The sequence below is a fragment of the Rhinatrema bivittatum genome, chromosome 2 (genome assembly GCF_901001135.1).
Source record: "Rhinatrema bivittatum chromosome 2, aRhiBiv1.1, whole genome shotgun sequence".
Lineage (NCBI taxonomy): Eukaryota > Metazoa > Chordata > Amphibia > Gymnophiona > Rhinatrematidae > Rhinatrema > Rhinatrema bivittatum.
In genome coordinates, this window is record NC_042616.1 from 753956188 (window position 1) to 754100366 (window position 144179).

Genomic DNA, 144179 nt, shown 5'->3' on the forward strand with positions numbered 1-144179 from the left:
TGGAGGGGTTTAAGGGTTGAGGCGGGGAAGGCGTTACAGTAATCGATTTTTGAAAATATAGTGGATTGGAGGACTGTGCGGTAGTCATTAAGGTGAAGGAGTGGTTTGGGCTTTTTGAGTACATAAGAACATAAGAACATAAGAAATTGCCATGCTGGGTCAGACCAAGGGTCCATCAAGCCCAGCATCCTGTTTCCAACAGAGGCCAAACCAGGCCACAAGAACCTGGCAATTACCCAAACACCTAGAAGATCCCATGCTACTGATGCAATTAATAGCAGTGACTATTCCCTAAGTAAACTTGATTAATAGCAGTTAATGGACTTCTCTTCCAAGAACTTATCCAAACCTTTTTTGAACCCAGCTACACTAACTGCACTAACCACATCCTCTGGCAACAAATTCCAGAGATTTATTGTGCGTTGAGTGAAAAAGAATTTTCTCCGATTAGTCTTAAATGTGCTACTTGCTAACTTCATGGAATGCCCCCTAGTCCTTCTATTATTCGAAAGTGTAAATAACCGAGTCACATCTACTCGTTCAAGACCTCTCATGATTTTAAAGACCTCTATGATATCCCCCCTCAGCCGTCTCTTCTCCAAGCTGAACAGCCCTAACCTCTTCAGCCTTTCCTCATAGGGGAGCTGTTCCATCCCCTTTATCATTTTGGTTGCCCTTCTCTGTACCTTCTCCATTGCAACTATATCTTTTTTGAGATACGGCGACCAGAATTGTACACAGTATTCAAGGTGTGGTCTCACCATGGAGCGATATAGAGGCATTATGACATTTTCCGTTTTATTAACCATTCCCTTCCTAATAATTCCTAACATTTTATTTGCTTTTTTGACTGCTGCAGCACACTGAGCTGACGATTTCAATGTATTATCTACTATGACGCCTAGATCTCTTTCTTGGGTGGTAGCTCCTAATATGGAACCTAACATCGTGTAACTACAGCTAGGGTTATTTTTCCCTATATGCAACACCTTGCACTTGTCCACATTAAATTTCATCTGCCATTTGGATGCCCAATCTTCCAGTCTTGCAAGGTCCTCCTATAATGTATCACAGTCTGCTTGTGATTTAACTACTCTGAATAATTTTGTATCATCTGCAAATTTGATAACGTCACTCATCGTATTCCTTTCCAGATCATTGATATATATATTGAAAAGCACCGGTCCAAGTACAGATCCCTGAGGCACTCCACTGTTTACCCTTTTCCACTGAGAAAATTGACCATTTAGTCCTACTCTCTGTTTCCTGTCTTTTAACCAGTTTGTAATCCACGAAAGGACATCGCCTCCTATCCCATGACTTTTTAGTTTTCGTAGAAGCCTCTCATGAGGGACTTTGTCAAACGCCTTCTGAAAATCCAAATACACTACATCTACCGGTTCACCTTTATCCACATGTTTATTAACTCCTTCAAAAAAATGAAGCAGGTTTGTTAGGCAAGACTTCCCTTGGGTAAATCCATGTTGACTGCGTCCCATTAAATCATGTCTTTCTATATGCTCTACAATTTTGATCTTGAGGATAGTTTCCACTATTTTTCCCGGCACTGAACACTGAACGGAGCTTGTAGTAGTTTGTAGTAGCATTCTTTTATGGTTGTATTGATGGAGGTTTTATGTTAGGAGTTACTAAACAGGAAAAAGATCTCGGCATCATAGTGAATAATACATTAAAATCATCTGCGTGTATCATTTTAAATCCTCTGCTTAATATTAAGAGGCAGCTTGAGTAAATGTCCTACATCTATTTCCACTAGGGTTTTATCAGCTTTTATATGCATATGCAGGCAGATTTTAAAACATGCTCGCATGAGGGAAAAAACAATTTTTCCAATTAGTCCACTAGTTTGTCCAGTTGAAATTGAAGTCTTCCAGACCCCTCTGGTCTTCATCTTCTAAGTCCCCCACTTGATCCCGAACCTTCATACTCTGCTGAAAGTCCCAAAATGCAAGACCTCTAGACTTGTTTCTCATCAGGACAAGCAGTAAAGTTTCTTGGATAACCCGCTGACACGTGCCATGGTCAGCTTTTTTAAAATTTGGAGTTACATGAGTTAGTCTTGGCTCCGCCCCGGAATTACCATGCTCTACCTGTGCCCTGCCCCTTTTCTGCCCCCTTATTCTTGATGCACGCATGGCTTTGTATGCAAGTACTTTGCGGCTACTTAAAATTTGCGTTGCTTGCACACGGCCCACATACGGGTTTATGTGTCCATTTTTGCATGAGCAATGCTTTTAAAATCTACCTCTTAATGAATAGCCACTGCTTGTTACCAGCTTTACTAGTGTGATAGAGGCTATGCCCATCACTAATTCAGTCCCACCAGTTTTTCCAGCTTTGGGCAGTGGGAGTGATGTTTGGGATGTGTGGGATACAGATATCCCCATGAGCATGCTCAGAGTCAGAGGGCAGGCGATGCTGAGTTGATGGAGTTCCCCGTCTAGACCCCTTCAGACCTGGGGAAGAGAGGAAGGGAAGGGGCAGTGGAATTTTGTGAATGGTCATAGCCTCACCCCTTGCGCTTTTGACCAGGAGATTTGAAGAAGATTTTGACCAAGAGATTTGAAGAAGATTTTTGGACTTTCAATTGACCAGTCTGGAAGGTAAGGCTCACCCTCTGTATCTGGAAAGGCTGAGTTTCTGATCTTTAAGCCCACGCTGCAATTCAAAAGCAAGGGCAAAGAGATTTGTAGAGATTGTGGTAATCGTGGATCCCTCTTTTGGACTTCGATACTTCCTATTTTCCTAGTTTATGCTTGAGCTGCCCAGTACCCTACTCGCCAATGGGAAGGGATGATGCTGCACCAGGAACACAGAAACCACAGTTTTGACTATTATGATTTTATACAATTTGATGTTTCCATCCTGGTTGGGACTTTATTTTTTCTACAAGTAAACTTTTACTTTGAACACCAAAGTGGACTGTGCCCTTTTATTTTTGCTTCTGGCACCTGTGTTTGATGTTATTTTTCAGTGGTTATTGTGGTTACCCTATAGCTAAGTGGCACCCCAGAGTACAGTGGCTTGGAGCCATGGAGGTTTCCTTAGATACCCCTAGGGCCCTGGAACATTATCTCCCCCCCGTCAGATGAATCCTAGTAAATGTAGCTACCCAAATGCAGCTAAGAACTCAAACAGGGACCCCATTACAGTAGCATGGGATATATTTAATGTTTGGGTACTTGCCAAGTACTTGTAACCAGGATTAGCCACTGTTGGAAACAGGATGCTGGGTTTGATGGACCCTTGGTCTGACCCAATATGGCAACTTCTTATGTTCTTATGTAACATAAATGAAATGTATTGTTCATACAGTTCTCTGAGTAAATGATGATGACATCCAGGTAAGTTACAATGCAGATGTCTAGGACAGTGTTGTTCAACTATTGGTCTGTGGACTGGTGCCAGTCTGTGGCAGTATTTTCACTGGTCTATGGAGCAGGGCCACAGTGATTGGCTATTATTTCCTCCCCTAACACAGCTATGGGGCAGTGAGAGGAGTTATCATTCCTTCCCTACCCCAATAAACCCTGTCACATTATGCCACTTCCTTCCCTCACATTTTGTATGGGAGAAGTCAGTGTGGGTGAAATAATGAGCAACAATCCATCAGGAGCAACAGTTTGCAAGGGCCAAGTCATGAATTTTGGGTTAGCAGCAGCTGTGTTCCTCATGGGTTGACAGCATTAATTTAAAACAGGAAGGGAGGAGATACTGGTAGCTGTGGGGAAGAGGTACATGGCAGAGGCCAGTTTGCAAGGCAATTAAACGGGCAAAAGAGAAGGAAAAAAATGAAATGTTGAGGTAGCTGGCTGGCTGGTAGAGGGGCATCGGAGTGGCTGGATGGTGGGAAGGGATGGGATTGATGAGTTTAATTATCTTAGGTGGGGAAGGGAGGATCCATGGCTGGGTGAAGGTATGTACTTTTAAATGATTATTTATATAATTAATAAGAAAAGAGAGTTATGAAACATCTTGACTGGAAATAAGTACCAAGCATACATTTTAAAATGTATAAACATAGGCAGCAAAAAGGAAAGTATCTCAAACAAATATCTTGGGGTAGATTTTATAATTTAGCGCGAATGCGTACTTTTGTTTGCGCACCAGGCGCAAACAAGAGTACGCGGGATTTCAATAGATATGCGCGTAGCCACGCGTATCCATTAAAATCCAGGATCGGCGCGCACAAGGCTGCCAATTTTGGGCAGCCTGCGTGCGCCGAGCCACGCAGCCTGCCTCCGTTCCCTCCGAGGCCGCTCCGAAATCGGAGCGGCCTCAGAGGGAACTTTCTTTCGCCCTCCCCTCACCTTCCCCTCCCTTCCCCTACCTAACCCCCCCCCCCTCCCCGGCCCTATCTAAACCCCTCCCTACCTTTATCGCCGGATTTACAGCTGCCGGAGGCAGGCGTAAATCTGCACGCGCCAGCAGGCTGCTGGCGCGCCATCACCTGACCCGGGGGCTGTTCTGGAGGGCATGGCCACGCCCCCAGAATGCCCCCAGGCCGAAACCACGCCCGTGGCACTGCCCCCGAAACGTCACGTCACCCGCGCCACGCCCCCGAAATGCCGCGTCACGACTGCCATGCCCCCAACACGGCCCCTGGCACGCCTCTCCATGCAAGCCCCGGGACTTAAGCGCTTCCAGGGGCTTGCGTGCGCCGCCAAACCTATGCAAAATAGGCTCGGCGCGCGCAGGGGGGGTTTGGGTAGGTTTTCGGGGGGTACGCGCGTATGCTACGCGCGTACCCGTACCCCTTTAAAAATCTACCCCTTGTGTATATTCATAGTAGGGGAGAGGGAGAATAATAAAGAAAATCCTGTACTTTACCTAATTAAAATTTATCAATTCAGGAGGTCCTTTCATTAATGCTTGCATTTTCAATATAGCATCAGGGAGAGGTAATCAGCCAATCAAAATCAGTTTAGGGAGTTAGCTAGTCGGTTCCTGGTATCAAAAACGCTGAGAAACGTTGATCTAGGATTTTCCTGAACATTGACCAGCATCTGAAATGCGGCAGGAGTATTGGTACATCTAAAAGGTATGAGCTGTTGCGTGCGCGACCTGCGGAGGTCCGCGGGCCGGCCTCCCCACCTACCTCCAGGTATCGGACGGCAGCGGCAGCGTGGCTGAGGCCTGGTCGGGCCTGCAGCCTCCGGCGCGGTGGCCCCTCTGCAGGAGAGACGCCGCCGATGTCTGTTCAGGCCCCGCCCCCTAGGCGCGCGCGCACACAAGGCCCGGACATTTAAAGGGCCCAGCGCGGGAAAGGAAGCCTCCACCTCTCAGGATGACATCAGACGCTGCAGGTATATATACCCTGCTGGAAGCCCTTCTCCCTTGCCTTGCAACGAGGTTCACTCTGGTAAGAGTTGCTAGATGCTGCTTCGGATCCTTGGCTTCTGACTCCGGCTTTTGATTCCTGGCTTTTGACTCCGGCTTCCGTCCACAGACTTCTGATTTTGCTTCATCCTTTGGCTTCTGACGCCGGCTTCTGATTCCTGGCCTTCGACTCTGGCTTCCGTCCACTGACTTCTGATTCCGCTTCACTCTTTGGCTTCTGACTTCGGCTTCTGACTCCTGGCTTTTGACTCCGGCTTCCATCCACAGACTTCTGATCCAGCTTCGTCCTTTGGCTTCCAACTTAGGTGAGGCCTCCTGGATGAAGCCGAAGTCTAAGCGGCTCGGGTCCTCACGAGCTCCTCTCAGGGGGACAGTGGGCTTCCAGAGGTGAAGTTCCAGTTGGCCTCCTGGCTCCAGCTCTTTGTCTCCATTCACTGGAAACCGCCTTGCAGGAGACCACTCGTAAGTCCAAGCGGCCTGGGTCCTCACGAGCTCCTCCTGGGGGGACCTCGGGTCTCCAGTGGTAAAGATCTCTTGGTCTCCTGCCTGTGCCACCTCCTGGCTTTGATACCCACTGGGTATCTCCTCAGTGAGCCACCAACTGTCCTAGTTGGTCCAAGGGTCCACGAATCCAACAAGAGCTGAAACTAATAGTGACTGATTTGTCTCCTTGCTTAATACTAATGAGCTGGAGACACCTCACAATTCCAACTTTGTGAAAATACAGATAGATTGTATCCTGTCCAGTAATTCTGGTATCAAGGACAATGAGTATTGATCCCAAATTATAATTTGGTTTAAGGTTCATTTAGCCACACACTATTATGGTGTGTTATCCTTCTTCACAATCGACACTGAAGCCCCAATCAGAGAGGTCGACCATCATATTAATCGTTATTTCAGGTGGTTCTGCATGTACTTCTTCAGCAAGTTGAGTTAAGCTTCCAACATCACACATATCCCACTTTTGCTCTGGGTTATAAATCTATATGGCAGCCATATTTCCAAGATTCCTAAATTAACTCTCAGTGTACTCTGATCCTTATCTCTATGGGAACTGTTATCTGGTTCACTGGTTCCACTTTCAGCATGGTTCCATCAATGATTTCTATTAGCTCAGGGATTCACTTAGTTCTACCAGAAAAGCTGAAGGGTGAGTGCCACTGAAATGTCCATAAATTTCACAACTACCCCTGGGCTTATTATAGACCATTGTGGCAGTTAGTCCTTCTGAGTGGCTGAAAGATGAATGTCCACTCAGATTGATAAATAGAGAGCCCATAACATCCTGGACAGGGCGCAACACTTGGGATTGTGGGATGAAGACTCTGATTCATATGTATGTCACCCAGGCCTCTTCTCCATTGGTCCTTGTCTGGTAATTTTCCCACTGTCTTTTTGCAGGGGTGGTTTGAGCATTGTGGCCTTTGTCGCCACAGTACAGGTACTGGCAATTCTGTGGAGAATTGAGAGGAAGAGACATTCACTGCATCAGTTCTGGGGCATAGCTACCTACTTCCCTAGGGGAATATTGAGAGTGACTCAGGTGTTCCCTTTTCTTTCAGTGTTATTCTCTCAGATACCTGTTGATTTTTATGCATAGGTCAATAAGTTCATATATGTTGCTGGGAGCGAGCTTGGGCTTTTCAGCTTTTGATTTTGTGCAAAATTGATGCCACTATAGAGGCTCATTCCAGGCAGTTTCTGTGACCAGCTGGCAGAATCGGGCAGCAAATATAATCACTGAACTCATCCCTAGCTTTAGTCATTTTAATGCAATCTTTGCAGTGCAAATCTGATGTGGATCATCAAATGTTTGGGAGAAGGATCATAGGAAGAAAGTTCAGTTAGCCAAGAAGAGTTGTCCTGTTTCAGAAGAGGAAAATAAATTTTAAGGTCTCTCAGTAAGCAAGCTCAAAACCAGCCCCACCTTTGTTCCTTCACCAGAGAACTCTTGGGGATACAAGGTAAACTGAAGCTGACAATGACTGATGAAACCTTGGAAACATCCAGGCTTACCATTGAAATGCTCCAGGACTGATAGTACAGGACCCTGATCCATTGACATCAGCGTTGTGGCCAGATGCAATGAGGTATTTTCTGGCTGCAGCTCGGTCAGCTGGTGCTGCAAAAGCCTGATTCTTTATGACCAGCATGATGACCTGCCCATGCATGACTCGATCTGTCATGGAGTGCCCGCACTGGCTGGACTAGGTAGTTAGTTATAAAATGGGGGAAAAACACTGGGTGCCATAGTCCAGTGGAGTTCAGTTCCGATTAAACCGAAGGCCCAACAGAGCAGGAGGAATCAGCAAGTTCCCCATCCCTTCAAAAATAAAATATCCATAAATATTTAAGATTTTTTATATATTATTTTATGTATTCTGTCATGATATGATTCAGTTGGAATGAACTGCCATCATCTTCACCTCCCACTATTTGAATAAGATGATGAACTACTATCTAAAAAAGCTTTAAATATTTTTAGGTGCATGAATATATGCACTGAATGTTATCAGATAATATTTGGGCAACAAAATGCATCAACTATTTATCTACTATTACTTCCATTATACAAAAATACTTTCCAGAGAAATAACAGCCAATAAAACCCATTCCCCTATGATATATATGATATAACCACGTTTCCTAGCTAATGCACGGAGTACGTGGAGTTAGTCATGAGCTAGATGCATTAATATCGGTTCAAGATAAAATCACAAAAGTGTCAAATTCTCAAGGAGAATGTGAAATATTTGAGATAGTTGGGTCATTTACGCTCTAATAAACAAATGCCAACTAAGCCAAATAGATGCTCTGCTTCTGGGAAAGATAATTTAAGAATTTTCTTAAAAATATCCAGGACTTTCAAATTCAAATATTAGGTGAAGGAATGTGAAATATAATCTCACTTTAGATATATTTAAAATATTTTTTAAATGATTAACTTATGAATGTATATGAAAGATGCACAAATGGACAGTAACTGGGATTGAAACCTTGACTGACACAGCTACTGACAAGTTTCAACTTATGCTAATTTAACTTCTTTACGTATGTGTCTGCTACCATGCATCAATGTAAATACATGCATTTTTCTGGGAACGTTAATAAAATTGTGATAAAGTAGATTTCTTAAAAATGTTTCCACAGTCACTACAACTACATAGCAATGTAGCAGGACAGAGCAAAATGTTGTTTTGTTATTATATAGAGTATAACCCAAACACGGACAAACTTGTGTGGACAATAATTATAGGAGATGACTGTTACTGTAATCTTCCACCAAATTTGTTTATAGAAAACCACAGAAGGCTCCCCATTGATCCACATGCTCTTAGAAATAGAAAATTAAGCATTTCTTTATAAATCATAATCGGTGTGGTGTCTATTCACCCATTTTGGAGCTGAAAAAGAAACTGAATAGCCTCTTCATGAGGCTTGGGCAAATATCTTATATGCTATTAGAGTTTGGAAAGAGGACCCTGCTAGCTTGAATAGAAGTGAATAGGTTGATAGTGAATGCAGAATTAAGATTATGCAAAACTCCTTTCAGAGACACAGAATATATGATCTGCCTCATTATACTATGCATGAAGTTTATTAGCTCTCTTTTGGACATAGGTAGCTCCTCTGCCTTGTACTCACAAAAGGAATGGAGGAGGGGGACAGAGTGGAGCTGTTGACCCTTGATGGAACCCATTGCAGTTCTTCGGACTCATTTTGACAGGGTGACAACAAAGCCTTAGAACCCAGGCCCATCAGGATATTCTCATGATCTGAAATAATCACTCTCCATACAGTGACTGACATTTCACTTCTTCAACATGAAAATCTGCTATAGTGCCCCATATGGGAAGGTGAGTCCTAAGAGTCTACTTTGTTACAGCCAGAATAGATACTTTGTAAAACCCCTTCCAGATTTTAATTGGGCTGCATTCTCTTCTGGAATGGCTTGAGGGTTCTTGTACTCTCCGGGACAATGTCTGATACCTGATATCCAATGCTTTGATGCTGTTCTTTCTTCTCTATGACTCCTGTTGATACCTAAGAGGTTCTCTCCTCACTTGGACTCCTAGATCTCCACTTGATGGAGTGTTTCTCCTTAAGTCTGTGTAACTCTCTAGTAGATTATTTTCCTCAGGGACAGACTGATGGGGCACAGACTCAGTCTTTAAATAAAATCTACTCATTATTTCCAAAACATCGTTCCATGTCACACATACTTTTCACAACTGAAACTGTACATTTGAACTGTACATCCTCCCTCAAGTCCTGAGGGAGAATGTGCCCCTTTTTAATCATCAGTGTACAAGCCTTAAACTGTAGAGGGAATCCTATTGGGGAACCCCAGATTCTATCTGAGTCCAAAGTTCTGTCTCTTGCCCACAGTCTGTGTCCTGGTCCATTTGGGATGGAGATCTGGTTGGGAGTCTCAAAATATTGATGTTTAAATCTGTACTCTCTAACCACTCTGTGTGATTTCTCAGGAGATGAAGTCTGATGTTTCCAGCCTTGAACAAAATTCTCTGTCTCCTAACTCCAATCCTGTGAGGAGGGGTGAGGAAAAAAAAAAAACACCCTCCACACTAACCAAAAAGGGGAAAACAAGAAATTGTTCAAAATCCAAAAATCCCACACTGGGTAGTGCTGCACTGCTTTGCTTCCTTCACCTGGTAGAGGGGTAGCTCACAGGTCTCCAGTCCCTGGGCTTTTCCCTCTCCCAAAGCACAGGGTGTTCCTCAGAATGAGAAAATGGATCCAAATATTGCTCTCTCTTCCAAAATTGGGGCATACCCTTTCACACAGATAGTGTACTGATGAGGAATCTTCTCTGAACACAGGAAAAATATCAAGTTGGGTTAGCAGCCCAAACTCAGCACGGTGAAAGGAAAAATATCTCCTAATTCATAGGGATGTGCATTCGTTGTGAAAGAATGCACAGTCTGCAAGTTATAGGTTCCTATTCTGAAATGTATGGCAAACCCCCATGAATGCAACGAATCCTGAATGAATAAACCCCCCACCCTCCTGACCCCCCCAAGACTTGCCTAAAGTCCCTGGTGGTCCAGCGGGGTCCTGGATTGATCTCCTGCACTCACGCCGTTGGCTGCTGGTATTCAAAATGGCACCGATAGCCTTTGCCCTTACTATGTCACAGGGGCTACCGGTGTCATTGGTCGGTCCCTGTCACATGGTAGGAGCACAAGATGGCGCCGTGGTTGGTTGGTATGTACTTTGGTTGGTTGGTATGACATGGTTGGTTGGTATGTACTTTGTATGTTATATGTAATGTGTATGTGTAGGTTGTACTATATTGGATAATTGTATTTTAATATTTTATTATTATTATTATTATTATTATTATTATTATTATTATTATTATTATTATTATGTATGGTTACTACTTGAAACCATCCTGGAGACTTCAACTGATTTGTATGGTACAAAAGGTTTTTCAACAAATACATAAATACATCATACCACTGGAATGATCCATTCAGCCTGCATTCCATGGGAGGAAATGGTTCAGTCCACTTCTAACTACTTTATCCAACCATAGTTAGGTTCCTTACTGCAAGAAACACATTTACCTAGTAAAGATTAAATAAATCTTTAAACATTACACTCACTGGGGCTTCCGCTTCTGCTATCTTGTGCTCCTTCCACCAGCGGGCCAGGATCAGTGCAAGTTGTCAACAATACATTCAAGTTATCTCGATCAGCATAATTTCTTCTTCTCTTTGTCTCCACTATGCTTCCCCTTTGATGCTAAACTCTTCCCTTTCTTCTCCCACCCACTGAAACCATCGCCTACATTAGTGACCTCTTTATTTCTCATTCTACTAGGGCAAAAATGCCACAGCCAGCCTTGAACAGGGATCTGCTCAGATTGGGGTTGGGGTGCTTTGTGGAGAGCCACAGAATGGCTCTGAAAAAAATATAGACTCAGACTCCTGATAGCATGGACCCACCTCCCTGAGGATCCAGCTTGATCCTTGAGTGATTCAAAAGGCATACTGGTTCACCAGAAATACATCTAGAATTTAGAAGGTTCAGAAGCCAAGAGACAGTGAGGAAGACATGTGAGCTCTTAAATCCTGTGTAAATATTGCAGTTTTGTGTTAACTTTGTAAATAGAAGTATTGTTTCAAATGTTCACTGTGCCTCTGGAAACTGACCTAGACTGGATAAATGGACTGAATTTAACCTTTGCCCTAACTGTGAGTGATTGCAGCCTTGATTGAAATTATAATGTACTGTAGGTATAAATAAACAGATGTCAGAGAATGTTTGTTATCACCTTCTTTATCAACAAACCAGCATTATACACCATCCCGAATGTGGTTGCTACTGCAGGAGCTTCCAACCTGACACATTACCTACATCCTCATCTTTTGAGAGCTAGCTTTCTCCTAAGGGCTCTTAGTCAGTTGCTGCTCTGTGTCATGGAGGTTCTTTTCCCTCACAAATTTCCACTTAGAAGACCATGGTGGCAATGTCAGATAGCCAGGCCTGGATTTGTCAATAGGCACACTAGCCCTATGCCTAGGTCATAAAAAATTTGGGGGACAGCAGGCCAGTTGAAGATTTGCTGCCTACCATTTGTGCTTAATCTCTCTCAGCAGAGAAAAGTTTTCTGCTTCCTGCTCTAGCCCCTCCCCTCCCAGTGTAGAGAAGAGGAGGGGAGGGGTGAGGCTGGAAAGGACAGAGCAAAGAGAAACTGCTCTACTCTACTCCAGCCCTGTCCCTCCCCTCCTGTCCTGTGCAGGAAACAGGAGGAGATGGGTAATATCAGAGCACATAGGGAGCAAAGAAATGCCACTCTGCTCCCTATTCCTGCCCCAATCCTTCTGTCATTCAGGGACTTTAGGGGAGGAGGTGAACCTGGAACAAAGAAAGTTATCTTTTGTCACTTGTCCGGGAAGGGGTTGGAGTGGGGGAGCAGCAGCACCAATAGTGCCTAGGGGCAGCACAATCCTAAATCCATCACTGCAGGTAGCTACTCTCCTCCTCCAACAGGTTTCAACTCCCTTCTTCATCTTCAGTCTACTCCTTTTCTTTCTTTGAAGCCCGGTCCATTTCCTATTTACTCTACTATCTCTCCAAGTAGCGCCTATTCACACCACTGTCTCTCCAGGTAGCTGTCATCTATTGATCCTCTAATAAGTCTCCTTACTCCTTTCTCTACAGCCCCCATTCATCAGCATGGCCACAGCCTTCACCTGGTCCTTTCCTTCAAATTTTTCTCTTACCCTTCTCCATCTCTGTTGTGCTCCTATCTGATAACTTTCACACTTATCCACTCCATCAGTCTCACACAGTCAATACCAACATCTTTAAGAATCTCCAGCATATTGACCCATATTTATTTTTAAACATTTGATGTGCTGCCTTTACCAAGTTGATCTCAAGGTGGATTACAATCAAAATCATAATTAAATTCCTATTATATCTTAGTTTAAAATAAGCATAGGGAACATGGAAAGGGAATAAGGTAGGGTACATAAGATATGATTAGAGGTGCAAGGAGTATTGTAGTGGTTATCCAAGAAGTAGCATGAAGTATGGTAGCAATGTTAGTTTTTCAAAAACGAAGTTCAATATAACTACAAATTTTAGTGAGTCAAAATGCTCTCATATCAAAAGAGGGGATTATATCATCCTGTAAAGCGAATTGTAATCTGCAGGCTTTTGCCCGCAATGGGCTTTGAACTGTAGTCATACAGCGCATTAAATGTTAAGAACATACAAACATAAGAAGCTGCCATGCTAGGTCAAACCAAAGATCCATTAAGCCTAGCATTCTGTTTCCAAAGTGGTCAATCCCATGCTTCTAAAGCTGGTAGTAAGCTGTGGCTATAGTAGCATGGGATCTATTTAAAGTTTGGGTACTTGCCAGGTGCTTGTAACCTGAATTGGCCACTGTTGGAAACAGGTTGCTGGGCTTGATAGATCCTCAGTCCCTACAGCATGGGTTATTGTTTACTATATGCATCACCTTGTACTTGTCCACATTATATTTCATCTACCTTATGAACGCCCAATCTTCCAGCCTTGCAAGGTCCTCCTGCAATTTATCACAATCCGCTTGTGATTGAACTACTCTGAATAATATAGTATCATCTGCAAATTTGATCACATCACTCATAGTACCTCTTTACAGATCATTTATAAATATATTAAATATATTGGCCACCTTGCAGTCTTCAGGTACATCGGATGTGTTGCGCCCGTCGGTCGCAGATGGCTGTGACCTTTGCTGCTCACCTCAGTTTGCCCAATAGCCTTGATTCTGGCTGCACGCCGACCTCCTTGGTGTTCCCGGGATGGCGAGGGTGATCCCGGTCGCCATCTTGAACCCGGAGTGACCTAGGGCACGCATGCGCATGCCTGCCTCCTTCTTGTGCACGTCATGGTGTGAACCTTGGGGGCGTCCCCTCCGCATAACTTCACTGCCTACGTGTATTTAAGCTAACCGGACTTTCCTACCTACGATTTAGCAAGGATTCCATCTTGCTATTCCTTCCTTGAGATGTTTCGCATTGCTGCACCGGCCTTCCTGGCTAAGTGACTCAGGTACCTGCTCCTCGGGGGCCTTGCTGCACTCAGTGCTATCCGCTCCTCAGAGAGCCTCTCCGGCCTGTCCCACCTTCTTCAGCAGTGAGTTCTCCTGCATTGGATATCCGCTGCTGCCACTACAAATTCTCTACTGCATTGTGAGTACAAGACCTACTCTGCGTTACCTCATCTCTCTTGCTGTGTGGGATCCTCGGATTACCCCGCTCTGCGGACCACTACCAGATCTACGCTGCATTGTGCCTATTGCCATCACCTACTTCTGGCTTACCCCGTGCTGTGGACCACTACCAGAGTACAACGCACAAGCTATATCTGAAGCAAGTAATTTCCGGGTTACCCCACTCTGCAGACCACTACCAAATCCACACTGTCTTGTACCAATTGCCTACACCAACCTCTGGCCTATCCCGCACTACGGACCACTACCAGAGTACAACGCACAAGCTATATCAAGAAGCAAGGATTCCCCGGGTTACCCCGCTCTGTGGACCACTACCAGAGAATCCATCTCAGGACTTCTAATTGCAGTGAGTTTACAACTCGCTCCTCGGGTTTCTCTTTGCTGTATAATAAATATTCTCTGACTCCTGTGTCCATCACTACAGAGACCCCGCCTGTCATGGAGAGTCCCCACAGGGTTCCTCCCTGTGAGTGGAGTCAGCTCTCTCCACGACCCAAGGGCCCACAGACAAGTTCAAACATAACAGATTGCTAACTCAATTTCTAGCCTGGCCCAACGGATTTCGTAGAACAGAGAACTTTGGAGTCGTTGACTACCACCTTTAATCAGCTGAATACCAGACTGAATGTTTCTCCTACTCCTGATTTAAGTGCATCACCCCCGGTGGTTACCGGGCATACTACAGTTCCTTTACCGGCCCCTACTCGGTTTTCAGGAGACTCCCTGTTGTGTAGGAGCTTTTTAAACCAGTGCTGTATGCACTTCTCTTTACAACCACTGTACTTCCCTACAGCAATTACCAAAACAACTTATATCTTGTCCTTGTTGGATGGGAAAGCCCTGGCTTGGGCTTCACCATTAGGGGAACACAACTATCCAGTCCTGAATGACTTGCCTGGCTTTCTGATTCTCTTCAAATCTGTATTTGATGATCCTGCACATTGAAATCGTCGGTTCAGTGTGCTGCGGCAGTCAAAAAAGCAAACAGAATGTTGGGAATTATTAGAAAGGGAATGGTGAATAAAACGGAAAATGTCATAGTGCCTCTGTATTGCTCCATGATGAGACCGCACCTTGAATTCTGTGTACAATTCTGGTTGCCGCATCTCAAAAAATATATAATTGCGATGGAGAAGGTACAGAGAAGGGCTACCAAAATGATAAGGGGAATGGAACAGCTCCACTATGAGGAAAGACTAAAGAGGTTAGGACTTTACAGCTTGGAGAAGAGATGGCTGAGGGGGGTTATGATAGAGATGCTTAAAATTATGAGAGGTAAGATATGCGCATACCCCCCGAAAACCTACCCCAAACCCCCCCTGCGTGCGCCGAGCCTATTTTGCATAGGCTTGGCAGCGCGCGCAAGCCCCGGGATGCTCATAAGTCCTGGGGCTTGCAAAAAGGGGCGGTCGGGGGCATGGCCAGGGGGGCGCGGTTTCGGATCGGGGGCATGTCAAGGGCGTGTGGGCAGTCCGGGGGCGTGGCCAAGTGCCCCGACACAGCGGCCTGCTCTAGCTGTTTTTCAAAATATTATGAACAATATCCTGCAAGACTTGCTATACCAGTGTGTGGTCGTATACTTGGACGACATCCTCATCTTTTCCAGTTATGTCCAGAGCCATCAAGCTGATGTTATCAAAGTCCTGCAGAGGCTGCGAGATCATCGTCTATACGCCAAGCTCAAGAAGTGTGCATTCCATCAAGAGTCTGTTCCTTTCCTGGTGTTGGGTTTGTGGCATAGTGGACTCTTAGTCACTTTGGAGATGACTCCTTCCATGGGGAAGGGCCCCATGGGGAACCACAGCGATAGGCTAGACTCAGAGAGCAGACACTGGAGATGAAAAGCTTTATTGTACTGCTGTAGATGATCTGCTTGTAACCACCAGACCTCCATTGGCAGGTGGAGCCGAATCAAATAGTCCTGAGACTGTGGGCTCCAGTGAGACAACAGGGACAGCTGAAGAGGACTCATATGCACCTTCCAGGGTTGCCGCCATCAAACTGAGTACCTGTAGATAGGACCATACTGTCAGGCATATTGTATTCATCAACAGATGCACCCGTGCCAACAACTTCTGAATACGACCCTCCAGCAGGAACAGCCTGCCATCCTTCATGTTGAACCAAAAACCAAGATATTCTAGTGACTAAAATGGCTGAAGACTGTTCTTGACTAGGTTCACTACCCAACTGAGTTCCTGCAACAAGGAAATCACCTTGTGCAACACCAGGAGGCTCTCTTCCAGAGACTTGGCCTGAATCAGCCAGTCATCCAAGTATGGGTGTTCCAGGATCACATCTTTTCTCATCTCTGCCGCCACTACCACCACAACCTTGGAAAAAGATTTGGGCATGGTGGCCAGACCAAAAGGCACGGCTCAAAACTGTTAATGATGTACCAAAACCACGAATTGCAGAAAATGCTGGTCATCTAGTCAGATGGGAATTTGCAGGTATGTCTCAGATAGATCCAAGGAGGTCAGAAATTCTCCCGATTGCATGGCCATTATCACCGAGCGCAATGTTTCCATATGTAAATGAGTCACCTGCAAATGATGGTTGATCCCTTTGAGATCCAGGATGGGACAAAAGATGCCCTCCTTCTTGGGCACAAAAAATTAAATGGAATATCAGCCCATATTTTCTTGAGACAATGGCAGTGGAACCACAGCCCTCAGACTGAGGAGCCTTGACAATGTATACTCCACCACCTGCCTCTTCTGTGGGGAGTGACAAGGAGACACCATGAACACGTCCCGAGGAACACTGCAAAACTACAGTATACCCATCTCGTATCACCTCCAAGACCCACTGATCTGATGTGATCTTGACCCACCTATGATAAAAGAGAGAGAGGTGACCCCCTTTCTCCTGATCCTGAGGATGGTTTGGCACATCTTCATTGGGAGGCTCGGGAGGTTCCACTACCCGAGCCTGTGCCTTGTCTGGGCTGTCTGGGATGAAAGGACTGAGACCTACCAAAAGAAGTCCTCTGAAAGGTCGCTCCTCTGTAGGGACGAAAATGCTTGAATCCCCTAGCACGAACTCTCATGCCAAAGAAGCATGGCATCTGCTTCTTATCCTCCAGCAACTGAGGAACAGGGGATTTACTCCACTTATAGGCCAGTTTCTCCAACTCACTCCCAAAAAAGAGTGAGCCTTTAAAGGGCAATATCATACAGGTTAGCCTTGGAGGTCGCATCAGCCGACCAATTTCTCAGCCATAACTGATGCCTGGCCACTATTACTGACCCTCTGGCTGAGGTGCATACCAAATCACAGCCCACAACGGCCAAAAAGAAGCTGCCGGTTCCATAACTGTACTGGAATTCACTCCAGATTCATTGACCTCCTGAGAGAGAAGTAAAGAGTAGCGAGCCATCAGGGAAGAACAAGAAGCTATCTACAAGGTAATTGCCACTGCTTCAAATGCTTGCTTAAGGATGGCCTCAATCCTTCTATCATGCACATCCTTCAAGGCCACTACTCCCTCCACAGGGACAGTCTTCCTCTTGGAGATGGCACACACAATCTCGTCCACTTTCAGAAAATGCAACCACTCTATCACCACTGGATCCAGGCAGTACAGACCTTCCAAGACTCAACCCCCTTTGAAATTAGCCTCTGGGGCTCCCCACTCAAGATCAATCAATTCTTGAATGGCCTCCATAACAGGGAAAAAACAAGATACTTTACACAAAGAAACCAAAATGGGATTTTCTTTGGCTCAGACATGGAATCATCCCCAGGTACACCCAGCATTCTTAATATCTGAGAAATCAGAATTGGTAACTCATCTCTATGAAGGACCAGAACACAGTCCTATATGGTTCCAGACCCGGATGAATTTCTCCATCCTCCAGAGAGTAAAAATCAGCTTCATTATCCGTGCCATCCAGATTCCTATCAGGAAGACCGGCTGCCGATCTAGGTGTACTTCGGCAGTACCAGGCATTTGGGAGGTCACCACCTGTGACTATGACCTGGCAAGATTGGTTGGGGGTCGAGGACTGCGCCTGAAGAAAGGATTCCAATCCTTGGAAAAATTCCACCCAAGAAAAGGCAGAAGGATCCATGCCAAAACCAGAAGGCACCTGTGCTGTGCTCACTGAGCTAACTTCCCCCACTGACGAACCAGTTAAGGGAGTTCCAAGGTCATGCACCCCTCCTGACATGTCTTTACCCAGTTAAGTTCATGGTGGCTGAAAAAAACAACTTCCAGACCAAGGCACTCATCTGAGGGACCAGGGAAATCACCTCAGGAATTCTCAACTGGGGGAGGGACCATTTGGTATCACCGCAGGACAGTAGGGCAAATTAAATTTCTTTCTTTCTCCTTCTAAACCTGAAGCAATCCCTAGTAGGGAGATGCATGTCTACCATCTGCTGGAGACGGAGAATACTGGCAGGCTGATGTCCCTGCATGAGTATATATATACTGCTTTGATCTGTCTCCATCTGCTGGTAGAGGTACATAATCCACTGGTTCTGAATTCATCTATCTGGACTCTAAGAAACCTGCTATAAAAACGACATAAGCAATTTTCTTCCTCAATGCAAACTATGAACCAATTCACAGAAAATCCTAATCCCAACTTCCTACTTCCCTACCAAATCATGGGCTTGATCTGCAAGATCTTTCAATGTTATCATAAAATTTTGAATAACTCCATTTTAGTCAATATATGTACAGCAACCTGACAGACACCCCTTTCTTTAGCTAATAAAATGTTAAAAGCCATTTGGTTGTTCAAGGCCACTCCTGATAAAGAGAACCTTTATTTCTGTAAGGCAGAAATGGTCATACTGGTTTCATTTGCAATCTATTCTACTACTGAGGTCAGGTTGACTACAAAAGCTTCATGTTCTTAAACTTCTAGGTCAGTGAAGAAGATATGTATGCGTACAGCTTAATTCTGAGAGTCAATATATGAGAAAACTATTGAAATTTTGCAAAATTGAGGGTGTCACCTGGAGCACTCCTCAGGTGAATTTTCAAAATGTTATACGTGTGTAAAAATTAGCATACCTGCATGTAAATAGCGTATACTCGAGTATACACTGTTATTATCCACAAACGTTCATGATTAAGTAAGGGCACATGAGTAAAAAAGAGGCAGGCCAGAGGCTTTCTGAGGTGGGGGACATTTCCCTATGTAAGATGCTATCTTACAAGAAATTGACGCATGTAGATTTGGCAGCTTACTCGCATATATTTACTCCTGCTCTCTATCAGGCATAAGTGATAATATACTTCTTTATTGTGAAATACTGACTGGGTGGGCAGTCTGGGTGACCTGGGGACAGTTCAGGCTGAAGAGCCAGGAGGGTCTCATTGACCTGGAGGACTGGACTAGCTGGTAAAATAATCGGTTTGGTAATTTCATTGACATGCGTATGTTGTAAAATCTGCTGACTTACAAATGGGGGTAAATGATTGTAAATTGCATGTATAAAATCTCCCCGCATATATTTTTTAAAAAAAGAAGTAAAAATCCACATGTAGAGCAGTTGCACACCACTTTGCTGCTACTTAGCCAGATAAATCTGAAAAGCATTAGCGTTAACAGGTTTAGACTTAACCGGCTCTCTTACTTTACCAGATAAGTAGCACTTGTTAGTTATCGGCTAATTAGTGGCAAAGCGGCTACTTAACCAGATAAATGGGAACTTATCCAGCTAATGTCAATATCTAGTTGCATACATTTTTTTACATATGTATGAATCTTGCTAGGTACATTTGTGTGTATTTTATAACCCACACTTGTCATGTACGCACAGTTTATAAAATACTGATAGAGATGTACGAACACCCACATACATGCGAATATGGGCACACGTGCAAGGGTTTTAAAGTTATCCTCTTAATGATTTCACTACAAAGAAAAGAAAAATCTCAGTATGTTTTTGTGTCTGCAAGTAATGGGGCAGATTTTAAAAGCCCTACGTGTGTAAATCCAGCACTTGGCTGGCGCATGCAACCGGAGGCAGGTGCAACTTGTAAAATTAAGGTTGGGGGCGGGGGGGTTTAGGTAGGGCTGGGGGGCGGGTTAGGTAGGGTAAGGGAGGGAAGGTGGGGTCGGAAGGAAAATTCCCTCCAAGGCCGCTCTGATTTCAGAGCGGCCTCGGAGGGAACGGGGAAAGCCATCGGGGTTCCCTTCGGGCTCAGCACGTGCAAGGTGCACTAGTGTGCACCCCCTTGCGTGCGCCAACCCCGTATTTTATAACATGCGTGCGGCTGCACGCGCATGTTATAAAATCGGGCGACATTTGTGCGTGCACAAATGTACGCACGTGCGTACGTCTTAAAATCCGGCCCAATATGTTTGTGTGTGGGTGGGTGTTTGTGTTTGTGCACTGAGGAGGGTGTCACCAACACTTTGCATCCTCTAACTCCCTACCATAGCAAGACATTTTTTTGTTACATTTTCAGTGCAATGACTAAACTGATTGCAAGATAGGGTTGAGTGGATATGTGTGTTTGGAGGTGGTGTGGGGGATATGTTTGTCTCGGTGACTGTGTGGGATGGTGTTTGGGAGTGTGTGTGTGTGGGGGGGAGAATGTGATTGTACATATGGTTGGGTGCAGGCATATGTGTGAAGGGGCTGTGTGTGTGGATATGTGTTTGTGTGTGTGGGTGAGGTCAGTGAAGGGTGGGGCGGTGATGGTTGCTTCATTTTTTCCCTGTCTCTTTTTTTTTTTTTTTTGGGCCAAGATGCTAGCAGGAAGGAGATTTTGGAATGCAGTGGACAATAATATGCAATATCCTCGAACCATCTCTCCAGTGGAGCTTTATTGGAAGGGTTCATTCTCCAAAAATGCTGACTTGCTAGTTCTGTTTTTTTCTGAGTTCTTCCCATTTTCTTCCTGCATTTCAAATTTAGTGACTTTCCATTCCTTCCTTGGAGAATTATTTTACCTCCAGTCAGACAGACAGAAACTGATCCCTTTTACATAATTCTTTCCAACATACCAAATGTCGGCGAGCCAAAAAAGAAGGTGGCATTCACCCAGACCTGTCGGAAGCTGATCCACAGTTTGCTCTTTAATTACACCACGATTTATGAGTCTGAAGAGGAGCAGGGAACATTTCTGCAGTCAGGGCCTGATTTATAAAAGGATTTAGAAGCATAAAACACAGTTTTGTGCAAGTAAATGGGCTTTTGAAAGTTGTTTGGGGAGGGTGTTTTGTATGCAATTCCACATGTACATTTACTTGTGCTAGAAAGAAAGAGGCATTCCAGGGAAGTGGAGTTGGGTGCGGGGATAACATTTACACACAGCGTTTTGATTTTAGAACGCATGTGCATAAATCTACTTACCAACATGCAGGAGTAAATGTGGGAACATTAGGGAATGCTGACTTTTGCCTATTCCAGCTAATTTTCAAAGTGACCTTATGTGTATGTCTGCTTTGAAAATTCAGGCTAAAATCTGCATGTACTTTGTAGATGCAACCTTTAGTCCTATGTTGAAATTACAATCTAAAAGTTTAAATATAAACTATGCAAATGTTTTGTTGAATGTAATTTGAATCGTGTTGAAAAAACTGACAATAGCTGGTTAGAAGATGGATTAAATAAATAAAGAAAATAAAGAAATAAGGAACAATTTTTGTAACCTGACAGTTTTGTAAATGCAAATATAACTGGTATGATATTCAGTACCATGGAACAGTTGTCAACCTGATATCAGCCTGATGCATTTGCACTTTATTGAAGCACCTGGCCAAGTAGTGCTGGAATGATTCTCGGAGGATTCGCTGGCAGGAAGTCCCGCCCTTGTTCTGAAATGATCCAAGAGGCCTGTGGGGTCATCAAAAAGACACCAGATCACTAGTGTTACCTAACCTGATATTGGCCTGATGCACTTGCACTTTATTGCAGTGCCTGATGCATTTGTACTTTATTGAAGTGCCTGGCCTAGTAGCACTGGAGCTTTTCTCAGAGAATGTGTAGGAAGTCCCGGCCCCCATTGCTGACATCATTCAAGAGGTCTGCCAGCCCATCGCCAAGATTGTTGCATGATTTAATTGCACATTTTTGCTGGCAGTTTGTATTTTGGCCTTTCTTGATGGCTGGGCTCTCTTTTGACACTAATGGAAGGTACAACCTCTATTGTTCCTATGAAAGCTATCATGGAGTACCTTACTTCGGAGGCAGAAGGGCTAGAAAATATTTATATCCTGCAAGGAATGGAACCACTTGGGTTGATCCCATTAGGAATGATGTAAATTTATCATTTGCTTATATTAATACTTTTTCATTATGCAATAAATCTGAAGTGGACTCAGCATTTTTAACTGACGAAGGCCTTGACATTTTGGGGTATATTTTTAAAAAATGCGCGAGCGCGTACTTTTGTTCGCGCACCAGGCGCAAACAAATGTACGCCGGATTTCAATAGATACGCACGTAGCTGCGCGTATCTTTTAAAATCCGGGGTCGGCGCGCGCAAGGGGGTGCACATTTGTGCACCTTGCGCGCGCCAAGCCCTGCGCACGCTGCCTGTTCCCTCCACCTCCCCCCACCCCCCTAGCCCTATCTAAACCCCCCACCTTTATCGCTAAAGTTACGCCTGCCATCACATGACCCGGGGGTTGGTCTGGAGGCCTGGGTCACGCCCCCGGGCCAGCACCACACCCCCCAGAACGCCCCCCGGAACACCTCGAACGTCACACTGCCCCCAACACACCCCTCCGACTCGCCCCCTAGCAAAGCCTCGGGACTTACGCGCGTCCTGGGGCTTGCGCACGCCGCCGTGCCTATGCAAAATAGGCTCGGCGTGCGCAGGGGGGGTGTTTCAATGGTTACGCACGTAACTTATGCGCATAACCCTTTTAAAATCCGCCCCTTTATGTTTTAATGAGACGTGGTTATCTTTATCTGATATCCCTTTACTTAATTTGATTTGCTTCAAAGGTTATTCTTTTTTCCAAGATGTAAGGATGAAAAAGAAGCGGGTGGGGATATTTTGTTTTCTAAATCTCAATCATTGATAAAACAGGTTGTAATGCCATTAGGAAATAGGTGTGAAAATTTGATGGTTCTTCTGCAGAACTGGCTTTCGGCTGAGTTTTACTGCGATTTGGGAATTATAAGTAATGATCCCACCTTCGTTCTATTTATTTATTTATTTAGATATTTTATATACCGTCGTTCCATGCATAGAACACAATGGTTTACAAAATGGCATTCACAGTTATAACTCAACAAACAAACAATGATTGGTTACATATAATCATTGGTCCAAAAACCTCCACCTCCTAAATTGTTTATTGAAAAAAACATAGCTTTGATAAAAGTTTGTTTATTTCAAAAATATCATTAATTTTTTTTTACTTCTCTTTCTTTGCAATCAAATAAAATGTTAATTCACAGAGATTTGAATATTCACAAAGATTACAAGACTTGTTCCAGTTTTAGGGAATTTTACGAATGTCTCGATAGTCTCCAACTCTCTCAATTAATTATTTCTGAGAGTCACAAAGGGGGATAATTTTTGGATCATCTGATTATGCCATGTTGATATGATATCAGAATTTAATTATCGATATCATTATTCAATCAGTTCTGTTGTCTGACCTCCATTTTATTTCCTTTTTGGTTAATTTTGGAGAAGATCCTATTAATGCCCTGATTATAAGGAAATTTAGAGGTTCCATTGAGTTACCTTGCTTTCATGAAGAATGGAAATCGGCTAAGAGGTCACTAGATCAGGAAGTTCTTATATCCTCTGCCGATTCTTTGATCTAAGCTTTAACTAGTATTGCCAATGAAATTGACGAAAGGAACTTTGATCCCTGTAATGTCAGTAGTTAAGAATTTGGGAGTTTTATTTTATTCCCATTTGACCTTTCTACCGCAATTTAAATCCATTTTGAAAGCAGGGTTTTTCAAATTATGCATCTTATGCCATATTCATCATATTCTTGCCAGAGGTGATTTTCAAATCCTGGTCCAGTTTTTTTTTATTATGATCTCTATAGACTACTGTAATGGTCTATTCATAGGGCTCCTAGCTCTAGTATTCAAGCTCTAAGGGTTTTGCAGAATTCATCTATAAGATTAATTCTACGAGATCATGTCACATCGATGTTGCAAGAACTACATTGGTTACCCCCTCAGCAGCGAATACAGTTCAAACTTTTGGTTTTCATTATTAAATCAAGTAAAATGGAGGGGCCTAATTATCTATTAAGTCTTTTGTGATCCTATGTGCCTGGCAAAGCACTTCAAAAGCTGAATTTTTTTAGAGGTTCCTCCTTTAAAAAGCTATTCATTATAAAGAAACTTGAGGTCAGCCATTCTCGGCTGTAGAGCTGGTAATTTGGAACAGATTACCAGCTTCCTTGAGTATGATTACTGATATTGTTAATTTTAAGAGAAAGGTGAAGAAGGCCTTGTTGTTTCAAAAGGCATTTAGGGAAGTACATGGTGATTAATCATCAGTACTATGTGCTTTATATCTGTGATTCAGGTCTGTGTTTTTATTTTGTGTAATTTTATGTAATGAAGTTATTGTGATTTTATTTTCTGTGCCCATTTGTTATGCTATAAGTGGGATGAAAATGTTTTAAAATAAAACAAATAAATAAACAAATAAATAAAATAATATTATTTCATTTTTTTGTAGTTTATTTTGATAGGAACTAAAGATGCATGCAAGATTCCTAGAGCATCTATTAATATTTGTGTATGATGCAATAAGAGCCCCCCCCCCCCCCCAATATATTTTTATTGTAAGAAAAATAGCCCCAACTGCAAAATGTTTCAGCATATGTAAATCCTTTTGCCCTATTTATTATGTTAATTGCCCTCTTTGTGCTTTTCTATCATTTGACTATCCTTTTGGAGGAAGAATGCTCACAATTAGATGCTAGGCTTTGTACAGTGATGGATAAAATACAATCCGGTTTCAGAATACAGAATTTCTCCCTATCTAGTGAGTACATTTTTAAACATCACTTTGCACAAAATTCCACAAAACATGTGGATAAATCAGCGATATATAGGGAAAGCCACTACCCTGCATTTGGCAGGGTAATCCATCATTTTGATTAAAAAATGTGCCCTATTTTTTTCACTCTGTCCTGCAAGATGATTTGCCCAGTTCCAATGCATTTCAATAGAGCCTAGATGCTTGCCCCTCTTTCTCTGGCAAAGTATTCGGGTAGGCCACCACTGTAACACATGGTGGGCCTGCTTGCGTCAGGTATGGGAAAAGGAACGAAAGATTGAGTCGGAGACAAGACAAGGGGGGGGGGGGGGGAGGAGTTGGTGTTAGGCTGCATGTGGGATTTGATATGCACATCTATCCAAAGTAGACAAATCTTAACTGGGCAGACTGGATGGGCCATTTGTTCTTTATCTGCCATCATTTACAATGTTCCTATGTAAAATGTCCCTCAAAGCAGAACGTGATACTTTCAGAAAATACGTTTTCAAATCTGTGTCTCTCTGCTTCAACGGCAAGAGGAATTGGATTCGGACAGCAACCATCGAGGGCCCTGATTTTTAATCACTGAGGAAACAAGTAGGGTAACTTGCTGATGTGGCGGTTACTACATTTAACCAATGAGACCGATACTTTGATGCAACTCAAACATTGCTCTCTGCTTGAACCGCAAGGCATAACAGGGAACTGAATTCAAACAGCGACCAACGAGGGCCCTGACATTTACGGTGTGGGAAACTGATAAGCTTGGGGTAACCTACATGGCACAGCAGATACCACCATAAGCTTACTGGGCAGACTGGGTGGACCATTTGGTCCTTTTCTGCTGTCATTTCTATGTTTCTATGCTGCTATCTGTGTTTTGATTATTGTAGCCTCTCTCTCTTTATAGGGCAAACTTCAATTACATTACTAAGAAATTGACTTAAAAATATAGTAAAAACTGCAATAGGTGTATTCTGATCATGAGCTAACTTATTTATACAGGGACCCTGTGGGTCCACACTATCCAGCTACTCCATAGTTTAAACCCTAGGCTTAGGATGTTAGGTAGGAAGGGCAGTTTGCAGACCATCCCTTGCAGGAACCTCCTGTGAGATTGCCTGGATTGGTCAGCAGCTTGCATAAAAGCAGGCCTAGCAAAAGGGGTAGTGCGTAAGCCCTGAATTGGCTTTTGTTTTAGAGAATCAGGAAACTTCTGGAGTTTTCTCCATTTTTGGGCTCCACAGGGCATATTTCTGACCAGTACCTCCGTGGTCTGTCAGGGAATGTTTCCGGGAGTGGAGTGGAAGAAGAGGGATTTTTTTTTTTTTTATAGGAGAGTGTGTTTTGGAAGAGTTTTGATTTTGTGTGGGTGTCTGGTCCTGCCTCAGGAACATAAGAACATGCCATACTGGGTCAGACCAAGGGTCCAACAAGCCCAGCATCCTGTTTCCAACAGTGGCCAATCCAGGCCATAACAACCTGGCAAGTACCCCAAAACTAAGTCTATTCCATATTACTGTTGCTAGTAATAGCAGTGGCTATTTTCTAAGTCAACTGGTTGGCTAGTGCAGTTAGGGGTAGGTTTTCAGGGGTTACGCATTACGTGCGTAACCCCCGAAAACCTACCCCAACCCCCCCTGCGCGCGCCGAGCCTATCTTGCATAGGCTTCCGGCGCGTGCATAGCCCTGGGATGTGCGTAAGTCCCGGGGCTTTCCTGGGGGGGGGGGGGGGGGCGTGTCAGGGGCGTGTCGCGACCGGTGAGTTATTGGAGGCATGTTGGGGGCAAGACGTGGCCGGCACGTCCTCTGGGGGCGGGGCCGCGGGCGTGGTTCCAGCCCGGGGGCATTCCGGGAGTGTTGCCGTGGCCTCTGGACCAGCCCCCGGACCAGAACATGGCGCGCCAGCAGCCGGCCCGGTGCATGCAAGTTACGCCTGCCTCGAGCAGGCGTAACTTTCGCGACAAAGGTACCGGGGGGTGTAGATAGGGTCGTGAGAGTGGGTTAGAGAGGGGAAGGTGGGGGAAGGTGGGGGAAGCTGAAGGAAAGTTCCCTCCAAGGCCGCTCTGATTTCGGAGCGGCCTCGGAGTGAACGGAGGCAGGCTGCGCAGCTCGATGCGTGCAGGCTGCTCATTTTTGGGCAACCTTGCGCGCGCCGACCCCGGATTTTAATGGATATGCGCGCCTGGTGCGCGAACAAAAGTAAGCGTGTGCACAACTTTATAAAATCTACCCCTTAGTGTAGCTGTGTTCAAAAAAGGATTGGATAAGTTCTTGGAGGAGAAGTCCATTACCTGTTATTAAGTTGACTTAGCCACTTAGCCACTGCTATTATTAGCAACATTAGCAAGGGATAGACTTAGTTTTTGGGTACTTGCCAGGTTCTTATGGCCTGGATTGGCCACTGTTGGAAACAGGATGCTGGGCTTGATGGACCCTTGGTCTGACCCAGTATGGCATGTTCTTAATAGCAGGTAATAGACTTCTCCTCCAATAACTTATCCAATCCTTTTTTAAACACAGCTATACTAACTGCACTAACCACATCCTCTGGCAACAAATTCTAGAGTTTAATTGTGCATTGAGTGAAAAAGAACTTTCTCCAATTAGTTTTAAATGTGCCACATGTTAACTTCATGGAGTGCCCCCTAGTCTTTCTATTATCTGAAAGAGTAAATAGCCGATTCACATCTACCTGTTCTAGACCTCTCATGATTTTAAACACCTCTATCATATCCCCCCTCAGTCGTCCCTTCTCCAAGCTGAAAAGTCCTAACCTCTTTAGTCTTTCCTCGTAGGGGAGCTGTTCCATTCCTCTTATCATTTTAGTCGCCCTTCTCTGTACCTTCTCCATTGCAGCTATATCTTTTTTGAGATGCCGCGACCAGAATTCTACACAGTATTCAAGGTGCGGTCTCACCATGGAGCGATACAGAGGCATTATGACATTTTCTGTTTTATTCATCATTCCCTTTCTAATAATTCCCAACATTCTGTTTGCTTTTTTGATTGCCACAGCACACTGAACTGAAGATATCAATGTGTTATCCACTATGACGCCTAAATCTCTTTCTTGGGTGGTAGCAGCTAATATGAAACCTAACATTGTGTAACTATAGCATGGGTTATTTTTCCCTATATGCATCACCTTGCACTTATCCACATCAAATTTCATCTGCCATTTCGATGCCCAATTTTCCAGTCTCACAAGGTCTTCCTGCAATTTATTACAATCTGTTTGTGATTTAACTACTCTGAACAATTTTGTATCATCTGAAAATTTGATTACCTCACTTGTCGTATTTCTTTCCAGATCATTTATAAATATATTGAAAAGGAAGGGTCCCAATACAGATCCCTGAGGCACTCCACTTCCCACCCACTTCCACTGAGAAAATTGTCCATTTAATCCTACTCTCTGTTTCCTGTCTTTTAGCCAGTTTGTAATCCACGAAAGGACATTGCCACCTATCCCATGACTTTTTACTTTTAGTTGGGAGGAATTTTGGCCACCAATTTCTGCCTGTGAGAATGAGAAAAGATTTTGGATTTTGCTATTTTGGGGCTTTTTAACCTAGAGGTCCAGAGTAGCATCAGAGAAAGATCAGGAGATCCTAATCCCCACTAGGAGTGCACCTTCTATCATTGGGAAGGTTGTATCTTTGCTTAGTGCCTGCCATTTGAAGGATCACTAACTGAGTTATGCAGGTCTGAGACAAGAAGTACATATGGATTGTTTTGTGAGGAGATCAATTGAAGATTTGTGCTGCTGATTGGATTGAAGATATTTTGGGTTACAGTAAATTTTTTTGGAACACCCCACCAATGTATCCAATGACTGTTGTTACAATTCAAGGTGGCCTTAAAGCAAGAACATCCTAAGAGTGAGTGCATCTGAGAAAGAGATGGAAAGATTGTCCCCCCCCCCCCCTACCCCCAACAATCACCTCAGTTGCCTTGAGTCTTGGAATATTTATTCTTCCCTCCCTGCTGGAAAGGACCCTAGCACCCGGGCCCTCTGGATTGAAAGGCAGAGACAAAGAAAGGGAGTGTGAGGCCTCAGGACAACTGTGTACCCCTGAATTCAGGTCATTCATCAAAAAGGGGTCTACATTTACATTAACCGAGATGGTGCATATGGGGTAATGCATGGCACGCTGTGCGTTTGCTCTTTATTTTCTTACATAACACTGTGCCTTAGGAACGCTGTGAGGCAGCAGTCAAATTGCAGCATATTAAACAACCAGGACAGGAGGACAAACGTGGGTATTCCAGTATGAACTTTTCTATTGCAATTACATAATTATTTCCGGCAGATTTTATTTCTGCTAGACAGCTGCCTTCTTGTCTTTGCAGTATTTTCAAGGTTAGACAGTTTATATCCATCATAAGCAGCTCATAAAACCACTGTGAATGTGAATTTTCATTACAGTGGGTTGAATAGTTGTTTTTCTGCCAACAAAACCAGTAGAACACTAAGCTTCCATTTTATGGTAAATCTTTATCCCTAGATTTTGTTTGGTATTCCACTTAGATTTATATTTTGATTTTAGTTTTGCCTTTATTTAAATGTATATGTAAAATGTAAACATGCACAAATGCCAAAGCAACCAGCATAAATATGTGCCGTATAGACCTCGACGGAACAGTTAGAACTGAAAAGAACATGCATAATTTATGTTTTATGATAAGGGACGGATGTGAATATTAATGAAAGAATTTAATTTATGCAGACTCAAATAATTTCAAATGGGCAGCAGAGGATGTAAGTGTCTATTCCTGCTCTGTTGCCATCCTATGGTGTAGAGGAACTTTCTTTCCCAGCTGTAAGTCAAACAGCCTAGATAAAGAAGGGGGAAGACCCACACCACGGTCATATTTTACTGAAATGCAGGTTCAGTCAAAATAGGAAAAACCTGCTTACTGGGCATTTCTAAATACAACATGGCATAAGGAACGGTCACACTATTTTGGTTTGGCTCTGCAGCGTGGTGCATGAGTGCATGTGAAGAAGACGTGACCTGCTACATGGGCTATCTAAAAATCACACAGCCAATTCCATTTTTTTTCTCTGTGCTACAAGGCTACATAATGTCTAAATATCTCATTAAAATTTCAACGTGCAAAGAGAGGTCAGTTTGCTTTCATTGAAATAGCAACTTTCTGTTTCAAGGGCACGCAAAGGAATGATTGTGTTACAATGAAATAGCCCCCTTGTGGATACTGCAGGATTACTGCTTCCTTCCCCTATAGGAAAAGGAGATTCAAAGCTATGAGCCTGAGCCAGACAACTCTTCAGGTTGCTAGGTCTGAATCTCCCCTCCACTCCTCTCAGGGCAATAGTAGCAGCGCCATAATGCTTTCATATTATTTATTGCGTGATGTTGAAAATCTTAAAGAGGAGTCTACTGCACGAGTCCCTAGATGAAAGAAAGAGAAAACAAGACACACTGTAGGATTATTCACTCCTTCTCAAATCACTCATTTATTAATATCATGTATTATTTTATTGTGCATTTACAGACTAAGGGATGTTAACAAAAAGGAGGAATATGGTCAAAATCAAAACAGCCATAAGTGATAAATAAAAGAAAACATTAAATAGTTAAAATATTTGCACAATAGTATGCCTTTCTTCTTTTAATTTGACCATGTAATGTAGTTATGTTAGCAAAAATATTTAATATTCAGATAATTTATATATCTTGCACAATTTTTATGTTACTTCTTATAGCAAACATTGGATCATTCTTACAGAAAAAATATCACAATTTATACAGATAAAACTGGGTAAAAAAATGCTGAAGAGGGAGAAATGTATTTCTTATAAAATGGTGCACACAGAAATGTGCCACAGTATCTGTCAAAAAATATATTTAATCTCTTAAATCCATCATGTCAATAAACCATACATCTTTCTTTATAAAAAAAAATGCATCTTCTCAGGTTTTTTTTCTTTGTACCTTATGCAACTTCAATTTAAGGTTCTAATAATATTAATAAATATGTACAAACACATATATTAGAAATAATACATAAGCAGCAAAATACTTTATTTAGTGTTATCCACAAATCAGTACCTTTTTAAAGAAGGCAATTTTTCATAAAAACTCTCAGGACTAAAGACAGAGATACATTCTGGCTCAAGCAGGCCTCCTACTGGTCAGTCTGTGAGACTGGTACAAAGCTTAAACATGTATAAGGCATGCTGTACTCCCAATATTTATATCTGGTTTAGTCCCTTGGGTTGTTACTAAAAGCTTAAATGGTTTCCCCTGGAGACATTCCTTTAAATAAACAAGCACAACATAGTAAAACAGATATTCTTACAGAATATTGTTCCAGTCTAATTCCGCGAGTAATAATTGTAGAATATGGTCAGTAGGCGTTGAAATGAAAAGTAAACTTAGCTTTGCCTTACAAGCAGCCAGCTTTGAGTGACTGCACCTGATTCCCTATCATCTTTAAAAACAATTTTTGATATAACCTGTACATGGTGGCACTGTGAAGGAATCTCATGAGCTTCTTCAGGTTCTGGGCTACTGCTGGTGGCAGGTTCTTGGTTTTCAAGTGCCTGACGCCCTTTATGGTGTCATGGTCGCCATTTTTGATTCTCCATAGACTGAGAAGTTTTAGAATTTGTTTTGGAGGGTTGCACACAAGCAGAGTGTTTTTCACATCATCCTTTCCTACTTTCTTTCCAGGTAAACTCTGCATCAGAGCCAGCAGCTCATCCATGGTGAGATTCATGTGGCCAATGTGTTTCAGCACACCCTTTTCACAAAGATCTATATCTGTATCAAGCAAGAACACAAAACAAACCATGTTATTAGCCAAATAAAATGCTTTGACAGTCTCTGCTTGGTTGGGGAAAAAGTGAATTAGCCACTAAAAACATCCTGTTCCACTGATTTACCTGTTGAAAATGTATGAGCCAGCATCTCTGCTGAGAAAAAATATTATGCAGAAAAACCTTTAATAGGTCCTGAAACAAACACATTTTAGCTAAAAGTAGCAATAATCTCTGCACATGGCAATTACTGTTTTGTCACAGTGAGGATAATTTTCAATGGGCAGTGCTTTACCCACAGAAATAGCCCTTTAAAAAATTGCATGACTGATATACACATTAAATCATGCACATATACACCGAATCACATGTATATAGGGGAGAAGCATTCCAGGGGGTTAAGCCTGGACAAGGTTTGGACTTGCACGCATACTTTTTGATATTAAAAAGTATGCATCTAATTTCTCCCAGCAACACTATGCACATCGAATAGTTTTGTGTGATGACGTGTGCATAGTTTGCCAGGATAATTTTCAAATTGGTGTAACCTTTGGACATATTTGCTGGCCAACTTATGGACAATGTTACAAAATTACTCCTAGTATGTTCAAATATCACAAAAAAGCATTAGACAATAGGTTGTCTCCCTGCGCTGGGAGATTCTCTGAACTGTGATAGTCAGCATTGGTTGAAACTTTGCAGCCCAGGTTACAGATGAAAAAAAAAAAAAAGACTAAAAATATATTACATTTTTTATTTCAAACTATAGTTTCTAATAATGATGCCATGTTGGTAATGGAACAAAGGTTGATAGCATCCATTAACTTTTATTGAAAGCCCTGGGCTTAGGCAGTAAAAATCCATGAACAAAGCCAAAAATATATAATACCAGATGCATCTTTGTAGCCAATTGGTGCAAAGAATAAATCTTTACATAAATCAAAGGTGCTCATGGAACAAATGGCAAATCCCAGCCTTGCCAGATTGTGACTCCCCCACTCAAAAGACAAACTTCTCCAGCAATAAAATAAATACAATGCTTGTAATATAATGGAAAAATTACTTACTTGATAATTTTGTTTTCCTTAGTTTAGACAGATGGACTCAGGACCAGTAGGTTTATGCTCCCCTGTCAGCAGATGGAGACGGAGCAAGCTGACATCACAATATACATAACCCTGCAGTGACCCCAGCCTGCCAGTATTCTATTCAAAAGTAACTGTGAAGAGACTAGCAAAAACTTGATTAAAAACAGATAACCAGAACTGTACTCAACCAACCATAAACCCTGAACTGACATAAGATTCTAGGTATCCCAAGCCAGGGACTGGATGAATACTTACCAGTAATCCTTTGGGACCCAGAGCCCCTTAGGAGGACTCTGGGTCCCAAGGGTGGGAAGCTGAGTCCATCTGTCTACCCTTAGGAAAACATCTGTCTACACTTAGGAAAACAAAATTATTAGGTAAGAAATTTCTCCATTTCCTAGCGTGTAGATAGATGGACTCAGGACCAGAGGGATGTACCAAAACTACTCCCCAACAGGGTGGGAGGCTACCCGCGGTCCATTCAACACCGCACGTGCAAATGCTGCATCCTCCCGGGCCTGCACATCCAGATGATAAAATCTGGGAAAAGTGTGTAAGGAGGACCACGTCACAGCTTGGCAGATATTGACAACAGACTAATCTCCGCTCATGACACTGCCTGAGCCTAGTGGAATGAGCCCTAACCTAAGTAGGTAATGGATTTCCAGGAACCACCTCTTTTTCCAATGATCTATGGTAGCCCACGAAGCCAGAACACCCTGCTTACTCCTGCCATGGAGAACAAACAGACGATCTATCTTTCAAAAAGACTCAGAGACCTCCAGATACTGCACAACAAGACACGTAACATCCAACGAGTGCAAAAGGAAAAACTCCTCCACATCCCTGGCCATATCCAGAGATGGCAAGGAGATGGACTGATTCAAATGAAAGTCCGAGACTACCTTGGACAAGAAGGATGGAACAGTATGCAGCTGTAATGTCCCCGGAGTCACCCGACAGACCAAAGGTCCATCAAGCCCAGCACCTGTTTCCACTGTTGGTCTGACCCAGTATGGCATGTTCTTATGTTCTTATGTTCTCCTGGCAAAACAAGGCCTACAGCTCAGAAATCCAATGCGCACAACATATAGCCTCCAGGAACACAGTCTTCAAAGTCAACAACCGTAAGGAAAAGCTACACAGTGGTTGGAATGTAGGGCCTGCCAAAAGGTCCAGCACCAAATTAAGACTTCACAATTGAACCCATAACCTCAAGGGAGATCTAAGGTGCTTCACTTCCTTCAAAAAATGGGCCACATGAGGATGAGACATCGAGGCAATACCATTTACCAAGCTCTGAAACAGACAAGAGCTGCAACCTGTATCTTCAAGGAATTAAGTGCCAATCCTTTATTCAATCCATCCTGCAAACAGTCCAGAATGAGAGGGATCTTAACTGAATAACGGGCCAATGCAGTAAAGTGCGCTCAAGCCGAGTGCACTGTTAGCCACCGGTTGGACGCGCTTTTTCGACGTGCTATTTTTACCCCTTATACAGTAAAGGGTAATAGCGCGTGGAAAACACGTGGCCTACCCCCCAAAACTAATAGCGCCTGCAATATGCATGTTGACGGGCCTATTAGTTATTCCCGTGCAATATAGAAAGTAAAATGTGTAGCCAAGCCGCACATTTTACATTCAGAAATTAACACCTGCTTATCATAGTGATAAGTCGGAGGCCCCAAAAATAAAAAAAAATTAAAATAAATAATTTAAAATCTGCCCGCAGGTTGGAAGATGGACGCTCAATTTTGCTGGCGTCCGTTTTCCAAACCCGTGGCTGTCAGCGGGTTTGAGAACCAACACCGGTAAAATTGAGCATTGGCTGTCAAACCCGCTGACAGCCGCTGCTTCTGTCAAAAAGTAGGCACTAGTGTCCCTAACAGGTCACTAGCGCTGGGACAGCGGGTGCTCGTCGGCTCTCCCGTGGGTTTTTCTGTAGCGGCCCGTAAGGAAGAACACCCCGCTCCTCACACCAGGCCTCAAAAACTCTCCAAACCTGTACATAAGCCGAGGAAGTTGAGAACTTGTAAGTGTGGAGTGTGGCAATCACTGTAGAAGAATAATCACACTTTAACAGGCGAGCCCTCTCCAGGGCCAAATTGTAAGACAGAATAGAGTCAGATCCTTGTGAATTACCAGTCCCTGCTGAAGCAGATCCATATGCGGTGGAAGACGAAGGAGTCATTACAAATCTGCAAACCATGGATGCCTGGGCCAGTGCAGCTCCACCGGGAATACTAGCCCCCTCTGGCCTTCGTGGCACAGCAAGAGCAATGGAGGAAAGGCATAACTCAATCTGTCTTCCAGCCAGACCTGTCTGAGAGTGTCTATTCCCATGGACCATGAAGGAACCATCACATTTCAAGAAGTTGCCAGTAGGTCTAGGAACAGAAGGCCCCAGTGATCCACAATCAGCTGAAATTCCTCAGCTGACAACACCCACTCTCCTGGGTCCAGACTCTTCCTGCTGAGAAAGTCCACACATGTTGTCTTTTCCTGCAGTGTGAAATGCTGAGATCATCTGCATATGACCTTTCGCCCATTCCAACAGCTGGTCTATTTCTTGCGATACTTGCTGTCTCTTGGTTCTTCCCTGGTGATTGATATAGGCCACTGTTGTTGCATTGTCCAAAATCACGCGAACCGCTTGATTCTACAGCCTGTGGCTGAACTGCAAGCATGCCAGCTGTACCACCTTGGCCTCCAGGCAATTATGTTCCAGCAGGACTCTTCGGCATTCCAGCATCCCTGGGCCATTAATTCCAGACATTCCCAACCGTGGAGACTTGCATCTGTCATGAGTACCAACCAGGCCAGAGAGGACAAGGAACTCTCTTTCTCAGATGATCCTTTTGCAACCACCGCTGGAGGTGAGAGCCTATATCCAGTGGCAAGTGGAGCCGAACTACATAATCCTGAGACTGTAGATTCCAACAAGATAGCAGAGAGCACTGAAGAGGACACATATACACCCCTGTCCTCGGCACCACTTCCAGGGTAGCTGCCATCAAGCCAAGTACCTGTAGGCAGGACCACACAATCGAACATATGGTGTTCATCAACTGATGCACTTGACACATCAATCTCTGGATCCGAACTTCAGGTAGGAAAACTCTGTCCTGTCCCATGTTGAAATGGACCCCCCAGATATTCCGACTGGGATGGTTGAAGATTGGTCTTGGTCAGGTTCACCTGAGCTCCTGCAAAAAGGAGATTACCTTGAGTGTTACCAGGTGGCTCTCTTCCTGAGACTTGGCTTAAATCATCCAGTCATCCAAATATGGGTGCACCAGGATTCCTTCTTTTCACAAGGCAGCTGCTACCACCCCCATAACCTTGAAAGATGTTCTGGGAGCGGTGGCTAGACCAAAAGGCAGCACTCGAAACTGATAATGGTGCCCCAACACTGCAAAGCATAGAAAGCATTGGTGAGATGGGATGGGAATATGAAGGTAATCCTCTGACAGATCCAAGGAGATCAGAAATTCTCCAGACTGCACTGCCATTATTACAGAGCTTAAGGTTTCCATTCTAAAATGAGTCACCTTCAAATGACGGTTGAAACTCTTGAGATCCAAGATGGGATGAAAGGAGCCCTCCTTCTTGGCACAACAAAATAAATGGAATATTGTCCCATACTTTCTTGAGACGTGGGCACCAGAACCATAACCCTCAGTCTAAGGAGCCTTGAAGCGTGAACTTCACTGCCTGCTTCTTCTGCAGGGAGAACATGGCCCGAGGAATACTGCGAAATTCCAGTGCATACTCTTTGTGTATCAGCTCCAGGACCCACTCCTGATCTTGACCCACCTCCAGTAAAAGAGAGAGATGACCCCTATTTCCTGTTCTAGAAGGTGGGATGGCAAACCTTCATTGGGAAGCTCGAGAAGGTCCATCACCCAAGCCCATTCCTCTCTTGGGCTGCTGAGGACGACAGGACTGAGACCTATTGAAAGCCTGAGTCCACTGAAAGGTCGTTCCTCTGTAGGGACGAAAATGTCTGGAACCTTGGAAACCTCTAAAGGGGTTCTGTAACTGTTTCTTATCCTCCAGCAACTGAGGCACCGGAGACTTGCCCCACTTAGTGGCCTGTTTGTCCAACTCGCTCCCAAACAAGAGCAAGTCTTTAAAGGGCATCTTGGTAAAATTGGCTTTGGAAGCTGTGTTAGCTGACCGATTTTGCAACCAGAGTTGACGCCTGGCCGCTATCACCGAAGCCACTCCTCTGGCCGAGTTCTGGACCAAATCACAGCCTGCGTCTGCTAAAAAGTTGGCAGCAGGCTCCAAAACTGCTCTGGAATTCCCTCCAGACTCATCAACCTCCTGAGAGAGAAGCAGACAAGATCTCGCAACTAGGGTGCAACAGGAGGCAATCTGTAAATTCATCACCACTGACTTTTAGGCTTGCTTAAGAATAGCCTCAATCCTTCTTTCATGTACATCCTTCAAGGCTGCTCCTCCCTCTATGGGGATAATTGTCTGCTTAGACACAGCACATACCAGAGCATCCACTTTGGGAAAATGTAAACGCTCTCTCACAGCTGGATCCAGGGACTACAGGCCTCCAATGTCTGACTCCCTTTAAAATTTGCTTCTGGGGCACCCCATTCCAGATCAATGAATTTGTAGAATGCATCCATCACAGGGAAAAAATAAAAGGCTTTACGTAAGGAAACCAAAATGGGATTCTTCTTCGGCTCTGCCATAGCATCCAAACCAGGAACCCCAAGCTGTTTCAAGGTTTGGGAAATCATGGCTGGCAGCTCATCTCTATGAATGAACCGCAACATGGTTCCAGCCCTGAAGGAATTTCCCCATCTTCCAGGCAATCAGGATCAACCTCATCAAAAGTGTCAACTAGATTCCTGTCAGGAACACCCACAGGGAGCCGAGTCAAGCCCCAATGCTTAAGCATAGGGAGGAACCACTGGCTGAGGGTCCGATGGGACAGAAATAGGGGAAGCGGAGGACTGCGTCTGAAGAAAGGCTTGTTAAGCCTTGAAACAATTCCACCCAAGTAAAAGCAGCTGGGTCCAGCCCAAGCCCAGAATGAACTGGAGCTGGTGCCACAGAACTTCCCTCACCAGCAGAGGAGCCGGTCAAGGGACAACCAAGATCTGGAGTCCCTCCAGTCAAGGGAGAACCAAGATCTGGCATCCCTCCAGAACGGGAAGAGCCAGGTGTAGCAAAATCCGAGGAAGACAATTCTCCCCGAGCGTCTGAGCAGCACCGATACAGGTCAGAAACCAGATCAGGCTGGAAGTCCTAACATGACAGGCAACACAAATAGGAAGATGCTTAGGCTTTTTGCTTACTGGCACCATCACTGCAATAAATGCGTGTTGGAATGGCTCATGCTCAAAAGTAAAATGCGCCCAAAAAATAAGCACCTAGAAGAAAGTGCGGCAAGGCACCCGCACAACCTGTATGCCAAGTTAAGCACGTAAAAAAGTTTGTGTGTGTAAAAAGCATGCTAAAATCCAAGTACAGAGCTGATACTCTGTGCACACTAACAGCCTACAGAGGGCAGCAGAACATGCAAAAATGCGTGCGAAAACGGCCATGCAAGAAAAAAGCCTAAGTGCGAGGCCTAGCCCACTGGAGACCACTCAACCCGCCAGGCTACCCAGTTCCTCAACCCCAACAGGAGCAGGTACGAACGTTGGCACTGCACATCGAGAACAGAGAACGGAGGAAGTCCTGAAATCCCTTCTAACTGTCTCTGATTCAGGAAATACTTTCTCATTTTTATTTATTTATTTTTAAACCTTACCTGAGCTCAACGCTTACTGGCTGAATACAGAGACAGTTTCCGTCTGCAGGGGGAGAGGGCTTCTGCCGTCACTGCCGCACTCAGCCTCTTGCACCCACTGCCTTTCAGCTGAACCAGTAGCTAAGTCCATGCTGGGAAACCCAGCTACCGAACCAAGGCACACTTCTGAGGGACCATAAAAATCAACTCAGGAATTCTCAACTTGGTGAGGGACCTTTAGGTATCACCGCAGGAGAGTGGGGCTTTCTTTTCCTGAATTTAGAATTTCAAATTTCTCCTTTCAAAAAGCTCAAAGCACGTCCACCATCTGCTGGAGACGGAGAATACTGGCAGGCTGGGGTCATTGCAAGGCTATATATACTGTGACATTAGCTTGCTCCATCTCCATCTGCTGGCAGGGGAGCATAAACCCACTGGTCCTGAGTCATCTGTCTACACGCTAGGAAATAAATAAATTAAATAAAACTCTTGTAATATAATTGAGACAGACATCTGCTGTGGCAGAGCTGTATCTGTTACAAGTAGTCAGCTCCTATCCTTAACTTAAGTTTCATAGGAAAACCAAGTTTACAATATACTCTATAAAGTTTAAAATTATATTTATTATTGTAATATAGAATATATTCTTTATAGTAGGCTTACAGAGTAGAAAATGGATAGCTTTCAGGTTATCAAAAGCTACAATACAGTCTGATTACGTTTAATTAATTCATCTTTTTTTCTATTTTAGTTAATGAGGTCTATTGCTTAATTGCCTTTTTTTTTTTTTTTTTAAATTAAATGAGGTCTTTTGATTAGTGGCTATGAAAGTAAGGAGCTAGCAGCATTGGCATCAGTCAGAGAAAGTTTGGACAGGCACAATGCTGCCTTCCCTACACATTTCTGGCAGGACACCCGGGCCCGGATATGTATAACCCCTCTGCTATTCCAGGCTTAGGCCTATCCAGAGCAGAAATTATCATCATCATGCTAAATGTTGCATTGATTTTACAATCTGAACAAATGTCAAATTAGTGGCTATATGGCTATCACTAAACTCTTTTTTCATTTTGGATCCGAGGTCAGATATAAACTTAGCTCATCACAGTTGGAATTATAGCTCACTAACTAATTACACCTAATATCCAGTTCTCTTTCCTTTAGTTAAACTAATGATTTACGTGTTCATAGGAAGGTAATGAATGTTACCCAGGGTGTTAATGTGTGTGACCTCTGGAAGATTTTACGAAAGATCATTAAGCCTTTAACATCACCAGGATAATGGCTTCTGTTGTTTGTCTTTTGATATTCATCTCTATATTCGCTTATGTACCTTGAATAACATTCTTGACCACATCCTGTTCTTTGTTTTGAAGTTTCCACAATTTCAGCAGTTGAAATATTTGCTCATGGGAGCTGTGCCTCTGCTTTATCCATTCTAGATTTTCTCGCTTAACCTTCATTCCAGGCAAACTCTCCACTAGTATGTTCAACCAATTAGGTGCGAGTTCAGAAGGAACAGAGAACCTAAACAAGGCTTCCTCACACAGGGTTACATCTATGGAAAGGGAGAAAAAAAAACACAAAAATGAGAGACAACTGGATTCCTGAGAAACTGAGCTTTAGCGTACTAAGCCCTAGATTTTACATCCAAAACAAGCACAACCACGAAAGGCCTGCTATAGTCATTTTAAATAGGCAGAGGAATGACATTATGCTGTTATCTAATATATCTATTGACAAGTGTTAAAAAGTTATCTAACTAAGAGCCAGCACTCTCATAAGACCAGTAAGCTGTAAACTTGAGAATTCCACACAGAAGTATGGGAGAAATTTTAGTGGAAATGGTATAGTACAAATGAGAAAACAATCAGCTGTTCAGCCATTTAATCTTATATTCACGCGGGCTTTAAGATAAACAAGTGGCAAGTTAAGATTTATGCACATCCAGCACATTTAGATCTAGATGTATATATCCATTGCATATATTATTCTTTAGGAACAAAGGCTGGCATATTTTATCGAATGATATTCTCTCCCCTTTGTAATCCCCTATTACAGGAAGAGGACAAGAGAAACTCTTTAAAGTTTTGTACCTTTCTTACAATTTGGAGCATATGCACATGCTTACTTTAAACAGCAACTCTTTTCGGCAGCAAAACTACATTTGGCAATGTTGCAGAAACAGCGGTTGCTATAAAAGTCCTGCAATAACGTACCTATTTCACATTTTGGAAGCGACGGTTCTGTGCTTTGGTAGCATACACTATCGTGCGTTGCATTGCCTTTCACAGCCATTTTCAGCCCCAGTGCATTGCAGTTTGTATGTGGCTGGCAAGCTGCTGTGGCTGAAGTCTCATTGGAGAAGAATCCCTTGGAACACCTTCTGCAAATGGTGTCACTGTCTGGTGTACCTTCAAACAAAGACAAAAAAGAGAGGTTATTTTCTACTTACATATCATGTAGTTTGTACATTGTCCTTTTTTTTAAATTCAATTTGTTCTGAAGGCATGAGACACAAATAATATAGAGAAAAAAAATTTGGTTTCATTTGTGGTTCGTTTTCGGGAGGTTTTCAGTCCACAAATTTTGATTTGTGGATTTTTTGATTCATTTTCATTCATGAGACTACCCCTTGGAACTTCATTTGAAGATCCCTTGTTCTAAAACTTTTCTGTTGAAAAATGGTTGTTTCTTGTATATTACTAAAACCTTAGAGGTATTTCTTTATTTATTTACTTACTTATAGGTATGCTTTCCAGAATAAAAGATCATCTAAAGGGATGTATATAAATAAACCTTATTTAAAACATAATAAATATATCATCAAATCAGCACTAAAAATAAAACATAAAAGACAGCCCAAACCACCAATACATTAAAATCATTCTGTTCATAAAATTCACTGCCATTCACTTTTAGTTCAAGTATCACATCAAACTCCCACCAGCCTAATCCACATTCAACATGCCTTGTTTATTCTTCTGATATCATTCATCAGGTCTTCAATTTCTTTCTAAATCTCAACAAATCAGATTCCACTCTTAATTCCAAAGGTAAATTGTTCAATAATTTTGGTAAAGTTGTCATAAAACCTCTATTCAGTAAGGTGATAAGCCTTTACAGAAGGAAAGGCCATCTGGAAGGTATTACTAGATCTCAAATTCCAATTGGTACAATACAATTGCAATCAGTTCCTAAGATGAGGAGAACATTTTTCTCTGAATACATGGAATGCCAAAATCAAGATCTTTAATTGCACCTTTTTACTAAAGCAGGAAGCACCTTTTTACTAAAGCAGGAAGCCAATGCAATTTCAAAAGTTGAGGGGATGCAGAGTCCCTCAGTGAACTCCCTGTAACAATTCTCTCTGCCATATTCTGTAAAATTTGAAGTTTCTGAACAGATCTGAATGGTAAGCCCAAATAAACAGAACTACAATAACCAGTTTTAAGACTATCTCTATCATAATCTCTTTTCTCCACTCTAATGAAATGTCCCAGTGTCCTATTTGGAGGATAGCTTCTTAAAAACTTTGGGACATAATGGGGTAAGTTTCATTTCATAGGACTTATGGTGCAGACTCTATGCTATTTTGGCAATCTTCTCTGGATTGTTCCATCTTGATCTATAACTTTTTTGTACACAGTTCTCCAGACAAGGTCTCACTTATGACTTGTATAGAAGCATTATCACCTCCTTTTATTTCTACTGGTAATTATCTCCCAATGCACATTCTTGTAGCTGTTGCTACTTCTTTGTCACACCCATTTATTATCTGGAGATCATTAGATATGATCACCTGAAGAACTCTATAATGTTTGGTGCACAACAATACCTCACCACTCATCAAGTAGTAATAGGGTAGTGAATGTTATGCAACAGTCTCCCATTGGATTTCTGCACCCCCAAATGCCTGATTTAGCATTTTTTTACAGTGCATTTTGAATTCTTATGTTGGCTTCATAAAAAGCATCATGACTTATAAAGAATCCAGTTTTCTGTAGGACCAATATGGCACTAGCATTCAAGATTTGAATGTAACCAAATTCAAGCCTTCAAACTCCTCTGTTATGAAGACAGATGTAAACAATTTTTTTCTGATCTCAGAATGAGTAGATTGTTCTTTGTGACCAGTCATATTTTTCTTTTAAGAACATAAGAACATAAGAAATTGCCATGCTGGGTCAGACCAATGGTCCATCAAGCCCAGCATTCTGTTTCCAACACAGGCCAAACCAGGTCACAAGAACCTGGCAAGTACCCAAACACTAAGAAGATCCCATGCTACTGATGCAATTGATAGCAGTGGCTATTCCCTAAGTAAACTTGATTAATAGCCGTTAATGGACTTATTTATTTATTAGCTTTTATATATCGACATTCGTGGGTACATCATGCTGGTTTACAATATAACTGAAGGAGGAAATTACAAAAAACCATGGTGGGGGGAGAGGGAGCAGATAGGAAGAGAGAAGAGGTGAGAGAAGAGAGGGAAAAACAGGAAGAGGAGAAAAGGAACAGTACCTGATGGAAAACAACAAAAGTAGCATTGCAAATTATACACTCAGTAAGGGACTGTGCATAACCTTATACACTGTGGATAACCTTATATAAATTATACACTCCAAAAAGTATTATATACAATAATAATATTATCTTTAACTAGTACATACAGGAGACACTATATATGACATTACAAATTATGCGTTCAGAAAGGCAACTATATATAGACTAGCAGGGTTGCTATAGGGAAAAGTAAGGTTTAAAGGATAGCGGAGGGGGTAAAATAAAAGGGGTATAAAAGGGTTACTATAGGGAAAAAGGAAGGGTATAAGGACAGGGGAGGGGGGAAAGGGGTATAAATGGGGGTAAATAAGGAGGTGAAGAGAAATGGGAGACAAAACAGAGTATAATTAAAGGAATAAAGGGGAAGGCTATGAGTAAGTTAATGACAAGGGCTCTTTCTCTAAAGGAATAGAGGGAGCAGGGGGACTACGTAGGTGTACGTTCTTGGACTTCTCCTCCAAGAACTTATCCAAACCTTTTTTGAACCCAGCTACACTAACTGCACTAACCACATCCTCTAGAGATGTGAATCGTGTCCTCGATCGTCTTAACGATCGATTTCGGCTGGGAGGGGGAGGGAATCGTATTGTTGCCGTTTGGGGGGGTAAAATATCGTGAAAAATCGTGAAAAATCGTAAAAAATCGAAAAAACATAAAATCGCAAAACCGGCACATTAAAACCCCCTAAAACCCACCCCCGACCCTTTAAATTAAATCCCCCACCCTCCCGAACCCCCCCCCCAAATGACTTAAATAACCTGCGGGTCCAGCGGCGGTCCGGAACGGCAGTGGTCCGGAACGGGCTCCTGCTACTGAATCTTGTTGTCTTCAGCCGGCGCCATTTTCCAAAATGGCGCCGAAAAATGGCGGCGGCCATAGACGAACACGATTGGACGGCAGGAGGTCCTTCCGGACCCCCGCTGGACTTTTGGCAAGTCTTGTGGGGGTCAGGAGGCCCCCCCCAAGCTGGCCAAAAGTTCCTGGAGGTCCAGCGGGGGTCAGGGAGCGATTTCCCGCCGCGAATCGTTTTCATACGGAAAATGGCACCGGCAGGAGATCGACTGCAGGAGGTCATTCAGCGAGGCGCCGGAACCCTCGCTGAACGACCTCCTGCAGTCGATCTCCTGCCAGCGCCATTTTCCGTACGAAAACGATTCGCGGCGGGAAATCGCTCCCTGACCCCCGCTGGACCTCCAGGAACTTTTGGCCAGCTTGAGGGGGGCCTCCTGACCCCCACAAGACTTGCCAAAAGTCCAGCGGGGGTCCGGAAGGACCTCCTGCCGTCCAATCGTGTTCGTCTATGGCCGCCGCCATTTTTCGGTGCCATTTTGGAAAATGGCGCCGGCCAAAGACAACAAGATTCAGTAGCAGGAGCCCGTTCCGGACCGCTGCCGTTCCGGACCGCCGCTGGACCCGCAGGTTATTTAAGTCATTTGGGGGGGGGGTTCGGGAGGGTGGGGGATTTAATTTAAAGGGTCGGGGGTGGGTTTTAGGGGGTTTTAGTGTGCCGGCTCACGATTCTAACGATTTATAACGATAAATCGTTAGAATCTCTATTGTATTGTGTTCCATAACGGTTTAAGACAATATTAAAATTATCGGACGATAATTTTAATCGTCCTAAAACGATTCACATCCCTAACATCCTCTGGCAACAAATTCCAGAGCTTTATTGTGCATTTTCTTGCCAACAGTCATGCAGTTTTATATGCTACTACCTAAATCTTTTCCCAACTTTTAATTCCCCTTCCATCTAGCCTGATCATGGCTCATTCTGGAACCTGGTATATGTTCTCAAGCAAGATCAGAACAACTCTGTACAGCACTGACAGAGCAGAAATTGTCAAAGGATAATATAAGTGCTCTGTGAAACTGCCAATCAGTTGCCATGTGCACACAGTGTTATTGGAGCCAAGTATATTATTAGGAGCTAAAGCCTACATTCTAATATCAGTCAAATTAATAGGTCTACTATATCATTTAAATGGCTTATTTAAGCATTTATATTGCAACTTAAATGATGTCACTATATAACAAATGAAACAAAAAAGTGGACAATCAAATAAATCTTAGAAATTTTTTCTTGTAGATCGGCGTCACATAACTGTGCTGAGAATGTGCTATTGAATTTTAGCAACACTTCTGCCCTACTCCTGTATGAGGAAGGCAGTCATGCCTCATTGAAGTGATGGAACTATACCTTTGGTAATCTGTTTCTCAGGACTTGAAGCAGGCAATGGTTGATGTTGCCAAAATGTTGATGTTGGAATTACTACAGCGTTATCTATTAAAGTCTTACTGCGATGTCATTTACTGAAAAATTTTGGAATCGCTTTAGTGCTTTGGAATTACTACAGTGTAACCTGTTGAAGACTTTGTATTTTGCAGTGTCATTTACTGATGAATCGTGGGATCTGTTCTATTGTTAGAGCACTGTTAGACCATGGCTCTTCTATGCCATGCTATTTTGGGATTTCTTTTCTGTCGCAGTCCTGGTTATTTGAAAGTCCTGTTTTATAATGCTATAATTAAATCAAAGCTGGTTACCTGTTTCTGTGTCCTTCCTTTTCTTTATCTATGTTTATTTCCTTGGTTCCTTAAACTCACACCCACCAAAGCTAGTGAGTGTTCAGAATTCCTTGTCTGAGTCAGTCTTGTAATTTTAACTGTTATAAAGTTCCAAACCCTTAACCACATAATAAAATAAATAAGGCAGTCCACAGTTTGCAGGGTGTATGTGGTATCAGATGCAACATCAAGAGTGTATAGTGATTATATTTTGTTTGAACTACCACAGTAAAAATCCCCATTCATTGTAGCACTTCAAACTTGAACTCTACACTACAGAAAAGTACAAAGAAATTAGACAACATATACCTTTCTACTCACTGCACAGCACCAATTGCATTAATAGTACAGACATACATCGGAGAGGAATCAAAGCAGAGTTGTTTAGCTTTACAGAATACTCATTTTTTCTCTCTTTCATCGGGGATGAAAAATTTAGAGCTAGTACAGAAATGTTCAGTCATGATATTTTTGGACCTGGCCGTTTCCTCTTGCTCAACTGAAATTGGGCCATGAACCTTCATTCACACCTAAACAGGGATTTTCTTTTATTTTATGTCATATTAATTTTTTATATCAAACTGACTACCCACGTGGGAACAAATTGTGATGCTGCTTGATGCCATAGTTTGTTTTTAATGCATTGATTATGTTTTCCCTTTTAGGTCACTGGTGTTTAGTGATGAACTTTTATTAATATTTCATGTTACAGTCAGTCACTTAACCCAAAATTTCCCACGACCTTTTCAGTGAATTTGGCTCGGGACATGAAAAACCAGTGCATTAAATACCTGGAAATTTGGACATACTGCAAGATGGCAAGAGCCACGGATACAGGTGGGAGGTAAACCCCGGGTGCCCGGACCCTTGCTCCTTCTCCTGCCTGCCTGGCAGAGAAGCAGCAGGGGTCAGGGTGGGTGGCGGTGATGATGAGGCTGCATCAGAAAGTTACAGTATAAAAAAAGGAAGAGAGAAGCGGCAATGCCACAATCAGCTCCTGGCAGCTCCTAAGTAGTAGGAATCACATAAAAATTTGTTTTTAGATAATCCCTTGATGCGTGGCAAGATTTAATGCCTAGACTGGGGCTGGTGTTAAATTTTCCCTGTTAAAAAGTGCGCGTTGGCTGATGGCAATTTATTATATTAGAAGTAATAGCGTCATCTACATGGCATTGACATGTGATGTGTGCTGTTAACTACAAGAGAGTTTGGGCGCGCATTTTGGAAGCGCTAAACTTCAAACCATGCATTCAATCACTGGTTAAGCTATGCATTAGCCTGAGCACATGATATTGCATCGGCCTGTAGGTTTTTCAGCCTGGATTGCGGTAGTAGCCTATTCCGACCCAGGCCCAGTACTTCTGGTGTCACTAGGGGAAATATGCTAGAAGCATTACTAGGGGAGCAGGTGTAATTTTGGGGATGTATATCAATGCTGATTCTGTGCACACCCACAAATTTTCAAAGCAGATTGAGCCGCATAAATCCACTTTGAAAATTCAGGCTAAAGTCTGTTGGTAAAAAGTATCTGCAGACTTTAGCCTATGGAGGCTAGGTGATAATTACCCTGAAAATCCTAAAATATCTTCAAACTCATCATTATTTCTCAAATGGAGTCAGCAGACTATATAAAAACAGTAAGAAACTGGTAAAAATGTCCTTTCAAGAGCACCCAGGAATATACATGCATAATTCTAATAAATCTTCTTAAATTCTGTAAATCTACTTGCATACAAGAGACCCTCATTGTTTCTACAACTACATTTCTAAAAGTAGGTGTGGAAAACGTACGTGATAAATAACTGAAACATGTGCACATAATAACCCTCAATTTATGCATGGAGGCAGGTTTTTTTACAATGCTGGATGATGTACACATTTTTTCCACTTATGTATGTACTTCCAACTAGCAGTTTGCTGGCTTCTCCACCAGTTCACCCTCATCCTCTAGCAGCTAATTCAGACACTCCACACAAAAACTGATGATAGCCGAAAAGTGAGATTTCCATGACTTAAGTTGCAGGTGTGAAAGCTGGCATGTAAACTGTAGAAGGTATGCATGCAATCTGCTTATAAAATATGTAGTTGTGTGCACACTGCATACTTCTATATCCCATCCAGGGATATCTATATGTTTATAGATTTCTGCATGATAGAAGTACTCTGCACATACTTCAGGCTCTTGCACAATGTCACTTATGCACATACATGATACTTGCATGCACAACTTCTAATTATAGGTCCACACTCCTGTGGAAAAATTATCTTCATAATGAATAGTACAGAGTCAAAGAATAGCAACAAGCAATACATTATCAAATAGAGCTTATTGCACAGGGTTTATTTTTTAAACAATTAAAAATGAATATATTGAAACAACGTATTTATCACAGCTGATGTGCTTACATGACATTATACAGATTTTTTTAGTCGGGTTTTCTTTTTAACATGTTTTATCGATTTGTGTTGTTACTGTATGCATTTTGCTTCCCAGGATGTAAAAACTAATGAAGACTGAAGAAACAACAAGCATGAGTAGGTAATGGACATTAACCCAAAGGGGTTAATAATCACAGACAACAGTCACTGGGATGGTAAGACAAAGCAAAAGGCAGGGTGTGATACATGCAGTGAAACTGGGGCAGAGAAACCATGGCTGGTAGTTACCAAAGTGTATTAAAAAAAAAAAAAAGAAAGATTGTGAGGTAGATATGAAGGTACAAAGAGAAGAGTGGTTTGATAAACAGAGATGGAAGAAAATTCTAGAGAGGGAGACGGTGAAGAAGTAGGAGAGCACTTGAGAAATATAAGGGGAATGATGGTAGGGTCATAGAAAGAAATAATGTCAAAGAAATAGATTATCAGACTAATTTAAAAATGAATGCGCGTGTACCCATACAAAGATGCACTGGAATCTTAAATTGTGCACGCGCCTGTACGCTACATGTAAGTATGCTCCTAATTTTAAGAGATTACTCAAGCACAGCCAGCACGTGTATCTTCCATAGGACATTGTAGGCTTTTATGTGCATATGTAGACAGACTTTAAAACATGCTGACAAGTTTTCCAATTAGTCCACCAGTTTGCCCAATTAATATCGAAGCCAAAGAATGACTTGTTGAGTGACATCCAATCTGCAGCGAGTCATTCCATACAGCAGCCACGTCATGTTAAAATATTGTTCCTGCATGGTACACTTTTCTAATCTCTTCAACATTTCATGATGGAGAAATCAGAAAAGAAACGTATACTTTGCAGAGATTACACTTGCACCTGTGCACATGAAGAATGAATTCAAATAGAACATGGTTTTGAATCACAGATCACTCAGTTTCAAGCTCGTGACCAAAAGATGGCTCCTATCACTGCTGCACTTCACTTGGCACGGAAATATAGAATCATGCGTTTCTATGCCAGGGTAAAGCAGAAAGTTTGTCTATGTCATTTTCATGATTACCCCTCTCTGGGCAGCAACTCTTCCAAGGAATGCCCAAGCAAAGGAAACTATAGAAGAGTTTAATATAACTCAGTGGCGTAGCCAAGGGTGGGCCTAGCCCACCCACTTTGAACTCAGGCCCAACCACTTAGCATTGCCACTGGCTTGAGGCCCTGTCACAGGACCCCAGTGAACAGGTCCAGTGCTACCAGGTGTGCACACCCAGCGAAGCAGCGGCTGAAGAGGGAAGGCAGCCAACTAGGCCACTGGTAGACCCTGTTCCACTGGCAGCCAATGAGAGAAGTAGCCCTGGGAGGCTTAAAGCTGAGACGTCGACTTTGTGCTATTCTGTACTGTAAATTTAAACAAGATTCCTGTAGTGGACAAATACAGTAGACTTCCTGTTTACTGAGATGTTAATCAATTTACAGACTGTGAGCTGAGCTATTGTGCCTAAGCTAATGTCTGTAGCTACACTACTAGTTACTGTGAAGGAATTAACATTATTTGAATGGCCATCTTCTTTTAAACACTGAGTCGGGCATTGGTTTTTACCTTTTAAAGTATTTCCTGACACTGATCTAATTTTGTTCTGGTTGTATTGCTGCTACATTGGATCGGCTTCCATGTTGTTGTCTAGTGTGATATATGTGACACATTGCACTTGTTTATAGATTTATTCACACCCACTTTCGAAAATCAAAAGCATGGGCGTGAATGCCATTAGCATCTTAACGCTGCCCCCTCAGAACAGCTCTTTACTGAGCACATGCAAATCAGTACTCTATGTATTTTTATGCAAACAATCTCCTGGGCAATTTTGAAAAATGTATTTACATAAATAAAACTGTGTTTGAACATTTTGAAAATTTAGCCTTAAATATCCCAAAAAGTCAGAGCAAAGATTTAATTTCCATTATTTCTTATAGACCACCGTACTAGGTAACAAACCTGACCATAATAACATGAGATGTTGCATGCTGATTCAAACCAAAGAACCATCAAGCTCAGCATCCTGTCTCCAACAGCGGCCAATCTAGGTCATAAGTACCCAGCAAATTCCAAGGAGCAGATCCATTCCCTGTTGCTCAATCCCAGGAATAAGCAGTGATTTTTCCCAGTTTACCTGTCACACATCTTTTCATTGGTATCCCAAGGTGAGTCACATTCAGATACAATAGGTATTTTCTCTGTCCAAAGAGGGCTTGAAATCTAAGGGGCGGATTTTCAGAGCCCTGCTCGCCTAAATCTGCCCAAAACCGGGCGGATTTAGGCGAGCAGGGCCCTGCGCGCCGGTGAGCCTATTTTACATAGGCCTACCGGCGCGCGCAGAGCCCCGGGACTCGCGTAAGTCCCGGGGTTCTCCGAGGGGGGGCGTGTCGGGGGCGGGCCCGGTCGTCACGGCGTTTAGGGGGCGTGTCGGCAGCGTTTTGGGGGCGGGTACGGGGGCGTGGCTACGGCCCTCCGTACCAGCCCCCAGGTCGCGTCCCGGCACGCAATAGGCCTGCTGGCGCGCGGGGATTTACTTCTCCCTCCGGGAGGCGTAAATCCCCGGAGAAAGGTAAGGGGGGGTGTAGACAGGGCCGGGCGGGTGGGTTAGGTAGAGGAAGGGAGGGGACGGTGAGGGGAGGGCGTTAGAGGATTCCCTCCAAGGCCGCTCCGATTTCGGAGCGGCCTTGGAGGGAACGGGAGTAGGCTGCGCGGCTTGGCGCGCGCCGGCTATACAGAATTCATAGCCTTGCTCGCGCCGATCCAGGATTTTAGTGGATACGCGCGGCTCCACGCGTATCTACTAAAATCCAGCGTACTTTTGCTTGCGCCTGATGCGCCAGCAAAAGTACGCCTATTCGCGTTTTTTGAAAATCTACCCCAAGGGTATTTACTAAGCTACGTTAAGTATTTGCCGTGCAGCAAACAGCATTTCTGTGCCATAAAAAATTTAATGAAGCAATAATGTGCCATATTTCAAATACTAAGCATTCTCACTCCCAGCAAACCTGTGAATAAGTAAATCAGCTGATTTGCATAGCTACGCAATCTCATGCAAATAAAATAACGAGGCTGCATCAAAATTTGCAAGCTGTGTTATTTTGAGGAACGTTAGCTACAACTCAAGAGCTGTAGATAACTTTGCCTGGGAACATCAGGATGCTAATTCATGTCCTAATGCTCCCAGAGCTGTCTTTTAATGGATCCAAATGGTTCCAACAGAGTCCCCCCACCAAGAATGTTAAAAACTCCCAGGAGTCTTGGGAAACCCTCTATCCCACTCCTTGTGACCCCCTTGAGGTGGCTATAGTGTAAAAAGAAAAGTTTTCAAATTTTGCCAGATCCCGAGTGAATCCTCCCCTTAGAGCTCAAACCCCCCACCCTAGTCCACCTCCTGGTCTCCCAGCCTTTCCCTAGATATCCCTGGTGGTCCAGTGGGGCCTGAAGCACCCCTAGGGCTCATGCTTGGGGCCACCATTTTGAAAAATGTGCCAGCTGGCCACTGCAATACCTTTGCCTGTATCATTCTTCACCTGGATTTCCAAGCGAGTGGCAGGAGGATTGAGTGTGCAGCTACCGAAAACCAATGATCACACTTTTTGACCTCAGCGCCTTGCTGTTGCTGTCCAGCATGGCACATTCCCTGCCTTTTTTGCTGGTTATCACTCCTGCTGCCCTGCCGCTCTCCAGGTTCTGTGTCCTGCTTGCTGCTGCTGCCCATCCTGATCCCACTACCCTTTTCTTTCTCTTGGTTCCACTGAGATGCTTTGGCCCTCAAAACAAACAAACAAGAACATGAAAGAAAGAAAAAAACTTTTTCTCCCCTGCACTGGTCTGGGATCTTGTTGCGCCTGCCTGGCCTGCTTTACTGACTTTCCACTCTCTTGGTTCATCACCCTGTTGTGTTGCTGCCTTACCCCTCATAATATGCCTTACGGCAGTCGCCCCCAACCCTGTCCTGGGGGCCCACCAGCCAAGATATCCACAATGGATATGCATGAGAGAAAATTTGCATGCACTGCCTCCATAACATGCAAATTTTCTCTCATGCATATTCATTGTGGATATCTTGAAAACCTGACTGGCTGGTGGGCCCCCAGGACAGGGTTGGAGACCACTGCCTTACGGTGTTCATGCCATGCTTGCTGCCAGACCCATCACTCTATGCCTTGGGGTGTTGATATCACCTTTGCCTCTCTTTTGGTGCCTTGGAATCATGCTCATAATCACTGTTTTGTGCCGCTTTACCCCTCTCTCCGTGTCTTGGACTGTTCATGCCACTGCTGGTGTCTTTTGCTCCTCTTTCGGTTCCATGAGGTGTTCGTGCCACTCTTGGGAGCCGATGCAATTCAAGCGCACTGAAAGTGGGCGCTGAGTGTTCAGCGCCTGCTTTCATAATGCGCTCCCAGGTACCCCTCCTGGGAACACCATGCGATATTTAAATTTGGGGTCGCATTGTCAAGAAGGCGCTAGGGTCACTTGCGCTAGGGTCACTTGCTAGGGTCACTTGTATTATAATTGCACTCCTGTTTCTTGTGAACCAGCATGATGGGACAATCATCTTGAATGTTGGTATATAAAAAACTTAAATAAATAAAATAAATAAAAATAAATAAACTTGCGCACCTTTAGTGCTTCCTTGACAGCGGGAGCATGCGAGCGTACGGCTGTCCGCCAGTTTAGTAAACAGATGCCAACTTTATTGGCGTCCGTTTTCCTAATTGGTGCACAGCCAGGGGTATGGGAAATGGACGCTTGTTACCTGAGCGTCCGTTTCCCAAACCTGACCGCAGGCACCTTTTAAATTTTTTTTTACTTTTTTAAAGTTTTTGTTCTTCCTACTTAATATGTGCGCGATATTAAGGAGGATGTACAGAAAAGCAGTATTTCTGTACAACTTTTGGGAGTACTCAGCAATTAATATCTGTTCTTGGCAGGCATTAATTTTTACCTTAAAAATGTGCGTTTTAGTTGCACATTTTTTTGACGCATTGTAAGTGATCCCCTAATAGGCTCATTAACAAGCATTTGCATGTGCTGAGCGCTATTAGTTTTGCAGAGCATTGGACGCACGTTGTGGAGGGGATTAGGTAGCGCCTACACAACCTGCGTCCAACTGTGGGTTAAACAGGGCACTCAGTTGAGTGCACTGTATTGCATCGGCCCCTGGGTGTCTTAGAATGCTGTTGCTTCTGCTGCGTGCCAAACTTAGACAAAAAAACAAAAAACAGGATGCCTTGCTTCCTCATTGACTTTAATGGAAATAAATGAAATGCTTGACTTGATTGAAACAAATGAGCTTCTGATCCAAACTGCACAAACCGAAATAGGAAACTAACGGAAAATCCAAACTGAACTCAACATTTTTTTGGGCACACCCCCTACAAAAAATAGGTTTTCTCGGCAATGGAGTTACAATCTACTTGCATACTTTTGATTCTAAAATTTATGCGTGTAAAATTAACCTGCAGACGTTACTTGCTGCAAGGAGCAAGTGTAGTTTAGTCCAAATGAGTTTTTGTGCATCATTTTGGATACATTTCCACAGTGAACGTATGCACCTAAGTCCACTTTGAAAACTGGCAGAATTTATGCGTTTTGGCAAGGCATAAGTTCTGTGGGTTGTTATCATCCTCCCTATGATGTTTTAAAGTGCATAATCAAATGAATAGCACACTTATACTAAAAACATTTTAGCCTGAGCTTTAGTGCAAAGATCCTGGGGACAACAATTTTCAGAAGCTATTTACTCGAGTAAACTGACCGTTTGGGTAAAAATACATGTGGGGATCATAGTTAGGTTGGGGGAGAGCTACAATGTATGTTTATATAATTTATGTGCATTGTTTTGAAGGGGAAAGGTATCCGCAGAATAGGCCCATGCGAATCCCTGCTGGTACTTTTTCATGAGGCAAGTTTCAAAGGTAAAGTGGAGAACTGGTGCAAAGAAAGTCCATGGATAAAAAGTACCTGCAGACTTTGCAATTATGTGGGTAGACATGAAAGTTGCCCCATGCTGTATGCACAAAAAAAAGGAATACACTCACTACATACCATTAGGACAACTCAATTAAAAAAAAAATGCAATTTTGTCTCAGGCATACGTTTGGATCTAGGCAAAAAGATTGTAAATGCTAGAAGATGTACCAATCTCACTGTGGGACTTCTGCCCAGTCCCTCTGTTTGCCACGGTGCTATTTTTGTTTGCACAGCTTTATCCATGCTCAATGTTGTACAATGTTGAGTAATGATCCTTTGGATTCATTAGGACCCTATTTGAGCTAGGTATGAGATAGGAAGTACAGGGAGGGGTGTAGCATTTAAAACAGCTCCTCCACTGAGGTTGGTGTAATGGCCATGCCCCGGGAAGTATAAAAGCAGTCTGCAGCACACCTAAGTGTGGCACTTTGAGTTAGAGATCAGAGGAGTAGGAATGTTTAACTTGCAGTTTTGTTCCCCTTTAAGGAGTACTAGGCCCCCAGGTCTGGATCCTCAGCTTATGGAAGGATGCAGGTACTTAGCGCTGGCCTCAGAATTGTTTATGGGCTCTTGATTTTTGGGATTTTTGTGGTACCCCTGGTGCAAGGGAATCTGGGGCCTCCCTGTTCTAGATTAGATTAGAATCCACTGCCCTCCATCCCACACAGCAAGGGTTGGATCAGAGGTGCCTCGCTGCAGGAAAGTTCCATTGTTTGTGATTTTGTTTCTTTGTTACTGGGCAGGAGGTTTTTGGTCACTCTTCATGCCCAGAAGTGGGGACATCTGCTAGAGCTGCTCTGTTCCCTGCTGACTGGACCTTTTTTAAGAAATACTAGCAAAGAACAAGGTATCCAGAACAATTTTGTAAATTCATATACGCCAAAATATTTTTGAATGTTGGACTGCTGCTGTCTGGATCTGCTAATCAGTCAGACCCAACTGCGGCGAAGTCGCATTAATTTATTAAATATTTTTGTATTTTCACGAGAAAGAAAGACAGTATTTGTCATCAGAAGAGAAGAACAGTGAGTAAAAACTGTTATGTTATACATCTGAGGACACCCAAGTGGAGTCTTCACCCTGGCGAGGAGGAGTAAAATTTGGAGTCTATAAAAAGATTCAGACCTTATCTTTTTAGTCAGTAATTTTAGAAGGGGGATTTTTCCGCTCACCTAGGCTGCTCCTTGTCCACCTGTGAGACCTTACTTTTTCCAAAGCCCTGAAGGGTTAGAGATTCCCTGACCCATTACTGAGAAATCCTTGCATAGACTGAGGAAAGATTTGAGATCTGTGAAATGCAAGCCATATATGCCATAATCTGATCTGGAAAGTGCTAATTATGCCATTGTAAGAACTTATTCAATAAAGATTTATTTTGAACGCTCTATCTGAGCCTCCAGTGTAATTTATTGGCACTCATAACCCTTAATAGTGACGCCTTAGAACATAAGAAATCGCCATACTGGGTCAGACAGTAGGTCCATCAAGCCCAGCATCCTGTTTCCAACAGTGGTCAATCCAGGATACAAGTGCCTGGCAAATAACCGAAATATTAAATAGATCCCATACTACTAATGCCAATAATAAGTAGTGGCTATTCCCTAAGTCAGCTTGACTAATAGCAGTTTATGGACTTCTCCTGGAACTTGTCCAAACCTTTTTTAAACCCAGCAAAGCTAACTGCCTTAACCACATCTGGCAACGAATTCCAGAGCTTAATTATACGTTGCCTTCCCAGGGCAAGGAATTGAGAATTACCCCTACCACCTTGGGTTCTGGGAGGAACAGATCCTCCAAGAACCCTGGAAAAGAACCATGTCCTGGAGCCTTCTGAACTGTGTGAGAGTGGGAAAGAGATTCAGAAACTGGTCCTGGAGACCCTCAAAGGCCCCTGTCTTCTAAGGTAACCACCAAGCAGGAGTTACGGATGCAAAAACCTCTCTTCAATCTTAAATCTTTAAAATAACTCAAATCAAAGTCTTTAGTAATCCTGTAAACTAGAATCATACAATATATTTTGGGTGGTTTTTAACTTGCTAAAAAAACTGCAGTTTTGCTACTGGATTTCTGTCTACAGTGAGTCTACATTTTAGAAATGTGTTTTGTTCTTGAGGTGGTTCAGATACACTCTCCCTTCCGGGATTGTGAAACTACCTCTGCAGAATCCCTCATCAGCATGAGGAGCAGAAATCATGCTTGGGAATCAAACCCAATATCCACCATGGTGATACATAACACTGGCCCTGCCCGGCCCTATCCCTCTCTCCATCTTAACAGTTCATTGTTCTGTTCCTAAATTTTTCGCTGTATTTATTAAAAAGATTTTGGTACTGGCTTTTTTCTGTTGGGCTAGAAGCATTAAGACAATTGGAAATAATCAACAGCTTGCAAGATAATGCTGAGATACAATAACTCAAGTTAAGAAATTTTCTTAGAGAGCATCAGATGCTGGGATGAGGAGAAGGGGTTGTACACTCCTGTCAGCATATAAAGGCATGCACCGACTGGCTGCATGCAATAAACAGAGCTGACAATTTCAAGCAGAAAAAAGTTAGTAAGAATTTGTATCTTAAATTACATACTTTTACTTATCAAAATATCCCTGTGTATAAGCAACAGATTTTTTTGATGGTGATGATTCAGAAGAATTGAAGCAAATCATGGTGAACCAGGAAGATATAATAGAGCAAATTGACAAAGCTAAAGAGAAACAAAATCACAGAGTCCAGATGCCATACACCTCAGAGTTCTAAAAGAAATAATAAATAAAATTGCAGACTATTTACTAGCAATCTCTAAATTCTCATTCAAATCAGCATTGGTTTCTGAGAATTGGAGGGTGGCCAATTCCAGGATGATCCGGAAAAGTACAAACTGGTGAGCTTGACATCTAAACCAGCCAAAATTATAGAAGCTATTCTGAAGAAAAACATTTACTGGCCATCTGGATGGACATACATTAATGAGGCAGCGCCAACATAGATTTAGCAAAAGGAAGCTTGTCTTACAAATCTGTTAAAGCATATGGACAAGGGTAAGTCAATTGATATAGTGTATCTGGATTTTCAAAAGGCATTTGACAAAATCCCTAATGAGAAGCTCATTAGATAATTAGAGTCATGGAATAGGAGGCAATGTCCAATTGTGAATTATTAACTTCCTAAAATATTTTTCCCAAATCTGACTTGGAGGACCCCTAGCAGTCAGGTTTTCAGTATATCAACAATGAATATGCATAAGATAAAATTTGCATGTTATGGAGACAGTGCATGCAAATTTCTCTCATGCATGTCTGGCTGGGAGTCCTTCAGGACAGGTTTGGGATCCACTGGACTAAAAGATAGGAAACAGAGAATAGGAATGAATTGTCATTTATCTCAATGGAGAAAGGTAAATAGTGGAGTGCCCCAGGAGTCAGTATGGGGGCTGGTGCTTTTTAATATATTTATAAATGATCTGGAAAAGTGAGGTTTTCTCAAATATGCAGATAACAAAAAAGTATTCAATTTAATTAAATCACAAATTGTAAGAGGACCTTGCAAGAGTGAATAATTAGGCATCTAAATGACTGATGAAATTTAATATGGAGAAGTACAAAGTGACTCCGATTGGGAAAGAATAATCCAAACTATAGTTATATGATGCTGGGTTCCACCCAGGAAAAGGATCTTTTCAAAGGGGGGAGGGGAGTCATTTACTAAGCATTTTCCCCTTAGACACAAAATGGAGGAAAAGCCTTAGTAAATCATGCCCTTGGAGTCACTGTGGACAATACTTTGAAATCCTTGGCTCAATATACTGTGGTGGTCAAAAAAGCCAACAGCCAAGGAATTATAAAGAAAGGAATGGAACATAAAATGAAAGAAATCATATTGCTGTGCACAGTTCTGAGCATCTCATCTTAATAAAGATATAGCGGAACTAGAAAAGATGCAGAGAAGGGAAACTAAAATGTTAAGGGGGATGGAACAAGCTACCTTATGAGAAAAGGCATAACAGGTTAAGACTCTTCAGCCTGGAGAAGAGATGGCTGAGAGAAGATTTGTAAAGTCAATAAAATCTCTAGGACTAGGGGACAGCTAAAGGGTACCACATCTAAAACAAGTCACTCAGTGTGCAATTAAACTATGGAATCTGTTGCCAGAAGAATTGGTGAAAGCACTTAGCACAGCTGTGCTTAAAAAGGGTTTGGACAAGTTCCTGGAGGAAAAGCCCATAAACCACTATAAGCCATGTAGACTTGGGAAAACCACTGCTTACCCTGGTTATGACCGAGAAGGACTGAACCTATTCTTTGGGATCCTATCAGGTACTTGTGACCTGGAATGGGCACTATTGGAGACAGATGATGGGACTGATGGACCTTTGGTCTATCCCAATATGATATTCTTATGTTTTTATGTTCTTAATGTCTTAATTAAACCACATAGTATAAAAAACAACAGTGAAAAAGAATCAGGGCATGATGACTTGCTGGCTATACTTTATCTACGTCTTGCAGATAAAGCAGATTGAATATGGTTTATCTTACTGGTTTTTAGTACTGAAAAAAAAAATTAAGCACAACATATAGAAAATAACCAGCTATGGAAATCACACCCTTTCTCATGCAAAACAGTATGCAGCCAGCCTATTGTTGTTTCATGCTAGAATGCAATGTGCTACTTTTCACATTATCATTGAATTATATACAGCAATGTTTATACCACAAAGAAATGCTCTGTGGGCAACAGTCCAAACAATATGTTTCCAACTGCATGAGATTGCATTGTTTTTCTAGATTATTTAATAGCATATTTACATTTGTATAGACCTGTTCAAAAGCGTTAGCAGCCATTACAGGGCACTTTTATTTACACTGGACCTGATTTCAATGGACATTCAGGTATAATAGAAAATTATTTTCTAAAACCAGACAGACAGCAAATCTTACATGTTTTTCTTTTTGTTCACAATAGCAAATGCAAAATATTGATCGTGGAAAGTTCTTAAACTCAAATATACAGTATTTACTCCTGCCTCAGGCACAACTACATTAGAATGTTGCTGCAGGAGCTCTGGGAAGCGATCCTGCTTCAGGGAGGTGACGTGACCAATAGGCCTTCACAATCTGTTGCAATGCGATGGGAGGGAGCGCTAGGGGGCGCTCCCCATTGCAGAATGAGTGGTGTGTGCCCTTGCGGTGAAGTGAAGACCAAAACCTCTGCTGACCTGCACAACCTCGGTGCGACCAGCCACGCAAGGTTGGCCTCTGAATAGTCCTCCGACCACTCCAAGCCCTTTCGGACCTGCCGCTGGGTAACGGCAGAGGCAGCAGGCCCGACATGAGGCAAGGACAGACAAAGACACTGGAACATGGTGATGAAGACTCTGATGAAGATGCAGATGATGAGGAAGACAGACTCAGACAATGATCAGACGGACTCAGATGAAATGAGGAAGAGACAAGCTAAAATAGTGATAAAACTCAGGATGGAAAGGACTTCGGATAATGCGCTAACACCCTCAGCCGGAAGGGAGGTTGCAGTGGCCAGACCGGCCCTCAGGTTATCCACTGAATCACCGTCCGCCGGAGGCTAGGCATAGCCAGAGTCCAAAACATTGGAGGAATATTTACAAGATGGCCTCCAAGGCGAAGATTCAAGACATCATGACGGACTCCCCGGACACTCAGCGAAGGGCAGTCGGGATGAGCAAGCAAGACATCTTGAAGGCTCATGGAGATCCTCAGTTCCGCTAGTTGGAAAAGACCCACCAGTGCCCTACACATCCCAGCAGGGGTGGTCGCGGACCACTGGGCCTGCTGCGCACCCTACTCAGCCCAGCCGGGCTGGTCGCAGACCATGCAGGGAAGGATCCAAACAAGCCTGGAGGACATCTGGACAGGATGGACATCAGGACATGAAGTCTGGACCATTAGACATCAAGACTGGGACAATGGAGACAACAGGACAAACGAGTCATCAGGAGAGATCAGGAATAGACGACGACGAGAGATCCCACAAAGAACATGAAGAAACCAAGCAGGAGCGAAGAATGCAGAGAAGTCCTAAAGAAGACCAGCTCATTGCGAAGGCAACCCAGTAATGAAGCCAAGACCTTTTTAAAGGCAGGAGAGGGAGTTCCAGGAAATGATGTCATCTAGGTGGAGCCAGAGGGACTACTCCCTACTAGACATTTAAAGCTGATGAGAGGCATGTCCCCACGCCTAGGGAGGAATAGGAAGAGGTGCAGGAACTTGGACAGTGGCCAAGCTGCTGCTGTGTGCAGGAGGAGAGCTGAAGCAGGCCACAGGAAGGCCCGACGTGGGAGGCGGCATCTGAGCCACAAAGAGGCCTCTGGGAGTGGCTCCTGCCACGGAGGTGGAAGGTTCAGAGCGGCCTCCAGGCCGCATGGAACCAGCGACAGCAGCGGCAAGATGGCGGCCTCTGGGCCGCAAGAGAGACAGGAACGCGGCTCCAGCAACACAGAAGGATCAGCGACGACGGCGGCCTCCGGGCTGCAGGAACCACAGCGTCCGCGACTCCTGCCACAAAGGAGAATCCCGGCATGGCTCCTGCCGTGCCGGCACAATGGGGGCAAGATGGTGGCCTCCAGGCTACGGGGCCAAATCATGGCAGCTCCTGCCATGAAGGTAAGAGGCTGCCCGTAGCTCCGGCTGTGGGCAGCATCACAACATACGTGAGTGCTACTACACATGTCCAGCTCCCAATACTTCCTAAGGGACACATTTCATACACTTAGCCAATTTTCAATGGAGTTATATTTGTGCATGTAACATTGTATCATAACAATTTTCAAAAATCCACTTAAACGCTTACAGCCTAATTTTCAAAAGCATTTACAAGTGTAAAACTGGGATTTACAACTGTAAATTCACTTAACCCATCTAATTGCTACAATATATGCCATTGAATTGTCCAAAGGATTTGCTTGCGCTGGTGCACTTTACATGCGTAAATGGCTTTTGAAAATTGCTATAAATGCTTTGTTTACGCGTGAAACTCTTTTGAAAATTCACCTGATAAAGTGTATTTGTGTGTGTAACACCCAGTTTAAAGGGTTAATTTTAAAAGGGTCATTCATGTGCACGCGGTTCCCGGCGAGCACACGACACACTGATTTTATAACGTGTGCGTGTTTACGTGCTTATGTAATAACATTGGCTACTGGTGCGCACGTGTGCCCGATTTTATATCGGCGCTCGCATATGTGTACGGGTGCCGACTCGCACACGCAAAGGGGGGGGGGATTTTAATTAGAAGCACGCGGCAACACAACTGGGCCTTCCCCAATAAAGGAGTGGACTGGAAGGGAATTTCTCAAAATGCCTAACTACCCTTCCTACCTTTTCCCCTCTTAACGTTGACCCCTAAACCCCCCCCCCCCAACTCACCTAAAGTTTTTTATTTTTGAACTTACCTGCTCTCACGAACAGCAGTAAGTTCTGCACTTCACCAGGACAGTGCCTAATGGCGCTGTCCTGGCCGGCCCCTGCTCCACCCCTGCCCCACCCAGACCCCGCCCCCGACCTTCCCCCAGTCCGCCTCTTTTCCAAAACCCAGCTCTTCCGTGCATTCCGGGAGATACATGTGTGGCCGGGCCGCTTTGAAAATGCACTCGGCGCAAGCATGGCCCGGCCACACGTGCATCTTTCAGTATTTGTGCGCACCGGGAAGTTTAAAATTGACCTGAAGTGTGTAAATCCTTTTGAAAATTACCCCTATTGAATTTTTTTCTTTATTAGCATTTGGGGATTAATAAGAAAATAAGCATAGGAACAATTCCTCTTCTTTTATTTTCTGGATAACATTGCTCTCAAAATGATAACAGATTTCCCCCATTTTTAAACATTGGCTAATGTTTTCCATGAAAGCTATTTTTAACAGGCAGGTGTTGCTTCCTCCAACAGGGATCACAGTTCTGACCTTAAAAAAACAAACAAAAAAAACCCCCAAAACAACTTTGATCTATCTTAGCACCTATGATAGCTTATACAGCAAGTAAGTCATCTCTCTCATTCAAAATTTAAGCTTATTTTCTTATCATTCCTATATTTGAAGTCTTTTTTTTTTTTCAGGATAATTTTCAAAAGCATCTCCATGGGTAAAAGAGCATTTTACCTGCAGAAATATGCACTGGTGTGTATATACGTATCTATGTGTATAGCTTCCTCTGCTACTGCTGTACTTTACCTCTTCCATGAACTCTCTACCTCCTGCCCCCCTCCTTAGTGCCTACCCTCCTTCCCTTGCCCCCTCTCAAATTATCACTAATTGACTAATTTTCTTCCAACAGGGAAATAATCTATATAACCAAAAATGTCACAGGACACACACACACACACACCCTCTGGCTCCCCTTTCCCCAACAGCTAAGTCACTGAACAAAAGTCTACTCAGTCTGCAGCTCTTTGCCACCACGCCTCCCTCTGAGGTACTCTTCCTCCTACTGGCTATGCTGGGACCAACCTCTTCTCCCTTTGCTGTGCTCTCTTGCTGCTGTCTATGCCGTGTTTTCTGCTCTTCTGGCATGAGAAGGGAGGGGCCTTCCAATTTCCATATCAGCTGGGAACTGGCATGTTCCTATGTCTCTGGTTCTCAGTGCTCTGCAGGGCCAGGTCAAGAGAAAGACAGAGCCGGACTGCCTCTCCTGCTTCCCTCTGACTCACTGCTGGGCCAGGCTGAGCTGGGGGCAGTGCTTTTTGCTGCCACAGTCTGCCTCTCCTTCTCCACTATAGCCAGTTGCTAGACTAGGCTGGAGCTTGAGAGCATAAGAACATGCCATACTGGGTCAGACCAAGGGTCCATCAAACCCAGCATCCTGTTTCCAACAGTGGCCAATCCAAGCCATAAGAATCTGGCAAGTATCCAAAAACGAAGTCTATTCCATGTTACTGTTGCTAGTAATAGCAGTGGCTATTCTCTAAGTCAACTTAATTAAAAGGATTATCCAATCCTTTTTTAAACACACCTACACTAACTGCACTAACCACATCCTCTGGCAACAAATTCCAAAGTTTAATTGTGCATTGAGTGAAAAAGAATGTTCCTCTTCTTTGGCAGCATCATCGTGACATGCTGCCCCTCTGGCTGGAGGATCAGGTGGAGGAGGACTAAGAGAGCCCTCTCCCAACACTCCCATAAGCAGTTGCAATAGGGCAGTGCTCTTCAAGGTAATGCCCGGGACCAATGGCAGAACCCAATTGATCCATTGGGAAAAAAAAACATTCTACACAAACTCCATCCGCATTGGAAGGCCTCTTCAGTCTCTGCACAGCTGGATGAGGAGGCAGGGGACAGCGATGGTGAGAAGAGCCCTGTCCCATGCATGTTGAGCACTTGTCAAAAGTTGGCCCTAGATAAATAGATATCCTCATGTTAGGGCGATCCTCTTCTTGGTAACCCTACAAGCAGATATCCTGTATGCTGCCCCAAGGGTGTTTGTACCCTCATATTTCTGCAAAATACACAAATTAAAAACATATATAAGGTCACATTCAAACACAATTTATGTATACTTACCTCCTGTAGCACCATCTCTACACTAACAATATTCTGTTGAATATATAGGATTCATCAACTACACATCCAACCCCCACTTTTAGAAGTTGCTAAGATCTAAGCCTATGCTACATTAAAAAAGTACTTACTAGGGTGGGGAGAAGGACCCACAAGGCACTGCCTAGGAGGCCTGCTTCAGGAAGGGTAGTAAGCTTTTTCTCCCAGATGAGGAGCCAGCAGCTATCATTATAGCAATCAGGTAATGAGAGAACTCACATCTCTGAAGAAGCTTAAACATAGAAACATAGAAATGACAGCAGAAAACGACCAAACGGTCCATCCAGTCTGCCCAGCAAGCTTATGCTAGTATCTGCTGCACCATACAAGTCACCCCTATACTTATCAGTTTCCCAAACCATCAAAGTTGCTGGTTACTGTTCGAGTCCAATTCCCCGTTACCTCTTGCCGTTAAAGCAGAGAGCAATGTTGGAGTTGCGTCAAAAATACCAGGCTTATTGGTTAAGGGTAGTAACCGCCTCATCAGCAAGTTACCTCCATGCTTGTTTTACCAGACTGTACAATTCAATGTCCTTGTTGGTTACTGTCTGAATCTAATTCCCCTTTTCCTCTTTTTCCCCTGCTGTTGAAGCAGAGAGCAATGATGGAGTTGATTCAACAGTATGAAGGCTAAGGATAGTAACCGCCACATCAGCAAGTTACCCCCATGCATTCTTTTCTTCATTCCCATCCTCTAGCCTTTAGGGTAGTAACAATAGGCAACCTATAAGAAACTCAGGAGGAAGGATATAATGCCCTTATGTATTGGCCTAGCTGGGTTGGGTTTGCCTTTGATTTTCATATCTGCAACTGTGCAAGTAGCCATCCAATTTTAAAAGCATTTGAAGGAGAATCTTTCCTCCAGAACTAAAATTAGAAGAGCTAACTGAGAAAGAGTGTTTCAGTAAGCTCTGTTTAACCAAATCTCATCTCCCAGCTGTGTGAGTGTTGTATAGATGTCAGGGCTCATTTTATCTCCATGGAGATAAAAATACTGACCACTCTTCTACAAGTGTAATAAAACCCAAAAAGAGCAGAAACAAAGAATTCAACACTAGAATAAATATTCTGCTATAGTGAGAGGCTCTTGTTATATCACTTAATGAAAGTTTAAAGTGACCATCATATAGTGTCTCTGGTGCAAGTGGCTCCTTGGAGGAGTCAGTGTCAGAGGATCAACTTCAGGACCACATTAAGGAGATAAGTGCACATTATAAGCCTTTTGATTGTACACTATCTAGAGATATTTACAGCCACAGCTAGGACAACAAGTGACCGATGATTAAACTAGTCCTCGTGCTTTCAAGGCTTCATCTATAAGCCACTTACACCAGAGACACTATATGATGGTCACTTTAAGCTTTCATTAAGTGATATAACAAGAGCCTCTCACACTAGCAGAATATTTCTTCTAGTGTTGACCATTCTTGTACAGCATGGCAAGGGACTTAACTGACATCTGTCAGTCCTCTCTCTCTCTGGATGCATAAACTCCTTTGTGAATTACATGATTTCTATATAACACAAAGAGGTTTCTAAAATGATAGCCCTGAACACATTAGGAATGTTAGCTATCGATTGTACTCGTGTGGGCTTGTTTCCTCCTCCAAGGGTCCATGAAACCTTATACTGTAACCATAAGCATTAGCATAGTATGAACATGCAGATATTCTGTGACTATCTTTTGCTGTGATGGATGTGGTCAAATTTCCTAGGTCCTACCAGGATGCATAAGAAGAGACTCCTACACAAGTACACATGTTGTCATGATACTTAGAGAGTTCTTGTGAGGGTGTAAGGGGAGCATGAAATGAATCTTGTAAATGATGTTGTGTCTTCTTTGTTGGCTGCTTGCAGATAATGGGTAGCCTCTTTTGCTACTAATTCTTTTTCTGCACCATTCTGATTGCTCTGAAAAATATTTCATCAGTGCCCACTGATCTACCTGGGAACATTCAGCTTCCTTAAAGCCTACTTTTATGGTAGAGATCACACTACAGACTTTGTGCTTTGACGCTAGTCAAAGTATACAAAGTATTTGTAATGTGCTGGGTGCTCAGAACGTGTTTCTGCCTTGATCAGAGGAAGAGATGCGCAGGCAGAGGAGTGGAATCTAAAAGAGGCAGAAGGGAAAATAGAACTTCCTAGTTCATTGACTACATTGCCTAGAAATTAGATCACCAATAATACTTCAGATGCATTCTACATATATAGTTGCATGAACTGGATTTATTGTCCTTAGCGGGTTGGATGGCATGTGTGTGTTGTAGTTGTTTGCAGTGTTTTTGTGTTGCTGTATTTCTGTGGACTGTGATATTGAAAATGGCTCCCTTTCCCATTCCTACTATTCCTGAACTAGGTTGCTCTGCACAGTGCAGCTGTGGTGAATGGTGAAATGGAGACTTAAAACTTCAATGTATAAAAAGCAAGCAGGTGCTGCTTTTCGTTAAGGGATTGATTTGAAGGGATAATAAGAAAGCAATAACGGTGAGGCAAACTAAGCTTTCATTATTTCTGCATACATGTAAGTCTGCTCTAACTCCAATATAGTATTCTCTTTACTTTCCTTCTTTTTATGATAGTTTTTTCACCAGAAATAATTTAGCTCTATTTTTATTTTTTGCTTCTTCCACATCACTTTGAATGGCATAGGATCACATAAGTGGTTTACAGAGTATTTAAAATAGGGATAGGTTACTGATATATGAACAAACATTCTTGGCTTACCATAATCTGATTTCATGGTAGGAATATATTCAATGGATTTCCTTTACCCAATTCCAAATGTTGGTTACATTTGGAGAGTGACTATACGTATTGTGAAATGGATGAGACTCATGCATATTGTGATTCTGAGCAAGGCATATAAATGGAAATTACATAATCCATTTTAGTTATGTAAGGTCTCCAAATTGCACTTTTTAAATTAGGATGCAATTATTTTTATTTGCTAAACTTCGAGAATAACTATTTTGTAAACATTTCTATGTCCAAAAATATCTGGGTGAATTGAGCCCCAAATCCATAGATTTATAGCATTACAGGATACATCAGATATTGGATAGAGCAGAGAAAAAAACGGTATGCATGGCCATACTCTTTCAATAGACTTGCAATGCTCTATTTGGTATTGAGCATGGGGGTTAACATTTATTCTAATCATTTAATGTATTAGCATAAAATGACATACCTGGCTGTACGACACCAAATCCAAGTGGGCATTTCCTATGCCGTAAACAAAATTCAAGTTCCAGATACCATCCTTCGATACATTCACAGACACGATTGTGAGTGCTGTTACATTCTTGTTTGACATATTGCAGCTCTTTGCACAACCCATTGCAATACTGGCACTCCTCACTATAATGCCAGTACTCTGAGTAGTGATTAGTGGCACAAGGGGCACATTCGGTCTTCATGGCAGCTGTGCAATGTTGTTTTACATAGGTTCCAGGAGGGCATTGGTCACATACTAACTGTACAGATGTTTCTGGATCCTCATGATGATACTTGGGTGGAGATATTTCTTGCACAATCGGTGTGATTGAGATGTTAAATATCTGTAAAAAAAAAAATCCCAAAATTCTTATATGTCTTTATAAGTTTATTCAGTCTTTGAGCATTTGGTTTAAAACATTCTTAAAAAGTATAGATGAGTTGTGGATTCAGTCTGAAAATCTGTTTCTCATCTCAAGGTATGATTCTGAACTTTGATAAATGGCCACCTGTTGTTCTAGCTCATGCTTCATTTCATATCGTTTCTAAATTGAAATGATGATAAAATTCTTAACATTTTGGTTTTTAGAAATTTTTCAGTTAGTGTGCACTACTTCGATTTAGTGCGCATTATTACAACTCAGTACGCACTAAATCGAAATAGTGCACACTAAATGAAAAGTAAAAAACAAAACAAAAATGGGGGGAAACAAAACAAATAAAACTTTTATCGATGCACACCCCTAGTGCTAACCCTCCATTAGCATATATGCTAATTAATGCACTATTTGTAAAGGTCCTCAATGCTTCAATAAATGTGAGTTTCTGGCTCCCATTAGGTGGGGCTGAACTGGTAGAAGGTAAGGCTATCTCCTCTTGCCAGCTTAATATTAGAGAACATTTTTTTGGGGGGGGGGGGGGGGGGGGCGGCATGGCTATTTATTTGTCTTCACTGAGATGAGAGGGGGGATCGGTAGGAGGGGCACGGTTTTCACCATTGGGTGGGCAGGTGGCTGGGTCATTTGTTTTGGAACATTCAGCTGGATGCAGGTTAGGAGATTAGTGGTCATTTGATTTATATTAGACAGGTGGAAGGGTTTTATTTATTTTTCTTTTCTAGCATGGGGGGGGGGCATTAGAATGGCAATGCACGTCAGACCAAGATCCATTGAGCCCAGCATCCAGTGGCCAGTCCAAGTCACAAGTACTAGGCAGATCTGTTTTTTGTTTTTTTTTGTATCTCCCTCCCAGGGAGAAGTGCTCACATTCCCAAGTCTTCCGAACTAATAACTGTTTATGGACTTTTCCTTCAGAACTTGTCCAGTCCCTTTTTAAAATTTGTTTATTGCAATTTTCATCCAGTGCTAGACACGCTAACTCTCCTATCTTAGACTTCTAGCACTTATTTACAGACATTTCAAGGTTTTTCTTGTTAGTATTAACCCCCCCTTATCAGTTTGTAGGGGTAATTTGGAATCTTTCTGCTCTGTCTGCTCTTTACTTAAAGGCACCTGGTCCACTTTAGCATTTATTGCAACCTCTCTACTGGGATGTCCTGGTTTCCCTATTCTCTTATGGGCCGATACAGAAAAACCCGTTGGCGAGCCAGCGAGTGCCCGCTCTCCTAGGCGCGTGATTCAGAAAGAAAAAATATGCAAATGAGGGCCCGCGGTAAAAGGAGGCGCTAGGGACGCGTCCCTAGCGCCTCCTTTTTGACAGATGCGGCGGCTGTCAGCGGGTTTGACAGCCGATGCTCAATTTTATCGGCATCGGTTCGAACCCGTTGACAGCCACGGGTTCGAAAAATGGACGCAGCTAAATTGGGCGTCTGTCTTCCAACCCGCGGGCTGCAGGCAGATTTTAAATTTTATTTTTAAATTTTTTTAAAATTTTGGGGCCTCCGACTTAATATCGCTATGATATTAAGTTGGAGGGTGTACAGAAATGCAGTTTTTTCTGCTTTTCTGTACACTTTCCCTGTGCTGGCCGAAATTAACTTCTGCCTTTGGGCAGACGTTACTTTCTGTATCGCGCGGGAATAACTAATAGGGCCATCAACATGCATTCGCATGTTGCGGGCGCTATTAGTTTCGGGGGGGGGGGGGGGGGGGGGGGGGGGGTTGGCTGCGCATTTTCGATGCACTATTACCCCTTACTGTATAAGGGGTAAAAATAGGACGTCGAAAATGCATGGCCAAACCGGGGCTAAAGGTGCTCTCGGCCGAGCGCACCATACTGTATCGGCCCGGTAGTATCCTTCAAAGATATGTTATTCCAAACCATGCTCTCCTGAGCCACTGTCAGCTTGCTTATGTTCATTTAAATTTATTGGAATCTCCCTTGAGACCAACTTGAGAAAAAGGCAGAATATGAAACCATTAGAGATTGCAATAAAAGGAAGATAGACAACAATATCTGGAAGAGCAAGGAGAAGCTGGGAAAATAATCAGGTCAGCGAAGGCACAAATGGAAAAAAATAACTAATTCAGTAAAACAGGGGGGGGGGAAAGAATTATTTTAAGATATTTCACAACAGGAGGACGTGGAAAAATGGGACTGCAGGAATCAAAGGTGAAGGGGGGAATACAGGGAGACTGACAAGGAGAAAGCTGATTTGCTTGACATAGAAATTGAAGGCAGAAAAAGACTACACTGCCTATTTAGTCTGCCTATCTCCACTCCCTCGGAGATCCCCTGTATATGCTCCATGCTCTCTTGAATATAGATACTGTCCTTGTCTCCCCCACCTCCACTGGGAGGCTGTTCCATGCATCCACCACTCTTTCGGTAAAGAAATATGTCCAGAGTGAAACCAAGCTGCTGGCACTACCTTTTAAACAGGAGATAGAGCAGCTTTTAACTAGAACAAGGGGGAAAGCCGACAGTCACTCAGCAGTGCATGGTTCGGAGGAATGTATCCTTGAAGGATACTAAGCATAAGACCTGGAGGCCCAGAAAGGAGATACTAGGAGGCCCGGAGGCCTCGGGACTAAGCAAGACAGAGCTTGAAGGCCCCGAAACCACAAAGAAATACTAGATAGAACAGGGCCAAGCAGGGAGTCAAGTAGACTCGATGACAAAGGCATCGGATATTGCAAGAGGCAGGAATAAATAGGCCAAGCCCTGCTGACTCCTGAGCCCATGGTGACTATGGCTGGAGTGAGAGCAGGTGTAGCTCCATGGGGAGCACTGGTGGAAGGGAGGCTGCATAGCAGGCTGGATCCTAACACACAAGTTCAATTACCCCCAAAAAAGTAATAAATAATTTGCAGACAGTAAGTATTTCTTAGTAGAAATGAAATTCTAGAATAGTGATCCTCACCCAGTCCTAGAGAACCCCAATCAGTTTGGTTTTCAGGATATTTACAATGAATGAACAAGTTAATGCACTATCTTTGAATACAAATCTCTCATATATTCATATTGACCATCTTCATCCCAATAGTACAGACTATTGCTAAGTAGATAGTTTTTTCTTACAGCAATTACAAAATTAAAAAATGTCAGTACTATTAGCACCTTGTGCCCCCATGATGCAAATTAAACATACACAAATGAATTACTAAAATATAATAGGAATGGTACAATCCCCTATGAGGAAAGGCTAAAGAGGTTAAGGCTTTTCAGCTTGGAGAAGAGACGACAAAGATTTGACAGAGGTCTATAAAATAATGAATGGATTGGAATGGGTAAACAAGAACAGTTGTTTATGCTTTCAAAAATTACAAAGACTAGGGGACATGCAATGAAGATACTTGGTGATACATTTTAAAACATAGGATAAAATACTTTTTTACTCAATGCATAATTAAACTCTGAAACTTGTTGCCAAAGGATGTGGTAAAAACTCTTAGTGTAGCTGGATTTAAAAAAGGTTTGGACAAGTTCCTGGAAAAAAAAATCCAAAACATTAAAGTGGACTTGGATTGGAAATCCATGGTTTGTCCCTGGGATAAGCAGCATGGAACCTATTGAACTTAGGGATCCTGCCAGGTATTTGTGACCTGGATTGGCCACTGCTGAAAACAGGATACTGGGCTTGATGGACCTTTGGTGTGACCCAACATGGCAAAACCTATGTTCTTATTAGATTACCCCTGAGTCTACTCTCTTTCACTCTTATTCCAGAGCCTCCTTTCCATTGAAAGAGACCCACCTCTTATGCATTAATACCTCAGAGATATTTACATGTCATATCTGCCCTGTCTCACCTTTCCTCTAGGAAAGGTGAGACAGGGCAGATTTTTAAATTTGTCCCCAATAGCTTATCAATGACGATCACTGACCATTTTAGTAGCCACCCTCTGGACTGACTCTATTTTGTTTATATCTTTTTAAAAGGTGAGGTCTCTTGAATTATACACAGTACTCCAAATGAGGTCTCACCAAGACAATATATTACCTTATTTCTGCTATTTATTTTCCTATGGACCCAAGTATCCTTCTGACATTTGTTGTTGCCTTATCCATCTGTTTGAACACCTTGAGATCATCATATATAATTACTCCACTCTTGTTTTGTGCATAGAAGAATTTTACCCCCTAGGCTATAGCACTCCCTTGAGTTTTTGCAGCCCAAATGCATGACTCTGCATTACATCTTAGCTACCAGACTCTAGACTATTCCTCAAGCTTCACTAGGTCCTGCCTAATGTTTTACACACATTCCTGGCTGTCTATTCTATTGCAGATTTTGGTATCATCCAGTGTTCATAGAGGAAGAAAACTACTACAGATAGGCATGGAAGTAAGGTTGACCTCTAGCAATTTTCCAAAGACTGTATTATGAGGACCTAGTAAAACTAAAATAGATAAATCGCTGAGTCCAGGTGGAAGATATTCAAGGATATTGAGGGAAGTTTTAGCAGCTCTACTATCTGACCTTTCCAATGTTTCTTTAAAGTCAGGAATAGTTCCAAAGGACCGTAGAAAGGTAGATATGGTTCCCCTTCACAAAAGTGAAAGCAAGGAGGAATATGAGAATTACAGGCCAGTTGGTCAACCTTGGTGCTGAGGAAATTAATGGTATCATTACTAAAAGAGAATAGTGCAGTTTCTGGAATCCAATGGATTACAGGATCTGAGGCAACATTGTTTTTAGCAGAGGAAGGTCTTCTCAGATAAATCTAATCACTTTCTGTGACTGGGTGACCTGAGATTTAAATCAGAGAAGACTGCCTTTGGCATGGTTCCACATAGGCAACTTATAAACAAACTGAGGGCATTAGGTAATAGTATGGGTCCTAAAGTGACAGACTGGATTAGGAACTTGTTGCGTGGGAGACAACAAAGAGTAATGGTAAACAGAGTACACGCCAAGGAAAGGAGGGTTACCAGTATTGTGCCCAAAGCTCAGTCCTTGGTCTGGTTCTATTCAAGTTTTCATTAGCGATATTGAGGAAGAGTTTGCTATTGGGAAGAGTTTGCTTTCCTAAAATCTGCAACAGAGTAGATACTATGAAAGGTATAAAAATATATGAGGAGGGATCTAGTGAAGCTTGAGGAATAGTTTAGAATTTGGCAGCCAAGATTTAATTCTAGAAAAAGCAGGATCATGCATTTGGGTTGCAAAGCCCCAAGGGGATAACAATGAAAGGCATTAGATTCTTCATTACATAAAGCAAACATGGGATCTGGGCTGATCATACCTGCTGATCTTAAAATGAACACATATGTTGAGAAGTTAATGGCAAAAGTCAGAAGGGTGCTTGGGTGTACAGGGAGAGGAACAGCCAGCAGGAAAAAGGAGGCGATGTTAACCCTGTATAAGTCACTGGTGAAACCTCATTTGGAGTATTATATACATTTCTTAAGAATGCAACTTCAAAAGGATATAATTTGAAGTTGGTCCAGGTGGCAGCTTTCTAAAATGATCAACTGTCTTCATCATAAAGTATATGATGACAGACTTCAAGAGAAAACCATGTGTACCCTGGAGGAAAGGAGAGAAACTGACTACATTTATTTATTTACAGTATTTATTTCCATATTGTTTATATATAGCGCAAATGCAGCTACCAGACCTAATCAGAGCAGTGTACAAACATAAACAATAAAATACACAATATACAACATTCAGCTAAAAGAAAACCCAACCCTAACAGTGTCTGGTGTCAAAATCCAAAGAATAAATGCACAGGAGGCAATGGCATGCTTATTTCTGCAGAAAGGAGACTTTGTACCAAGAGGTCATGGAATGAAGGTGAAAAGGGATTTGTTATAGAAAGGGTGGTGAATGCATGGAACAGCCTTCCAGTGGAGGTTGTAGAGACAAGGACAGAAACAGACTTTAAAAATACATGGAACGAGCATAGGGAATCTCTGAGGGAGAGGAAGAGGCTATAAAGATGTGGACGGCCAGACTGGATGGGGAGTATGGTCTTTATCTGCCATCATGTTCTCTTTCTATTATGGATTTGCATTCATTTCAAAACAAATAGTTTTTTTGGAAGAAAAAAAAAGTCTATTTTCCATTCACTCCAAATGGAATGAACCAAAAATAGACTTGCCTAAAAATATCCACAAATGTTCTGGTACTTCAGACATGTAAAACTTAAAAAAAAAAATGGCCTTTACAATCACTTCCTCAGTTCCCAGCATCTTTTGGAGTTTTTCAGGGCATCTCTGCCACCCCTCCCCCCCAACCCCTGCCAATAACCCTGGGCATGACTCCTGGGCATGACCCAGGGGTCATGCCCAGGGGTCATGCCCAGGAGTCATGCCCAGGGGTGAGTCATGCCCAGTCAAAGCCTCTTTGGGACCCCGACCCCCTTCCCGCCCTATGCAAATGAGCCAGGGCCAGGGGCTTCCCTAGCCCCCCCCCCCCCCCCACTTATCCTCAGTTGTTCCTGCCCTGCTAGCATCCCTTTAGAAATAGTGCTGGCTAGCCCTGAGACTAGCACCAAGCAGACAGCATCAAAATGGCGCCCATCTCAGGGCCGGCCTGCTCCATTTTGTTGTACAGCCGTACATTGGTGCTATGCTTGGTGTGCTTTTCATAGGGCACATTAATAGTTGTAGTGCTCTATGCACATCTTTATTTTACTATATTGATATTCAATCTAATAATTATCAACCATGCTAAAAGAGAAACAATGGTCTAATTTTTCACACATATTTTTAGCACATCGGCCCTTAAGACAGCATGCTGCTCTCATCTGCACTAGGGTGGTGGGAAAGCAGACTCACACCAAGAGCTTATGAAGGAATCTGCCTGCCTATTTGCAGCCTATAGGCAGGCAGCCTATAGACTGCCTGCCTATAGGCTATTTGCAGCCTGCTGTTCATCATCATTGTTTATTTATTGCACGCCTTTCCAGCCAAGGAGATCAAGGCACGTAATATTAGTAATGTCATAGCTGTACTCATGAAAAGTTGCAGATCAGCATGGATATTCGCACCAGTAGTCAGCCCCTTTAGGAGACAAACAAGCTCTTTTAAGGAAGGATAGCAGTCTAGAGAAACTGGTCTGTCTGCAGATTCTTTACTTCCCCATGGAATGTTCCTCACACAACACTGGAAGGGCCAAACAGGGAGGCTGAAAAATGACTTACATCTCGTTGTTTGTCTGCTGGTTGCTTTGTTACTAACAATGATTTTCAACATAAAAAAAGATTTGGCCAGACGGGCAATCTAGGGTGCACATCTATTGTTTTCCCCAGTGCTTGCATCTCACTGTATATGTTTGCCGCGAGGAAGACCAGGGTATGAAAGAATAACCATAGCATCCAAAGGAATACAGCGCTTATTGAAATCATTTTTTTTAAAGCTCGGGAGGGCCTGACCTTTCTCTACAACAGCTCGTCCAGGTTATAGCCATGAGGTGGGATGGTATGTTTCGTAAGTACCAAATGTTTTATAATCAAATGAAAGCAGTACACACACAAGACAGCAGGATTAGTGATGTTGAAACCTATAATTATATTATTCCTCCTCTGCCTTGAATAAAATTCTAGGGTATAAACTCGGATTGATCAAAAAGAGTATAAAAACACTCAGGAAAGTCAGTTTGCAGTTGCATTTGTCTTGACCCATGAAGCAACTATGAAAAAAAGAATTCCATTCTTTAAACAACAAAAAAAAAATAACCTGAAATCAAAAACAGATTAAAAAAAATCCAAGAAATACATGTTACTAAAAACAAGTCTGCAAACGAAGCTCAGATCCTTTCTTTGGCGCTGCTTCCCTGCCTCCATGGCTTTTTTTTTTTGTTCTCCTTATCCTCTGGTGGAAAGCTGACAGTGGCTACTTGTGGGATCATTTGGCAAACATTTGAACACAAAATGACAGTGCTTCTCAGACTCATGCTCTGCGTTCTTCAGCGCATGCTGCAGTCGACGCCTTTCTGTGCTGAAAGTATTACTCTCCAAGCCAAAACGTCTTTGCATTACTGCAAAAAACAAATCTGCTGCCTGGCTGAAACTTGCAGTGCTCACTCCAGCAAAGAGAGGATGCTCTCCAAATGAGGTAGGCAGCTTCTCAGCACCACTGACAGTTTTGTTACAGACAGAGGGCTGAAACGTGGAACAACTGACTGGTTTAAAAGTAAATCTTCCTTTGGGGCTAAGGAATGGGTCATTCAACTCCTGCTTCGCTCTGGCTCATCTTGCCAACATCCACACTACCACCATGACCACCGCTGCCACTCATACTCCTTCCCAAACCAGAAAAAAATCCAGGAATGCCTGTGAGTGTGGTGAGATTGGGGGAGGGGGGTTCTGCTGAGAGAAAGTACAGCCAGGTGCTGTGGGGATTGGAAGAACTAAAGCCGAGCTATGGGCAACAGTAGGGGACATATGGAGAAAGCTTCCATGGCTACCCTGCCATGCCACTGCTGGACACTTTGAACTCCATATTCAGACACTGTCCTGAATAGCAAAGTTAGCCAGATAAACTTATCTGGCTAACTTTGGAGGTATATTCAATAGTGCAGCCACACTATTGAATATAGCCAGCTCAAGTAACTCCTCCCCAAAACACCATCCCCCCCCCCCCCCCCCCCCCCCGCCCCGGAACATCCAAAGTTATCCGACTAAATTTTAGCCAGATACTAAGATAGCTGGCTGTAATATAGCTGGATAAGTGCCCAAATATTCATTTAGCCGGATTACTTCTGAGATCTGACTAAATGCTTCTGAATACGGACCTCTTTTTTCCTGCGCATCTAAATGATGCCACCAGTCTTTGGTAATGATAGATGCCCTGGAATTCCAACGACCATGGAAAGGTTCAACATTCCTTTAATGTGGGTTTATTTCAAACCAAAGCTGCAGTATTGTTCACCATCATCAGCTTCCCTAAACTAGTTCCCCTGTAGCAATGAAAGAGCGATTATTCCCGAGCCTCTATATACTGAACTGCATGCTGAAGCTTATCGCTGGTTTCTTACTTTTCAGACAGCCCACACCATGCTGTCAGGGTATCCTATGAAAATGTGCTCTTGCTGGGTCTTCACGTATGCACCTCGTCACTGAAACTTTACCTTTATATTTTACACTTGCCTTTTCCGTCTCAGAGCACCTTGCATGTAAGTATTATTGATGTCATCACAGCATGGTGTGGTGGAAAGCCCTGTGCAGCATGCATTGATAACAAAACTGCTGGCTGTTATTTTTCCTTTTCTCTTTCTGCTCATTCCTGGTTGTCACAGGTTAGGAGGTCATGGCCCCACTTTGGTGCCTGTGACCATTCCTTGACATACTACTGCAGAGATCTGCTGTGCTTTTTTGCAGCTCACAGCACCCTGACTTCCCTTGTGGTCTCCCGTGCCACGCTGACTCTGCTTAGCATCTGAAATCTTAATGAGTTTGGAGTCTCCTGGGCCAGTATTGCTGGGGACTGCTGCCACTAAAATATAAACACAACTAGAAAATAAATCATCTAATGATACAATTGTGGCCAAGCACTATTGAGTCAATTTTCAAAAAAGGCCAGAGTGACGCCTAATTTAGCTGGCCAGATTTTGAGAGGCTAATTTAAGCTCAGTATTTTCAGCTGATCCTAGGGGTCCAGGTTTTTGGCTGTAAATGAAGTTAAATCCTGTCAAAGAATCACTCCCTCCCACTCTTTAAAAAAAAACCAAAAAAAAACCAAACAATTGCAGCCTGATCTCCCTCACTCCCATTTGATTTTAACAAACTATTGCAGGCTAATCCTTCTTCTTTTTTTCCTGAGTTTAAAAAATAGTTTTGTCCTGATATCTCTCCAGGCCCGCCAAGCTTACAATTTGTCCACAATTCCCCAGTCCCCTCAACCCTCTCGACCGCCAAACTGGAAGGACAACTCAGATTTAACTCCTCCTGACTCTGTATCCTGCATAGCATTGCTAATGGTATATCAGAGCACAGAACACCAAGTTGGGTGGAGATATGCCTGAGTTCTCCTCCCAGTTAAGTAACAGGGGGCCTTTGGGTAATTTTGAGGAGTGGAGGATTTGGGGAATTGGTTTATTTATTTAAGCTTGAGAGGGAATTGGCAATTTATTTAAGCTTGAGAGGTAGGGAGGGAGCATTAGGTGTGGAATTGGGCCTTGATTGTTTTTTTAAAGGTGGGAGGAAGCGAGGGTATCAAGACACCATTATTTTTTAAACTTGAGGAGAGGAGGAGGGGAGATCACTTACTCCAGGTGTGGGGTACATTTAAGACAGCTATCCCTATGGCTAGGTTTCCCAGCCAAATTAGGTGGCTACTGGCTAACATTGAAAATCAAAGCTAGCTGCTTAACTTTCTCCTCTCACTCTGGTTCACATATTTTTGCCAGCTAAATTAAGCACCAGGTCAATATTCAAAAGTCATTTAGACAGATAACTTACAAGTTATCCATCTAAAAAGGCAAGTTTTGCCATATTCAGCCACTTATTCGGCTAAATTATAGTCAGATAAGCCACTATCTGGCTATAATTTAGTCAGATAAAAAAGGAATTCTATGGATGTTTTGGGGAGGAGTTAACTTATTCGGCTAATCTATATGATTTTTAGCTATAATAGTCTCTCTGGGTGATGCATCAAGCCGCAGTAGTGCCTTAAAGCATATTACACAGTGTATATCATGCAATAGAGCACTATTGCAGTGTTACTACATGATATACACATTAGTTTGCATGACCCTGCCCTGGATCCCTCCGCTATTACAAAGACCTGCTTTCACACATGAATAATGCAAATACATGCATGCAAAGAAGGTCATTAACAGGCAATGTTAATGTTTTATTGCAGCTGACCGAGAAAGTGGTCTGCCACGATAAAATAACAATACCTCCTGGGATTTTAATAAATGTAACACAGGATCCCCGGGACCTCAATGTGGGACCTGAGGACCCTGCATTACATTTAAAGGACCATGCAAAGGTGAAAAAAACTTCCATGGCAAAAAAAAGGTTGAGCAGGGATCAAGGCTGACCCTTGGCTCAACCTGGGGCCACCATCTCCTCAAAATAAAATAAAATTGTCCACACAAGGCAATTTCCCCTACCCCTCAAAGAATAAAATAAAAGTCACTTTACCTTCCGAAGATTAAAATAAAAGTTATTGGAGTTCAGGGTTACTCTCTCACCCCAATAGTAAAAGAACCTTGTTGGGATATAGTGCTCCCCCCAGGGCATTCCCCTCCCCCCAAATGTATAAGAAAAAAATCATTGGTGTTCAGTGGGGGTTCCCCCTCTCCCTCTCCCTCAATGTATAAAAAAAAACCGTCATTGGTATTCAGAGAGCCCCTCCACCCCCATTTTGAAAAATGGCATTGACTGGGCCGGGTGCTAGAGGGCACCCGGGCCCCATCGTGGGACCTTCATCTAATTTTTAAGGTTGGGGATGTGGGAGGGGGTTTGGAAGGTAGAGAGGTGATGCCTAGTGGTGGAGTGCCTAGGATTGGTGTGGAGTGGAGAAGCAGCCTAGTGATTAGAGCAGCAGGCTATGAACCAGGGAAACCAGGGTTCAAATCCCACTGCTGCTACTTGTGACCTTGGCAAGTCACTTTTCTCTCTATTGCCTGTAGGTATTTCCCCATCCCCTCTGGAGATAGGAAAATACCTCCAGAACTTGGATATAATCTGCTTTGATGTGCCAAAAAGTTGATAATAAATAATAATATTAAAAGGGTTTTCTCTGGGTATCTCTCAAGTTACCCAAACAGAAACCTTGGCTTCAATACTTCTACTTTCTAACCAGCAAAATTGTACTCAGGTAAGTCACCACCCAGGTGAAATTTTACAGGGTAACAAGTGGGAGGGTGAAGGGCATTTTGGGGGTGGGGCTTAAGTTTAACTTGGTAGTGCAGATAGTCAGCTCTGTTTGGAAAAATGCTGGCCTAAACTTTCCCAGATAATGTTCAGCTCTCAATGCTGTTGCATTATTGCAAACCTTAATGCACCCGCCACCCAATGCCCCATTCTCCTCTCATCCTTCCCTGCATTACAAGATGAAAAAGTTGTCTGCTTCCCCCCCCCCAAAAAAAAAAAAAAAACAGCCCTCATTCTCTTCAGTTGTTTAAAAAAAAGAACTCTTGACAGCTGTAGCACAATTCTCATCTCCCCTCTCTGCTTCACATCTCCCCTCCTGCTTCCCCCATCTCCCTCCTGATCCTGAACTGCCATCCTACAGACTTGTTCGGTACCTGCCATATTCTTTCTGAAGCTGAGCGGAGGAAGAGGCAGGTGTAGCCCCTCCCTCTCAGCATTCTGCATTGCTCTGACAGTGATCCATGAGAATATTGGGACCCTTTGGGGGTTCTGTGAAGCAGGGTGGGGGATGGGCGGGTTCATGTCAGAGTCATCAGAGCCAATGATTCCTAGAATGAGACAAATGTGCATCAACCAAACTATCATCCTCAAGTTCCCTGCACTGCTCAGATGACAGATGTAGCCATGGTACACTATCTCCCTGGACTTGAGATCGATGCTGGGAAAATTCTTGTTAAATTTTAATCAATTTATTCTCAAAGAATTGCACAAAACATATCTCCAGTCGCATCTGCAAGGAACTCACCATCAACTGACTCCTAGGATCGTGCATCAAAATGCATTATGGTGTTAACTCATGCAATAACACCATAGCGCATGTGAAAAGTATAGTATCTCATGGCGTGAATGCAAATTTTTTAGATGGGCAGGATCGAGGGAGGAGTTTGGGTGGATTTTAGTTAAATTAGGGGCCATATCGCACCATGCGATAGCATAATGCATGCAATTTGCACGGTTTTAATGTCAGAAACAGCTACAGCTTTTTCCCTGGCAATATGTCCAAAATGGCCATAACGCAATTCGCAATAAATTTTTGGAATTGCATTTTGGCCATTTCTGGGGGAGGTGGGGAGAGAGAGCGCATCACTGTGTGCACCTATTTATATCTCTATAGGAGGTCCACCTGATAGATCGAGGTGAGGTGTTAGTGGTGGTTTAGGGGCCTGTTTTGCATGTAGATTGAAATGTACGAACAGCATAGTACACCTTGGTGAAGATTTGACATCATTTGGAGTGAGGAAATCTTTGTGAGACTTTCTTCACTCCAAATGATGTCAAATCTTCATCACGGTGTACTGTGCTGTTCGTACGTCTCACTCTACATGCAAAATAGGCCCCTAAACCCTAAACCACCACTAACACCTCACCTCGAGCTATTAGCTGGCCCTCCTATAGAGATATAAATCCTTAACTACTATGAGGGCCTTGTAGATGGTCTCTCTCTCTCTCAGGACCTGCAATACCTATGGTGCAGTAACTTACACATTTCCATAAACACACCCCTTTTTTAGAACAAATGTGTTATTAACTTTTTTTTTAATGAATGATGAGGTTCCATAGCTATTGATACAATTTTTTTGGCGCTATTGTCTAACTGTAATTACTTAGAAATATACTTTTGCTTAACTCCCTTCACTGCTTACTTCTAATCTGTAGACAAAAGGCTTCAAAGTTGGGGGGAACCTATTCTTCTGCCACATCCTTTCACGAAGATGCACTTCTTGCTTCTACACCACAACCCTGCACGATACTAAGATGCCTCCTTATAGATGTTGACCTCAATTACTTTCGGCAGCACCATAAACTTGCAGCATGGCACAAAGTGTGTCATTCCAACTATAAATAAGTTCCTCTAATTATCCGCTGGGAATTGTGAAAAGGTTCCCAAATAATCAGCCACAGATTCAAACTTCAAGTCTTTCCAGTTCCATACAATTCTTAAATGCTTACCTTCAGAAATACCACCATGTCTAACCTAATGGTAAACTGGACCAAATAATGGTCTATCCAGGAAAACTGCAATATCATAACTAAACTGTGCTTAATAAGCTCAATATCAGGCACAAATACTAGGACTAAAAAGAGTGACCTACAATGCATGTAGGCATATCTGTATACTGAAAAACCCAGATTCTTCATAGAACTGAGGAATTACTTTCTCATCCTTTTCCATTTTCCTAAGAACCTCTACATGAATATTACAATTATCAACCACCATCATCCTTTTTATTGGCAATATTGAGGTCTGATATTACCGCACTAAGCTCTTCTTATGATGAATTTTCCTGAACTTGTGGATGATAAACCAACAGAAAAATCAAATCCTCCATTCCCAGAAGACTAAACAGTATACAATCAAAACTGGACCTAGGAAATGTATCATAGGACCACAGTCTAAATGATCTATGATAAATCACTGCCATATCCCTGCATCTTAACCATCTAGATTCCTGGAAAAAAAAAAAAAAAGATATTCAGAGGAACAGGCTTGTGAAAGACTGGTTAGATCTCCTTCATCCACCCAAGTCTCAGCAAGACAGTGAACATTTAGCTTACCATATTTTATAACATCATAAATTAACAGAAGCTTATTTTTAGCTGAACACACATTAACAATAGCATTAATACCACAAGGCAAGGAGTGAGGAGTATGGCATGAAGCACAGAGACATCAAAACTCCAAGGCATGGAGTGATAGTAGGGTCTTTCATATTACATTGTTTATACACCCTAGAGTGGATATGCACTGATATCAGACCAATCAGTCACTTTTGTCACAAAGAACAGAACACAGCACAAGCACAGTAAATGAACAGATGATGCTTGCAGCTACTAGTAGTGTCAGCTACAGTGGTAGCCCTACCTGTCACAGAGATTACAGATTTTCTCCTGCTACTAGGTAGCAGGCATCCCAAACCACAACTAAGCAGGGTGTCAATGACTCTTAAAACCAAGCTTTGCTTTCTCCTGTAAATAAAATATTTTTTCTAATATTTTCATTCACTCTTTCAAGCAAGGAACCTGAGAATCTCTGTCTTCCCTCTCTGAGATCCAACAGAGGAATGACTGAACAAAATGGTCACTGAATTCTCAAAATGCTCTTAATTTTTTAAGGTAAAAATGAAACTATGCAGCTGCCAGCTGGGTATAGGCTGGTTGAAAAGGTCCTGAAACTTGATTGGCCCTTTCCTTCCTTGTCCCATCCCTAACCAGCTCTGCTCTGTCTGACTTGAAGTAGAAAAAATGCATTGCTTGCTTCTTCCATAGACTTGAATGGAACTGAACCAAATGATCTGAAAAGGATTTGGATTTTTCAGAGGACTGTACTCACAGGGGTAGATTTTCAAACAGCACGATTTGGCGTACTTTTGCTGGCGCATCAGGCGCAAGCAAAAGTACGCGGGATTTTAGTAGATACGCGCGTATCCGCTAAAATCCTGGATCGGCGCGCGCAAGGCTATCAATTCCGTATAGCCGGCGAGCGCCGAGCCGCGCAGCCTACCCCCGTTCCCTCCGAGGCCGCTCCGAAATCGGAGCGGCCTCGGAGGGAACTTTTTTTTGCCCTCCCCTCACCTTCCCCTCCCTTCCCCTACCTAACCCACCCGCCCGGCCCTGTCTAAACCCCCCCCCCCCTTACCTTTGTCGGGGGATTTACGCCTCCCGGAGGGAGACGTAAATCCCCGCGCGCCAGCGGGCCGCTAGCGCGCCGGGACGCAACCTGGGGGCGGGTCCGGAGGGCGCGGCCACGCCCCCGGACCGCCCCGGGCCGTAGCCACGCCCCGGGCCCGCCCCCGGAACGCTCCCGACACGCCCCGAAAACGCTGCACGGTTCGGGCCCGCCCCCGACACGCCCCCCTCAGAAAACCCCGGGACTTACGCGAGTCCCGGGGCTTTGCGCGCGCCGGTAGGCCTATGTAAAATAGGCTCACCGGCGCGCAGGGCCCTGCTCACCTAAATCCGCCCGGATTTGGGCGGATTTAGGCGAGCAGGGCTCTTAAAATCCGCCCCACACAGTTTGGATAACTCACAATGAACTGAAAATCATTTCATTTGGATCAATTTTCACATTCACATAATCTGAAATCATACCCCTAGCAATTTTCAGATAGCCCTTCAACTAGAGTAAATCAGTACTTACCCATGTAAATGGCTTTTGAAAATTGCCCACTTTGGATGTAAGATTATTATCACACATAAGTTAGTCAGCAAATATGATTAATAATTTCAATCATTTCCAAAATGGATTAAGAAACATAAGTGTTCTTTGAAGATTTTCACAGCAAAACTACATGTCCATAATTACACCTGCTAGTTGATGCACATAGCTTTACATTGAGAATTTTACACACATGCATTTTCAAATGAAAAAGCATGCATACAAGTCCCAAATCTGCCTAGACCGTAACCCCTGAACTGTCACTCACATATGCACGAAAACAAATATGGTGTATATGCATGTAATTTCACTTGCATATTATTCGCACAATGGAGACACAGTATATACAAATTTATCTCATGCATATTCATTGTGGATATCCTGAAAACCCAATTGGTTGTGGAGTCCCCAGGACAGGTTTGGGAAGCCCTGGCATGTTTACTTCATTTATGTCTATATTTGTCATGCTCCCCAGCCATGTCAGTACTCACGAGAAGGACTTTAGGGTAGAATTAGAGAGAAGGCCCACAGCATGATGGAGCAAAGACTGGAGGATGGAACTTGGAAGTGGAACTCAGTGTTGGCACTGAAGCCTGAAGCAGTCCATGGAGACACAGTATATGCACATTTATCTCATGCATATTCATTGTGGATATCCTGAAAACTCGACTGGCTATGGGGTCCCCAGGACAGGTTTGGGAAGTCTTGGTTTAGAGAAATGGTGCAGGTTGTGTACCAAAAAACTTATGAGATGAGACATAATGATCTAAATATATACATCCTAGAGGACTGCAGCAACAGGGTGACATACCAGAAAAGGTATAAATAATGTACAAAAAAGCAAATATCTTTCAAAGGAAAGAATATTCGACAGCATCCAAGGGGGTAACATTAGAAAACATTTACAGTGCATTCAGAAAATATTCAGACCCCTTTACTTTTTCCTCATTTTATGTTACAGCCTTATTCTAAAATAGATAATAGGCATTTTTCCTTCCTCAATCTACACACAATTCCCCTTAATGACAAAGCGAAATCAGGTTTGTAGAAATTTGTGTAAATTAATTTAAAAAAACAAATGGAAATATCACATTTACATAGTATTCAGACTCTTTGCTATGACACTCCAAGTTGAGCTCAGGTGCATCCTGTTTACATTGGTCATCCTTCAGCTGTTTCTCCAACTTGATTGGAAACTATCTGCGGTAAATTCAATTGATTAGACATGATTTGGAAAGGCACAGTTGACAATGCATGTCAGAGCCAGGGCCGGAGGAACCACTAGGCGAGCTAGGCCTGTGCCTAGGGTGCCGAGAATTATGGGGGCGCCGTGGCAGGCAGCAGAATTTTGAAAGGGCAAAAAGTGCCCTTTCAAAATTCTGCCAGTCCCTGACTCGCCCTGCCTCCCCCCCCAGTGTCACCCTCCCGACGCCCCCCTGGTGGTCCAGCAGACGGCCCGGGAGCGATTTGCCAATGGCACCGGTAGCCCCTGTCACATGGTAGGGGCTGAAGGCCACCGGTGCCATTTTGCTTAGTGGACCCGAGGAGCGGCAGATCGCTCCCGGGCCCTCCGCTAGACCACCAGGGGGATGTCGGGAGGGTGGCCCTGGGGGGAAGGCATGGCGAGTCGGGGGCTGGCTGCCTGCCGTGGCGCCCCTGGTCTCCTGCTGCGCCAATCTTCCTTTCTTCGGCCACGTGATCAGTTAGACCGGCTGCGTCGATCTTTCTGTGTGTGTGTGTATGTGATGTGATCTATATGAGAGAAAGGAATGGAGCTTCTGTGTGTGTGTGTGTGTGTGTGTGTGTGTGTGTGTATGATGTATATGTGAGAAAGGAATCTACCAGTTTAAAAAAATGAAAATGTGATAATACATATATCTCAACTTTTGTGCTGGTTTTGTTGAAAAGTTGGATGAAAGATGAAATTACTGAATTTTAAGCATCCCTCTTCTGGAAAATAAAATTTAACAAAGTGGGTAGAGATAAATACTAAAGTAAAAAAAAAAAAATTAAAGTGTTTAAAATGTTTATCTTAGCAAAATCACAAATTTAAGATACTGATGCCAGGTGGGGTTTGGTTTTTTTTTTTGAAGTATAATTTAAGCATGAAGACTAGAATAGTTCTAATCTGAAATGGTTTTGCTTTTCTTTTTTTTTAAGCCTTTAGAAAATGTATATTTTTAAATGACTAAGAGTGGAATCTTCCATTTTAAAAGGAAAGCTGACTAAGGATGTCTTTCTGTTCCATATCTCCCACATGAATAATCATACGACTGATAGTTTGAAGAAAGACACTTGCTTTATTGCCTGAAAGCATAAAACAAGAGAAGCTGTACTGTGAGGGTGGCTGTCCCTTGGGAGGACAGAACCTGAAGGAAGGGTGTCATTTCGCCTTCTGATAGGAATGTGATTTTCTTATTTAACGGTTGGGAGCATCACTTTCCCTTTTAGTAAAAGTGAAAAATGCTGCAATTCTGAAAGCAAGGTGCTTCTGTAAGAGTGTAATGTGTATGTGAGACAGGGAGGGTGCTTCGTGTATGTGAGACAGGGAGGGTGCTTCTGTATGTGTGTGGTGTATATGTGAGTCGGGGAGGGTGCTTGTGTGTGTCAATGTGTGTGTGCGCAAGAGAGATGGAGCATATTTTTGGCTGGCTTGTGGCTGTGAGAGAGGGCATGTGTGTGATTGAGCCTGTTTGTAAGTGAGATAGAACATGTGTGTGATTGAAAGCTTGTGTGTAAGTGAAATAGAGAGAGCATGTGTGTGATTGAAAGCCTGTGTGTAAGTAAGAGAGAGCATTGTGTGATTGAGAGAGACTGGCCAGAGAGGTGTCGTGTGTATGTGTGAGAGAGACTGATCAGGGAGATGACAGGTATGTGTGTGCTTGTGTGTGTGTGAGTGAGAAAGAGAGAGAGAGAAACTGGTTGGGGAGATGATTGATGTGTGAGACAGAAACTGGTCCTGAGGGTGTGACTGGTATGTGTGTGCGTGAGAGAGAGAGAGAGAGAGAGAGAGAGAAAAGAGACTGGTTGTGGTCCCTAAGGAAGAGGACTGTGAGGACAGCTTCAGCAGCTACTGCTGCTTCTGGTGTGGCCTGCAAGGGAAAGGAGTAGGCGAACTGCTGGAGAGGGTAAGTAAAGGTGGCTTTTTAAGTTCATTTTTCTTGATTGACTACCATTTTAATTATTGGGTAGTATGTAATGTGTCTGCCGTTTGAAATATTTTATTGGTGTTTGGTAAAGCCTTCAAAATTTGCATGAATATTTAATTATTGGATATTCTATTCATCAGCTGTTTTGAAATTATTTTATTTGTATGGTTTTATAATTATGATTAATGATTTATATATCTTGATTTTATTGATTTGTTTCATGAGGAATGGTGAAATTTTTGTTTTTCCATTGTTACACTGTATAGAGTCTGGCGTGATGCGTTTTACAGTTCAGTTTTTGTCTGCACATTTCTATTTATACTTTATGTGGCTTTATTCTGTATTTGGTGGGGGTCTGTCTCTGCTCTGTGTGTGTGACCATGATGAGAGAGTCTGCTAGCATATAGTGTCTGTATAGGGATCTATAGCAATCGGGTTTGTTTTGTTTTCTCAGTAGGTGGTGTATTGGTATTCTAGGACCCAGTGTAATATTTACCCTTGCTTTTTCAAAGGTAGGGTTATTGTTGTTTGAGTCCTTGGTGTTATTACTGTTATGTTATGATGGGATTGCAGTATAGATTTTGAGTGTCTTTTTTGCGGGGTTTTGTGTTAGTTCACAATGTGCCTGGCAGTGGAAGGTGTTTGTGCTGCTGTTACTGTGAGGTGACACCAGAATTTGAAAATATCTTTTAGTATGATGAGCTGTAAGGGAAACATCCAATCTCCATTGTTTGGGGGAATTTCAGTGGATGCACAGAGTTACAGAACTGGAGGTGTAGGATTTGTATTGACATTCTTCTGTTCCTTCCTATATATTCCTGACTTCATTCTCATAGCCATATAGAATTAGTTGAATGAGGTTATCAAATAATTTTATAGTGTGAAATTGGCCAGCTTTTTAAAATTACTCAGAAGACCCTTTGGACTTTTTTTTATTAACACCCCTTTTTTTTTTATAACCAATTTTAAAGCAGGATCCATGCTATAAAGGTGGGTGTGATGAAGAAATGTAATTTTGGATCCCCCCCCCCCCCCCCAACAATTCTTCTGTCTAGAGACGCCACTGATTTTCTGTGACCTTAAACATTAGTATAAGAAGGATTAAGGGGGGGATGCTGGAGAGGCACACAAATGCATTGGCCCCCGGGCACTGGAGACCCTTGGTGCGCCACTGGGTGCAAGCCATATGGGGCCGCAAGCGGTGGCAAAGAGGAGTAGAGATTTGATGGGCCGTGAGCAGTGCCCAACCTGCTCGTGACCGGAAAACCACATAGTCAGCGGGCATGATCGAGAATGAGGAAGAAGTCGGGGCCGAGACCGGGGGGTGGTGGCACAACCTGGGGGGGGGGGGGGGGCGCAAGGGAGAAGGCTCACCTAGGGCGCCAAATCCCCTTGCACCGGCCCTGGTCAGAGCCAAATCAAAATCATTAAGTTGAAGGAATTGTCTGTAGACCTTTGGGACAGGATTGTGTCAAGATACAGATCTGGGGAAGGATACAAAAAAATTCCTGCGGCATTGAAGGTTCCAAAGAACACAGTGGCCTCCATCATTCTTAAATGGATAAGATCAGAACCACCAGGACTCTTGCTAGAGCTGGCTGGCCACCCAAACTATGCAATCAGAGGAGAAGGGCCTTGGACATGAAGATTACCAAAAAAGAACCTGATGGTCACTCTGACAGATCTCCAGTCCACTGGAGATGGGAGAGCCTTCCAGAAGGACAACCATCTCTGCAGCACTCCACCAATCAGGCCTTTATGGCAGAGTGGCCAGACCGAAGCCACTCTTCAGTAAAAGCCACATAATAGCCCACTTGGAGTTTACCAAAAATCACTTAAAGTACTCTCAAAGCTTGAGGAAACATGATTGAACTCTTTGGCTTGAATGCCAAGCATCATGTCTGGAGGAAACCAGGCACCATTCATCACCTGGCTAATACCATCCCTATGGTGAAGCAAGGTGGTGGCTGTTTTTCAGCTGCAGGAACTGGGAGACTAGTCAGAATCAAGGGAAAGATGAATGGAGCAAAATACAGAGGGATCCTTGATGAAAACCTGCTCCAGGGTGCTCTGGACCTCAGACTGGGGTGATGATTCACCTTCCAACAGGACAACAGCCAAGACAATGCAGGAGTGGCTTCGGCATATTCTGTAAATGTCCTTGAGTGGCCAAGCCAAAGCCCAGACTTTAACCTGATTGAACATCTCTGGAGAGACCTGAAAATAGCTGTGCATTGACTCTCCCCATACAACCTGCAGAGTTTGTGAGGATCTGCAGAGAAAAATAAGAGAAAATTCCCAAATCCAGGAGTGCCAAGACTGTAGTGTCATACCCAAGGAGACTCGGGGCTGTACACTGCAGAAGGTGCTTCAGCAAAGTTCTGAGTAAAGGATCTGACTGCTTATGTAAGTGTGATATTTCAGGTTTGTTGTTGTTTTTTAATTAATTCGTAAAAATTTCTACAAAGCTGATTGCGCTTTGTCATTATGGGGAATTGTGTGTAGGATGAGGAGGAAAAAAAATGCATATTATCCATTTTAGAATAAGCCTGTAACAAAATGTGGAAAAAGTGAAGGGGTCTGAATACTTTCTGAATGTACTGTATTTATAGAAAGTTGGTGGAAGCATGAGACAACCTCCCAGTGGAGATGGTGGAGAAAAAAAAACCCAGCAACAGAATTCAAGAGAGCTTGGGATAAGCACAGAGGATCTCTACTCACGAAGAAAGGAAGGAAAAGCTAAAGACAAAATTACATCTATAGCATTTCACAAGGAATAAAACTGAGCAGATCAGATGGCCTTATGAGCCTTACCTGCCATCTTTTTCTATGCTCTTGAGAAGCCGGTAGGATAGGTTTCAGTGACTCTATCAGCTGCTCTGTTACTGCAGACAGTGGAGCTTGCACCTCTTTTCTGACAGAATCTCACTGTCCATAAGGGTTTGTGTGTGTGTGTGCGTGCATCTGTAATGTCTATTTTCTTGGTTCACCAGTGGATCATGCTGGACTTATTTCTTCAAGATCTTACACAATCCAAGCATGGAATTGTGTTAGGTCATCAAAATCAGCTACAGTAGTAGCAGTCTGACTTTCACTTAAAATTGTCAGGAAATGTAACAACTGTTCACATCTGGGTTTAGCAATAAGCATATTAGGTCACCTTATGGTGGTAGGGTGATAGATTAATAAATCTGAAAGTACTGTGTGCCTCTGTCAAGATCTATTCTTCACATTCCACAAACTATAAAAACAACAACAACAAAAAAAACACAAAACCCCCATCAAGGAACAGCATCACTTTCCATTTCAATAAGCGACTGTGAAACACTTCCCTACGTTTTACTTCCTTGAATGCATAAAAAGACATCTTTTTGTTCATGCTCCCGAGGCCATTGCTCTCATTAAGAAGTTTTAGTTCCTCCTTTTGATGCTGCTTTTCTCTGTAATGCTATCACATGCTCTTTACTATGAATGAAAATGTTAGTTATGAGCCTTATAATAAAGTCATCAACAGGCATGCAGCTTCTTGAACCATGAGCATTTCATCTGAGACAACTCATATTACATTTGAGTTGCTCATGCAACATGAGAAGCGAGTAAGAAAACAAATTGTCACTCCCTGCCACATCTAGTTTCTCAATACCAAAAAATGAATGAACCCCCAGAGTAAAATATGTAAATATTCAAAAAAGAATTTCACTCTATACTCTGCGATATAAGAAGTTACTTCAAAGAAGCAGTAATCTAGTCTTGAATGACCATTATAAGTATTTACATCATTTTTAACACTTATCTGAAAAGACAGCAGAAGTCCATTAGTAGTTGCTATTGTTGTAGATGATCTTGTGGAGGAAAATCATTGATGTGAATGTGTTTGCTTGCGGGCTATCAATGAAGTGATGCCGCAGGTTTCGAGGGTACAAAGCTCTCGGCATCAGGACATAATAAAGTCCAGAGATGTCCTCCATAATGGATGCTAAAACTTCTCTCACTTCTTACTAGGGATGTGAATCGGGTGCCCGATTGTTCCCGCTTTTGGGATCGTCTGGCCGTGGGAAAAAATCATTTTCCCGCATTTCCCTGGTTTTTTTTTTTTAGTGAAAAATCATTTTTTGGGCTAGTGCGCGCTAACTCATATTAGCGCGCACTAGCAAAAAATAAGAAAAAGTAACAAAAACAAACGGTTTTTTGTTAGTGCGTGCTAACATGAGTTAGCGCGCACTAACCCGAAAAACGATTTTTACAAAAAATCGGGGGTAAAATTGATAGTTTCTTTCTTTTAACCGATTTCTAATGAATTTAGAAATATCATACGATATTTCAATTCGTTAGAAAAATGATTCACATCCCTACTTCTTACTACTGAGCTGCAGTGCCTCTGTTCTCTTGAACATTTTCCCAGCTTCCCTTCTCCTTTCCAGGAAAAGGGAAGCTGTAATCTTTCTCCACATTAATCTTTTGCCCATGATATATCAAACACATCTTTTGAAAATCATATTGGGCTTTTCTTCTCTTGCTTATGATTGCTGTTCCTAACTGAAATGTTTGCTGTAACGAGTAATTGTATAGAGGAAGCCCTATAGGAATCCAGGATCTGAAGTGTACAGAGGAACTATGGATGGCAAAAAAAAGAGAGCGCAACAAATCTCTTTGTAAGACAAGTTAGCAAGGGTAAGAAGAAAAAAGAAAACAGAGATAGTTCTCTGAAAAGATATCAGAAATGGTAAGAGCAAAAAGGCTAGAAATCAGGAAAAAAAAACCCCAAAAACAACTCAAGAGGATGAGGCCAGATAGAATTAGGAAAAACAAAAAGGAGACAGGGAAAGCAACAGCCCTCTCAGAAGAGAATATTGCCCAATTAATAAAAGGAGGAGATAAAGCTTTTAGATATATAAGGGACAGACCTAAAATCTATAGAGGAATTATTTAAAGGGGAAAATGGAAGGAGAGGGACTAGAAGGCAGAATTCTTAAACATGTAACTAGCAGAAAAAGACCATGCAGCCCAACCAGTCTACTTATCCTGTCCACACAGCTAAGGATACATCCCAGTTACCAAACACAGATTGGGACTACCACCTGCAAGATTTCTCCTTATTCAGGACAGTTGTTTTTTTGTCATACTCAGATTGGGAATTTTAAAATAAGAAGATTATATGTAAACACTGGCATATTCTTTCCAATTTTGATAAATTCTAGGACCCCCTATTTTTGCATTGCATAAAAAATAGATCATTACAAGACCAACTTGTGCATGCAGTTCTACCACAATATCAGGCGGATGATCAACATATATTGGGGCAATTTCCATGTGGGTCATGTAGCGTGTGTCCTCATGCGCAATGTATATCTTCATTTAGCATTTAAAATAGAGCCAAGCATATAAATTGATGGGACACTTTACATGTAATACCAAATAAATCATCTAGGCAATCATTTGCCTGTGTAAATGTATATATATTGGACAGACCAAGCGCAGCATTAAAACCCGCATATGTGAACATTTGAGCTGTATTCAAACAAGCAAAGTAACAGCACCAATAGTGGTTCATTGGATCACTTATCAACAGTCTATTGGTGTCCTCAAATGTTTCATTATTCATCAATGCCATTTATCAAGTCCATTACCTGCTATTAATTAAGTTGACTTAGAAAATAGCCACTGCTATTACTAGCAACAGTAACATGGAATAGACTTAGTTTTTGGGTACTTGCCAGGTTCTTATAACCTGGATTGGCCATTGTTGGAAACAGGATGCTGGGCTTGATGGACCCTTGGTCTGACCCAGTATGGCATGTTCTTATGTTCTTATCCTGGGGAGGGAAGGGGGGTCATATTGGGTCCATCAAGCCCAGCATCCTGTTTCCTACAGTGGCCAATCCAATACAGGATACAAGTACCTGGCAAGTAACCAAACATTAAATAAATCCCATGCTACTAATGCCGGTAGTGATTATTCCTTAAATCAGCTTGGTTTATAGCAGTTTATAGACTTATCCTCCAGGAACATGCCCGCAACTTTTTAAACCCAGCCACACTACCTTCCTTAATCATAACCTCTAGCAAAGAATTCCAGAGCTTAATTGTGCATTGAGTGAAAAAGAATTTTCTCCAATTTGATTTAAATATACTACTTACTAATTTCACGGAGTGCCCCCTAGTCCTTGTATTATCTAAAAGAGTAAATAACTGAATCATATTTTCCCATTCTATTCCACTCATGATTTTATAAACTCTATCATATCCCCCCTCAGCCGTCTCTTCTCCAAGTCCTAACCTCTTTAGCCTTTCCACATAGGGGAGCTGTTCATCCTCTTTGTCATTTTGGTCACCCTTCTTTGTACCTTTTCTAGTGCAACTGTATCTTTTTTGAGATGCGGCAACCAGAATTGCACATAGTCTCACCATGGAGCGATACAGAGGCATTATGACATTTTCTGTTTTATTCACCATTCCTTTCCTCAAAGGAGTCCCAGAAATAGATCATCAGTGAAGTCTACCAGCCGGCTCAAGGACAGAGCTGTATCAGTCTTTTTAGTTTATTTTTTAGCAGGAGATTCAGTCCTCCAGCTTGGGCAGTAGTCATTACAACTCTGTGTCCCCAGTGAGATTGAGCAGCAGGACGTTAAACCCCACATTATGCAGGTTTTCAGCCAAAATATCAAGGGACCATCTTAGCTCATAGCTCAGAACCTGTGCTTAGAACTTAGCTGGGAAACGCAGAATATTGACGTTATCTGGCTCGCTTATCCGGATAAGTTTGGCCCACCCTGGAATGACCCCGGACATATCTAAATAAGTTGTTAACCAGCTAATAACTTAACTGGATAGCTGAGGGCAATTAAACAGGCGAGGAATTAAAATCTCTTTGAATATGAACCTCTTCATATATAAATATGCATAATTTAGAAAAATATCTAGTTAACATACAGGTATACACATTTCCTATTATGATCAATCATAGTTCTTGAAACTAATTGTATTTGTCCATTGTAAATGCTTTCGATGCAGAGATCATTCTTCTGACAAGTTTACTGTTTGAGTCATCATAGTTTTGTAGTTTGAATCAGCATGACACACACAAAGTGAAAACAATGACCTCACTGTATCTATATTCAACCAAAGTGACAGTTCTGCCCTTTAAGGGCAGCATGTCACATTTCTTTAGCAAACAATTCGGTGCTGAACAAGAACCAGGGAGATTTCAGCCTGGTTCGCATGTGATGTCATTTTTGGATTTTCCTGGGATCTATTGTGGAAATGTGTTAGATTCTGGGCAAAACTCAAAAGACATTTGAAAAACCTGAAGTGGATCTGCAATTCTACAAAGTCTGTGTCAAATGTTTTGACAACCAGAAGTGAATTTTGCAAATCTGTGTTAGAATTTCTTCAGAAAGTTTTGATGAAATGGTTCAGTAGAATTCCAACATATTTCCAGCTTCATCAAAATGTTCAACGCAATCTTAATTAGAAGAAGTGCATGTTTCCTCACACTTTCTTAATCCTGCTAATGCTGAGTTGGTCTTCTTTCTGTCAAAGTCAATCCCTTTCCCCCTTGCCAGTTTCATGCTGGCAATACAGAAAAGTATTTAGCATAAGGAGGACCACATTGTAACACAGAGAAGAGAAATTTGGGAGTATAATGCTAAGTCACACCTTCAACCTGATACTGTCCATTAACTATATTATAAGATATTTGCGAGTGAATAGTAACAAGGTTGCATCTACATAACATAAGAACATAAGATATTCCATATTGGGTCAGACCAAGCCCAGTATCCTATTTCCAACAGTGGCCAATTCAAGTCACAAGTACCTGGCAAATACCCAAACATTAAATAAGCCCCATGCTACTAATGCCAGCAACAAGCAGTGGCTATTCCCTATTGATTAATAGCAGTTTATGGGCTTCTCCTCCAGGAACTTATCCAAACCCATCTACACTAACTGCCTTAACCAAATCCTCTGGCAATGAATTCCAGAGCTTGTGCACTGAGTGAAAAATAATTTTCTCCAATTTGTTTTAAATGTGCTACACGCTAACTTCATGGTGTGCTCCCTAGTCCTTGTATTATCTGAAAGAGTAAATAACTGATTCACATTTACCCATTCCAGTCCTTTCATGATTTTGTAGACTTTTATCATACCCCTCCTCAGCCATCTGTTCTCCAAGCAGAACAGCTTTAACCTTTTTAGCATCATAGGGAAGCCTTTCCATGCCCTTTATCTTTTTGGTAGCCCTTCTAGATTGAGGCACAATTGTCAACAACTTTTAACCTGTGCTACCATGTGCCAAGTATTAAATTATCCAATTTTTAAAAATTGATATATGTTAGAGGAATATTGTAATAGTCTGAGTTAACTATGCCTCTTTCCTGTGTAATTGTTCAATACTTGTTCAAGATGTCGGAAAAGTTCCTTATTTAAAGTAGGAGATTGCAAATGTTAAATTGTGTTCCCTGTCAGAACTGCAACTTGCTGGATTAGAGAAACTCCCACAGGATTTGGAGGGGCTTTTATTTGCATCAGTCTTTCAAAGGAGCTGCATATGTGCAATATTTTTGGGATACTCCAGCCTTCCTTCCAACTGCATTCCACAGAGAAGCACAAGCTTGTTTCCTTCCCAAGCACAGGTTTCCAAAACCCACCATCAAGCCTCACAGCTGGTTGACAGCGAAAGTGGTTTCAAGTGTGTTTGGATATAATTAGTCAAAGAAGCACAGAGTCATCATTTTTTAAATAAGGGAAAATCTCAGGTTTTCTAGGATTACCGACAAAGCTGTGACACTTTTTATTCAGTCAACATATGAACTATCCAGAGATCATCATAAACCTGCAAGATCCTGCACATCGGAAGAAGGGAGCACGGTGTGGTTTTGAAAGCTCACGTAAACCAACACCTTTGGAAAATTCTCAATTTGGTCCCCCCCAAAAATGTTTTGCGCACACTGCAAAGAATCCAGTTTTCTCCGCTACCAGCCAATACGACCACTGGAAATCTGCAATCAAGCTTTCCGCATTGTCATCTGTTCAGACATGAAGAACTAGAAGCACTGCCAGATGCAGCAAAAAAAAAAAAAAGGGTTTTTTCCCCAAGCATTCAGAATTGATTTATAAAAGAAAGAATATATTTGTCAGATGAGTTTATCTAGGATCTTTTTCACCAAAATGGTACACACCCTTTCCTTTTTCATGTTTGAAACCTGCAGTGGCAGCTTTCTACTCTTCCTGTGAAGGTAAACTGCACCAAGATGATAAAGTACATCAAATATTTCCGAATTATCCCTCTGCTACATCATACTGCTTCATAAAAGTGAAGAAGAAAGCAATCTGTTGAATCAGAAAGTGCTTTTCATAGACTTGTGGCTTTTTATTGGAGACAGGTTTTTTGTTGATTGGACTGGAAGCATAGATAAATGGATTAATTATTTTTTATTTGAAAACTCTATCCCACTAAGATATCTCTCTCTCTCTCTATATATATATATATTTATTCTTTCTCTAGCATTACATCACAATTTAATCTGCCAATACTTTGATCAAATACAATCCCAGCATTTTGGTCATCTCTTTTTTTCCCCAATTTTTGAAAGCAGAGGACACGATACTGTAAATAAAGTCAGCAAATACATAGAAACAGAATAGGATGGCAGAAAAAGATCACATGGTGCATCTAATCTTCCCTTGTTTCCATTCCTTCCACAATCCTACACAGATCCCAGCTTTAGCCTCGCTTCCCCCACAGCTAAGGATCCTCTGTTCTTCTCCCATGCTTTCCTGAATTCTCTTTCAGTTTCTTCCTCTGCTGGGAGGCTGCTCCATGCATCCACAATCCTTCTTATGTAGAAATGCTTCCTCATGTAACTTCCATGACATCTTCCTGAAATTTCCACTGAAAACGCTTACTTTCTGCATGTAATTTATATAGTTGGTTACCTGGCTCTGTCTATCTTATCCCTCTTCCCTCTCCTCCTGTCAGAAAAGGAGTAGTCTAGTGTGGAGGTTTTCAAACCTGTCCTGGGAGACCCCCCCCCCCCCTAGCAAATTTTCTCTCATGCATATTCATTGTGGATATCCTGAAAACCTGACTGGCTGGAGGTCCTCCAGGACAGTTTTGGGAACACTGGTCTAATGGATAAAAGAAATGGGCTAGGAGTCACCAAAACTAGCATTCATCAATCTCCACTTCCTTCACTGACACACTTTGAGTAAGTCACATTATCTTCTGTAGCCTTAGCTACCCACTTAGACTAAGGTCTTTTGGGCAGGGAATTATGGCACCTGAGTGCTATAAATTGCCTTGAGCATCATTTAGAAAGGCAGACTAAGACTTACTTTTGGAAATTTCAGGCCAAAAGTCCAAATTACTATCATACATGCTTGATTCTCACATATCACCTCATAAGGTTTATGATGCAGACTTTAATATATCTTAGCAAATAAACGGAGTTTCATTTTTCATTTCCTTCTCTGCCCATTAGCTTTTTCTTATGTTTGCAGGTAGCATGCAATGAAGATATCATCACCTCTCTCTATGCATTGCCAATTGTTTGGAATTAAATGTTAAAAATTCCAATGAAACCATGGAAAACAAACATGTGATGCTGAGAAATCGTTTGCTTTTCCACCCATCTCTACAGAGGCTTTCACACACTTCTAGGCATAGAAATAACCTCCCAAAATGTGGTTGCATCTTGGGGTCAGTGGCTGTGCTCATTTCATCAAAAGGATACTATGACTGGACCTTTAAAGAAAGGACTTGTGTCATCCGGGCAACTCCTTTAGAACATCTTTGAATAGTGCTTATGTTCATCAGTTGAAAGGTACAGAAACTACAAAGAATCCAGACATTAAGAAGGAGAAGTACAGAAGGACACACTTTCTGCGTATTCTGTGCTTGTATCTGCATAGCAGAAACTTGCAATAGGGAATTCTGGCAGGTCTCTACAAGTGATGAACATTAGCTTTGGTTATGTACTATTATAATTTTTATATTTAACATTTTGTTCAATCCGGCTTTCACTATGTATATATTTTTTCTATTGGTTTGTGCTGGATTCCTGAGATACCTAAACTTCCCAGTACCAAATGGATAAGAAAAAAGGCAGTGTGTGCAAAAAAATCCCATCTCTTTGTCTCAGAACGTTCTTTATCTTGCTTATCTAATACACTGCAAAGTCTGATTACTAACAGGTTAAAAGGCTGTGCACGTCTACAATGTTTCTTTCAGCCTTCTGCATTTTCTGATATTAAGAAGTTTGTAAAATAGCATTAACCATGTGCCAGTAAGGCAGCAATAGTAAACTGCACTTCAGAGGTACCAATTGAAAGATATTTAAGACGTTTTCTAAAAAAAAACAAAAAAAAAACCTTTTCATGCAAAATCCCCTTTGAACTCTCAAATTCTGATAAGCATGTCAACAATATAGTGCCGGCTGACAAGTTAAAGAAAACGGAAAACAGGGAACACACGCATGTAAAGCATAGATGGGATCGCCCAATTACCTTGCGAAAGGCTCTCTTTCTTCTACCTTCAGGCACCAAGTTAAGTATAGTGCTGTGCACAGGTTTACGGCTCATGGTGCAGTAGCGCTCTCTAGGAACGCTACTAGACTATCTTATCGAGCAAAGAGACGAACGGGCATGGTTGGATTGAGCTCAAGTTGCTACAGGCGCAGCCTTAGAAATAAGCAGCATTCCAGGCTTTAGCTCAAGCCGTTGTAGGAGCAGCCCGAGGGATAAAGAGCAAGCCAGCTGCCTCTGCGAGGACTGTACTCACCACAAGCGTGTAGTAAGGCAGCTTGTTCATTGTGGTCTGCTGGGGGAAACCTCAGGAGCTGGAAAGACAGGCTCTCACTACTCCTACCAGCGTGGTCACATCCCCCTACATTAAACAAGACAGTTATATATAGCTCAGAGAACAGGAAGTAGCGCTTCATATAATCACTCTTTTCCTCTCCTGACTGGATTTGATCATTTTAACTCGTTAAGGGCAGGTCCCGTGGAAAAAAAAAAAAAATCCCGAGACCTTTGTGGGTTTTCTCTGTTTCTCTCTATCCACCCCCTCCAATCCATATCAGGAATTGAATGGTTAAGAAAGTTCTCGAGTCACTCCTGGCTTAGGCTGCGTTGGAATGGGTAATGCTCTGAAACGAGAGCAGAATTCTCACTTACTGTCTGGGCTGGGCAGGAGGGGAAAAACAACCACAAAATGACATGTAGCTCTCATTTGGAGAAGCTCGATAAAGCAGCATGAGCCAGGAGCAGGCTGGCGAGGGTGTGCAGCCCAGGAACACGTTTAACGAGCGAGCTTCTCTTAGCTCCTACCCTCTCCCCGATTCCAGATGCGCAGCTCATTTCTGGCTCCTAAAGTCCACAGTTCCAGGGGAGTTCTTTAATATGTGCCCCTGATTTACCTTCACGCATATCCTGTAAACGCCCCCCTGTGACAAGTAGTACAATCCATGCCTTTTCCCGTCCCTGCGTTGCTTCTGTCTCTGAGCTTGCAAATCGTTACTGTTTAGCAGAAAGAGCAAGCAGCAAAGCTTTCCTGGGGATTCCCTAGACAGAATTAAACGATCATTTGGCAGCTGTATTCTGAAAAAAAAAACCAAAAAAACCCAAGGTACCATAATGACTGCAAGGGGAGGGGGGAACCATTACAATCCCATCACAGTTCAAGGGATGACTGATTGCATGCTGTATCTTGTTACAGGAGATCAGGAATTTGAGTCATTTTGGAAACATGCCTTAAGTGATACAGCTGTCAAACACATGCAACGCACAAAATCACTTTTAAATGATAGAAAATACTTTGCATATGTCTTTAGGAAGAAGTGGGGCTGGCCCACTGGCTCTGTGGCCACTTTTTTTCTCCAGTCTCATAACCCCTCCTAATGTACCTAGTCTAGTCGCCGGGTAGTTGAGAAGAAAGGCTCATGGCACTGAATCCCAGCTCTTATTCCAATTGAGCTGGAAACCCAAAGGAGCAGAATGAAATTGCTGGGTCCAAAAAAAAAGAAAAAGAAAAGAGATTTGCTATGGATACCAAAAGGAAAATAAGACTTGAGATGCTTTCCCTCAGAGCAGTAGCCGACAATGGGCCTTTTTCAAAGCAGTCCTCTTTATCCCCATGGGCACAGAATGGGGAAAAGTGCATTTCAAATAAGGCTCTTCACAGGAGCGTTATTTCTCACCCAAGGTGCACTGCCACATTTAATAACTAAAACTGATGGCTTTTAAATCTTGCAATAAAATGCATTGTTAGTACATTTTTTTTTAAATTGCTTCTTAGTAGGCTGTGATATATTTTTATTGGCCCAACATCAGAATTAAAAATGCTGTATGTGAGCTTTCAAAACCAAAACACAGTTCCTTTAGATCTCTTGGCCCAAAAAAAAAAAAAGGCAGCATTACTTACAAGGGGCCTTATTCAAGAAAGCTCCCCCTCCCCAATGGAATAAAAATACTTTTAAAATAAGGTCATAATGTAACCCTCCATGGGTAGAACAGCAAAGGGAGAGTTTTAGAACCGTCACGGGGCCAAGCAGGCCTTTCCCTCACCTTTCTGCAATGGCACTCTTCTCTGTATTGTGATTAGTAACAATAAACGTGATTTCCCCAGAGGTAGGGGAGAGCAGTAAGTGCTTTAAGATTTGGTTGTAGAAAATATAACATCAATAATAAAATCCTGAAATACAATAAATGTTAATTCACTGCACCTTGACTCAGATCCTCAAATTCAATAGAATATATTTATTGAAAGAACACAAACTGAAGAAAACTCATTTTGATAACGAGTAGAACTTCTTTAAATACTTTCCAGGAACACCTTTGACAGCTTCAGGTAGAATATTCAGCTGCGGGCTGCCCATTGGAGTCCGGGAAAGGCCGCTTATCTCTGGGCCGTTCGCCCCTCCCTCTGTCGCAACGTCAGTGCCCCCACCTTCCAAACCAGCTGGGAAGGGTTTTTAGGAACGCTGTGCCACTGCTTGTGGCGTGCCGAAGGGGCGCGCGTAAGGGGCATCCCCCTTAGTGAGCTCCTTTGTGAGTTTTATACTTTTTTGTATATTTTATTTCATTGTGGGGGGTACCCAATTTGATTATGTGTTTGGAACAATCTTTTATCCATCGGGTTAGTGGGAAGGGGAAATATGGAGGGACTGGTCGTAATATGGTTAGAAATCGAAGGGAGGTTGGCTGGTTGATGGAGGTGGCTGTAGGTATTTTGAGGGTTTGGTGGATAGGAGGGAAGATATGAGGGACGCAAAGTGCTTGCTAAATATTCAGCTGGTAGGTAATATGTCTATTTCAGCCCATTGATGGCTGTGAATACCTATTAATTAGTTTTAAGGGGAAATATCGGCTGGGGTTGATGTTGTTATATCTACCCCCAGGAGCGAATTCGGGTAAGGTACAGGAAGTATTAGAACTTATTGGGGCTTTGACACTTTGTTTTCAAAGTTTTTCATAGTGGGAGATTTTCATCTTCATGTCGAAGATGAATCCTGCAGGGTGGCCCAAGATTTTCTCAATTTGTTAGCCTCTTTTGGGTTGCCTCAGATAGTGGACTTCCCGACACATTGACAGGGACACACTTCAGATTTAGTAGTTGCCCCAATGGGAATGGTAGATGCTGGGAACCTGAGAATCCTGTATGAAAGGGAGGTGCCTTGGTCCGATCTTCATCTGATTTGTTTTTCCCTCGAGGTCCTTGGAATTGGTCAGGGTCAGCAGGGTAGAAAAAAAGCCTGAGGAAAAATTGACATGGACATGTTTCACTCAGAATGGGGTAGGGAAAAAGTAATATGTTGCGTCGGAGGTGGACCCTTAGGCCGAGGTGGGGTTGATGCAACCAGTAGGTAAGGACCTATGGGTCCCCACTGTCGACTGGTGGAGTGGACTGATAGACAGAGGCCGCTGAAGCTTCACCTATACCAGCCCTCGTTCCCCGTGGGTTGAGACTTTGGGTGCCGGGGCTGGCAGGACTTAGGTGGGCCTCTGTATGTAGTTGCAGTAGGAGTTGGTTCAGCCCAGAGACAGCAGGTGAGAGATGGTACAGTCTTACTCCGGACTGGGTAATGTCCTGGAAACTCAGGCGCCAATGGAACAAAGGAAGACAGGGGGCACTCGAGCAAAATCAGGCCGAAGCCTGAAGAAACCACGTCCAGGGAGTAAGCTGAAGAGGTGTCCAATGGTAGACTTGAGTCAGGGCTGGTGGCAATCGGAAGGCAGTGGCAACAAGCAAGGCAGAGGTCTGATCACGGAGATGGTCAAAAGTGTAGTCAGGCAAAGTGGAGTTCTGGATCTGGAGATAGGTAATGCATAGTTGGACGAAGCAGAGGTCTGGGTCTGGAGATAGGCAGTAATGTAGTCAAGCGAAGCAGAGGTCTAGGTCTGGAGATAGGCAGTAGCGTAGTCAGGCGAAGCAGAGGTCTGGGTCTGGAGATAGGCAGTAGCGTAGTCAGGCAAAGCAAAGTCAAAGTCCATGTAGTCAATCCGAAGCATAAGCAGGGTAGGAACGAAGAGACAGGAACCAGGAAAACAGGAACAGGAACACAGAGGAAAGTACTCGACCAGCAAGGAGATCTGTTGCAAAGGCAATGCTAGGGAGGAGAGCCTGAGCTTAAGTACTGTAGTTAGGTTGATGTCATCATCTGGGGCCGCAGCTAGGTTCCCGCCACGGTCCCTACGTAAGAATCAATGGTGCACATGCGCGTGCCTAGGGAGGGGCGTGGCGCGAGTAGCAGTGTCTCTCCGCGGGCCACGCGGAGATGCCTGATGAGAAGTGGTAGCAGGACCAGGAACGCCGGGGACTATGGCAGAGCCAGAGGCACCGGGGGAGGCCCGAGGATGGAGCTGACGGCCCACCACCGCCAGCGAGGAGGAACCAGAGGCTGGAGTCACTGTAGAAAGGTGAGGGGGCCATGCCGCGGGTCTGCTGCAGACGGCACGCATAACATAATACTGGAGAATAAAAAGGTGGAGGAATTGTTGGATTAGTTCTAGATTGGATTTCCCCAGAGAAAGTGAGGTCATATAACAGGGTAGCTTCTGCGCCTTGGTTCACCCCTGAATTAAATAAGAACAGAGAAGAGGTATGGAAATTGGAAAGGATTTGAATAAAATCCCATTTATGGGATTATAAAATGAGTAGGCGTAAATATGCTAATAGATACGTCTAAAGTTAGACTTGCGAAAAAAGTGTTTTTGAAAGATAAGATAGAAAAAGCAGTTTATAATCCACAAGAATATTTAGAATTACTTGATCCTTGTTGGGGGGGAATTGTTTACCTAGGTCTGAGATTCCATATGCAATTTGTTAATTTTTGGTGCAATAAAATTGAGGAGAGTCAAGGGCTGATTGGGCAAAGGTTTTGAGTTGAAGATATTGTTGTGACTGAGTTAGATGGTTATAGGGATAGAAGGGCATTGTTGCAATTTGAAAGGGTGGGTATTCTTGAATTACAGAATGTGTTGCAAAACAGTAAAGTTACTACATGTGAGTTGGACCCATGCCTGTCATTCTTGATTAAATCAATACCTGAAGATTTGTTGCCCAGATTGCAGTTGATAGTCAATGTGTCCCTGGAGGAGGATTATTTGCCGGGAGCCTTGAAGCAGTCTGTGGTTACTCCAATTTTAAAACAGATTTCATTAGACAACTTGAATTGTGCCAGTTATCATCCTATTTCTAATTGCCCTTTTTTGGCTAAAGTGCTGGAAAAGGTCGTATGTTCTCAATTGTCTTGTTATCTGGAAGAGGTAAAAGGCTTGGATAGATGTCAGTGAGGGTTTAGAAAGGGTTATAGTGCCGAAACAGTGATGGCATCTATACAAGATGCTATTGAAATACAAAGATAAGTGAATATCTGTGGTGATGATCCTGTTGGATTTGTCTAGTGCTTTTGACTTGGTTGACCATGATTTGCTTCTGGTACGGTATAGACAATTAGGTTTAGGGGGTAAGGTTTGGGATTGGTTATCCTCTTTCCTGGCAGGACATTTCTCTGAGGTATGTGTGAGGGGGTTTCACCAAAACCATACAGCTTAGATTGTGGAGGTCCACAAGGATCCCCTTTGTCCCCGTTGATATTTAATCTTTTCTTGCAGCCATTAAGATTGCTTATTCGGAAGGTGGGGTTTGAAGGTTTATATCTATGCTGATGATGTGCAATTACTCTTTCCAGTACAGGATGAATTGCCGGTTTCCCTGAATAAAATTAAAACAGAATGGTTATGTGTAGTGAATGAAGTAATACTCAAGAAATTAAACGGCTTGAGGATAGGGGTGGTTGCTATTTAGAGAAGCCAGAAAGTAAGGAATCTAGGTGTGCTAATGATGGGGCTCTGACTATGGATTTTTATATCAATTCGATGATTCAAAAAGTTTGGCTTCCAATAAGATAATTAAGAAGACTTTGAATTTTTTTTAGAGGTTTTGGTTTTCAGATTGGAGGTTCAGGCATTGGTTTGCTCAGTTTTAGATTATTGTAATGTGGTATTGGTAGGTCTTCCTAAAAAGAGTTTACAGTGCTTACAGGTGGTACAGAATATTGCAGCACGTTTGATTTTTGGTCTTCCACATAGGGTGAGTGCTACACCTTTATTAAGATGTCTTCATTGGTTACCGATTGAAATGCGAGTTAATTTTAAACTCATGACTTTAATGTATAAGGCATTAAACGAAGGGGGTGCAAATTATTTTCAAAATAAGATCAAGGGTTACATTCCTTATCGTAATCTTCATTCAAAATCAGCAGTGTTGGTGTTAGTACCATCAAGACAAGATGTATATAATGTTTCAAACAGGAAATGGATGTTTTCAGCTAGTGGCATTCATTTCTACTGGAGGTGAGACTGGAGCAGAATTTCCTCAACTCCAGAAACAAAGTAAAGACCTGGTGTTTTCCATCTTACCCCGGGGTTGGTTTAAATTGAGTAAAGTACAGATAGTTGGGGCTGAAGTACAAGAAGACAGGCAGAGTGAACTGCTTTTAAAAGGGCAGTTTTTCTTTGAGATTTGCACAGAATTTGATTGGAGAAAACCCAAGCAAGATCTGCCCTTTTAAAAGCAGTTCACTCTGCCTGTCTACTTGTACTTCAGTCAGTGGTTACACCTTCTGACTGTCAAATCCTTGGATTTAGTGTCCAAATTTATAATTATACAGACTCTATTCCAGCTTTTCTTTACTCAAGCTTTTAACTACAGCAGATTACTATTTCCGGACATCTCTGCTGGCAAACTTTAACTTTAAACTAAATTTCCTTTCACACAAATTTCTTTTTTTGCTTACCCTCTCATCAAAGGTTCTCTTTTTCTAGTAGAGCTCTATCTCTGGGTTAAAACACAGCCCACATCTGCCAGGGATAAGGACTTTCCTTAGCCTTCAATGATCTCTTAGGGGTCGATTTTAAGACCTGCGCACATGAATGCACTAATTTTATAACATGTGCGCGTTGGTGTGCATGCGCATGTTATAAAATAATACAGGTTCCGCGCGCACATGCGCGCTGGATTTTCATGTCTGGGCATGCATGTGTAGGTGAGTGGCCTGTTCCATGCCAGAGGAGGGGAATTTTAGGAGCAGACTGGGAGGGAACTGTTAGGGTTTGTGGCTCCTTGGCCCAAGGTGGTGTTGGCACAACCTGTGGAGGGTGAGCCCCACAGGTCCCCACTGTTGGGAGGCGAGGCTGGTTGGGAAGCAGAGGCAGACAGGAGTTTTGCCAGTACCAGCCTATGCTCCCCACAGGTTGAGCCCTTGGGTTCCAGGGCTGGCTGGTCTTATGCAGGCCTCTGCGTGGCTGGTCCTGGGAGAGCGGCCAGAGGATGGATATGTAGGGTCTTGGGTCCGAGATAGATGATGCAGGAGGCAACTAGGTGAAGGAGAGGTCAGGTCAGTCCAAGGTCGGAGGCAGGCAGCAACAGGCAAAGGTCAGGTCCAGTCCGAGGTCAAAGGCAGGCAGCAACAGGCGATGGTCAGGTTCGGTCTAAGGTCAAAGGCAGGCAGATGGAGGTGAGGTCTTGGCTGGAGCCCAAAGGGAAACCCGGAGGAGCAGGAGACGAGGATCCGATGGCTGTCACCCAGAAGTAGAGAGAAGGCTGCTGAAGTTGGGAGGCTGAAGCAGGGACTTCTGAAGTAGGAACCTCCAAAGTAGGAAATGGTGTGCGGGGACCTCCGAAGCAGGACAGCTGAAGCAGGAACTTCTGAAGCAGGAACGCTGAAGCAGGAACCTCTGAAGCAGGAACACTGAAGCAGGAACCAAGGAACTCATTGCCAAGTCAGTCAAGTGGTCCTTATATAGGCTGGAGGGCCAGACGTCATCACAATGGGCCAGACCCTGATTTCCCGCTGCTGGCCCTTTAAAAAGAGCCAAGGCAGCGTACGCGCGTGCCTAGGCAGGACCCAGATGGGAGCGACGGTTGGCGGTGTCTCGGCCGCCTCGCGGTCTGAGGGAGGCCCAGACCAGAGATGGAGTGTGATCTCTTCTTTTGAGGTGGGAGACAACTCATATTAAGTAGTTAGGGATTTATATTCATAAAGATCCCAATGAATGGTATCAAGTCAATGTCTCTATTATTATAAGAGAATTCAAGCCTCATACTCTGATTTGGATGAGCTTTCCTCTCTCTTTGATGGGGAGGATAGCATTGCTTAAAATGTCCCTTATCCCTAAATTGTTATATCCCCTACACATGTTGCTGCTAATACTGTCCCGTATTTGCTTCTGGTTTATCTGGAATGGCCGAAGGGCCAGAATATCTATTGGGAAATTCATGATACCCAAACCTTTTTTTTTTTATTTATGCCATTATTTATAAACAAAACAAAGAAAACTTTGCTTACATATTAGAAGAAAGTTGCATAAAGGAAAAATGTTAAACCTAAGTTTTAAAATAGGCAAATAATACTTTCATTCTTTATCTAAAGAAACATGTAGGGGGGAGATATAAGGTAAAAGAGGAGTATTCAGCAGAAATTTATTATTATTACAGGCTCTCTCATTTAAACCATATCATTCATTAAATAGGCGAGCTTTGACTTGTTGAGACAACAATTCTGGCATTTAAGAACTCCCTTAACTGTTCTGGATTATAGAAAACATAAGTATTTCCAGAGTACTTTATTACACACCTCGCCGGGTATCTTAATAAGAAATTTGCGCCCAGGGCCAAGACCTCTGTTCGCATCGTTAGGAAATGTTTTCGGCGTAACTGAGTAACTCTAGAAAGGTCAGGGAAAATACGAATTAACCCACCCATATAGGGAATATTCATAGTTTTTAAATAATATCTCATTACTATTGCTCTATCATATTCTGAGAAGAAAGAGACAAAAAAAAACCCGATCTTTCCATGACTTCAAGCCCAGAATTCTCTAAATACACATAGGCTTATTTATTTACTCTACTATACTATTTCATTAATTGGAAGAAATGTATATATTGCATTGTTCAATTTTTCCCCCTCTTCCAGCTCCAAGTTAATTTTCCCTGTTTTATTGTAACTTTCTCACACACGGTATTGATACACTGTATTTAAAGTTTCACAGTTTATTGGGAATATTGTTTATTACGTTACGCTATGCTTTACACACATTGTTAATTGTAAACCGGGTTGATGTGATATCTGTCATGAAACTCGGTATAACAAAAATAATAAATAAATAAATAAATAAATAAATAAATAGTCTGTTAAGTTCTCAAATCCTCCGATATCCCCGATTGGGGATATCTGTGTCTGGCTTTGTCTTTGTCTCAGGAATAATATCTTTTTAAATGCTGGTATTTGATCTTCTGGAATTTTCAGGATCTCTTTCAAATATCTTTTAAATGTTAAAGAAGGTATTTCACCAGTCACTTTAGGAAAATTCATAACTCTAATATTTAATTGTCTCAGGTAATTTTCCACCGATTCCAACCTCCGCTGTGAAATAACCTGATCTTTCATACATTCAGCCTTCAAACCAGCCAGTTGTTTTAAATAATTTTCAACCTGAGTTATGGCTTTAGTTTGCTCTTCTTTCAATTTGATATTCTTCTCTAACACATCAAATTTCTGTAAGTTTTCTTCTGTTACCTGGGTATGCTCATTAAATACCTTTGTCATCCTCATAATCAAGTCCCAGAGCGATTCCATAGTTATCACTGCCGGTCTGACTATCTCCAGGGAGCTCTTCAGAACTCCTGTTACCTCACTCTTTCCGGCTCCTGTTGTAATTCTCTGCGGTAGGCTCTGGGGACTCTCCCTAATCCATACCGATCCCTCCGGAGATCTAGTGAAGATCGAGGGTCTCTCCCAATCCAGCACAGCATCATTCTGGCCACCCGACAGAGACACTCGCATGAGTTCACTCACCGGTGACTCAACTGTCCCGGCGCTGCTTGGAGGAGGTGCTTTCGGCTGTTCTCGCGGCTCTGGCGGGGTCAACGATATCTCCCCAGGCGACGCCGTGCCTCCTCCTGCCGACTCACCAGCGGGGCTCGAGACTCCAGTATTTGACATGGGTGTCTCATAGCGAGAAATTACCCGCTGCCCTGGAAGAAGAAGGGGCTCAGGTGGATACACCCTTACTTTCCCTTTCCTCTTGTGAGGCATATCGATTGCAAAGGTAACTTTTTCTGAAGAAAACTTGAGAATCCTCGGAAGCGTCCGCATATGCGACCGTTCAGGGAGCCATCTTCATGATACCCAAACTTGATGGAGGTTGGGGATTTCCTAAAATCCGTTACTATAACTTAGCCTGCTCATTACGAGGTGTGGACTGTTGGCTATCTGGTGGTGACTCTTTTGCAGATATTTCTATGGAGACCAGCTTTGTTCACCTGTATAGTCTTACTCCATGCAGGAGTTGGGGATGTCCCTGATGCTGTAGCTAACAGTAGACTCATTCAATATATGCAGTATGGGTGGCTTACATTGCGGACGTTGCTATTATTGCCATGGCAAGCTTTGCCTTGGTTGCCGCTCTACAGACACCCATGGTTTCCTGCGGGTGACGAGACTCCTTTTTTTTACATGCTTATCCCACACAGGCTGGGGCAAGTTTAATGAATATATTGATTATAGGGATAGGCAGATGTTCTCTTTTCAGCACTATCAAAACATTTTAATTTCAAACAAAAGATTTTTTGTATTACCTTCAACTATGTAGCTTTATTTCCAAATGGATTAATCTTGCCTTTCTTTCTCCCTCTTTGGGTTCATTTCAAAGATTACTTGGCTTTTATAAGGGGGGAAAGCAATCCTCAGCAAACTTATATAGATACCTACACTCCGTTACCAATTATCGAACCTTGTCTACTTTAGCTCTGGTTTGGAACAATGATTTGGGGATGGACATGGAAGGAGATGATCTATTTGACAGCTTGATTTTGTTTAACAATAGTGTACCCTCTGTAGAGATCAGGGAGCTACATATGCAAATCATTCACAGACTTATTATGTTCTTGAGGGAAGGGATATGCAAGGTATCTTTAAGGTTTGCTCTGGTTGGGCGGGAGGAGTGTGTGATTCGGAAAGGTTCATTGAGCCAGGCGGAGTTGTTTTTGTAGATGGATTTGTGAATAATGGTGAGGGTCTTAAATAGAATGTGTGATGGTATGGGGAGCCAATAGAGGTCTTTGAGGAGTGGGGTTATGTGGTCAGATTTGTGTGGTGTTCTGTAGCATTTGGAGTGGCTTGATTGTGGAGTAAGGGAGGCCTAGATACAAGGAATTGCAGTAGTCCAGTTTGGATGATAGGGTTGTTGAATGACTGTTCTGAGATCGTGTGTATGGAGTAAAGGTTTGAGTATTTTTTTATGACATTAAGCTTATAGAAACCTTCTTTTAAGACAGAATTGACGTGTTTTCTTAGGTTTAGGTGTTGATCAATTAGAACGCCCAGATTTCGTACTGGGGACTGAGAGGTGAAGGAGCTGGAAGCTGGGTCATTAGCTGGGGAGAGCTTGAGTGTTTAGTGGTTGTGGATGAGGATGAGGAGAAGTTCTGTCTTTGAGGAATTGAGGGCAAGGTGGAGGTTAGTGAGTAGTGAGTTAATAGAATGGAGGCATTTTTCCCAGAATTTTAGCGTTGTAGAGATGGATTCTTGTATTGGTATGATGATTTGTACATCATCTGTGTAGATGTAGAATTTGAGACCGAGTTCTGATAGTAGCTGGCAGAGGGGCAGGAGGTATATATTAAATAGGGTGGAAGAAAGGGAGGAGCCTTGGGGAACTCCTTGGGTGAGGTTGAAGTGTGTGGATTCCGAGTTGTCTATTTTTACAGAGAATTGTCTGTTAGCCAGGTAGGATTTGAACCAAAGGAGAGCTGCGCCAGATATGCCAATGTCAGATAGATGGGAGAGGAGAAGATTGTGGTTTATCGTATCAAATGCTGAGGAGATGTCAAGGAAAGCAATGATGAAGCTATGACCTCGATCTAGGCCAAGGAGGAGGGCGTCAGTGAGGGAGAGTAAGAGTGTTTCGGTGCTTAAGTTTTTACGAAAGCCGAATTGAGAGGGATGAAGGATGTTGTTGTCTTCAAGATAGTCCATGAGTTGGGAGTTTACCACCTTTTCCATTATTTTAGTGATGAAAGGAAGGTTTGAGATGGGGCGGTAGTTGGCTGGGTCTTTGGGGTCTAGGGCTGATTTTTTGATCAGGGGTTTGACAACAGCATGCTTTAAGGAGTCAGGGACTGTGCCGATGGAGAGGGAGCAGTTAATGATGTCTGCTAGCGGTTTGGCTATGGTGTTAGGAATGGTTAGGAGTGTTTTAGAGGGGATGGTGTCAGAGGGGTGGGAGGCTGGTTTAATCTTTTATTATTGTGTTACCCCTGATATAGTTGGGACCTGTACGAACAGAAGAGCCCAGGACCAGTATGTTTGGGGCAGTTGGGGATAATTAAGTGGCAATACCAGAACTGGATATCAATGAAACTTTTGCTATTGTCTTATGAAATAATGCAGTATTCCTGGAGTATAGGAGCTCCTACTCTTTGTTGGAGTGGACCGCTGTGAGAGGATCATTGTTAGAAGTGGTAACCATGCTGAGCTTAAGGTGTATGAGCTGATCCTGTAGGAGGGGTGATGTGTTGATTACCAGGTCTGTGGCCTGCAGGGAAGAGTTAGGGTGACTGTAACCAAATGCCCTTAGGAAGACTCTGCAACTATAGGATGCCAGATAGTATGAACCTGGAGAGTACCCCCAAGTCAAATATGATGCAGAGCCTAATCACTAGAAGCCTCTCTGATTTCAGTAGAGATAGAGACTGTTTCAGATGCAGCTAGGTCCCAGGGATAGGGAAGCCTTTTTTCTGTTATCTCTGGCCAGTTTGCTTGTTTGCGAGTTGGGAGGTTGGCTACAGGGGCATATGCCTGCCTTGGCCCAAATAGATTTTGGAGGTCATCAGTTGATTAACTAATTGCTTGGGCACTCATTCTTATAGTAATGACTATGAGATCTGACAATGTTGAAGATAATATCAAATTGATCTTTGAAGGGCTATCCGATAAAGGTATACCCATCATTTGATATAAGGCATCCTGTTTTGGGGGAAATGGTTAATAAACCTGATTCTGACCAATACTGACAGTTTTTGCCAAATCTGCTAATGAAGAAGTAAGCCTGATGCAAGCCAATATGACTTAATAGTTTTCTCTTGTTTGAGATCCTGAATATGTGTTTTATGGGACCTGATGGGAAACAGTTCTGAGTGATGGCTAACACCTGTAAAACCCAATGCTCTGTGTTTCCTTTTCCAGGTTTTCCTCAAACATCAAGATTTTTTTAAGACTGTCTTCTGGATTAAACCTGCTGCAAGCCTTGGATTTAAGAACATAAGAAAATGTCATACTGGGTCACACCAAGGGTCCATCAAGCCCAGCATCCTGTTTCCAACAGTGGCCAATCCAGGCCATAAGAACCTGGCAAGTACCCAAAAACTAAGTCTATTCCATGTTACCATTGCTAATGGCAGTGGCTATTCTCTAAGTGAACTTAATAGCAGGTAATGGACTTCTCCTCCAAGAACTTATCCAATCCTTTTTTAAACGCCGCTATACTAACTGCACTAACCACATCCTCTGGCAACAAATTCCAGAGTTTAATTGTGCATTGAGTAAAAAAGAACTTTCTCCGATTAGTTTTAAATGTGCCCCATGCTAACTTCATGGAGTGCCCCCTAGTCTTTCTACTATTCGAAAGAGTAAATAACCGATTCACATCTACCCGTTCTAGACCTCTCATAATTTTAAACATCTCTATCATATCCTCCCTCAGCTGTCTCTTCTCCAAGCTGAAAAGTCTGTTTATGATCTAATCTCCAGAAACGACTTGCCTGTTTAAGCAGCCATCAGAGACAATTCCTCATAAGAATAAAAGAGTCACCCAGAATTTAAGATTCCCTTCGTAATGTGGAAGTGTGCTTATAAAATAGTTACCGCTAACATGAAGTTGATTCACAGGAGTTTCCACTTGGAGAAGGGGGACTAGTATGAGTGGTTATTACCTGTATAATTCCTTCTAGGAATGGATACTCAGGGAAGATGGGAATTTGAGTACCTCAGATTTTCTGATAATGCAGTCCAACTATGAATGCAGATTTGGGAACAGTGGAAAAGATATGTGAAATGGTGGAAACCTTTTAGGAGAAGTCATTCATTTAGCTCAAATGAATAACAATGCAGTATTGTTTTCGCAAAGACACTGTTCAAGGGAAGAGTTTTGTCTCTGGTTTTGTCTTGTAGGTTCTGAGCTCTGAATCTTAGAAGAAGCTGGATAGAAGAAGATGGAAGATGAAAGAAGATATCACCACTATGGAAGAGTGGGAACTGCTTGTGAAAATAAAATTGTGAGTAATAATTAGTAGAAATAGTATGGTCTATAAGTATGGTTATCTCAAGGGAACAAACTGTTATACATGTGTAACCTGAAGGGGGTCACTAGATAACACAGAAGCTCTGTTTTACTGGGGCTATGCTTTATTGATTTACGGTTAATGGGGAAGTTCAAAGGGTTATCCTATATCTTATTGTTGCGGTCGCGGCCGCCACGGGGGCGTCCGAGCCCTTACCTTCCCTCCAGGTCCCGGGTCTGGGCCGCGGTCCGCGGGCTCGGAGCTCGTGCGGGCAGCATGGGCCTAGTTCCTCCTCGTGGGAGACGCCGCCGGCCGTCGCGGGAGACTCCTCCCCTTCGGGGGAACGCGCGCGCGCGACGGGAGGGTTTTTCTGCTGTCAGCACCCGGATGTGCTGACACGCCCCCCGTGATGTCAGACGCCGGGTAGGGATTTAAACCGGGACCCGGGGCTTTTCGAATTGCCTTGCAACGAGGTTCCTTCCTTGAAGTACTAGTTGCCTTGCTGCTACCCGGTTCCTGATTCCTGTTGCCTGCACTCCGATTCCAGCTTGTCTTCTGCCTGCCTTGATCCCGGTTCATGACTCCGATTCCAGCTTGTCTTCTGCCTGCCTTGATCCCGGTTCGTGACTCCGATTCCAGCTTGTCTTCTGCCTGCCTTGATCCCGGTTCGTGACTCCGATTCCAGCTTGTCTTCTGCCTGCCTTGATCCCGGTTCGTGACTCCGATTCCAGTTTGTCTTCTGCCTGCCTTGACCCCGGTTCGTGACTCTGATTCCAGCTTGCCTGCCATCTGCCTAGACTCCGGTCCGTACTTCACTCCTGGGCTTCTTCACCCTCGCCTAAGTCCCAGCGGTCCGGGTCCCTACGGGCTTCTCCTGGGGGGACCTCGGACTTCCAGGGCGAAGACTCCTAAGACCTTGCGACCCGGGCTCTCACAGCTCCTCTGGAGGAGTCGCGGGTTTCCAGGTGAAGCTCCTGTTGCCCAGTGGGAGTTCTGCCTCCCGACTGTTCCCGCCGGGCAGTCGGCCTAAGGATCCACTTCCGGATTTTGTCTATCACAACAGTTTGCAAGGCCATGGATCCGGCAGACCTCGCCGGGCTACAGGCCATTCCGGGTTTGGCCCAACGCTTAGTTCAGCAACAACAAGTTTTGGACTCTCTGGCCGCTACTGTAGAGCGGTTGGCAGCTCGCATGGATGTCGAGCCGCCCGCACCTGTACAGGTACCGGTACCTGCTCCTGTACCGCTGGTAACCTTCCAGACTCCGACACAGCTTCCAGCCCCATCCCGCTACTCTGGGGATGCCAAGGCGTGCCGAGGGTTTTTAAACCAATGTTACGTGCGCTTTGCCCTTTTGCCTAACCAGTTCCCTACTGACGGCGCCAAGGTGGCGTACATTTTTTCCCTTTTGGATGGACGGGCCTTGAACTGGGCTTCACCCATGTGGGAGAATAGTGATCCGGCTCTGGGCGATTTGAACCGTTTTGTTGAAGAGTTTAAAGCGGCTTTTGATGAGCCAGCACGACAAGCTTCCGCTACTTCTGAGTTGCTCCAGCTTCGGCAAGGAACACGGTCTCTTGCGGACTATGCATTGGATTTCCGCACACTCGCCCACGAGGTAGGCTGGCAGGATGAAGCTCTACGGGGCGTTTTTCTGGAAGGCTTAGCAGGCCGTATAAAGGATGAGCTAGCGGCTCGCGATCTGCCAGAAAACCTCAACTCTCTTATTGACCTTGCGGGTCGAATCGATCGGCGTTTACAGCAGAGGGCGAGAGAGGCTCGCCCTTTTCGACGCCTGACATCTGTGGCACCAAAGACCCTGAATTCTGGCTCTCGAGGTACTACCGCCTCTTCAGCAACTTCTTCGGAGGAGCCCATGCAATTGGGTCGTTCTTCTTTGTCGCCCGAGGAAAGGCAGCGTCGCCGCGACCTGAGGTTGTGTCTGTACTGTGGCGGTAAGGGTCACTACCTTGCGCAATGCAAGGAACGAGCGGAAAACTCCCGCGCCTAGAGGTAAGGGAGGAGTGTCCCCTAGGCTGCCTTAGCACTGCTCCTCCATGTACCATACCAGTAATTTTGGAATACCCGGGTGGTTCTTTTTCCACGCAAGCCTTGGTCGACTCCGGGGCTGGAGGCAACTTCATTTCTAAGGAGCTCGTGCAACAGTTGTCTCTTTCTACACGAACTAGGACTCCTGCCTTGAGGGTAACCTCTATTCAGGGTACTCCTCTATCTGGGTGCATTTCCACAGAGACCTTCCCGCTTATTCTGCAGACGGGGTTATTGCACACCGAAGAAATTTCATTTCTGATTCTGGAGAAAGCTGTACATCCGATGGTCCTTGGTCTACCCTGGCTCCAAAAGCACTCTCCAGTAATCCGGTGGAAGGACTTTCAGATCACCCAGTGGAGCCCCGACTGTTTCCAGTCCTGTCTCCAAGCTAAGAAAGTCCACCGGATTCCATTGGCACTCATCGAACCGGAGTTACCGGCCCCGTACGCGGATTTTATGGATGTCTTCTCCAAAGAGAAAGCGGAACTGTTACCACACCACCGACCTTTTGACTGTGCTATTGAACTGCTCCCGGGTTCTACTCCTCCTCGGGGACGCGTATACCCTTTGTCTCAGCCTGAGACTCGGGCTATGTCAGAATACATTACCGAAAATCTGGCGTAGGGCTTCATCCGCCCTTCAAAGTCTCCCGCAGGAGCTGGTTTCTTTTTTGTTGCAAAGAAGGACAGAGCCTTACGGCCGTGCATAGACTACCGTGGGCTCAACGCCATCACCAAGAAGAATCGCTACCCGCTGCCTCTTATCCCAGAGTTGTTGGACAGACTCCAGGGGGCTCAAGTTTTCACCAAATTGGATCTGCGCGGTGCATACAACTTGGTCCGGATCCGTCCCGGGGATGAATGGAAGACGGCGTTCAATACCCGGGACGGCCATTACGAATACTTAGTGATGCCCTTTGGGCTGTGTAATGCCCCTGCCGTCTTCCAGCACTTAATGAACGAGATTCTACGAGAGTTACTACATTCCTGTGTAATAGTCTATTTGGACGACGTGCTAATACATTCTCCAGACCTTTCCTCCCATCGACAACATGTGAGACAAGTCCTCCAGATCCTACGGAACCATCACCTGTATGCGAAATTTGAGAAATGTCTCTTTGAGCGGGAGTCGTTACCCTTCTTAGGGTATATAGTGTCTTCTACCGGTTTCCGGATGGATCCCAGCAAGGTGTCCGCCATCAAGAAGTGGCCCCGCCCTGAAGGGCTTAAAGCGTTGCAGCGGTTTTTGGGGTTTGCTAACTTCTATAGACACTTCATTCCCCAGTACTCTCATTTGGTGGCACCCTTAACTGCTTTGACTCGGAAGGGGGCTAACACCCGTCTATGGCCTGAAGAAGCTTGCGAGGCTTTTGATCAGTTAAAGAAGGCGTTTCTCCAGGATACTTGTCTACGTCACCCGGATCCCACTCGGCCATTCTTTGTTGAAGTAGACGCTTCGAATATTGCGGTGGGAGCGGTCCTTTCGCAAGTTTCTACTACCGGACATCTCCTACCCTGCTCCTATTTCTCCAGAAAGTTTTCTTCAGCTGAGTGTAATTACGGCATAGGAGATAAGGAGTTGCTGGCCGTCAAACTTGCACTGGAAGAATGGAGACAGTGGTTGGAGGGCTCTCTCCATCCGGTCACGATTTACACTGATCATAGGAATTTGGAGTTCTTAAACCAGGCCCAACGATTGAATCCCAGACAAGCACGTTGGTCACTCTTCTTTAACCGTTTTGATTTCATATTAAAATATCGGCCAGCCGCGAAGAACGTTCGGGCAGATGCACTCTCCCGTTATGAAATTCAGGAGGAAAAGGAAAATTGTCCCCAACACATCATTGACCCGGCTAAGATCCAGGTGGCCAATTCCACTGTTTCTACTCTAGGTCGAGTTGTGGTTTCCCGCAGGGACCGAAGAAAGGCGTTAGCCTGGGCCCACGATTCCCTTTCAGGAGGTCATGCTGGCAGAGCGAGGACTCTCGATCTACTAAATCGCTATTACTGGTGGCCTCAAATCCGTCAGGATGTACGGTTGTATGTGGATTCGTGTCCAGTATGTGCTCGGCAAAAACCCTTGAATGGCCGGTCCTGGGGCCTGCTGCACCCACTACCTATTCCCGCGGAACCGTGGTCCCACATTGCCACGGATTTTGTGGTGGATCTGCCATCCTCAGAAGGTAATACGGTCATTTGGGTAACCGTAGACCGTTTCTCTAAAATGATCCATTTGGTGCCTCTGCCTAAACTACCCTCTGCACCTGAGCTCGCGCTTTTGTTTACTCAACACATCTTCCGGGCTCATGGACTACCTCAGAGTATCGTATCTGACAGAGGACCACAGTTTACGGCCCATTTCTGGCGTGCCCTTTGTAAGAAATTTGGGGTACAGCTGAATTTGTCTACGGCTTTCCACCCACAGACCAATGGTCAAACGGAGCGCACTAATCGTACTCTTAAGACTTTCCTCCGAAGTTTTGTTTCTGAGAAGGGGACTAACTGGGTTTCTCTTCTGCCTTGGGCTGAGTTCGCCTACAACAACCACACCCATGCCATCACGGGACAAAAGCCTTTTCAGATTGTGTTTGGTCGCCACCCGCGGCCCCCAATACCAGTACCTGTTTCCGTTCCTTCCCCTGCTGCACTAACCACAGCAAGTCAAGTGCATCGTCTCTGGAGGAGTATTCAGCACAGACTAACCAGCGCAGCGAAGAAGTCTCAGCAGTTTGCTAATCGCCACCGACGTCCTGCACCAGTCTTCCTGCCAGGCACCAAGGTTTGGCTCAGCACCCGGAATCTTCACCTACCCAATCGTTCTCGCAAATTGGTTCCCCGTTACTGCGGTCCTTTCCAAGTTGCGGAACGTATAGGAGCGGTATCTTATAGACTTCGTCTTCCCACTACCCTGCGCATACATAACGTTTTTCACGTCTCCTTGCTGAAACCGGTGGTTTTTTCACGCTTCCATCACCCCTCCTCGGATGCACTTTCTTCTGCTTCTTCAGGTGAGAATACGTATCAAGTACGGGAGGTTCTGGACGTCCGCTTCCACGCCCGTCGCTGGGAGTACCTGCTGGCATGGGAGGGGTGCGGTCCCGAGGAGGACTCGTGGGAACCAGCTCGGAACATCTTGGACAAATCACTGCTAACTCAGTTCCATTTGGACAATCCTGGGAAACTTGGCCCTCGGCGGAGAGGGCGTAAGGGAGGGGGTACTGTTGCGGTCGCGGCCGCCACGGGGGCGTCCGAGCCCTTACCTTCCCTCCAGGTCCCGGGTCTGGGCCGCGGTCCGCGGGCTCGGAGCTCGTGCGGGCAGCATGGGCCTAGTTCCTCCTCGTGGGAGACGCCGCCGGCCGTCGCGGGGGACTCCTCCCCTTCGGGGGAACGCGCGCGCGCGACGGGAGGGTTTTTCTGCTGTCAGCACCCGGATGTGCTGACACGCCCCCCGTGATGTCAGACGCCGGGTAGGGATTTAAACCGGGACCCGGGGCTTTTCGAATTGCCTTGCAACGAGGTTCCTTCCTTGAAGTACTAGTTGCCTTGCTGCTACCCGGTTCCTGATTCCTGTTGCCTGCACTCCGATTCCAGCTTGTCTTCTGCCTGCCTTGATCCCGGTTCGTGACTCCGATTCCAGCTTGTCTTCTGCCTGCCTTGATCCCGGTTCGTGACTCCGATTCCAGCTTGTCTTCTGCCTGCCTTGATCCCGGTTCGTGACTCCGATTCCAGCTTGTCTTCTGCCTGCCTTGATCCCGGTTCGTGACTCCGATTCCAGTTTGTCTTCTGCCTGCCTTGACCCCGGTTCGTGACTCTGATTCCAGCTTGCCTGCCATCTGCCTAGACTCCGGTCCGTACTTCACTCCTGGGCTTCTTCACCCTCGCCTAAGTCCCAGCGGTCCGGGTCCCTACGGGCTTCTCCTGGGGGGACCTCGGACTTCCAGGGCGAAGACTCCTAAGACCTTGCGACCCGGGCTCTCACAGCTCCTCTGGAGGAGTCGCGTGTTTCCAGGTGAAGCTCCTGTTGCCCAGTGGGAGTTCTGCCTCCCGACTGTTCCCGCCGGGCAGTCGGCCTAAGGATCCACTTCCGGATTTTGTCTATCACAACATCTTATCATAGGAATGATCTGGCGTGTGTTATAGGAGGTCCAAAGGGAGATGGCTAACAAGAGGAGATAGGCAGATAGGTAACCCTTTCTCTAAGGGGATGTTATTGTGTGATTTTTTTTTTCTAAAAGGTTAAAAGTTTAATTTATTTCTCATGGGGAAAATTCTGGAATATAATTCAAGGATGGCTCAGTAGGAGTGTGTGTTGGATTTGTGAACCCTTGGGCCGGCTCAGACAGTTGGTGACTCACTGAGGAGATACTCAGTGGGTGTCGGAGCCGGGAGGCGGCACAGACAGGAGACCAAGAGATCTTCAGCACTGGAGACCCGAGGTCCCCCCAGGAGGAGCCCATGAGGACCCGGGCTGCTTGGACTTACGAGTGGTCTTCTGTGAGGTGGTAGCCTGGGAATGGAGACGAAGAGCTGGAGCCAGGAGGCCAACTGGAAGTTCACTACTGGAAGCCTGCGGTCCCCCCGAGAGGAGCTCGTGAGGACCCAGGCTGTTTGGACTTAGGCGAGGCCTCCTGGACAAAGCCGAAGTCGGAAGCCAAAGACAAAGCTGGATCAGAAGTCAGTGGACGGAAGCCAAAGTCGAAAGACAGGAGTCAGAAGCCAAAGTCAGAAGCCAAGGATCAGAAGTCGGTGGACGGAAGCCGGAGTCGAAAGCCAGGAGTCAGAAGCCGAAGTCAGAAGCTGAAGGATCCGAAGCAGCAACTAGCAACTCTTACAGAGTGAACCTCGTTGCAAGGCAGGGAAGAGATCCTGTTGCAGGGTTAAATACCCTGGGAGCGTCTGACGTCATCGCAGGGCAGGGCTGCATTTCCCGCGCTGTCCCCTTTAAGAGCAGAGCCCCTGCGCGCGCGTGCCTAGGGGGCGGGGCCAGCTACAGAGCAACGATGGTGTCTTCCTCGAGGAGGGAGCGCCGCAGCCAGGGTCGAGCAAGCCCGGGGAAGCATCGCATCAGCCCGGGCCATCTCTGAGGTAAGTGGAGGGACCGGGTCATGGCCCAGGACCATAATAGTACCCCCTCTCCTACGCCCCCTTCCTGGGGGCTTGGGCTTCACAGGATGGTCAAAATGGAACTGGCGAAGAAAGTTCTTGTCCAGGATGTGCGAGGATGGCTCCCATGAATTCTCCTCGGGACCGTAACCCTCCCAGGAGAGAAGGTACTCTCATCTGCAATGGTGAAACCGAACGTCCAGTACGTCCTTCACCTGATAAATGACATCTTGTTCAGCAGACGTGTTGGTGGGCGCAGGAGATTTATCGTGGAATTTAGATAGAACCACTGGCTTGAGGAGAGACACATGGAAGACATTATGAATCCTCAGAGTGGACGGTAGTTGTAGCCGGTAGGATACTGCACCTACTCGCTCCACCACAGCAAATGGACCAATATACCTGGGAGCCAAGTGCATGGAAGGAGTCCGTAGTTAGATGTTTTTATGGTGCTCAACCACACTTTATCTCCCAGGAGAAAAACAGGCGCCGGCCACCATAACCTGCCGGCAAACTTCTTTGCCTTGGCCACCGTCAATCAAAGCTTCTCTTGGGTGGAACTCCAAAGGTTGCACAACTGACATGCCATTAGTTGCGCTGCAGGAGATGGTACTGTCAGAGGCAGGGCAAGGGAGATCAAAGGGTCTTCCCTTACACCTCCTGGAAGGGAGACAAGTTGGTGGCAGAATGTCTATGGTGGTTGTAGGAGAACTCTGCCCAGGGTAAGAGAGTTGCCCAGTCATCCTGGAGATCCCCCACAAAGGCACGGAGAAAGGCCTTTAACGTTCGATTAGTGCGTTCGGCTTGGCCGTTGCCCTGGGGGTGAAAAGCCGTCGTAAGGTCTAGTTGGACCCCGAATTTCCTGCAGAGAGCTCTCCAATATTTTGCTGTGAACTGGAGCCCTCGGTCCGAGGCAATGTGCAAAGGAAGCCCATGCAAGCGGAAGATATGTTGAGCGAAGAGACTTGCAAGTTCTGGTGCTGTAGGTAACTTAGAGAGGGGCACAAAATGGGCCATCTTCGAGAATCTATCGCCCGTGACCCAGATCACGGTCTTCCCGTCCGAGGTAGACAGATCCACAATGAAGTCTGTGGACAGATGGGTCCAGGGTTCAGTTGGAATAGGCAGTGGCTGGAGAAGGCGCCAGAGGCGGCCAGGCAAAGGCTTCTGTCGGGCGCAAATAGGGCAGGAACTAACGTAGAGACGGTCATCCCTCAACCTGAGGCCACCAGTAGAAATCGGTCTGTAGGTCCAAGGTCCGGGTTACTCTCGGATGGCCTGTGGTCAGTGAGTCAAGGGCCCACAATAACACCTTCCTACGGAGGCGAGTGGGTACCACCATCTTGCCTGTGGGAGCCACCTCGGTAGCCGCAAGAAGGACTTTGGCCAGGTCGAGAATGTATTGAGATGGATTAGGGGTATCCTCCGTCTCCGCCATGCGAGAGAGGGCATCTGCCCGGATGTTCTTGGAAGCTGGCCTGTAATGGAGGAGAAAATTGAAGCGGCTAAAAAAGAGGGACCACCGAGCTTGTTGAGAGTTGAGGTGCTGTGCACGACACAAGCATTCCAGATTCTTGTGATCCGTATAAACGATCACCTGATGTTGGGATCCCTCCAACCATTGGCGCCATTCTTCAAAAGCCAATTTGTTGGCCAGAAGCTCCTTGTCTCCTATGCCGTAATTCTTTTCTGCAGGCGAGAATTTCCGGAAAAAGTAAGAACACAGCAAGGACTTGCCATTGCTGGATACTTGACTCAGGACGGCCCCGACCGCCACGTCGGAGGCATCAACTTCCATGACAAATTGACGCTGGAGGTCTGGGTGGTGGCGACATGTGTCTTGAAGGAAGGCAGACTTCAGTTCCTGGAAGGCTTGTCGCGCTGCTGCGGACCAGTTCCTAGCGTCGGCCCCCTTTTTGGTGAGGGCCGTTAGCGGGGCCACCATCCTGGAGTAGTGAGGTATGAACTGGCAGTAAAAATTGGCGAAGCCTAGGAAACGCTAAAGTGCCTTAACCCCCATGGGTTTCTCAGGATCCATGTGGAAACCTGTGGAGGATACAATATACCCGAGGAAGGGTAGGGACTCTTGCTCAAACTGACACTTCTCCATCTTGGCAAAGAATCGGTTATCCCGGAGCTTCTATAGTACACTCTGGATGTCTCTGTGGTGCGTGGCCAGGTCCTTCGAGTATATGAGCACGTCGTCCAAGTATACTATGACCGAGTTGTGTAGCATATCCCTCAGCACCTCGTTCATTAGGTTTTGAAAACCGCAGGGGCATTGCAGAGACCAAAGGGCATGACCAGGTATTCGTAATGCCCGTCCCTCGTGTTGAACGCGGTCTTCCACTCGTTGCCTGGTCATATCCGTACCAGGTTGTATGCCCCACGGAGGTCCAAGTTGGTGAAGATCTTGGCTCCTTATAGTCGATCCAGTAGCTCCAGGATCAGGATCAGTGGTAATGGGTATCTGTCACATCGTGAAATATTATTCAGACCATGATAATTTATGCAGGGCCGGAGAGACCCGTCCTTCTTCACAACAAAGAAGAATTCGACTCCGGCCGGTGAGGTGGATGGCTGAATGAAACCTCTGTCTAAATTCTCCCGGATATACAAGGACATAGCCCGGGTTTCCGGGAGCGACAAGGGATAAACCCGACCTCTAGGTGGCGTGGTGCCCGGGATCAGATTGATGGCACAATCAATTGGCCGGTGTTCCGGGAGGAGCTCGGCCTTCTCCTTTGAGAAGACATCCATATAATCCTGATACTGTAGTGGCAGCACCAAGTGTGTGGTCAGGAGTGGTACCGACAGTCGAGGAATAGGTACCAGGCAGGTGTCGAAACAAGTCAGACTCCAGGACGCAATCTGGAGGGTATTCCAGCAGATAACCGGGGAGTGCTTCTGAAGCCAGGGTAAGCCCAAGATGACTGGGTGCATTGACCTCTCCAAGATGAGGAATAAGATCTCTTCTATGTGCAGAAGACCCTTGCATAAGATTAGGGGTTTGGTACCGGTAGAAATGGTCCCCGGGAGGGGGGTCCCATGAATGGAAGACACTCGGGTGGGGGGCTCTTGGGGTTGAACCCCGATTTGTAGTTGTTGGACTAGATCCCAGAGGATGAAATTCCCCCCAGCTCCGGAGTCAATCAGGGCTAGTGTATCGAAGTCTCCTCCGGGAAGGACTATGACTATAACCAGAATGGTGCACAGGGAGGCAGAAGTGGTGTTACCTATGGTCAGCTCTCCGATGATCCCTAGGTTCTGGCGTTTCCTGGCTGCTCACCACACCGGGATAGGAAGTGCCCCTTGCCACCGCAATATAGGCACAGACCTTGAGTACGGAGTCTTCTTCTCTCTTCCTGTGAGATTGAGCCCCAGCCCAACTGCATAGGCTCTACGTCTTGATTCCCTGGAGAGGCAGAAGAGGAGGGTACCGGTCGGGAAAATGTAGTTCCAGAGTTACTGGGTTTATGACCAAGCCTCCCTTCCTGGAACCGGCTTGGATACGGCGTCCACCCGACCAGCCAAATCTATGAAGCTGTTCAGGTCATCCAGGAGGTCCCTCGCCGCCAGCTTATCTTGGAGTTTTGGGGAGAGACCCTCCAGGAATATGCCGTGGAGTCTGTCATCCCCCCAGTTAAGCTCGGCTGCTAGAGTCTGGAATTCCACCACATACTCGGCCAGGGGCCGGTTGCCCTGGCGTAGCTGAAGTAACTCAGAGGCGGCAGTAGGCCTGCGAGAGGGTTCATTGAAGATATGTCGGAAGGCTGCGACAAACTGTTCCAAATTCGCCAGATGGGGGTCCTGACGCTCCCACAGTGGGGAGGCCCACGCCAGGGGTTTCCCGTCCAACAATGAAATGATATAGCTGGTTTTAATCCGATCCATAGGAAACTGGGCTGGCACTAGGTTGAATCGGATGTAACACTGATTGAGGAATCCATGGCAGAGCTTCGCTTCCCCAGAGTACCGTGAAGGTGCTGGCAGCTGTGTGGGCATAGCCGGTCCGATATCGGCCAAGGCTACTGGTACCAGAGGAATGAATGCAGCAGCTCCATCTATCCTATCAGCTAGTCTCTGCACGGTCATCATCAGGGAGTCAATGCAGATTTGCTGTTGTTGCAACCGCTGTGCAATACTGGGAATGGCTTTCAAGCCCGTGGCGTCCGCCGGGTTCATGGCCTTGCAAACTGTTGGATTCGTGAACCCTTGGGAGGCTCGGACAGTTGGTGACTCACTGAGGAGATACTCAGTGGGTGTTGAAGCCGGAAGGTGGCACAGACAGGAGACCAAGAGATCTTCACCACTGGAGACCTGAGGAACCCCCAGGAGGAGCCCGTGAGGACCCAGGCCGCTTGGACTTATGAGTGGGCTCCTGCAAGGTGGTATCCCGGGAATGGAGATGAAGAGCTGGAGCCAGGAGGCCAACTGGAAGTTCACCACTGGAAGCCCGCGGTCCCCCCGAGAGGAGCTCGTGAGGACCCAGGCTGCTTGGACTTAGGCGAGGTCTCCTGGACGAAGCTGAAGTCGGAAGTAAAGCACGAAGCTTGATCAGACGTCAGTGGACGGAAGCTGGAGTCGAAAACCAGGAGTCAGAAGCCGAAGTCAGAAGCCGAAGGATCCGAAGCAGCAATTAGCAACTCTTACAGAGTGAACCTCGTTGCAAGGCAGGGAAGAGATCCTGTTGCAGGGTTAAATTCCCTGGGAGCGTCTGACATCATCCCAGGGCAGGGCTGCATTTCCCACGCTGACCCCTTTAAGAGCAGAGTCCCTGCGCACGTGGATGCCTAGGGGGCGGGGCCAGCCATGGAGCAACGATGGCGTCTCCCTCGAGGAGGGAGTGCCACAGCCAGGGTCGAGCAAGCCTGAGGAAGCGTCACGGCGGCCCGGGCCATCCCTGAGGTAAGTGGAGGGATCAGGGCACGGCCCGGGACCATAACAGTGTGCTTGTTTGGGGAGTGATAAGTATGATGACTAGCTAATGGTTGTGAGAGTTGTGTGCAGTATAAAAGGAGTATGTGCACATGGATAAGGGGTTGGTCATTTGAGGAAGAAATCAGGAGAACAGGAGGCTCTGGAGGGTCCATGCGAAAGGGGAATAGAGGAAAAACATCTAGTGCTTCAGCCAGAAATGCTTTAAAGGACCTGCAATGTGGTTTGAAATTGAGAGAAGAGGCCAGTTGTGGAGTACAAGTTGGTGTGTGAGCAGGGGAGAGCCTGGGGTTTCCAACGGCCCAGAGGTGAACAGAAGTACAATAGTGTGTATTGCATGTTCTTGCTAAGACCAGCTTTGGAATTTGGATGCAGAGCCTGTGCTGAGGGGACTATCTGGATCTAAGGAGAAAGGTCGCAACTAGTTATTTCAGTGCAAGGCTTGAGACTGACACTGTGCCCAAAGGACTGGGGGTGTATGGACCCTGGAGCTTCTCCTATAGTGTGATGCCTGGGTGTGAGTTGCTTCTGAAAGTATGAGTAGATTATTTACTTCTGTAACAGAGGGGAAATACCATCAGGACCTCTTACAGGTCCTAAAAGAAAGAGTCTGTGAGAGAGATTGCTGAGTGAGAGAAGTGAGAGAGGCTGCCCAGAAGTGCAGTTGTGGAGGAGGAGCTGGAGCCACAGAGGTTCTGGGGTACAAGACCCACCAGATCTGCATATAGAGATTCCCTCCAAATTCCCCCCCAAAAAATCCGTTTTTCACAACTCTATTGAAAAACGGGCACTATCATTTGCTGGTCCGCATCACTGGAACTCCCTCCCGCCAGATCTCCGCCAGGAACATTGCCATATCACGTTCAGAAAAAAACTAAAAACCTGGCTGTTCGCCCAAGCTTACCCCCGACAAGCCTCAGGGTCACCCACACACAGTCTCTTACCCCACGGATGCGCCCGTTTCCGCAACTCAAAGGAACTGTTGTCCGACCAACTGCACTATTTTATAAATTGTTTAATTTCTTATACACTATGTAAATTTGTACATAATTCTTATCCTGTAAGCACCCTCTCCTCCTTTTGCCCTTCTCTCCAGTTAGAATTTGTTTAACTTATCTTTTCTCTAACAGCCTAGTTCCACATTCCCTGTTATAATGTAACTTTTGTTTTTTGTTCTCTCTGTTTAACTGGTTCCCCCTAGTTTAATGTAAACCGGTACGATAAGACCTGGTCTTGAGCATCGGTATATTAAAAGGATTTAAATAAATAAATAAATAAAATAAATACAAGTGAAACAGATGGGGAATGTGAAGAAGCACAAGATGACCACAACTGAAATATGTAAGAAAGTGAACTATGATTTGAATTTGATGATCTTTCTAATGCTGACCTTATGGATTACAATAAATGTTCAGAGCATAAAATAGGTGTGGACATTGGACTTTATGGACTGTTTTGGGGTTTTTGGGGGTTTTTTTTGTTTATATTCAGTTTGTCCTTACAGGGAAACCTGTCCCCAGCCTACCCCTGAGAGATGATACTCCACTCTAGATGAGTACATTCAATGCTCCCCCGGACCAGGGAGCACAAGAGTAGCACATGTTTGAGTTGTAAAGGGTTGCAATACTGACATACCCACTATATTATATTTCTGAAATGTTAAAAGGATAGTACATTGGAGGACCAAACCAGGTTTGGCTGGGGAAGATATATGATGGGTCTCCCAACAAGGAATCCTTTTTCATCACAAAGTAACTGTAAATAAGGGTAAAAATAAAATTATAATTACCTGCCCTGGGGTAATTAGTTGAAGTCTAGAGGCCCATGATATCCTGGCCGGATGCTATTGAGGGGTCCTGGGTGGCCTGGGCTGGTGTTCTGGGCTTGGGAACCTGTGGACAGGTGCCCCAGTTGTTTGTATGTTATTGGGACCTGGGAGGAGACGAAGCCTCCTGCTGCCAGCGGCGCTAGGCTGTGAGTAAAATGAAAGCAGCAGTGAACTGTGATTGTAAACAAAAGTGGCGATTGGCCGCAAAGGAGGCAGGAAGTGCCACATGGGGAGCCTGTGGAGCTCCAGGCAGCTGTGAATCAATACTGCACATGCGACTGAGGCAATTATGCTGCAGCCACTGCGAAATTGAAGGGGCAATTGGTGTCAGGGCTCTAGGCAAAGTACTGGCGGATTGAGTGCAAGCCCAGGGAGCCTCGCTGATGTCAGCAATTATGTCAGTGGGTTGTTGGCCAGGAGAGTGCCTGCAGTGATATTTTAATTAAAAGTATACCAACGATTTTAAAAATTAAAAAATGTGACAATTTGGGAGGGGGACAGGTAGAGAGGCTCCCACCTAAAAATCAGCCATTAAGGAACTGTCATAAATTTGGTGCCAATAAGTTTATTAAACGTCTCCAAATTAATAAAGATGAATATTTGGACAGTAGTGGTCTGTTTTATTTATTTATTTATTTAAAAACTTTTTTATACCGTCATTAAGTTAAGTACCATCATAACGGTTTACAGGAAGGCACCAATATTAATATAGTAAAAACAGATAAAATCTATCACTAGACAAGTGCCACAAATATACGGTAACATAGTTCATTTATAATTACTCATAATTGTAAGTGTTATCATGTTCTATCATGTCCATTCTTTATTGTCTCATATTTTAATTTGTGAGCAAACGTATTTAAAATAAAAGTAGAATATTTACCCGTGTAGGTTGGAGTAGTGTGCAAGAGTGTTCTGCAGATCGTTTCTTGTTTTTCTCTTTATCCCTGTATACTACTCTCCTTTCTCAATGTTGTAGGCTTGTTTAAATAACCATGTTTTTAAGTGTTTTCTGAAGGTTTTGATGTCCGTTTGTAAGCGGATCTCGACAGGCATGGCGTTCCATAGCATAGGACCTGCTAAGGAAAGCGCTCTTTCCCTTACTTGGGTTAGTTTAGCTGTTTTAACAGAGGGGATGGTCAGTAAGGCTTTATTTGCTGATCTTAGGTTCCTGTTAAGGACGTGTAGTCGAAGGGGAGTTCTAGTAGCTGACCACAATTAGAATTAAGAGTCAAAAGTAAATTTTAAGAGTTATTCCACCCATTTTCCCCAGGGGGGTCCCTGAGATAAAAAAAATGATCCAAACATTTCAGAAAGTTGGATTTGGTGGTGGTGGTTGCCAGATGGGGAAAAATATAAATAAATAAAAAAATTTGCAGAATATAAATATAATTAGCTTTAAGGGTGTTTAAATTAGCTAATATGGTCATGTAAAGACACCGGATACCTGTAGAATTTATTTGAAAGCTGCTATGGGAATTAGAAGTGGTTTGAAACTGTGTAAGTAGAGTTTTTATGGGTTTTATTTGACTAGTTTTCCCTATTAATTTTAATGGGCAATGTTAAGGGTGGTTAAAAATAAGATCTGTTCGGCTCTCAGAGAAAAAAGAAATCCTTAAGCCATCCCCTAGGCAATGCCATAGCAATGCTAGACCACCTCAGTTTTTATGTAAGCAGTTATGTGATCTGATATGCATAACAATACTAAGTTAAGCCAAAGCACAGGAAGATTTAAGAAATAAATTACCTAAAGAGAATATTTTGAGGTTATTAAAAATTCTTTTTGAGGCTTTCTTCCTTAGCCAAGTGGTTTTTAAGTGGTTTCTTAGAGAATAAGTAGGTTTCCTGAAGTAGATAAGTATTATTTCCTAAAATGACATCAGAGGAATAGGGGTCTCTGCTGAGGATTTTCAAGCACTTTCTGAAACTGCAGGCAGGGCAGAGCTGGAGACAGACAGAGGGAGACTAGGTCACAGATTTCTGTCCTAGAGACCTAGTTTACATGGAAGAGCACTCAAAACACTTAGAAACACTCGGTTATTGTGTGAAAGTGTGTGTAAGTTAGCAAGTAGCACATTTAAGACTAATTGGAGAAAATTATTTTTCACTCAGAAGATGTGGTTAGTGCAGTTAGTGTAGCTGGGTTCAAAAACAGTTTGGATAAGTTCTTGGAGGAGAAGTCCATTAACGGCTATTAATTAAGTTTACTTAGGGAATAGCCACTGCTATTAATTGCATCAGTAGCATGGGATCTTCTTAGTGTTTGGGTAATTGCCAGGTTCTTGTGGCCTGGTTTGGCCTCTGTTGGAAACAGGATGCTGGGCGTGATGGTCTCTGACCCAGCATGGCAATTTCTTATGTTCTTAAGTTCTAAGTGGTGTTTTTACAAATTTAATGCTGACAGAGATAAGAATTTAGTTAAAATAAAGTTAATTGCCTAGATAATATGCGGCGTTTATCAGATTTCATAGATAAGAGAATGTGAGGAAGAGTGGTTGATTGTTGATCTGATTTTGAATTTATTTAACTGAATTTATTTAACTGAAGTACATTCTACCTCAGAAAAACTATTTCATAGAGTCCCATTGAATTCAAATTATGTTGGGTACACAATACCTGAAGATAAAGGTACTTCTGTGATGTTTCCTTAGCGGAAAAATATTTGGAATAATTTAGAATGTAGAAATTCCATAACCTGTTCCTGTCTTTACTGGCAAATTTATAAGTGTGGAATGTGAGAGAAAGAATAATCAGCGTTAATTATTATCTTACTCTATAAGTTCTCACAAAGCCTGTAACAAAACATCTAAGTTGAGCCTTTAAGAATAATTGGACAGGGCTGATACAATTATTTTTTGATCTATGTTTGTAAGAACGCCAGTCTCAATTAGAAGCAAAGATGCACACTAGCAACATTGTAGGCTGCGTAAGATTGGTGATATAAGGAAGTCAGTATTTGATATTGATTTGTTTTGAGTTAATGTACTAGATAAAACGTATCCTGAGACTTCAAAATCAAGAGTGGCAGTCCAGGTCCAGTCGGCACTATCAAGCAGCGCACTCTGTTTCCCAATAACAAGCCACCAAATCTGCACTTCCTTCCTGGGTCAGCATTCTCTATGCAGCATTCACAAGCTGTGCTCTCAACATTTATTACCCAGAAGTAAAGTTAAGTGCGCACCAGCAAACTGTAACAAAATTTGGTTAATTGCTAGTGCAGACAAGAGATCATAGTTAGTCATTGAAGAGTTAAACAATGTTTTTTTTTAAAAACCTATGAAGGGGAATACTGGAGAATTTTAAAATATCCTAAAGAGTCTGTAATGATAAAAAGTTAACACAAAGAATCAGATTTCTTGGATTAAAGTTGAAAATTAATTTGTTTTCATTAAGAAGAACTAAATAATGAAAATACTTATTTAATAGTATCTTGGTAAGAAGTATTCCTTTTAAAGGAACCAGTTTCTATTGAAAATACTGTGTTAAGATTATTATTAAATTGTTGTGAATATCAGAAGTTAAATATTTCTCATTGAAAATATTGAAATAATTGAAATGCTTATTCTGTTCAAAACTAAACTTGTTACCAGAGTTGAAGAACCTGAAAAGTTTTCCATTTTCCAGGTAAATAAAGCTATTATTTTAATTATATGCCTTTGAGTTCATTTTTTTTTTACTTTAATATTTTAACAGTGTTCAAACTATTTCCAATATCCTTGCCATCTGGCTACCAACATTACAGTGCCTGAAGTAGTTTGTGCCAGGGGTAATTATATAATCTTTGGAAAGGATTCTGGGTGGGGGTTATTTCTTGACCACCACTTGGTGGATTTGTTGAGAAGTTTGGAATACTGAAAGATAGCAGAAGCTGTCTTTTTTGCTGTTAATTGCATGTGAAGGGTGCGGCTTTCTGGATAGCCACTTGATGGCATCCATTCTGGTGGACTTGCATGATGCACTGTGTTAATTGAAAAAGTGGTGGAATTTCTATAAGGGCAGGGTCCTTTTAAGAAGAATGGGGAATAAGGTCATGTAGATGGAGCAGGAGGTAATTTTATTCTCAAGGACCTTGTTTAGCTTTTGGGCATAAAGACCCGCTTGCTTGACATGCCGCTATGCATTGCTTCAATCTACGGAGAGCTGTTACCTGGCTGAATTTACTTGATTATGGAACCTGTCCATTTACGCACTAGGGCCTTACATTCCAAGGAACTTGAACTACTAGTCTTGGAGAAATCCATCCATCCCGTAGTGCTTGGACTCCCTTGGCTACAGAAGCATTCTCCCCAATTCAACTGAGGTTCGTTGCAACTTGTGGAGTGGGGTCCCGCTTGCCACCAGTCCTGTCTCCAGAAAGTGATACCACCTCCCGTGGTCCCTCTGGCTACTACGTCCTCTGGCATACCTGCTCCGTATGCAGCATTTGAGGACGTGTTCTCTAAACAAAAGGCTGACCTCCTTCCACCTCTTTGAAGGTTTGATTGTCCAATCGACCTCCTTCCAGGTACCATGCCTCCTCGAAGACACACCTACCCTCTGTCTCTGCCTGAGACGAAGGAAATGATGGAAAATATCCAGGAAAATCTCGTGAAGGGATTCATTCGCCCATCTATGTCTCCCGCTGGGGTGGGATTCTTTTTTGTGACCAAGAAAGATGGGTCACTTAGGCCATGTATTGACTACCGTGGCCTAAACGCTATCACCCATAAGGATAAATATCCCTTGCCATTAATTTCCAAATTATTTGACCGCCTCCAGGGTGCCTCCATATTTACAAAGCTGGACTTACGCGAGACGTATAACCTGGTAAGAATCCATCTTGATGACATTTGGAAAACTGCCTTTAACACCCGGGACGGGCACTACAAATACTTGGTGATGCTCTTTGGCCTCTGTAACGCGCCCACAGTATTCCAACAAATGATGAATGAAATCTTCAGAGATCTACTGTACACCAAAGTCGTGGCTTATCTGGACGACATCCTCATCTTTTTCAAAGACCTCGACACTCATCGCGCCGACGTTCGAACCATCCTCCAGCGCCTTTGCGAAAACCATCTGTTTGCGAAATTGGACACATGTCTGTTTGAGAAATCCAGTCTATCTTTCCTTGGTTATATAATCTCTCAGCAAGGCTTCTCTATGGATCCAGCCAAACTAAAGGGAATCTGGGACTGGCCACAGCCACTGGGCCTCAAGGCGCCCCAGTGCTTCATGGGCTTCCTCAACTAATATCGTCAATTCATCCCACACTATTTTACCCTGACTGTTCTGTTGACAGCCTTGACCCGTAAAGGCCAAGACACGTGAAATTGGCCTCCTGAGGCTGTTGCCGCCTTCCATTGTCTGAAGGAAGCCTTCCAGAAGGGGTCCTACCTGCACCATCCTGACCCGAATCGCCCATTTCTAGTCAAAGTTGATGCCTCCGCCATTGGGACTGGGGCAGTCCTGAGTCAATGCACTGCCTCTGGTACCAAAGTTCCCTGTTCCCTTTACTCCTGTAAATTTTCATCTGCAGAGCAAAATTACAGCATAGGGTATCGTGAGCTGCTCTCCATAAATTGGCTCTCAAAGAGTGGTGCCCGTGGCTAGAGGGCACACAACACAAATTTACTGTGTTCACCGATCATAAGAATCTGGAACATTTGAGTCAAGCACAACGTCTCAATGCCCATCAAGCTCGATGGGCCTTGTTTTTTTTTTTGCCAGATTCGATTTCGAATTCCGCTATCGCCCAGCCGACAAAAATCTCCGGGCAAATGCCCTATCACGATCCTTCGAGCCCGAAGACACTCCGGAAGAACCAACTCATATAATCAACCCTCCCTGTATTTGTTTATCTGCCACTCATCCAGTTCCTGCTGGAGGGACGGTCGTGCCCCGATGACTCCGAGAAAGAGTTCTACGTTGGATGCACGATTCCAAATTCGCTGGTCACCCAGGATGAGCACGAACCGTGGCACTGCTCCAGTGTTCTTCTGGTGGCCTACCATGGTCTCCGACACAAAGGCATACGTCAAATCCTGTAACGTATGTGCACAGCAAAAACCCCTGGTCGGGTGACCTTGGGGTCTTTTACAACCACTTCTAGCACCCAAAGAACCGTGGACTAATTTTATCGTGGACCAACTGCCTTCAAAGGGTCACACCATAATATGGGTCACCATAAACCAATTTTCAAAAATGGCCCATTTCGTACCTCTACCGAGCCTACCATCTTCTCCAGAGCTAGCACGATTATTCTTCCACCATATCTTCAGACTGCATGGCTTACCCACGGACATTGTTTCAGACTGAAGTCCTCAATTTGTTGCCAGGTACTGGCACTCTCTCTGCCAAAAATTCAGTATTAACATCAGCCTTACGACCACCTATCATCCCCAAGCTAACGGGAAGCTGAGCGGATGAATCACACCTTGAAGGCCTTCCTGCATGCTTACATCAATGACCGACAAGATAATTGGTCAGACCTCTTATCCTGGGCAGAGCTTTCTCACAACTCACATCGTCACTGCTACTGGAACATCTCCATTTTCAGTTGTCTATGGGAAACAACCATGACCACCACTACCCATTCCTCTATCAGTGCCGTCCCCTCTGGCACAGGCTACTGCAGATGCCCTCAAAATGTTATGGGAGCAGACAAACCTCCACTTGCGTCAGGCTGCCTCCTGGGCCAAGAAAACTGCTGAGAGTCGAAGTTGCTTGGCTCCTGAATTTCTCCCTGGCCAGAAAGTCTGGTTAAGTACTCGATATATCCGACTTCGAATTCCATCTCAGAGATTCGCTCCTAGATACATCGGTCCCTTCACTGTTATGCGATGCATTGGACCTGTTATATACAAGCTTCGGCTTGCTCCTACGCTGGGAATACATAATACATTACATGTATCGCTCTTAAAACCTGTGATCTTATCTTGGTCTGCCCGGAAAGCCCCTGAGACACCTCCTTTGGTGGCAGAAATCAATATGATGTACAAGGTCCACAAAGCCCTAGACGTCCACCGTAGGGACCGCCGGTGGGAATACCTCCTTTTCTGGGAGGGTTACGGACCCGAAGAGAATTCGTGGGAAGCAGCTCAAAACATCCTGGACAAGACTCTCCTCTTGAATTACCATCATACCCATCCGGGCAAACCCCGACCTCCAAGAGGGAGCATAAAGGGGGGGAGGGTATTTTATATGTGCCGCCCACAGCAGATCCACAGTGCGGCCCTCTCACCTTCTTACATGGACTCCAGCTCCTGGTTCCCCTTCACTGGTGGCAGTGGGCCACCAGCTCCGACCTCGGGTCGCCTCTGGTGCCTCCAGCTCTGCCATGGTCCCCAGTGTTGCCAGCCAAGATGCCCTTGGTCATCGAGCCTCTCCGCATGGCCCGCGGAGAGACACCGCCATCGGCGCTGCGCCCCTCCCTAGGTGCGTGCACATCGTTAATCCTTTTAAAGAGCCCACGGTGGGAACCTGGCCACGGCCCTGGATGTCAGACTCTTCAGTGTATATAAGCTCAGGCCTCGCTCCATAGCATTGCCTTTGCAACAGGTCTCCTCGTACTCCTTGTACTCGTTGCTGATAGAGAATCCTCTCTGTTTCATGTTCCTGATGTTGTATTCGTGGACCCTTGAGCCGGCTGAGACAGATGATGATGCACCGTGGGAAGGCCCACAGTGGAGGTCGAAGCCGGGAGGCAGCACAGGGCAGGAGACCTGATGGATCTTCACTACTGGAAGCCCGAGATCCCCCAAGGGGGAGCCGGTGAGGATCCGAGCCGCTTGGACTTACTAGAGGTCTCCGGTGACAAGTGTCTGCAGAGGCGTCTCGGAGAGTGAAATGAAGAAGTTGGAGACAGGAGGCCAACTGGAACTTCACCACTGGAAGCTTGTGGTACCCCCAGGAGGAGCCCGTGAGGACCCGAGCCGCTTGGACTTAGGCGAGGCCTCCTGGATGGAGCGAGCAGGATACCAGGGAACAAGCCGAAGTCAGAAGCCGGGAACAAGCCAAAGTCAGGAACCGCAACTAGAGACTCTGAACCTCATGAACCTCGTTGCAAGGCAAGAAAGAAGACTGCCAAGCCAGTTTAAATATTGGCAGCGTCTGACATCACTCGAGGAGACAGGGTCGTCCTTTCCCGCGCTGGCCCCTTTAAATTGTAGAACCCCTGCGCGTGCATGCACCTAGGGGGTGGGGCCAGGTGCTGGGCATCAGTGGCGTCATGGAGTGAGGCCGGGGGAAGGGCCTAGCAAGGCCAGGATGGAACGCCATGGGTCCTGGGGCGGCTTGGGGTAAGTGCAGAAGCCGGTCGCAGACCTCCACAGTGCGGATCACAACAGTACCTCCCCTCTTATGCCCCCTTCCTGGAGGTCTGAGTTCAGCCGGGTGGTCCAAGTGAAACTGGCGAAGAAGGGTTTTATCCAAGATGTTGAAGGCTGGCTCCCAAGTATTCTCCTCAGGGCCTTACCCCTCCCAGGAGAGAAGATACTCCCATCTTCTATGAAAGAACCGAACATCCAAGACCTCCTTGTTACGTTCGTGCCTCTTCTCGCCCCATGCTCCACCCTCTCTACCTTGGGAGCAACTCCCTTCGGCTCTGATGGACAGATGCAGCCTCTTGGTCTCCGTGCCTCTTGGTCCCGCTCCAGACTTTGTACCAGTAAGAGCGCGAACCTCGGGGTCATCCCCCCATAGTGACGTCATCCATTTTCACTTTAAAAGGTCTTTGTTTGCTAACCTCTAACGAGTTAGCAAGGAACTCCAGTAGGACTTGTTTTGGCAGTCCGTGATACTTGCAACAACGATCCAAGTCAGCGAGGGGAATCCTTCTCCACTGCTCGGCCTTTTCAAACTTACCAGGAGTACCCGCTCCACGGGTACTCCGGCTTCTCTCTTCTTGATTTCAGATTGCCAAGACGGGATCCGGTACTCTCTCCTTGAGGGCCTACATCCCTGACTACTCAGAATACTCCTCATTGCCTGGAAGCGATCGTGAACACAGTGAGTTCTATTGTAGATAGGAGTCGGTACTTGCTCCACGAGGGCCTATATTCTTATAGATCTGAAGACTCCCTTCCGTCCAAGATGTAATCGCAGGTACGGAGATTGAGAGTTATATTGGCAAGATTGCAGATAGGAACCGGTACTCGAGGGCCTATGTTCCTAGAATCCTTTACAGACTCTCTTCTACTCTAGAAGCCATTTCATATACAGCTATTGTGAGTTCTAATTACAGACTGTTTAGAGAAACCAGTGCTCGCTTACGGCTCCTGTTCCTGAATATACTGAAGACTCTCTATGGCATAGAGACCATTGCAGACATCTACTATTGTGAGTGTACCATCTTGTATCCAGTATACCCTGTCTACTCACTACTTCTAGTCTCTCTCTACAGCTCAGCGACCCAGAGATTATATTCCAGTATCAGAAGGACTTCAGCCCTACCGGACACATCGACTCACTACTGCTACCTCTGGTGGTTCAGCTTCCAGCCTAATAAAGAACTATTTGTCTTTATTTCATATTCTAGCCTAGCCGGTGGTTCCTCTCAGGATCTCCTCCTGGGAGCACTGTCATCTGCCATCGGCGCAGGGATTCACCATTTCCTCCAAGTGGTCATTCCTTACACTACTATCACTCTGTGTGAGCCAACCACTACCGACCACTAACACCGCTTATGGAAGTATTATATAGATAGCTACCTTCTCTTTCTATGGGACTTGCCAGCAGCCTATATATAACAGATTGCTACTCCGTAGTGGAGGCATGATAGATCGCTATCTCAGTAGCGAAGTACAATATACCTATTGTTAGCTTCTCTCCTCAGAAGAGTATCATTGAACAGATTGCCATCTCCTCTTCCCTGGGGAGTTGATCCATAACAGATTGCTACCTCCTTCCCTTACAGGAGCATCTAACAGCAGTTCACTAACAGATTACTAACTCTGCCCTCCTGGCGGGGTAAGCACTACAGATAGCTAACTCCTCCCCCTTTCAGGAGAAAAGCAGAACAGATTGCTAACTCCTCCCCTCTGGAGGAGGAGAGCATAACACTCCTTCACCTGATAAACAACGTCTTGTTCAGCAGTTGGTGTAGAGGGGTCCAGAGGTTTATCGTGGAAGAACGATAGAATCAATGGCTTGAGTAAGGACACGTGGAAGACGTTGTGGATCCTTAATGTGGGCGGAAGGCGTTGACGGTAGGAGACAGCGCTCACTCGCTCCATAATGGCAGATGGGCCGATATACCGGGGAGCGAAACACATGGAGGGAATCTGCAATTAAATGTTCATGGCGCTTAACCATACCTTATCTCCAGGGCGAAATACGGATCAGGGCGACGCAGTCTGTCTGCATATTTCTTTGAGGTAGCAGCGGTCTGTCGTAATTTCTCCCGAGTGGACTTCCAAAGGACATGTATCTGTCGAGCTGAGATTGTACTGCAGGAGACGAGACCGTCAGAGGCAAGGGCAAAGGAGGTCTGAGCTGTTTCCCATAGACCAAATGAAAGGAGGCTTATTGGTGGCAGAATGTCGATGGAAGTTATAAGAAAATTCTGCCCATGGTGGTAGAGCCACCCAGTCGTTTTGTTGGTCCCTAACAAAGGCTCAAAGAATGCTTTCAAGGTTCGGTTCGTGCGTTCTACTTTCACCCACCACGGCCTTTCACCCACGGCCTTGTAGGTGAAAGGCCATGGTGAAGTCTTGATGGATCCCAAACTTCTTGCAGAGTGCTCTGCAATATTTGGCCATGAACTGCGAACCTCGGTCCGAGGCAGCATGGAGAGGGAGTCCGTGTAGGCGAAAGATATGCTGGGTAAAGAGTTGCGCAAGTTCAGGCATGGTTGGTAACTTGGCAAGGGGCACAAAGTGAGCTATCTTAGAAAATCTGTCGACAGTGACCCATATCACAGTCTTTTCCTCTGATGGAGGCAGGTCCACTATAAAGTCCATGGAGAGATGAGTCCATGGCTCAGTGGGAATGGGTAATGGTTGGAGGGGGCCCCAGGGATGGCCGAGCAGGGGGTTTTGTCGAGCACAGGTAGGGCAAGAATTAACATACAGAAGTACATCTTTCTTTACTTGAGGCCACCAGTAGTATTTGGTCAATAGCTCTAAGGTTCGGGCGACTCCGGAATGGCCGGCAGTTAACGAGTCGTGGGCCCAAGATATTACCTTCTTGCGCAGGCGAGCAGGCACTACCGTTTTGCCTAGAGGTACAGCCTCTGAAGCTGCCAGAAGGACTTTGGCCGGATCTAAGATGTATTGAGGCAGCTTTGGGGTGTCTTCGGTCTCAGCAGTGCAAGAGAGGGCATCAGCCCGAACATTGTTACATGCTGGTCTGTAGCGGAGGAGAAAGGTGAACCGGCTGAAAATTAGAGACCAGCGAGCTTGCCAGGGGTTGAGGCGTTGCGCCCGACACAGAAACGCTAAGTTCTTGTGGTCGTTATAGACAATTATGGGATGTTGAGCCACTGGTGCCATTCTTCAAAGGCCAGCTTAATGGCCAACAACTCCTTGTCCCCCGATATCGTAGTTCCTCTCGGCAGGGGAGAACTTCCGGGAAAAGTAGGAGCATGGCAAGGATTTGCCTGCAGTGGATACTTGGCTTAGGACCGCTCCTACAGAGATGTCGGACGAGTCTACCTCGACGATAAACTGACGTTGAGGGTCTGGATGGTGGAGACACAACGTCCCAAAGAAAGGCTCTCTTTAGCTCCTGAAAGACCACTTGCGCTGCCTGAGGCCAATTTCTGACATCTGCTCCTTTTCTGGTAAGAGAGGTGAGCGGAGCCACTACCCGGGAGCAGTGTGGTATGAATTGGCGGTAGAAGTTGGTGAAGCCTAGGAAGCATTGAAGAGCCTTCACCCCATAGGGTGAGGCCAATCCTTAATAGCTGTTACCTTATCCGGGTCCATATGGAAGCCGGTAGAGGACACAATGTACCCAAGAAATGGCAGGGATTTTTGCTCGAACTGACACTTCTCTAGTTTGGCAAAGAGACAGTTGTCTCGTAGTTTCTGTAAGACCTGTCGAACGTGCGAATGGTGTGTGACCAGATCCTTGGAATAGATCAGGGCATCATCTAAATATACGATCACCGATGTATGCTACATATCCCTCAGTACCTCATTCATAAGGTTTTGAAAAACTGCCGGGGCATTACACAAACCGAAGGGCATGACCAGATATTCATATTGTCCGTCTCTCGTGTTGAAGGCGGTTTTCCACTCATCACCAGGTCATATCCTTACCAGGTTGTACGCCCCCCGAAGGTCCAAATTGGAGAAAATCTGGGCTCCTTGTAGATGGTCTAGGAGTTCCGGATTCAATGGTAAAGGATACCTGTCTCGTCTTGTAATGGCGTTCAGGTCACGATAGTCGATACAAGGCCTGAGAGATCCATCCTTCTTAGCCACAAAAAAGAATCCGGCTCCGGCCGGGGATTTGGAGGGCCAGATGAAGCCACGATCTAGGTTTTCTTGAATGTAGCTAGACATAGCCCTGGTCTCTGGAAGGGATAAAGGGTATACGTGCCCCCTGGGGGGTGTGGTACCGGTATCAGGTCAATGGCGCAGTCGAAGGGCCGGTGTTCCGGGAGAAGTTCAGCTTTTTCCTTGGAAAAGATGTCCAAGTAGTCCCGGTAGGGTTGGGGTATAGAGACTGGGGTGGTAAGGAGCTGAACACCGGGCCGCGAGACAGTGGCCAGGCAGGAGTTAAAACAAGAAGTGCTCCATGATGCGATTTGAAGAATCTCCCAGTGGATAACTGGGGAATACTTCTGAAGCCAGGGCAGACCCAAAACAATCGGATGAATAGATCTCTCCAAAATAAATGATATTTCTTCCATGTGCAGGAGGCCCGTACGGAGAGTTAAGGGCTTGGTGGTGGTGGAAATGCTCCCCGGGAGAGGGGTTCCCCGGATAGAGGAAACCCGGAGTGGTGGGTGAAGTGGCTGTACGGCTAGCTGTAACTGCTGGACCAGATCATAGAGAATAAAGTTCCCTCCGGCTCCGGAGTCCACCAAAGCTAAGGTAGCGAAGGAACTGCCAGGATATTCTAAGGTCACTGGTACGGTGCATTTGGGAGCAATATTTGTGTTTCCTAGGGTCAGCTCCCCGATGAGACCTAGGACCTGGCGTTTCTCGACCGTTCACCACATTGGGCCAGAAAGTGCCCTTTGTTGCTGTTGCAATGGGCAGGGGCTGACCCCCATGGCCGACTGCACCTACCAGCAATGGCAGAGTCGGGTCTCTTCGGTACTCTCTGCGTGGTCCTCATCATCAGCTAAGGCAGCAGGGAGTCAGCAGCATGGCTCCCGCAGGGGCAGCCTTAGCCCCAATCTGACACAGGTGCTTGACTCCTCCCCCCACTTATAGGAGTAGCAACAGGAAGTAGTTCCAGGCTCCCAGGAACCACTTTCTCACCCAGGACTATATAAGGAGGCTTCTGAAGGATTGCCAGTGCCTTGCAATAGGTCCAGCTTGGTGTGTCTCCTGCCTTGCTTGCCTTGCGTTGATTTCTGCTTTGGATACTGGACTTTGCCTTGCCTGCTGCCTGCCTCTGACCCTGCTTTGAATACTGGACTCTGCCTTGCCTGCCGCCTGCCTCTGACCCTGCTTTGGACACTGGACTTTGTCTTGCCTGCTGCCTGCCTCTGACCCTGCTTTGAATACTGGACTTTGCCTTGACTGCTGCCTGCCTCTGACCCTGCTTTGGATACTGGACTTTGTCTTGCCTGCTGCCTGCCTCTGACCCTGCTTTGGATACTGGACTTTGTCTCTTTGCTGCCTGCCTCAAGTCCAGACTGTCTATACCACTGCCCTGCTGGTAACTCCGGCTGCCGGCTCTGAGGTTCATCTCCCGCCAACAAGGAACCACGGTAAGCCTTTTTACCTTGTCATTGTGGCCCAAGGGTTCACCGATTCATTGAATCATAACAGATTGCAAGGCTATGAACCTGATGGACCTTTCCGGTCTGCAGGCTATTCCAGGCCTAGCATTAAAGATACAGCAGCAGCAACAATGCCTGGACTCCCTGGCGGCATCTCTGCAATGTCTGAACTCTCGGCTAGACTCTTCTGGGCCCTCCAGTGGACCACCTACTGTTCCGGCACAGAATACCTCTCCTGTGTGGCTACCGGTCCCTCCCCGGTATGCAGGTGATCCAGGACAATGCCGAGGTTTTCTTAACCAATGCTCCATGCACTTTTCACTGCAACCCGCACAGTTTCCTTCAGATACAGTGAAAACCACCTTTATACTGTCCTTGTTAGATGGCAAGGCTCTGGCCTGGGTATCTTCATTATGGGAAAGAGGAGACCCCATTCTTCAGGACCTTCAACGTTTTCTCCAAGTTTTTAAACGCACCTTTGATGATCCTGGGCGTTTGGCGGCCACTAGGTCAGACATTCTTCATTTACGCCAAGGTAGTCGTACCCTATCTGATTACGCCATTGAATTTCAGACAATGGCTACTGAATTGAATTGGCGAGAGGACAGTTTATGAAGTATTTTTTTGGAAGGACTAGCCATCTGCATCAAAGATAGCTGCTCGAGATCTCCCTGACTCTTTGGATGATTTGATTGATCTAGCAGGCAAAATTGATTGATGCCTTCAGCAACATGCCAGAGAATTGCGCAGACCACGTAGACCAATCACTCTTGCACCCTCCTTCTCTCGGCTTCTGATGAGTTCTCAACCAATGGCTATGAACCTCAGCCGGAAAAACCAATGCAACTAGGGAGGAGTCCTTTAATGACTGAAGAAAGATGGCGTCGCCGAACCCAAGGTTTATGTTTATACTGTGCTGGCAAAGGACATTTTTTGGCCAATTGTCCCGAAAAAGGGGGAAACTCCAGAGCCTAGAACCAACAGGGGAGATGGTTCTAGGTTGTACCGGCTCTGCTCCCCAGCTCATCCTTCCGGTAACTATAATTCAAAACCAGCAAGAATTCTAGACATTAGCCCTTCTGGATTCCGTGGCAGGGGGAAATTTCATTATGAGTAATCTGGTTGAACACCTTGGTCTACCTACCATGGCGCGAGATACACCTTTGATACTTTCTTCAATATCCGGAAACCCACTCCCTGGTCGAATCCTTCAGACTACTCTTCCACTGCGCCTAAGGACTTGTGTACTACATATGGAAGAGATTTCTCTTCATGTCATTGACAAAGCTGTTCATCCAGTCATTTTAAGAATGCTTTGGCTCCAAAAACATTCCCCTGCAATCAATTGGGAAACACTTCAGTTAACCAAATGGAGCTCACATTGTCAACAGCAATGCCTTCTTCTAGTGACACGTCCTCTTATTGTATGTCTTGCTACCACCTCAGGAGACATCCCTTCACAATATGCCATTTTCGCTGATGTATTTTCAAAAGAAAATGCAGAAATTCTTCCTGAACATAGACAATTTGATTGTGCCATCAACCTGCTTCCCGGGACCATACCGCCTCAGGAGAATTTAGACCGGGGATTCATTCGCCCATCTACTTCACTAGCTGGAGTTGGTTTTTTCTTCGTGGCCAAGAAAGATGGTACACTACGGCCTTGTATAGATTATCAAGGATTAAATACCATAACCAGGAAAGATCGCTACCCATTGCCTCTCATTCCTGAATTACTGGTCAGGTTACAAGGCGCCCAAGTGTTTATGAAACTTGATCTACGAGGGGCATATAACTTAGTCTGTATCAGGCCGGGTGACGAATGGAAGACTGCGTTTAATACTCGGGATGGACATTTTGAATATTTAGTAATGCCTTTCGGACTGTGAAATTTTTCAGGATCTATTATATAATAAAGTGGTAGTCTATCTGGATGATGTGTTGATATTCTCCCGAGATCTGCAATCTCACCATGGTGATGTCCAACAAGTACTGCAATGCTTGCGAGCCATCAAGCTCTATGTAAAATTGGGAAAATGCATTTTTGAAGTGCCTTTTTTAGAATACATTATCTCCAATACCGGGTTCCAAATGGATCCGGATAAAGTGGCCTGCATCCGGGAATGGCCCCAACCTTCTGGTCTGCGCTCCCTACAACGATTATTGGGTTTTGCCAATTTTTATAGACACTTCATTCCTCATTACTCTCAATTAGTTGCTCCATTGACTGCACTAACTCGCAAAGGAGCCAATACCAGAGAGTGGTCTGTGGAGGCATTGGATGCTTTTTCCAGGCTTAAGAAGGCCTTTCTTTCTTACCACCCGGATCCTGCACGTCCTTTTGTCTTGGAAGTAGATGCCTCTTCCACTGCGGTTGGGCCTGTCTTAGGTCAAATTTCCACTAAGGGGGGTTTTCACCCCTGTTCCTATTTTTCTTGTAAATTTTCCCCAGCTGAAAAAGGATATGGTATCGGAGATAAGGAGCTCCTGGCCATAAAACTAGCTTTTGAGGCCTGGCGACAATGATTGGAGGGAGCTCAACACACTATTATGGTCTATACTGACCATAAGAATCTAGAACATCTCCACCAAGCCCAATCTCTAAATCCCCGTCAAGCATGCTGGTCCCTATTTTTTAATCATTTCGATTTCCTGGTGAAATACAGGCCAGCCACTAAAAATGTCAGAGCAGACGCTCTCTCTCGCACTTCTGAGGCCAGGGATCTTCCAGACCCACCGAGGTTCATTATCGACCCAGCACGAATACTGATGGCCACTACCCATGTAGTTCCCCCAGGGAAGACTGTCGTTCCAACCTGGTTAAGACAACGCTTGTTGAAATGGGGCCATGATTGTAAAGTAGCAGGACACCCAGGCCGAGCTTGAACTTTCTCACTCTTCAGAAGATATTATTGGTGGCCACAGATGTACCAGGATGTGAAAGCCTATGTAGACTCGTGCCCAACCTGTGCCTGGCAGAAAACTCCAATTGGACGTCCTTGAGGCTTATTACAACCTCTGCCGGCACCCAAGGTGCCTTGGACTCATATTGCCATGGATTTTGTGGTGGAATTACCTGCTTCCAATGGTAATTGAGTAATTTGGGTGGTCATTGACCGTTTTTCTAAAATGGTCCACTTTATCGCTCTCCCAACACTACCTTCTGCTCCAGAATTGGCCAAATTGTTTACAAAACACATTTTTCAATTACATGGACTACCTCGCCATATTGTGTCCGATCGTGGAACCCAATTCACGACCAAATATTGGCGGTCTTTATGCAACAAATTTGGGGTTAAACTGGATTTTACTACAGCCCACCACTCCCAGGCCAATGGACAAACCGAACGAACTAACTGCACCTTAAAAACTTTTAAAAGAGCTTTTGTGAATGAACAACAGGATGATTGGGCCGACCTTCTCCCATGGGCAGAATTCTCCCATAACAGTCAGGCCAACGCAGCTCCAGGATCCTCCCCCTTTCTCTGTGTCTATGGAAGACAACCACTCCCTCCCCTTCCAATACCCTTATCCGTGCCATCCCCAGCTGCTCAGATGTCAGCACAGGATCTCCATGCGCTATGGACTCAGATTGAAACCATGATCAGCAAAGCTGCCCAGAGAACAAAGAATACTACAGACAAGCATCGGCGGCTAGTACCTCAGCTTAAGGTTGGAGAAAAGTTTTGGCTTAGCACTCGCAACCTAAGTCTACGTGTGCCTTCCATGAGGCTTGCCCCTCACTACATGGGTCCTTTTCCAATATTGAGACAGGTCATTCCTGTCACCTATCAACTACGTCTTCCTCCATCATTTAAAATCCATAATGTTTTCCATGTTTCGCTTTTGAAACCAGTGATACTGTTGTGGCCTGCATGAAAACCGCCCACTCCCCAGGAAATCTCTATGGAGAAGGAGGAGATGTACCAAGTCAGAGAGATCCTGAATGTCCGCCGTCATAAGAGACATTGGGAATA

At 44.2% G+C, this 144179-nt stretch overlaps 1 protein-coding gene across 4 annotated transcripts; it reads right to left on the minus strand.

Annotated features, from left to right (window-relative positions):
- Positions 1–30525: 30525 nt before the first annotated feature.
- Positions 30526–99111, minus strand: TNFRSF11B (TNF receptor superfamily member 11b). Of its 4 annotated transcripts, none has more exons than XM_029591935.1 (6): positions 98976–99111; positions 98339–98443; positions 66993–67362; positions 40920–41114; positions 40034–40258; positions 30526–31858 (listed from the first exon to the last, which is right to left on the minus strand). In XM_029591935.1, exons 2-6 carry the CDS (start codon positions 98366–98368, stop codon positions 31482–31484), a joined length of 1197 nt encoding a protein of 398 aa, XP_029447795.1. In that variant the 5' UTR covers positions 98369–98443; positions 98976–99111; the 3' UTR covers positions 30526–31481. The 4 variants fall into 4 exon arrangements, with proteins under 4 accessions (XP_029447795.1, XP_029447794.1, XP_029447793.1 ...); XM_029591934.1 differs by lacking the exon at positions 98976–99111 and adding an exon at positions 98734–98900; XM_029591933.1 differs by lacking the exons at positions 98339–98443; positions 98976–99111 and adding an exon at positions 98065–98242.
- Between the last annotated feature and the right edge of the window lie 45068 nt (positions 99112–144179).

Bases quoted from the DNA above. Each gene is read 5' to 3' on its own strand.
- TNFRSF11B (XM_029591933.1), bottom strand. From the start codon at position 98,139: ATGAGCCGTAAACCTGTGCACAGCACTATACTTAACTTGGTGCCTGAA. The intron at 41,115-66,992 runs GTATGTCATTTT...CTTTGTTTGAAG, and splicing joins ATTTGGTGTCGTACAGCCAG to GTACACCAGACAGTGACACC. The intron at 40,259-40,919 runs GTACGTTATTGC...CCCTTTCCATAG, and splicing joins GCTTCCAAAATGTGAAATAG to ATGTAACCCTGTGTGAGGAA.